Here is a 144179-nt window from a genome sequence, read left to right as displayed (position 1 = left end):
ACGATATCGCTAGCAATTGCTAGAAATATCGTAGTGTGTAAAGCCCGCTTAAGAGAGAGATGACAACGACAGGGGAACATAAAGACAAACAATGCCAGATTAAGGGAAGGCTTGGGGAGGGGGAGTGAATAGGAGAGCTTATGTACCTCGTACCATGCCATTTAAACCATTCCAAGGTGACCAATCTCTTTGTGATAGGTAAATCTAGATCCACCTCTGGAGATCAGGTGAATCTCGGAACATAATCCAGCTTTGCCTAACCAAATAATATCTATCCATGTATAATTGATTGTAGGAAGTGAGCCGTTCCATTCTACTCAGGGCGTCCATTTCTGTCACCCAATGCTTCAGAGTAGGGGCAACAGATGATCTCCATTTTCTGGGGATAATAGCGTGAGCTGCAGTGACACAATGTTTTTAAACAATCAAGAAATAACGTCTGGAACTCCATTCTGAGTCTGAACTGGGTGCAAAAACCTAAAAAATCTACACTATATGGAGAGAAGGTATGCACACCAGTGACTATGTAAGGGGAATATATAAAAAGCAGAAACTGCTGTGTGAATACTGACATGAAAAATCCAATAGCTATATGTAAGAATGAAAATATGAAAATGGAATCTGCATTACTGCCATGAACATATGAATAAAGAGAAATTTAGCTATTGAATTGATCAATGCAAGAGAGCCCCAACACCACGCCAAAGTATTTCTCTACGTTGGGGTCCCTAGCTAGTGTGTGTCCTCTCATGCAGTTAAAAAAAACACTTACCGTGTATGGGAAGCTGAGACCCAGACTATATATACGTATAATGTGGACTGGCAATAGGTATGGGTGGGGCCAGGTTCACAAACAAAAAACTACAAATCAATCAAGAAATAACGTCATGAACTCCATTCTGAGTCTGAACTGGGTGCAAAAACCTAAAAAATCTTCACTATATGGAGAGAAGGTATGCACACCTATATTCTACTGCTCTCACAAAAACCTATGACAGATACCCTTTAAGGGATTAAAAATTGATTATGCTGCATTAAATAGGCTAAAAGATAATCTTCCTGAAGTGCAGCTTTAAAGGGTCTTATGGATTCACATACATCAGTAAGTGAATGCTTGCATTTTTTGTTTCACCCGAGTTATATTTTTTTTAGATCAATTCAATAGCTAAATTTCTCTTTATTCATATGTTCATGGCACTAATGCAGATTCCATTTTTCATATTTTCATTCTTACATATAGCTATTGGATTTTTCATGTCAGTATTCACACAGCAGTTTCTGCTTTTCATATATTCACCTTACATAGTCACTGGTGTGCATACCTTCTCTCCATATAGTGTAGAGTTTTTAGGTTTTAGCTGCCTATTTGTACCCGGGTGGGAACCAAAAATATAGGGAAGCCCTTTTTTTTTAATTATTTCATGAATTTCATGAAATAATTAAAAAAAAAAAAATGACGTGGGCTTCACCCTATTTTTGAGTCCAGCCAGGTACAACTAGGCAGCTGAGGATTGGAATCGCAGTGCAGGGTGCCCAAGCTTTCTGGGCACCCCCGCTGCGCATTACAGTCCGCAGCCATCACAGAACATGGCGCTTTCATAGAAGCGCCATCTTCTGGCGCTGTATCCAACTCTTCCAGCTACCCTGATGCCGGGTGGCTCGCTGGGTAATAATGGGGTTAGGGATAGCTGTGTATTATCAGCTGGCCCTAAGCCCGAAATTCATGGTGTCACGCCAATATTAGACATGGCCACCATGAATTTCTAGTAAAGATAAAAAAAAAAAAAAACAACACACAGAATTTTTTTAGCCTTGTAGTTCGGCAGCTGCTGTCTGCTCTCCTGCATCCACTAGTGGATGGAGTATGCTGAGCCTTGTAGGTCTGCTCCCCATGACTCTCGATCCTGCATACAGTCCTGGATGGAGCATGCTGAGCCTTGTAGTTCTGCAGCTGCTGTCTGCTCTCCTGCATCCACTAGTGGATGGAGTATGCTGAGCCTTGTAGGTCTGCTCCCCCTGACTCTCCCTCCTGCATACAGTCCTGGATGGAGCATGCTGAGCCTTGTAGTTCTGCAGCTGTCTGCTCTCTTGCATACACTAGTGGAGAATGAAGAACATATTGAAGAAGGAAATGACATCAGACCTTTTTTTTTTTTTTTCAACAATCTTTAATGGCAATGTTCACTGATAAAAAACATAAAATCGCAGTGAGCAAAAGCGCAGCAAAACGCAGCCAGCCAAAAACGAACCAAAACACGGTAAAAATGCATGCATTTTTTGCCGCGGGTGCGTTTTTCTGCGTCAAAAAACGCACAAAAATACAGCGTCAAAAAAACGCAATGTGTGAACTTAGCCTTAGGCTGCTTTCACACATCAGTTTTTTGCAATCAGGCACAATACGGTTTGTGCCTGATGCAACGGATCCGTCTCCGATTGTGTAAAAACTGATGCGACGGATCCGTTAAAAAAACGGATCCGTTTTTTTTTGTTTTTTTTATGCTGAGAGAGAGAGAGAGAGACCCCCCATCATCACCGCACAAACTCCGGCACTATCGCCCCCATCATCTCCGCACATGCAGGCACTACCGCATGCATCATCTCCGCACACCCCTGCACTACCGCATGCATCATCTCCGCACACCCCTGCACTGCCGCACGCAACATCACCACAGACGCAGGCACTACCGCACGCATCATCACCGCACACGCATGCACTACCGCACGCATCATCTCCGCACACCCCTGCACTACCGCACGCAACATCACCGCACACGCAGGCACTACCGCATGCATCATCACCGCACACGCCCCGTATTACCTCAGTGACGTTCCCGCTGACAGCGCGATTCACTTCAGTTGCTGCGTGGAGCTCCCAGGAGCGGCGGTGTTCTACTGCCATGCCTATCAGCTTCATGTAGCAGAGCTCTAAGCGTCGTGGGACCTCTGTGGATTACGTCGGACCTGCAGGGGTATTTGGGGATTTTAATAAAATGGTGAAAGAGGGTGTTTTTTTGTCTTTTATTCCAAATAAAGGATTTTTTCGGGTGTATGTGTTTATTTACTTTCACTTACAGGTTAATCATTGTGGGTGTCTCAAAGACGCCTGCCATGATTAATCACTTATTACCCCGATTGCCACCGCACCAGGGCAATTCGGGATGAGCCGGGTAGAGTTCCGGGACTGTCGCATCTAATGGATGCGGCAAATCCGGGCGGCTGCTGGCTGATATTTTTTGTCTGGGGGGCTCCCCATAAAGTGGCGCTCCCCATCCTGACAATACCAGCCTTCAGCCGTGTGGCTTTATCTTATAAGGAGGGCTGCGCCCCCAACTTGCAATAAAGCAAGATAGCAGACAAAAAACACCAAAAAGCTGAGCTGTAACATATGTTCAATAAACATGCAACATTACAAGCATGTGACATTACAATCCGGTTTGTGCCTGATGCAACGGATCCGTCTCAGATTGTGTAAAAACTGATGCGACGGATCCGGTAAAAAATGGATCCTTTTTTTTTTTCTTTTTTTAATGCTGAGAGAGAGAGAGAGAGAGACCCCATCATCACCGCACACACCGGCATTACCGCCCCCATCATCCCCGCACACACCCCGGCACTACCGCACGCATCATCACCGCACACCCCGGCACTACCGCACACATCATCACCGCACACCCCGGCACTACCGCACGCATCATCACCGCACACCCCGGCACTACCGCACGCATCATCACCACACACTCCTGCACTACCGCACGCATCATCACCGCACACGCAGGCACTACCGCACGCATCATCACCGCACACACAGGCACTACCATACGCATCATCACTGCACACACCCCAGCACTACCGCACGCATCATCACCGCACACCCCTGCACTACCACACGCATCATCACCGCACACGCAGGCACTACCATACGCATCATCACTGCACACACCCCAGCACTACCGCACGCATCATCACCGCACACCCCTGCACTACCACACGCATCATCACCGCACACACAGGCACTACCATACGCATCATCACTGCACACACCCCAGCACTACCGCACGCATCATCACCGCACACCCCTGCACTACCACACGCATCATCACCGCACACGCAGGCACTACCGCACGCATCATCACCGCACACGCAGGCACTATCGCACGCATCATCACCGCACACCCCTGCACTACCGCACGCATCATCACCACACACGCAGGCACTACCACACGCATCATCACCGCACACGCAGGCACTACCGCACGCACCATCACCGCACACGCAGGCACTAAAGCACGCATCATCACCGCACATGCAGGCACTACTGCACCCATCATCATCGCACACGCAGGCACTACCGCATGCATCATCATCGCACACACCCCAGCACTATGTCAGTGACGTCACCGCTGACAGCGCGGCTCACTTCAGTTGCTGTGTGGAGCTGATAGAGAGCGGTGTTGTCCTACTGCCGCTCCTGTCAGCTTCATGTAGCAGAGCTGAAAGCGTCATGGGACCTCTGTGGATTACGTCGGACCTGGAGGGGTATTTGGGGATTTTAATAAAATGGTGAAAGAGGGTGTTTTTTTGTCTTTTATTCCAAATAAAGGATTTTTTTGGGTGTATGTGTTTATTTACTTTCACTTACAGGTTAATCATTGGGGGTGTCTCATAGACGCCTGCCATGATTAACCCTTTATTACCCCAATTGCCACCGCACCAGGGCAATTCGGGATGAGCCGGGTAAAGTCCCGGGACTGTCGCATCTAATGGATGCGACAATTCCGGGCGGCTGCTGGCTGATATTTTTAGGCTGGGGGACTCCCCATAACGTGGAGCTCCCCATCCTGAGAATACCAGCCTTCAGCCGTGTGGCTTTATCTTGGCTGGTATCAAAATTGCGGGGGACCGCACGCCTGGTTTTTTTTAATTATTTATTTTTTTTACTGCAAGATATAGACCCGCCCACCGGCGGCTGTGATTGGTTGCAGTGAGACAGCTGTCACTCAGCATGGGGGCGTGTGTGACTGCAACCAACCATAGGCGCCAGTGGGCGGGGAAAGTAGTGAATACGAGATTGAATAATGGGCGGCCGGCATTTTCAAATCAGGAGAAGCCGCCAGAGCTTTGTGACAGCCGTTCCTCGCCGCGCCAGTGATCGGTGAGTGGGTGAGAGTGAGTAAATGAGTCAGTGAGTCAGTGAGTGAGTGAGTCAGTGAGTGAGAGAGTTTGAGAGAGAGTGAGTGATTGATTGATTTTTCTGGCAAGCAATGAATTTAATTTATATCACTTCTGGGCATGCTCAGAAGTAAAGACCGGCCGTATCCGGCGCGCATAGACTTTCATTATGCACCATGCCGCACAGCGCCGCAGCTTGCAAAAAAACGTTTCTCTCTGCGTCCTGTGCGGCCGCCGGAGTGACTATTTTTGCCGCATCTGGCAAAAACCAGATCAAACGCAAGTATATGCAGCACAATCCGGCGCTAATAAAAGTCTATGAGGAAAAACCGCACCCGGCGGCAAAAAAAAAGGGATGCGTTTCTCCCGCAAAGCGCCGGATTGTGCCGCACAGCAAAAACCTGATGTGTGAACATACCCTTAGTGAGACGTGGCCTTAGGGGTGCTTCACACACAGCGAGATCGCTACTGAGATCGCTGCTGAGTCACAGTTTTTGTGACCTCATTAGCGATCTCGCTGCGTGTGACACTGAGCAGCGATCTGGCCCCTGCTGTGAGATCGCTGCTCATTACACACAGCCCTGGTTCGTTTTTTTATTGTTGCTCTCCCGCTGATAAGCACACATCGCTGTGTGTGACAGCGAGAGAGCAACAATCCTGAATGTGCAGGGAGCAGGAGCCGGCGTCTGACAGCCTGCGGTAAGCTGTAACTAAGGTAAACATCGGGTAACCAAGGTGGTTACCCGATATTTACCTTCGTTACCAGCCTCCGCAGCTCTCACGCTGCCGGTGCTGGCTCCTGCTCCCTGCACACACAGCTAAGCGGTGTGCGCTGGTAACTAAGGTAAACATCGGGTAACCATACCCGATGTTTACCTTAGTTACCAGTGTCTGCAGCTTCCAGACGCCGGCTCCGTGCAAGCGCAGCGTCGCTTGCACGTCGCTGCTGGCTGGGGGCTGGTCACTGGTCGCTGGTGAGATCTGCCTGTTTGACAGCTCACCAGCAACCATGTAGCGATGCAGCAGCGATCCTGACCAGGTCAGATCGCTGGTCGGATCGCTGCTGCATCGCTAAACTGTGAAGGCACCCTTAAGGTAGGGGCAGAGATCCTAATTCTAGGGATTTGTCACTTATTAGGCTGTGTTGCAGTTCCAATACAATCAGTGTTTTATCAGCAGGAGATTATAACTGCTGGATTACGAGTGACGTGTTGACCAGTCAGGCTAAAGGCCACGTCCCACTAAGCAACATCGCTAGCAACATCGCTGCTGAGGCACGACTTTTGTGACGTAACAGTGATGTTGCTAGCGATGTTGTTGTGTGTGACATCCAGCAACAACCTGGCCCCTGCTGTGAGGTCGCTGGTTGTTGCTGAATGTCCTGGACCATTTTTTAGTTGTTGCGCTCCCGCTGTGAAGCACACATCGCTGTGTGTGACAGCGAGAGAGCAACAACTGAATGTGCAGTGAGCAGGGAGCCGGCTTCTGCGGACGCTGGTAACCAATGTAAATATCGGGTAACCAAGAAGCCCTTTCCTTGGTTACCCGATATTTACCTTCGTTACCAGCGTCCGCCGCTCTCACGCGGCGAGTGCTGGCTCCCTGCTCACTGCACACATAGCCAGACTACACATCGGGTAATTAACCCGATGTGTACTCTGGCTAGGAGTGCAGGGAGCCAGCGCTAAGCGGTGTGCGCTGGTAACCAAGGTAAATATCGGGTGGGTTACCCGATATTTACCTTAGTTACCAAGCGCAGCATCGCTTTCACGCATCGCTGCTGGCTGGGGGCTGGTCACTGGTTGCTGGTGAGATCTGCCTGTGTGACAGCTCACCAGGAACCCGTGTAGCAAAGCTCCAGCGATCCCTGCCAGGTCACGTTGCTGGTGGGATCGCTGGAGTGTTGCTTTAGGCCCAGTCACACTAAACAACTTACCAGCGATCTCAACAACGATACAACCTGATAGGGATCGCTGGTAAGTTGCTAGGAGGTCGCTGGTGAGATGTCACACTAAGCGACGCTCCAGCGATCCCACCAGCAACCTGACCTGGCAGGGATCGCTGGAGCGTCGCTACACGTGGAAGCATGCTGCGCTTGGTAACTAAGGTAAATATCGGGTAACCAACCCGATATTTATCTTGGTTACCAGCGCACACCGCTTAGCGCTGGCTCCCTGCACACCTAGCCACAGTACACATCGGGTTAATTACCCGATGTGTACTCTGCTACGTGTGCAGGCAGCAGGGAGCCGGCTTCTGCGGACGCTGGTAACCACGGTAAACATCGGGTAACCAAGAAGCCCTTCCCTTGGTTACCCGATATTTATCTTCGTTACCAGCGTCCGCCGCTCTCACGCTGCCAGTAACGGCTCCCTGTTCCCTGCACTCCTAGCCACAGTACACATCAGGTTAATTACCCGATGTGTACTCCAGCTACATGTGCAGGGAGCAGGGAGCCGGCACTGACAGCTGAGAGCGGCGGACGCTGGTAACGAAGGTAAATATCGGGTAACCAAGGAAAGGGCTCCCTGCTCACTGCACATTTAGTTGTTACTCTGTCGCTGTCACACCACACAGCGATGTGTGCTTCACAGCGGGAGAGCAACAACTAAAAAATGGTCCAGGACATTCAGCAACAACCAGCGACCTCACAGCAGGGGCCAGGTTGTTGCTGGATGTCACACACAGCAACATCGCTAGCAAGTTGTGCCTCAGCAGCGATGTTGCTAGCGATGTTGCTTAGTGTGACGGTACCTTTAGTGTGATGGCACCTTTACCTGTGCAAGGTTGTTTTGCAGTGCTGACGTCCTGGGTTGAAATCTCACCAAGGACAAAGTCTGGATGGAATTTGTTTGTTACCTCTGTGTTTGCTTAGGTTTTCTCTCAGTGCTCTGGCTTCATGATAAGGGGATTTAGATTGTGAGCCCCGATAAGGACAGTGATGATGAGGGTGCTATATAAGCAAAGCATAAAAAATACACTTTATCTAAATTTTATATATCTTTCCAAAATTATCAAAACTGTAAAAACGAAAAATCTGGTTTTGTGCTGTAAAATTCTAATCCGGCTTTTTTCACGTTACATAACAATCCCTGTGGAATGCCTTGACCCTTCCCAGTGATTGGATCTTATGTGACATGCTGTACTTTACTGTATTAAAAAATATCACTCTTTATTTTGTATTATAAAAATCACAGAGACTAATAATAATGGAGACTAAAAAATGGGTCAAGGGTGAAGACATAAAAATCAAAGTGACACATGGGAACAAGAGAGCTTACAAGCCACAATGGACTGCCACGGACAGCACCTTGACTAATGTTAGTAAATGTACCAGCGCACAAGGGTAATTATTCACTGTCTAAAATTCATAATGCACTAGACTCTTCCATTCTGCAGATGAGTGGTATTATAAATAGCTCCTGCCCCATTCACGTGACTAATCTGAGAATTTCAACCTTTATCTACATGTAGATATAGTGATATACCTGGAGGAACCCTTTAGATCATATATCAACAATGATCTATATACGAGAACATGCAAGGAAGACACAACATGTTCTCCGTGCATGGCCTCTGGCCCTCTCTGTCACAAGAAATCCTCATAATGTCATCCAGACTGATTCCTATGGCATCTGCTGAAAAGCTGAAGCAATGCTTCTGCACATAAGAACACTGTGGCAGGGAACAGATTGTTCCCGTTCAGTGTTGTACTACACCCAGCTGATCCAGCAGAAGCTGGCAGGTTACGGCACATTTCACCAATTTGAGCAGGTTAACCTGGCCATATCATGAATAGTGGCTGAAGGAATAAAGCTGGATAAAACTTAGTTTCTATTTTTTAATTTCTTATCTTCATTACGAAGATATTCTCTTATAACGTTTAGATTATAATTAACGATAAGCCCAACAGGGCATTATCAGGGATTCTTCTCTGGGTTGACTACTATTTATGCTGCATGAGGTTGACCTATCATAAGCAGGAGGCGTCATGCAGGGAACCCCCCCCCCACCTCTCACCCAACTAGTGATGGGTAGTCCGACTCTTTTTGGTGATCCAGTTCCCATGGCTCCCCTCACCAAAAAGAGCCGCATCTTTCGGCTCGTTCATGGCTCCCTATCAAATATGTGTTCACCACAGGTGATTACATATTTAAGCTTGTGTAAATGCTGCCGAAACCCTGCCCACCCACAGCTAAACCCCACCCACCAACAATGGGCCAATTAATTTGCTGAGTGGGCATGATTTTGTTCAGGTGGGAGGGGTTTCGCCGTCCAAACACCCACATTTTACGCCCAGTGAAAGCCATTAAGAGAATTTAGTGGCTCTCACTGGGGATACGGCTTCTGTCAGTCACAGTAATGAGCCAAATCTTTGTGTTGAATCATTCGCGACCGACACATCACTACATCCAACTCACTTTTTGACCACCTAGAATCCAACCTCTGTGCTCACCAAGCTCTCACCAAAATTACTAATGACTTACTGCCAAAGCCAATGAACACTTCTCTACTCCTCCTTCTAGACCTGTCTTTAGCCTTTGACACTTTTGACCACTCCATATTACTACAGATCCTCTCTTCCTTCGATGTCAAAGACCTTGCTCTCTCCTGGATTTCCTCATATCTTTTCATCTGCACCTTTAGTATCTTCCACTCCCACACTACCACCTCATCCAGACCCACTCTCTGTCGGTGTCCCTCAAGGCTCTGTCCTGGGACCCTAAGGGGGTGTTACACACAGCGATATCGCTAGCGATATCGCTGGTGAAAGCACACGCCCCCGTCATTTGTGCGTCACGGGCAAACCGCTGCCCGTGGCGCACAATATCGTCTGGAGCCGTCACAAGGACTTACCTGCCTAGCGACGTCGCTGTTGCCGGCGAACCACCTCCTTTCTGAGGGGGCAGTTCGTGCGGCGTTACAGCGGCATCACTAAGCGGCCGCCCAATAGAAGCGGAGGGGCAGAGATGAGCGGGACGTAACATCCCGCCCACCTCCTTCATTCCGCATTACTGGCGGCCGCAGGTAAGCTGCAGTTCGTCGTTCCCGAGGTGTCACACGTAGCAATGTGTGCTGCCTCAGGAACAACGAACAACCTGCGTGCTCAACAAACAACGATTTTTTAAAAAGGAACGACGTGTCAACGATGGACGATTTGGTGAGTATTTTCCATCGTTAACGGTCGTTTGTGCGTGTCACCCGCAACGACGTTGCTAACGATTCCGGATGTGCGTGACGGAATCCATGACCCCGGCGATATATCGTTAGATACGTCGCTGCGTGTGACGGGGCCTTTACTCTTCTCTATCTATTCCTTTGGCCTGGGACAACTTATAAAGTACCATGGCATTCAGTACCATCTATATACTGATAACTCTCTATTTCTTTGGCCCAGATGTCACTTCTCTGCTCTCCAGAATCACGGAGTATCTATCAGCCATATTCTCCTTCTCTTCTCACTTCCTAATACTCAATGTGGGCATAACCAAACTAATCATCTTTCCCTATCTGACTTATCTCCCCTACATGATCTATCTACTACAATAAATAACACCACACTCTCTCCAGTACTCAAAGTTTGCTGAGTAACCCTCGACTTTGCCTTATCCTTCATACTGCACATCCAATCTCTCACCATCTCCTGCAATCTCCAACTCAAAAATATTTCCAGAATCCGTCCTTTCTTCAACTCCCAATCTACAAAAATGCTACTGCATGCCCTCATAATCTTTAACCTCAATTACTGCAACCAGGGCCGCCATCAGGGCATTACTACTGTGCCTGGTGTAGGGGGCCCGGTGAAGAGAGTGGGCCCGGCCAGGCCCGGGGTAAATACTTATCTTTAGCCTTAGGCAGGACGGGCCCCTTCTCTTCACCAGGCCCCAGTCACAGAAGCAGCAGCAGCAGCAAAGGGGCCCCGCAGTGTCACTTCACTACCAGATATGACTAATTTGCATACGAAGGGGCGGAGCAAGCAAATTAGCCATGTGCTGTAGTGGAGGCAGGGTCAGTGGAGCAGAGCAGGGCGCGTCATCGCTGGGCCGTGCAGCAGGAGGTGAGTTCATCACTCTGAGACCTCATTACACTCCTGCAACAACGGCTGAGGTGGCGAGAACGCAGCAGCCAGCGGGACAGGTAAGCACTGTGAGCCGAAGATTTGCTGATCTCTGCCCCGGGCCTGCGCTGATCTCTGCCGGGGGGAGGATGCTGATCTCTGCCAGTGGGAGGGGGGGTGTTGTGAATGTTAGTTATGTTTTGGCTGCTGGGAGGCTCCCTCTGGTGGCCAGGAATGGTTTGGACTTGGACCAGGTGTGTTGTGCAATGAGCGTTTCCTTTGCTAACTCTCTGCTTATTTAAATCCTGGTCTGATAGCAGGCTATGCCGGATGTCAGTTGTTCTTTGTATCACCAGCCTGCTTCATTCTGCTCCACACCACATCTACCCCAGATAAGTGCTTGCTTTTTATTTATTGTTTGGTTCTTTTGCTCTTATCTGGGTTTGTCATTTGCTGTGGCTGTTTTCAGTTTATTTGCATGCAGGGATTTTCCCCCTCAGTTGCTTGGCTGGGGAACTCCCTGCAGTTCTGTTTGGAGTATAGCTCCTTTGGGTCCATGTGTTTGTGGCTTGTTGAATTTGTTATGATTCTTGTTTTCTGTTCATTGGTATGACAAAAGCACCTGCTATAGGACGGAGTTCAGATCGTGCGATCTGAGGGCCTTTTTCTACTATCAGGAATTTGGAATTTTGCAGAGTTTTTCTCTGGCCACCATCAGTCCCTTTCCTGTCCTTTCCTATTTTAGTCAGTGGGGGCCTCACTTTTTGCTAATCCTGTCATCTGTGTATTGTGTTTTTCCTATATTACTGCAGTCTTTGAATGTGGGGGGCTTGCTATTCTTGTCTATTTTCTGAGGCAGAGAGTTATTCATCTTTCCTTCCTTTAGGATAGTTAGTTCTCCGGCTGGGTTCGCGGTGCACAGGATGTTAGTTCACCCCTCTGCTACTTCTAGTTGTGATGGTTAGTAAGGGGATGGCGGCCAGATTAGTTGCCAATGCTCTTGTCACCTTTTACCAATGATTTGTGGTGGTCTTCCATGGTTCCGGATCATAACAAGGGGGACGCTGATCTCTGCCCGGGGCCCGCGCTGATTTCTGCTGTAGGGGGGCGCTGATCTCTGCCCGTGGCCGCGTGCTGACCCCAGCCCGTCTTGCTTCAGCTAGATCAGGGGTGGGGAACCTCTGGCCTGTGGTCTCCTGGCCTCTCTGCTGTGAGCCTCCCGGCCTCTCTGCTGTGAGCCTCTCGGCCTCTCTGCTGTGAGCCTCCAGGCCTCTCTGCTGTGAGCCTCCCGGCCTCTCTACTGTGAGCGTCCTGGCCTCTCTGCTGTGGGCGTCCCGGCCTCTCTGCTGTGAGCGTCCCGGCCTCTCTGCTGTGAGCCTCCCGGCCTCTCTGCTGTGAGCCTCCCGGCCTCCCTACTGTGAGCCTCCCTCTGTTGTGAGCCTCCTGGCCTCTGCTGTGAGCCTCCTGGTCTCTCTGCTGTGAGCCTCCCGGCCTCTCTACTGTGAGCCTCCCTCTGTTGTGAGCCTCCTGGCCTCTGCTGTGAGCCTCCTGGTCTCTCTGCTGTGAGCCTCCTGGCCTCTCTGCTGTGAGCCTCCTGGCCTCTCTGCTGTGAGCCTCCTGGCCTCTCTGCTGTGAACCTCCTGGCCTCTCTGCTGTGAGCCTCCTGGCTTCTCTGCTGTGAGCCTCCTGGTCTCTCTGCTGTGATCCTCCTGGCCTCTCTGCTGTGAGCCTCCTGGCCTCTCTGCTGTGAGCCTCCTGGCCTCTCTGCTGTGAGCCTCCTGGCCTCTCTGCTGTGAGCCTCCTGCCTCCCGCTGCTGTGTACCACCCTCCCAGTGCTGTGTGCCACCCTCCCTCCAGTGCTGTCTGTTCTCCCTCAGTCCTGTTCATGTCTCCAGTCCTGCTTGTGCCCCTCTAGTGTTGTCCGTGCCACTGCCAGTACTGTCCGAGCCCCAGCCCCTCCTGTGATGTGTATATGCCCCAGTCCCTCCTGTGATGTATATACAGTGCCTTGAGAAAGTATTCGGCCCCCTTGAATTTTTCAACCTTTTTACACATTTCAGGCTTCAGACATAAAGATAAAAAAATTACATTTTATGGTGAAGAACCAACAACAAGTGGGACACAATTGTGAAGTTGAACAATATTTACTGCTTATTTTAATTTTTTCTAAAAAATAAATAACTGAAAATTGGGGCGTGCAATATTTATTCATCCCCTTTACTTTTAGTGCAGCTAATTCACTCCAGAAGTTCAGTGAGGATCTCTGATAATGTTGTCTTAAATGACTGATGATGATAAATATAAGCCACCTGTGTGTAATCAAGTCTCCGTATAAATGCACCTGCTCTGTGATAGTCTCAGTGTTCTGTATAAAGCGCAGAGAGCATCATGAAGACCAAGGAACATAACAGGCAGGTCCGTGATACTGTTGTGGAGAATTTTAAAGCCGAATTTGGTTACAAAAAGATTTATACAACTTTAATCATCCCAAGAAGCACTGTGCAAGCTATCATATTCAAATAGGAGTATCATACCACTGCAAATCTACCAAGACCCGGCCGTCCATCCAAAATTTCATCTCAAACAAGGAGAAGACTTATCAGAGATGCAGCCAAGAGGCCTATGATCACTCTGGATGAACTGCAGAGATCTACAGCTGAGGTGGGAGAGTCTGTCCATTGGACAATAATCAGTCGTAAACTGCATAAATCTGGCCTTTATGGAAGAGTGGCAAGAAGAAAGCCATTTCTCAAAGACATCCATAAAAAGTGTTGTTTACAGTTTGCCACAAGCCACCTGGGAGACACACCAAACATGGAAGAAGGTGCTCTAGTCAGATGAAGCCAAAATCAAACTATTTAGGCACAATATCAAACAATATGTTTGGTGTAAAAGCAACACAGCTCATCACCCTGAACACTCCATCCCCATTGTCAAACGTGGTGGCAGCATCATGGTTTGGGCCTGCTTTTCTTCAGCAGGGACAGGGAAGATGGTTAAAATTGATGGGAAGATGGATGGAGCCAAATACAGGACCTTTCTTGAAGAAAACCTGTTGGAGTCTGCAAAAGATCTGAGACTGGGACGGAGATTTGTCTTCCAACAAGACACTGATCCAAGACATAAAGCAAAATCTACAATGGAATGATTCACAAATAAACGTATCCAGGTGTTAGAATGGCCAAGTTACAGTCCAGACCTGAACCCAATCGAGAATCTGTGGAAAGAGCTGAAAACTGCTGTTCACAAACGCTCTCCATCCAACCTCACTCAGCTCCAGCTATTTGCAAAGGAAGAATGGGCGAGAATTTCAGTCTCTCCATGTGCAAAACTGATAGAGACATACTCCAAGCGACTTGCAGCTGTAATCGCAGCAAAAGGTGGCACTACAAAGTATTAACTTAAAGGGGATGAGTAATATTGCACGCCCCACTTTTCAGTTATTTATTTTTTATAAAAAGTTTAAAATAAACAATACATTTTGTTGAACTTCACAATTGTGTCCCACTTGTTGTTGATTCACCAGAACATTAACATTTTTATCTTTATGTTTGAAGCCTCAAATGTGGGAAAAGGTTGAAGAAAATCAAGTCGGCCGAATACTTTTGCAAGGCACTGTATATACCAGAATGTGCCCAGGATGGGGATGTATATAGCAGGAGGGGCCCAGGATGGGACATATATACCTAAACGGGGACATATCTACAAAGAAAGGGACATATATTTCAGGAGGGGGACATATATATATATATATATATATATATATATATATATATATATTACACATGTTTTTCCAAGAGGGGCAGTGAGACTGTAGGAGGTTTGAGGCGTGGAGGTGGACCTGGGGTGGAGCCTGGGCGGAGTCCCAAGGGGGACCGAAACTTTTGCCAGTATGGGGCCCTGAAATTCCTAGTGGCAGCCCTGACTGCAACATCCTCCTACGTAGCCTCCCTGCAAATTCTCTCACACCTCTCCAGTCCATCCTTCACTCTGATGCCTTACTAATCCACTTCTTTCCTCACTATGTCACCTCTTCTCCCCTATGCAAATTCCTTCATTGGATCCCAATTCCCCACCGTATTCAGTTCAAGCTAAGAATGACCTACAATGCTGTCCATAATCTGTCTCCGTATATCTCTGAACAAATCTCCCGATATACTCCAACACGTAATCTCTGCCGCTCCCAAGACCTCCTCTTATCTGCACTTATCCCTTCCTGATCCAACCCCTTCCAAGACTTCTCCCGAGTATCCCTTGTCCTCTGGAATTCTGTGCCTCAATACGACAGATTATCTGCTACACTTGCAAGCTTCAAACGCAACTTGAAAACCCATCTCTTCAAAAATGTCAACAGTCTGCAATGACACCGCCGCCTGCTCACCACCGTCAGAGCTTCTGCCTCACCACCACTGGAGCTGCCTCGACCACCACCACACCTACTGTCTCCTTCTCATTATCTTATAGACTGCAAGCCCACAAGGGCAGGGAACTCTCCACTCTGTACCAGTTTGTCTACTGTAAGTTATATCTCTATTTTTGTATGTAACCCCTTTTCATGTACAGCACAATGGAATCAATGGTGCTTTATAAATAAATATTAATAAAAAATATTGAGTAGAGTAGAACAGAGCTGATTGTTAATACAAATACCTACAGTTTTCAGCGCACAGCAACCAATGTAAGGGCAGGGGTGTATAGCAGATCTGAGTGTCATTACAAACACTTGCAGCTGTCATCTCACAGCAGTTAGTGTGTAGGGAGGGGATGTACTGCTAAGCTGACAGCACTGTGAGAGAAGAGCTGCAGTATCAATGTGACTGTAATGACACTCAGCACAGCTGTACTCACCTCCACCTAAAACTGACTACCCTGAGATGGAAGCTGGAGTTGTTTGTAATGACATTCAGCTCTGTTCCACTCTCCACAGCAGCTGTAGAGATCAGGGCTGTCTATCATTACATGTCTCACAGTAGAAAACATGTTCTTTTGACCTTCTGGGTGAATGTTCTTTTTTCCTTTGCATGATGCCTTTAGCTTGTGATTGGTCAACCTCATGCAGGGTAAGAGGTATACACCACCAGAGAAGAATCTTTGATAATGCCTATTGGGTTTATCATAAATTATAACATTGCAATCCAATATCTCAGCAATAGAGATGAGAAATTAAAAAATAAGAACTATGTTTTACTCATCTCTGCAGCCATTGCATGATGTGGCCAGTTTAGCATTCAAAAACTGGTGAAAGATCTTCCATAATTTGGTGGGATATAGCGGTAGGGGTTAATAAAGGGCATTTACAGCAATTTTAATATACTAGTAGCCACTATCAGGGTTGCCAACTTGATATTTTTTTTCTGAGCAACTTAACAAAAAATCATGGACAGCCAACATTTTTTTTTACACATTTGAAAATTATAACAAATCATTACGCTTTTAAGTGATAGATGTTTGCAGCCCATAATACTGACATGGAGTAATTACCTGTACTAACTGTGAACTAGCAAATGATCATACATGTACAAAATTCCCCAACTTTAAAAAAATCATCCCCAACATATCTATTTTTTTACATGGATAGGAGAAAAAAGTGCCAGGAAACTCTCAAAGGTTGGCAACCCTGGGCAGTATCCAGATTAATAAGGGAAAGCTGGTGTGTTAAAATGTAATGCACTATATCTGCTCTTCCCAGTTGTGCTGGCAGAATTCTCTTTACTGTGTCTGTATTCTGAGACAAGGCTAGTGTGAGCAGTAACTGGGAAATAGTAGTGAATCGCTTCAAATTCAAAACAGAACATAGTTTGTTTTCTTGAGCAAGTTCATTCTCATGCTGTAATCTAGCCACTACTGATGGGTGATGACGAACTGTAACGTTCGGGGCTTGTACCGAACACATGGTATTCGTGTACACGATCCCGAACACAAGCTTTCTGGAAAGCTTGTGTTACAGCTCGGGTCCAGGGGCTGTAGAAAAAAAAAAAAAAAAGCACATTATTAAAAAACGTTATGAATATACTTACAGGTCCCACGACGCGTCCTGCAGACTCTGTTTCCCGGCCGCTTCTGCTTCCGATCATTGCTGTGCCCCCCGGTAAGCACCACTGAGTAAAGGACTTCCATGACGTCATAGCCATGTGACCAGCCTCGTGTTCGGAGAGTGTCAGTCCGTGCGGGGTGATGCCAATTCGAGACTGCATAAATAAATCATTAAAAAAAATTACTTAGCGCTCCGTGGTATTTTTGATTCTGAGCGCAGATAAAGCGGATGGCTATGGGCTGCCACCCACATCTGCCTGGCTTTACCTTGGCTGGCCATCAAAATACAGGGAAGACCATTTTCTTTTAATTATTTAAAAAAATAAATAAAAAAAAAATGCGTGGGTCCCGCCGTATTTTGATCGCCAGTCAGGTAAAATCAGGCAGCTGGGGGCTGGGATTCTCGGCAGCCGCCCCTGGAAATGGCGCACTGTTTCTTAGCGCCAATTCCAAGCGCTTTACCCAGCTCGTCCAGCGGCCCTAATGGCGGTGGCACGCTGGGTAATAAAGGGGTTAATGCCAGCTTTGTATTCTCAGATGGCACTAAGCCCGAAATTCATGGTGTAACGCCAAATTACACATGGCCACCATGAATTTCTAATAACCAGTTAAAAATAAAACACAACACATAGAAATTTTTTTTTATTAGAAATAAAACAAAATAAAACATTTAGAGACTCCATCTTTATTATAAAAGAATCCTTAAGCCGACTTAGTCCATAGGTAGAGCATTGTTATCTCTGCTTCATCACTCTGTACAGACAAATGTCTCTACAGAGAGAGAAGCAGGGAGATCCAAGTGAGCTTTGCTTCATCGCTCTGTACAGAGCAAGAAGCAGGCTGACAGTGAGGGGATGATTCTACTTGCGTCTCGCATCAGTATTAGCCAGTACGGCCTGACACTCTCCGGACAGGAGCGCCTCAGCTGCATGGAAATACATGCAGCCGACTCGCTCCTGTCGGGGAGTGTGTGCCATGCCGGGTGATGTTACACGATGCGACGCAATGCGACACTCGCACAGTGACAGTCAAAGTTCAGTTAACAGGATCTTCAATGACGTCATAGCCATGTGACCAATCTGCAAGCCAATGTCTGTAAAACATTCACACCAGACTAGTCACATGGCTATGATGTCACGGAAGGTCCTGTAACCCAGGGGTCACAGCAATGATCGAGCTTGGAAGCAGAAGCGGCGAGGGCGAGGCTCCCGATCCCGAACATCGGGGGGGATCGCCCATCACTGCTAGCCAGAACTGCACAGCACTCCAATGATCCACACACTATATCATCAGATAAATGACTTCTCTCTGAATCAGTACGGATTATTACTGCATCTAAGCACCATAGTTAGTGACAACAATCTCAGTCCCCGCACTGGGCTTTCCATTGACTTGTATAAGGATATGGAGGTGATGTGACCCCCCAGCCCCCGCATTGGTCTTGACAATTGCCTTATATAAGGATATGAAGGTGATGTCCCCCTCTAGCCCACGCATTGGTCCTGGCCATTGCCTTGTATAGGGAGATTGAGGCAATGTGACCCCCCACAGACCCGCATTGCTCCTGGCCTCTCTGAATCAGTAGGGATTATTACTGCATCTAAACACCATAGATAGTGACAACCATCTCAGGCCTCTCACTAGTCCTGGCGATTGTCTTGTATAAGGATATGGAGGTGATGTGACCCCCCCAGCCCCCCATTGGTCCTGCCAATTGCCTTGTATAAAGATATTAAGGTGATGTAAACCCCCTAGCCCACGCATTGGTCCTCGCCATTGCCTTGTATAGGGATATGAAGGTGATGTGACCCCCCCCAGCCCTGCATTATCCTGGCCTTTGCCTTATATCGGGAGGTGGAAGTGAGGTGACTCCCCAGCCCCCACATTAGTTATGACCATTGCCTTGTATAAGAGCCTGGAGGTGATGTGACCTCCTCATATCCAACACTTTCCCCTCATCATTTCCCTGTATCCCTATACATATATAGGTGATGTGACCTCCCAGCCCCCACAATAATCTTGGCCATTGCCTTGTAGAGGGATATAGAGATGACATCACCCGCAGGCCCCCCGCACTAGTCTTGGTCATTGCTTTGTAATTAGATATGAAAGTGATGTGACCTCTCCAGCCCCCACACTAGTCCTGAGTATTTTTCTTTAAGGGGTGGAGGTCGAGACAGTCCCCAGCCTTCACACTAATCTTGGCCATAGTCTTGTACAGGAATCTGGGGTGGTGTCACCCACAGCCTCGACACTAATCCTGACCATTGCATTTTCTCTGGGTATGAAGGTGATATGACCATCAGCCCTTATACTAATCTTGGCCATTACCTTGTATAGGATTATGGAAGTGATGTGACCTTCCAGCTCCCCAAACCATTCGTGACCATTGCATTGTTTGGGTGATAAGAGCCCCAGCGCTTGCACTTTTCCTGGTCATTGCCTTGTATAGGGATGTGCAGGTGATGCGACCCACAAACCCCCACACTTGTTCCTACCATTAACTTCAACAGTCCTAGTGCGATGTCTGCCTTTTGAACTTTAATACTGCCAATTGAGGTGAGTTATCCTCATTTATGTAAGCCTGGAAGCAAGCTGCAGTACGTATAGTACTGAAAGGGTTTATAGGGCTGACAAGGGCCGGGTTTACAAGCAGTCAGAGAGATGGGTAGGACTGGCTGCTCACATATCCACACCCCGGGACGTGGTATGATGGACATAGAAAGTCCTGGTGGATTCATCAGTTTTCTGCCCATGGAGGTCACAAGTCCTCCTACTGTATGTGAAGTCTTCATGCTTGGACTTGTATGCTGGAATAACATTGCTAGGATGGTATATCCTCTTTCCTTGTATAAAGGTGTGCAGGTGATGCACACCCAGCCCCAATATTAATCCTGGCTATTGCCTTGCATGGGGATATGTATGTGATGAAACCCTCCCCAGCCCGCACACTAGTCCTGGCCATTGCCTTGTATAGGCGTGTGTAGGTGATGTGACCCCCCCCCCACCTCCAGACCCACCTAGTCCTTGCCTTGTATAGGGGTGTGCAGCTGATTTGACCCTTCATCCCACACACTAGTCCTGGCCATTGCCTTGCATGAGGATATGGAGGTAATATCACCCACCCAGCCCCTACACACCATATGCATAAGGATATTATTATTATTATTATTTATTATTATAGCGCCATTTATTCCATGGCGCTTTACAAGTGAAAGGGTATACGTACAACAATCATTAACAGTACATAACAGACTGGTACAGGAGGAGAGAGGACCCTGCCCGCGAGGGCTCACAGTCTACAGGGAATGGGTGATGGTACATGGAGGTGGTGTGACTCCCCAGCCCATACACTAGTACTGACCATTCCCATGTATATGTTTTGCACCCGGTAGACCTCTGATGTCATGGTAGTGGGTCCAAGTGGCAATGTGGCTGTACCGGGTGCGAGTGACAGGCTTTTGTAATGGAGGTTAAAAATATTTAAAAAGGGGAAGAAATAAAATAAAAATAAATAAAACAAATAAATAGTTCATGACGTTAGTTCGGATGTTCGGCTGTGGTATGGCCGGGCACTGCTAGTGGGCCCCAGAAGTTAGGTGGTGATGCACAGTGTCAGAGGTTTGTGCTCTTGCCCTCTCCATCTAGGGCTGGGTTCTAGGGGATGTGTTTTGGTAGGGGTGGTGCAGCAGGGAATAATTCAGCCAGAGACAGGACAGGGAGCTTTTACCTTTTACTAGAGCTCTGTAGAATGTTATCACAGCATCCAATAATGGGGGTACTTCCTGCCCTGATGAGAGTTGGTTCTTCTGCTGTATGATGATAGTGTACTCTTCCTCTGCTACAATTTCCCTAACTGGGAATAGGTATCTTGGTATCCTGGGTTATTCAAGACAAGAACAATCTGGATTTATTATCCCTTCTGGCGAGCTGGTAACTGGAATCCTGAAGGAAAACTCTCTATACCACCAACGTTTCGGCGTGTAGCCTTTATCAGGGTGATAGGGATCTAGCAAAGACAATAACGAAGAAGAGAAAAACACTGAAAAATAAGTTTCGTGGTGAATCAAAGAGAGGCTCTCCTTTGAGTTGGGGGGACTGTGTGAAAGGCCCTATCGATCCACCAGGATCACTATTCTTGTGAGATGCCAAATAAAAGGATATAATATCCCTGTATGCAGGAAAGTGAAAATGAATAAGGAAATGACCAATCCTTTTAGTATAAATTTTGTAGAGCACTAAAGGGTTTTGACATGTGTTGTGTCCCTTATTTGCAAGGTTGTACAGTGGTATGTCACTGTCCCTGTATGTCCAATAGTGGATTACATGCTTAATGGATATTATTAATCCAGGGAAAAGATGGTGGATCCTGTACTCTGGATCAAGGTGGAAAGAGCAAGAGGCCTTGGGCAATGTGATACAGCGCCTGTAGTGGTGGCTCACCCTCTCTTTGATTCACCACGAAACGTATTTTTCAGTGTTTTTCTCTTTTTCGTTATTATCTTTGCTAGATCCCTATCACCCTGATAAAGGCTACACGCCGAAACGTTGGTGGTATAAGGGACGTTTTTCTGTTACCCCTTTTTTTTCACAAAATAAAGACACATTAAATGTAAGCAAATTTTCTTCTATTCTTTCACGTGTGCCGAAGTTTCTCTATTCTATATTGGCTAATTTTTACTTCAGAGCACCGTCCCACACGGTTGAGCCGGGCTTACTCTATATTGGTCTCAGTATGACACTGACCTTGGAAGTCTGGGTGGCTTAGGGACTGATATCCTGCCAAGTGAAGCTGGCCCCTCCAGAGGTCTCAGCAGTTACCTCAGAACAGGACTGTCTCCATGTTGCACTCCTCACTTCACCTCACACCATTCACTCTGACTGGAATCTTACCTCAGAACAAAGCTCCTCCCCTATCTCCTTCTAGGGCTCAGTCTGAAGCATTGGTTTTACCTCAAAAGAATAGCTCTAGTAAATGTGTGTTTTGTGGTGAGCAGCAGAGAAAACCATATCTCATGAAAGCTAACAATACATGTTATACAGATGGCAATACACATGTTATTATTATCTGTGGCGACTAGGCACAGGGCGCCACATAGAGGTGTATGCAGGTGATATGACCCCCCAGCCACCACACTAGTCTTGGGCATTGCCTTGGAGAGGCGTGTGCAGGTGATATGACCCCCCCCCCCAACCTCCACAATGGTCCTGTCTATTGCCTTTTATAAGGGTATGGAAATGAATTTAATCCCCCAGGCCCCACACTAGCCTTGGCTATTGTCTTGTATAGGGATATGGAGGTGATGTGATCCCCCAAGCCCCACACTAGCCTTGGCCATTGCCTTGTATAGAGATCTGCAGGTGATGTGACCCCTCAGCCTCACACTAGCCCTGGACATTGGGATATGGAGGTGATGTGACCAGCCCCCAGCCACACACACACACACACACACACACACACACACACTAGTCCTTGCCGTTGTCTTGTATAGGCATATGGAGGTGATGTGATCCCCCAGGCCATACACAAGTTATGGCCATTGCTTTGTATAGGGATGTGGAGGTGATATTGTTAACGCCACTTTCCTCCCAGCTTATATACTATCCCTGGACATTGCCTTGTATAGCAATGTGATGTGACCCCCCCAGCCCGACACTAGCCCTAGCCATTGCCTTGTATAGAGGTCTGCAGGTGATGTGACCCCCCAGCCCCATACTAGTCCTGGACATTTCCTTGTATAGAGATATGGGGGTGATGTGACCCCCCACATTATGTCTAGCCTTTGCCTTGAATAGGGGTGTGTAGGTGATGTGACCCCACCAGGCCATACACTAGTTATGGCCATTGCTTTGTATAGGGATATGGAGGTGATGTGACCTCCTCTCCTCCACACATTAGTCCTGGTGATTGCATTGTATAGTGATATGGAGGTGAAGTTAACCCTTCCCCAGCCCATACACTAGTCATGGTTTTTGATTTGTATAGGGATGAGGAGGTGATGTGATCTCCCCCCTCTCCCACAGTCTATATATTAGCCCTGGACATTGCCTTGTATAGCAATATGGAGATGATGTGAACCTCCAGCCCTCACCCTAGTCCTGGCCATTGCCATTTATAGGGATGTGGAGGTGATGTGACCCCCTCACCCAGCCCCCGCAGTAGTCCTGGCCTTTGACCTTTATAGGGATATCAAGGGGATGTAACCCACTAGCCCCCACACTACCCCTATCCATTGTCTTGGTATATGGTGGTGATGTAACCACTGGCTACTATAGTAAAGAGCCCAGCAGTGGTCAGTGTCCTGATTTCCATTCAGTGCTTTCCATCTGGCCATGAGCAGAGCCCTCAGCAGCTGGCTCCTGGATTATGTTATATGCCAGGTTATTGTTAATCTATGCAGCAAAAAATCCCAGAGCAGGGGATTAAGTGTTTTCCTAGGATTTCATCTGTGAGGTGACGTCAGTGATGCTCAGCCCATGTGCCAGTTGTTCCCTGAGCCATGGTGTGTGGCGCAGCTCTTCCCATGGCAGGCTATATGTAGCTGCGCATGTCCTGGCAGCAGGTTCAGCACCACAGAGCGGACAGCTCCTCCATCCTCCCAGCCCACCCCCACCTCCTCCCTGCCTCCCCTCCCCCACTCTGTGCATTGGTTCCCAGCTTGTGCAGTCTCTCCTGGATGTGACTGCATCAAACCGCAGCAAAGGCATCGCGATCTGAGAGGCGAGGAGACGTCCGTCCTCCGGAGGAGAGTGCGGGCAGGAGGGAGCGCTGGAGTGAGATGGCGGCGCCCCTTGTGTGACTCCCCAGCCGTCCCTGGGCGCTGTCCCTGCTCCTCAGCATTCTCTGGGCGCTGTCCCTGCTCCTCAGCCGTCCCTTTGCCCTATCCCTGCTCCTCTCCCGTCCCTGGGCGCAGTCCCTGCTCCTCTCCTGTCCCTGGGCGCAGTCCCTGCTCCTCTCCTGTCCCTGGGCGCAGTCCCTGCTCCTCTCCAGTCCCTGGGCGCAGTCCCTGCTCCTCTCCCGTCCCTGGGCGCAGTCCCTGCTCCTCTCCCGTCCCTGGGCGCAGTCCCTGCTCCTCTCCCGTCCCTGGGCGCTGTCCCTGCTCCTCTCCCGTCCCTGGGCGCAGTCCCTGCTCCTCTCCAGTCCCTGGGCGCTGTCCCTGCTCCTCTCCCGTCCCTGGGCGCAGTCCCTGCTCCTCAGCCGCCCCTGCTCCTCAGGCCTCTGCTGTCCTCTGGTCCCCAGGGTGTGTCTGTGTATGAGCCGCTCAGTCCATCTCTCTGGCTGAAGATGGCGGATCGAGCTGAGATGTTTTCTCTCTCCACCTTCCACTCCCTCTCCCCCCCGGGCTGCAGGTGAGATCCAGCTTCTCTCATGGTGGTATGGGGGGCATTGCTGTGCCAGGCTGGTAGGGATCCATCATAGTACCCCATCTGCAGGGACTGGCCGTGGGTGAGCACATGTGGGGGGCACTGACAGTAATACACCCTGACAGCTCTGTCCTCCATGTTACCGATTGCACTAGGACTGGTGCCAGACATCTTAAGACACTGTCATCTAAACAACAACAATACAGGAGCAGAGGCACAGTGTAGAGGAGCCATGATCTCCACATGTGGCTCCATAACTGGACAAAGAATCTATACAATGGCCCACACATCATCTCACAACACCCACTACAATGTAACATATTCTTTTTAAAATATAATGTACATTTAAAGTAAAAAAAAACCCCTACATATATGATAACAAATAGAAAGAAAAACAAATTCCATAATATTGTGTCATTTTGTGCATCAGTATGATAAAACCCTACAAGAGCCGGCTGCTTAGTTTCTTCATATCTTCTGTATAATGCTGTGTATTTGTATTTAATATCAGTAATGTTTGCAGTAATGGCCAGTAAATAGGACGCGGCCGGCATCGCCGCAGTAATCTGCACAATGTGTGGCCGATATCTGCTTCACTGTGCCAACACTCACCACAATATACAAGACCGGGCCACACGGGCAAAGGCCACCAGAGACACATGAATGCCACCATTATTCACAGCTTTGCGCTGCAGGGCATTGTATCCCACAGGAAAGTTTCTCCAGAAATGTCATCCTTATGTCACAGTTGATATGTTGGATCTTCCGTTTTATTGTTGGGTTTCTTTAAAGTTAAGTCTTTAATTAATATGATAATGTTTTGTGCTATTATGGCTGTGATCTGCCTGAAGGTTGCACTTATGTCAGTATTGTAACATATAATAATAATAATAATAATAAAAAAAAATAACCACCTTCAATTAATGCAATTTTGTGTTGAAACACATAAGAGGGTTTTGGTAAAGAGTAATTGACATTTTAAAGGGAACCAATTACCAGGATTTTGTATAATGTAAAGCCAGGGCTATACTGGCTTCATCAGGCTAATTCTCTACATACCTGTAGTGAGCAGCTCGGCTGTTTAGGTTTTAAAATCCAAGAAAGTAAAGTTTATAAAATCAGCAGCTTCTTGAGTGACAGCAGCTGAGGATCTGGTAATAGCTGGGGGAGCGGTATTCATAGTTATCAACTCCCCCTGATAGAATTAGCATAAGTATTGTACAATCAATTTAATTTTTGACTTGCAGGACCTGTGCTGATGCCATAGCCATGTGACCAGAAGGGGTGGGGCCTCAGCCAACAGAGCTGATGCCAGGAAGCAACACTTTTCTGTTGACTGAGACCCCGCCCCTTCTGGTCACATGGTTATGAAATCACACTGGTCCTGCAAGTCAAAAATTGAATTGATTGTATAATACTTATGCTAATTCTATCAGGGGGAGGGGATAACTATGAATACCTCCCCAGCTATTATCTGATTCTCAGCTGCTGTCACTCAAGAAGCTGATGACTTTATAAACTTTACTTTCATGGATTTAAAAAGCTAAAACATCCGAGCTGCCCACTACAGGTATGTATAGAATCAGCCTGATAGTGCCAGTATAGCACTGGATTTAGCTTATATACGAAAATCTTGATGATTGGTTCCGTTTAAGTTTTATTTTCTTTCCGTAAATCAGTAGTACATGTGGAAATAAGAAACTTTGTAATATTTCTGTTTCTTCTTCTGCCTGCACTGATCTTTCATTCTCAAAATTCTCAGTGAATACAGATTGTCCCATTGCTGACATAGGAGATGACAGTTGGTGCTCTTAAAGTTCTATGGAGAAATGTAAATGTTCCAAAGGAATGTCTGTGTCTGCCACTAGCTTACCCCATAGAATGAAATGAGCACCAACCATCAGCTCCTATCTCAGTAATAGGAAAATTTGTCTTCACTAAATACAGATTTTACCAATTTTTCTCACAGATTGAGAGTGAAGGGTCAACCAGGAGGAGAAAGAAGCAGATTTCTCTGATAAGATATACAGTATTACACAATTTATTATTTGCATGTATACTATTGATTTGTGAAATCATTAAAACGATGGTTATACTTTAAGCTATCTTTATATTTAGTAAAATATGTAAAAATGATATTATATAACTTTTGCATTTATGAAACTATTTGCCTTTATTTTGATTGATTTAAATCAACCCTAGAATTGACTAATAGTTTTAGAGCTCACATCAGTTGTCAAATCATTAAAGGGTATACCCGGGACTTTTTCTTTTTTTTAAAGTGTGCCTAAGCACTAACAGGCAGGTAGTTGCCACCTACCTGCCTGTTGTGCTCACGCCGTTCTTCGCCAGGACAGGTCAGGAACAGATCGCTCCTGTCAGCGATTCTGCAGCTTCCGCTGACGTCACAACAACAAAACGGTGGCTTCTCATCCGCTCTGCTTTATAGATGGGGCTGGACTGCCGACCTCATGCTGATTGACTGCCAGCTCCCTCAGTTAGGAAGCAGAGAAGCAGCTGTTAATCAGCAGAACGTCGGCTGTCCCTCCCAATCAGCAGGGCAGAGCGGAAAAGAAGCCTCCGCTTTGCTGATGAAGCCACTAAATCGCCGTCAGGAGCCGTCTGTGACAGCGAAGAACGGTGGCAAGTACAACAGACAGGTAGGTAGTAACTACCTGCCTATTAGTGCTTAGGCACATTTTTTTTTTGTTAAACTCCTGGATATACCCTTTAATCCTTTTGATATGTGAATTCATTGTCATATAATACACCTGTATCTGGAAGGTGCAACTGCCTCTTGGTATTCACATCTGTGGTGTCCGTTTTTTCTTGGACAGCGCACAGATCCACAGTGTTTCATTTATCCATACCTCAGTTTTAAAAACGGGTTTGTGAGACTCAGAGCTGGTTCTATTCTCATCTGTTTTGTGGATCAGACTTGGCCATTGAAGTCTATGGGGATCCTTCTATAGCAGATGAAACATGGAATACTATGTACTTTAGTTTTCCATTGTCTGTTTTATCCATTCTTTCACTGATCCATCGATAAGAGTTAATAGATAAATTACAGTGCAGACGGTTTATCTGCATCAGTTTTTAAAATTGGATGAGAAAAAACTGATGCAACATAGAGGCATGAGAAAAAAGTTCTGTTTTTCAATGATGTAATAATAATAGTGGTGTTGACACAGCATTAAACCTCAGTATCATATAGATGCACGAATGCCAAATGTTTGCTTAGTACTCGTAACTAGTGATGAGCGAGCACTACCATGCTCAGGTACTCAGTACTCTTAACTAGTGATGAGCAAGCAATACCATGCTCGGGTACTCGTAACTAGTGATGAGCGAGCACTACCATGCTCGGGTACTCAGTACTCTTAACTAGTGATGAGCAAGCAATACCATGCTCGGGTACTCGTAACTAGTGATGAGCGAGCACTACCATGCTCAGGTACTCAGTACTCTTAACTAGTGATGAGCAAGCAATACCATGCTCGGGTACTCATAACTAGTGATGAGCGAGCACTACCATGCTCGGGTACTCGTAACTAGTGATGAGCGAGCACTACCATGCTCGGCACCCGAGCATGGTAGTGTCCGCTCATCACTAGTGATGATCCCTTTTTCCCACACAGAGTCCAAATAAAAGAAGGCAGCTTCAGCATCCAGTGATGACCAACTTGCATTATTGTGCCATCACAAGCTTGACTAAAGCCTGCTTTACACGTTACGATTAAGCATACGATATCGTATGCGATCATAACCGCCCCCATCGTATGTGCGGCACGTTCAATTTGTTGAACGTGTTGCACAAACGATTCTTTCCCGTCACACGTACTTACCCTTCCATACGACCTCGATATGGGCGGCGAACGTCCACTTCCTGGAGTGGGAGGGACGTTCGGCGTCATATCGACGTCACGCGGCAGCCGACCAATAGAAACGGAGGGGCGGAGATGAGCGGGACGTAAACATCCCGCCCACCTCCTTCCTTCCGCATTGCCGGAGGGAGCCGTGGGATGCAGGTAAGATCTGTTCATCGTTCCCGGGGTGTCACACACTGCGATGTGTGCTACCTCGGGAACATTGAACAATCTCACGTTCAATTTTTAGCAATTGAACGACGTGCATGCGATGAACGTTTTAACGTTCAATCGCAATCGCACGTAGCTGTCACACGCTACAATATAACTTACGATGCCGCATGTGCGTCACTTACGACGTGACCCCGCCGACACATCGTAAGATATATTGTAGCGTGTAAAGCCCGCTTTAGGCTACTTTCACACTTTCGTCTATTTTTATCGCAATTTGTTTTGTGACTGCTGAGACGGATCCAGCACAGATTGTGCCGAAACTGATGTGACGAAGAGTATAAAAAAATTGGAATCCGTCCTTTTTTTAACGAAATATTAGTTGCTAATGAAAAGCTATATCACTGGTCGGGGGAGGAGAGAGAGAGAGATCTGGGCATGCCCAGAGTAAAAGAACGCATCTGTCGCCTGATTCTGTCATCTCTCGAATGACAATGGATTCCTGCGCCTAGGCTTCCATTATACCTAAAGACGGACGCCAACGGATCTGTCGCTGTCCGTTTTTTCGACGCATACAAAAACGTTGTGCGTTGCTTCCGCCCGACGGTCAATCATTCCACGACTGATCCGTCGCGGGACAGATGCAACGCAAGCCCATCAGTCGCAATCCGTCGTTAATACAAGTCTATGGGAAAAAACAGAATCCTGAAAATCATTTTGCAGGATACCGTATTTCTCAAGGCGACGGATTGTAACTGATGGAAAAAGACGGAAATGTGAAAGCAGCCTAAGAACCTGACTTCTACTAAGGGTCAAAACGTTACTATTGTGCCTGTATTTGAGATGCCACCATAAAGCAAGATGGTCTTCACTGGATGCTGATGCCGCTTTCCTTTACCTTTTCCTTTCCTTTGTGTGAATGTCGCCTTAGCCTGTTTTATGGAACAAATAGCAAGATTTGCATGACTAGGCGATTGAAGGATACCAGTCAGAGATGGACACAAAACAGTTTAGTCAATCATCAAACAATAGGTTGGATAGGAAAGGCTTTTAAACCTTCCCTAAAGGCTACTTTACACACTGCGATATCGGTCCCGATATCGCTAGTGTGGGTACCCGCCCCCATCTGTTGCGCGACACGGGCAAATCGCTGCCCGTGCCGCACAACATCGCCCAGACCCGTCACACATACTTACCTGCCCGGTGATGTCGCTGTGATCGGCGAACCGCCTCCTTTCTAAGGGGGCGGTCCGTGCGGCGTCACAGCGACGTCACTGAGCGGCCGCCGAATAGCAGCGGAGGGGCAGAGATGAGCGGGACGTAACATCCCTCCCACCTCCTTCCTTCCTCATAGCGGCCGGGAGGCAGGTAAGGATAGCTTCCTCGTTCCTGCGGCGTCACACATAGCGATGTGTGCTGCCGCAGGAGCGACGAACTACATCGTTACTGCTGCAGTAACGATAATCGAGAATGGACCCCCATGTCACCGATGAGCGATTTTGCATGTTTTTGCAACGATGCAAAATCGCTCATCGGTGTCACACGCAGCAACATCGCTAATGCGGCCGGATGTGCGTCACAAATTCCGCGACCCCAACGACTACGCATTATCGATATCGCAGCGTGTAAAGCCCCCTTAAAAGACCCATGTACTCCGAAGAAATGACAAACCTCTGTGGGATGGAGGAGATTATACCTAAACAATATCACATAGCCACAGCTTTCTAAGTGGGGAGCTCTGATGTCACGTAAGAAAGACTTAAGGCCCTGTCACACACAGAGATAAATCTGTGGCAGATCTGTGGCAGATCTGTGGCAGATCTGTGGCAGATCTGTGGCAGATCTGTGGCAGATCTGTGGCAGATCTGTGGTAGATCTGTGGTTGCAGTGAAATTGTGGACAATCAGTGCCAGGTTTGTGGCTGTGTACAAATGGAACAATATGTCCATGATTTCACTGCAACCACAGATCTGCCAAAGATTTAGCTCAGTGTGTGACAGGGCCTTTAGTAGCTTCATGAGACTAAAGGCTACTTTACACACTGCGATATCGGTCCCGATATCGCTAGTGTGGGTATCCGCCCCCATCTGTTGCGCGACACGGGCAAATCGCTGCACGTGCCGCACAACATCGCCCAGACCCGTCACACATACTCACCTGTCCGGCGACGTCGCTGTGACCGGCGAACCGCCTCCTTTCTAAGGGGGCGGTCCGTGCGGCGTCACAGCGACGTCACTGAAACGTCACTGAACCGCCGCCCAATCGCAGCGGAGGGGCGGAGATGAGCGGGACGTAACATCCCGCCCACCTCCTTCCTTCCGCATAGCGGCCGGGAGGCAGGTAGGGAGAGCTTCCTCGCTCCTGCGGCGTCACACGCAGCGATGTGTGCTGCCGCAGGAACGACAAACAACCTCGTTACTGCTGAAGTAACGATAATTGAGAATGGACCCCCGTGTCGCCGATTAGCGATTTTGCACTGTTTTGCAACGATGCAAAATCGCTTATCGGTGTCACATGCAACGGCATCGCTAATGCGGCCGGATGTGCGTCACAAAATCCGTGACCCCAACGACTCCGCATTAGCGATGTCGCAGCGTGTAAAGCCCGCTTAAGGCTATGTGTCCACGGTAGAATGTACCTGCGGATTTTTCTGCCTCAAAATCCGCAGCTTTCCCCCAGAATCCGCACCTTAGCATAGATGCGGATTTGACGCGGATTTTGTTGCGGATTTTGTTCCGGATTTTGTCCAATGTGTTTCTGAATAAAGCTTTGACTGTTTTGAAGGCAAAAAAAAGTCTCTTTGTGTCATTTCCTGTCCCAACCCTCCTTTCTTCTCCATTATCCATTTTGTTAGCAGTCTCACAGTGTGCTTATACAGAAAAGCTGCGGCCAACACCACTGGGCTCTGCCAACACCACTGGGCTCTGCCAACACCACTGGGCTTTTACATTCTTTACAGGCTGTATATAATAACCCAGTGGTGGTGGCCGCAGCTTATAGCCAAAAAATGTGGTCCCATGTTCCCTTTCACTGTTATTTAAAAAAAAAATGTGCTCCGCTGTATTTTCACTGTCCAGCCCGATGCAAGCAAGCAACTGAGGGCTGTGCTTCTCAGCGGGATAAGGCTGAAGCATTCTCTGCCCCTCCCGCTGAGAAAAACAGTCCTCAGCTGCCCCTGAAAATGGCGGCTCCGTTGTGAAGCGCCATTCTCAGGTGCTGTACCGAGGCTCATCCAGCTGCCCTGATGCATTTGGCTGGCTGGGTAATATAACGGGGTTAATGCCAGTTTTCTGCAAACTGGCACTAAGCCCGAGGTTCATAATGTCATGCCTGTGTAGACACGGCCATTATGAACCTCCGTTTGGGAAAAAAGAAAACACAACACCTTTATTAAAAATTTTAATTGAAAGAAAAACACACACACACACATCCCTGATTGCCATCTTTATTACTCCCAAGCCTCAGAGGTTAATCCAGGACAATATCACAGGAAAACTCTCTGCCGGCTGCTGGGAGCGGCAGAACTCACTGGCCGGGTCAGCTCAGTTCATAGCTGAGCTCGGGTCAGCTGACTTCACAGCATCAGCTGACCCGTGCACAGAAGTCAGCCGGTCAGCTGACTTAATTCGCGAGCGCGGGCAGGTCAGCTGAGTGCACATCGACAGCTGAATAGTCGGCCGATGTGCACTCATCTGACCCGGGCACGGACGTCAGCCGGTCCCAGCAGACGGAAGAGAGCTTTGCAGCATCTCGTACACTGACGGCTGCTGGGACCGGCTGACGTCCGTGCCCGGGTCACATGACTGCACATCGTCAGCTGACTTAATTCGCGAGCGCAGGCGGGTCAGCTGACTGCACACCGACCAGCTGATGTGCCGGGCTCCGATGTGCACTCATCTGACCCGGGCACGGACGTCAGCCGGTCCCAGCAGACGGAAGAGAGCTTTGCAGCATCTCGTACACTGACGGCTGCTGTCACCGGCTGACGTCAGTGCCCGGGTCAGCCGGGTGCACATCGGAGCTGTCATGGATTATCGTCGGGGGATTCAGGGAGTAATAAAGATGGCAATCAGGGATGTGTGTGTGTTTTTCTTTCAAATAAAATTTTTAAAAAAGTGTTTTCTTTTCTTTATTACCAAACGGAGGTTCATAATGGCCGTGTCTACACAGGCATGACATTATGAACCTTGGGCTTAGTGCCAGTTTGCAGAAAACTGGCAGTAACCCCGTTATATTACCCAGCCAGCCAATGCATCAGGGCAGCATGATGAGCCTTGGTACAGCACCTGAGAATGGCGCTTCACAACGGAGCTGCCATTTTCAGGGGCAGCTGAGGACTGTTTTTCTCAGCGGGAGGGGCAGAGAATGCTTCAGCCTTATCCCGCTGAGAAGCACAGCCCTCAGTTGCTTGCTTGCATCGGGCTGGACAGTGAAAATACAGCGGAGCACATTTTTTTTTTTTTTTTTAAAAAGAATTGTGAAAAAAGAGCTGGGATCCTGTTTTGCCAGCTAAAAGCAAGCAGCCTGTAACTAGCTGCTTTTAGCTGGCAATCCAGAGTCCGGACACAACACGACTACACTGCCACTACTCTACACTACAAAATGGTGAAACTTCCTCTTCCTGAACTATCCTACATCACTTCCTGCGGATTTGTTTGCGAGATCCGCACCAAATCCGCAGGAAAAAGAGCCTGTGGGAACAGACCTGCGGATTTCTTGCGGATTTTACACCTTGCATTGACTTGCATGGGAAAAATCCGCAACAAAATCCGCAACAATAATTGACATGCTTCAGATTTTTCCGGATCAAAATCCGCCGCGGAAAAATCCGCAGCATGGGCACAGCATTTCCAAAATGCCATTGAAATGGCTTGGAAGTGCCGCTGCTGCAGATTTTCGGCAAATCCGCGGTAAATCCGCGGCAAATCCGCGGTAAATCCGCAGCGTGGGCACATAGCCTAAAAGTGAGCTTTGGACAGTACAATTGATATAATTGGTGTTATTCCAATACTACAAACCAAGAGGAACGCATTTCTAACCATAAGGCCTGTGCCACACATCCGTGCTGCCGGCACGTGTTTGTCATTTTTTACACGTACCGGCGGCATGGAGACACTTTAACCAATGCTACCCTATTGTAGCAGGCACACACACGTAAAACCACACGGAACGTGTGTCCGTGTGCGTTTGTACGTGTGTGCGATTTTCAAAGCGCTGACATGTCAGTGTTTTCTCCGGCAGCACGGGTGTCACACGGCCCGCACCCGCACCACACGGGTGTAGTGTGGATGCGGTCCCGTGTGACACGCGCCGGAGTAAACACACATGTCAGGGAAAAAAATAAAAAACATTAACTCACCTTCTCCAGCCCTCCTGTCTCTGCCGCTGCTGCCTCTTGCTGCCGACCGCCGCTCATTAATCTCATAGAATATTCACTTCACTGCCTGGCAGCAGCAGCAGCGGGGAGACGGGAGGGCTGGAGACCGAGGATCAGCACCACGGACAGCAGCGCGGACAGCAGGGAGGACCAGGTGAGTATAATAATTACTGATTCTACGTGTGCTATCGCGGATAGCACACGTAGAACACACGTGTCACGCACGTACCAGAGACACGTACTTACCTGCACGCAACACGCAGGGAAAATACGTGTCTCTCGGCACGTGCGTGAAATTCACGTGAGTGTGGCAGAGGCCTAAAACATAGTGACAGTATCATCAGTAGTATGCAGGAATTCCTCAGCAGATCACATAATGTTTGTAAAGATTGAGGGTAAAATGAATGCAGCAAAATGCAAGGAAACCCAGAGTAAAACATGCTGCAGTCTACAAGAGAACTGCACAATGGGAGAAGAACTAAATATTAAGAAGAAACAGCTACTGTAGGTTTCCCAGTCCAGTGTTAAGTCCTTTTGACATTTAGTATTTGGGCATGAAACATCCCCAGTATAGAGCTAGAACAGTCTTCTATAGGAAAAAGAGAATTGGAAAAACTGCAGGATCAGTGTTACTACTGCAATGGGCTTGGAGTGATTTCTTTTCACATTTCTGTTTGTTAGACTTGGATCGCTATAAAAGTGAGTAATGTGAATCAAATAACGTTTTAACTCCTTCCAGTAAATGGATATATAATTGATTTGCTTGCCTTCTCACTATAGGACATAATGTCCAGCGGCTGGCATAGGAGCTCAGCCTGTGCCACCAGTAGAGGATGCCAGCTGTAATGTACACTCAGCATCCGGCGCTATGGGTCGGGATTGATCCTGGCCGTTTAATCTGTTAGATCAGGGGTGGGCAATTAATTTTCCCATGGGGCCGCATGAGAAATTGGGATGGTTTTAGAGGGCCGGACTAATATAATAAACTCAGTTTTAACCAATACTGTATATAGTATATACACTAACCCTCCATAAACAAACAGTAAGTTAAACAATACAAACATTCAATGAAAATATGGAGGTCGGTGGGAGCATACATAATGGCTCTGGTAGCCAGTGGGGAGCATACATACTGGCCCTGGTGGCCAGTGGGGATCATACATACTGGCCCTGGTGGCCTGTGGGGCATACATACTGGCCCTAGGGGTGCTGAGGGCACAGGCTGGTATCACTGCAGCAGCAGAGCCTGAGGACTCCTCTGGCTGCCTTCTCTGAGTCCCCTATGTGTGTGCTTCTTCTATTGCAGGTACAGGGGGCCCTGAGAAGACACAAGTGCTGCTCCTCTGTTCCCCCCTCCTGCAGGCACTCTGCACTGTAATCCTGCACTCACACTGCTCCCCCCTCCTGCAGCCACTCTGCACTCTCCCTGATGCTACTGATTCACATTACCTCCGTTATTGAAGTGGCCGCTGTGGAGATGAGTCGGTCACATGTGAGGATCCTGGGTAGAAGGGGCAGGCAAAGGGGGCGTGACCAGCATCAACAGCAGCAGGAGGGGACAAGGAAGGCATCCGAGGAGTGTGTCCAGCATTCAGAGGGGGCGTGGACGACAGCAAAAGGGGCGTGGCTAGCAGCATAGATGCTATGGAAGGCATGTGACCAGCATCCAGAGGGGCATAACTGGCAGCAAGAGGGGGCGTGACTGGCAGAGTGGGGGCGTGGCAGCTGCTTATCACTGCACTGCGGGATACATAGCTCCCGGCAGTGAGAGCGGGGCTGAGGCATAACATCGTAGATCAGGCCACGCCTCCAACTCTGAGCTAAGACAGGCGGGCCAGTCACAGACAGTAGGCGGGCCGCATCTGGCCCGCGGGCCGCCCCTTGCCCAGGTCTGTGTTAGATGATGTGGCATGAGGCTCCATGTGTATGCCCATTGGCATGACATCATATGATGGATGTTGAGAGGTTTCTGTGGCCTGACAAAGACTCCTAGTGGATTTACCTATTATGTCATGCTTGAGGCATTGTCAAACAGTTTGTCTGTCAGTTGTGGGATATTATATATTAAAGGGAACCGGTTCACTGATTCTTGGTGACTAAACCAAAGGCAACATGAACACCTACACCAGCACTTGGATTCTAAACAATAGTTTGAGGCCTCATTCACACATCAGTATCTATGCCAAAATCAGGAGTGTTTCCAAAACACAGAGCAGATACCAATCTTTCGATTATACTTTTTCCCTGTAAGTTTCACTCCTTGCTTTGGCATCCAAACACTGATACAAAATTACTGACGTGTGAATGAGGCCTTATGCTGTGGTGTATCTGAGAAAAACGTAGTGTGGCTAGGGATAAGGAGACAAGCCCAGGAGGCAGGTCCACGCTAGCTTCTCTCTGCCCCTCTCCTCTCTAGCTTCTCTCTGCCCCTCTCCTCTGGACTGACAGGTCATTCTCTATACACAAGTAGATAGACCGGTCATTCTAGCTGAATGGCCTCTGAATACAGCCATGGACCTGGCTCTGGGACTAGTCATATCATCCTCAGACAAACTATCAACCTTGTTCTTCTCTGAAACCATCTTTTTAGAATGAAAAATGGATATTTAGAATGCAGGAGTCAGCCTCTGGTCCATTATGCCCGTGATTCAGGCAGCGTAAATCAGCAGACAGGTTCCCTTTAAATAAATAAGGAAATGATTGCAGCTTCTAGTACCATGGGCGGGATAAAAAAAAGGTACATTAGTAAAATGTAAGTCCAAAAAATGCTCCCCCTCCCCCCAAAAAAGGAAATATATGGTACCACTGCTATTGTAACTACCTATAGAAAAAAAATTGATTAAATTACAAACAGGACATTATTAACTTCCTGATTGGTGTAATCTCTGCAGATACAAAATAGTCACCGACTGCTCCTGCCGGTGATTCAGCTTCTCAGCATCAACAGAACAATTCTTCCTATTCTGGGCTGCCCTGTTGGCAAGAGGTGACTGCCAATGACACGTTCATTGATAGTCGGCTCCCCACAATTACCCAGCGGGGAGTCGGCTGTCAATTTGCATGACATGGGCAGTCACACCCCGCCAATAGAGCGGAAGAAAAGCAATGTCAGTGGAAGCTGCTGAATCGCAGGCAAGAAAGGTCTGTGACTTCTTTGCGGTGGCGGGGAATGGTCGGCGGTGCTTAGAAACTAGTTCTTAGTCACATAGTAAAAAAAAAGGTAGTCCCAATAACCCATTTACGGGTCTTGAAATGTGGCGACATAAAAATTGTTTTTTTCCACATGGTTTTATGTACCAAAAGTATTATAAGAAACTATAGCAATTTGGTTTTACATTAAAGTAACAAAATGGTATTGACACTGCACAGTCCACAGAGTAAAACAAAATATATAAAAACAATGAAAAAATAGCATTATTTTCTACTTGTTCCTCCAAAAAAAAATACTCAATAGGTTATCTGTGCACCTGGGCTTAATAAAAGAAAATTCTACAAAAAAATGCCTTTATACAGGTTTGACAACACAATAGGAACAATAAGGGCCAAAATAGGCCAAAAGGGGTTCAGCAGAGACAGACATTTTACCATATAAAATTAAAAGAATCCCTGTAATGTAAGACAAAGAGCTTGATTATGTATGATGGAGCCATCCATGAACGGGAGGGTCAGTTACTTTACATCACGATGACAGGATATTGATTTATCTGGTTTTTTTTTGCTTTGTATGGAATGATAGAATTTCATAAAAATCCTCATTAGCGTCTTATGTTTATTAGAATAGGAAATTCTTCAGAGCAGTTGGATCAAATTGTAATTCCTAAAGTAACGTGTGGGTGTTTTAACACTTTATTAGGTAGAAGTATACTTTAAAGGGAACCTGTCACCAGATTTGGTGACTCTAAGCTGCAGCCACCGCCAGTGAGCTCTTATATACAGCATTCCAGAATACTGTATATGAGTCCAGGCTGCTCTGTATAATATAGAAAACAGTTTATAATACTCACCTAGGGGGCGGTCTGGTCCAATGGGTGTCGCTGCTCTCCAGTCTGGCACCTCCTCTCTCCAGTCTGGCACCTCCTCTGTCCAGTCTGGCACCTCCTCTGTCCGGTCTGGCACCTCCTCTCTCCGGTCTGGCACCTCCTCTCTCTGGTCTGTCACCTCCTCTCTCCGGTCTGGCACCTCCTCTCTCCAGTCTGGCACCTCCTCTCTGCAGTCTTGCACCTCCGGTCTGTAGTCTGGCACCTACTCTCTCCAGTCTGGCACCTCCTCTCTGCAGTCTGGCACCTCCTGTCTGCAGTCTGGCACCTCCTCTCTTCAGTCTGTCACCTCCTCTCTGCAGTCTGGCACCTCCTGTCTGCAGTCTGGCACCTCCTCTCTCCAGTCTGGCACCTCCTCTCTCCAGTCTGGCACCTCCTCTCTGCAGTCTGGCACCTCCTCTCTCCAGTCTGGCACCTCTTGTCTGCAGTCTGGCACCTCCTGTCTGCAGTCTGGCACATCCTCTCTCTGGTCTGGCACATCCTCTCTCTGGTCTGGCACATCCTCTCTCCGGTCTGGCACCTCCTCTCTCCGGTCCAGTGCCTCTCCTCTACCGCAATCTCCATCCTCCTTCTACCCAGCCCAGTGTGGATGATGCATCTCTGTCATTCACACTGGCCAACAATGCGGTCCTGCGCAGGCGCACTTTGATCAGCCCGGCTGAGGGCAGATCAAAGTACTGTAATGTGCAGGCACGAGGAATGGTTGAAGACCGCCCACGCATGCGCCATACAATACTTTGATCTTCGCTGAGGAGGGCAGATCAAAGTGCGTCTGAGCAGAACCTCAATGCCAGCTACTGGGAATGACGTAGGACTTGTCATTCATATGGGCCTTAGAAGAAGTTGGACAGCGATCTCCGCAGAGAGGAAGTGCTGGACCGGAGAGCAGCGACACCCATCAGACCGCCCCGCCCCCTAGGTGAGTATTATAAAAGTATTTTTTACGTTCTACAGTACGGCCTGTGCTCTTATATACAGAATTGTGGAATGCTGTATATAAGGGCTCATTGGTGGCTGCAGCTTATAGTCGCCACATCTGGTGACAGGTTCCCATTTTATAGGGAATCTATCAGTGAGCTCAAACCCCCTAAGCCATAATTGGGCATGCACAATTATTCATAGAAAGATTAATAAAATGATACTTGATATATTGCTGGGTGACATTATCAGAATCTCTCATTTAAGTCAATGGGTCAGTGTGAAAAATAGAGAGCACATGGTTGCTGTCTGTCTTGCATCCTAGTACTGTAAATTTTTCACTTTCTGATAAGTACCAGAAGCTGGGAAACGTTTTATTTTTGCAAGTAAGAAAGGTAACTTATGGTAAAAGAAAGAAACAAATTAAACGGATGAAAATTAGAAAAAAATATCATATCTCCCATTTTTACTGCATAACCCCAGCCTAGCTGCATAATTGCAAACAAATGTAATATTTTGGGCTTTGCTGTGCCATTCCGAGTACAAGTTTCTGCTATTTAATGGTCTACATTTTACAAGACTGTTAAAAATAGTAAAATACCAAGACAAGTCCCATGATATTTATATGGAGTCAGGGCAGGTGTGTAGGCAGGGCAGTATTACTAATGGTGGTGTGTAAGCAGGGCACTGTTACTAATGGAGGTGTGTAGGCAGGGCAGTGTTACTAATGGTGGTGTGTAGGCAGGGCAGTATTACTAATGGTGTAGTGTAGGCAGGGCAGTGTTACTAATGGTGGTGTGTAAGCAGGGCAGTGTTACTAATGGTGGTGTGTAGGCAGGGCAGTGTTACTAATTGTGGTGTGTAGGCAGGGCAGTTTTACTAATGCTGGTGTGTAAGTAGGGCAGTGTTACTAATGGTGGTGTGTAAGCAGGGCAGTGTTACTAATGGAGGTGTGTAGGCAGGGCAGTGTTACTAATGGTGGTGTGTAGGCAGGGCAGTATTACTAATGGTGTAGTGTAGGCAGGGCAGTGTTACTAATGGTGGTGTGTAAGCAGGGCAGTGTTACTAATGGTGGTGTGTAGGCAGGGCAGTGTTACTAATTGTGGTGTGTAGGCAGGGCAGTATTACTAATGGTGTAGTGTAGGCAGGGCAGTGTTACTAATGGTGGTGTGTAAGCAGGGCAGTGTTACTAATGGTGGTGTGTAAGCAGGGCAGTGTTACTAATGGGGGTGTGCAGTCAGGGCAGTGTTACTAATGGTGGTGTGTTGGCAGGGCAGTGTTACTAATGGTGGTGTGTAGGCAGGGCAGTGTTACTAATGGTGGTGTGTAAGCAGGGCAGTTTTACTAATGGTGGTGTGTAGGCAGGGCAGTGTTACTAATTGTGGTGTGTAGGCAGGGCAGTGTTACTAATGGGGGTGTGTAGGCAGGGCAGTGTTACTAATGGGGGTGTGCAGTCAGGGCAGTGTTACTAATGGTGGTGTGTAGCCAGAGCAGTGTTACTAATGGTGTGTAGGCAGGGCAGTGTTACTAATGGGGGGGTGTAGCCAGGGCAGTGTTACTAATGGTGGTGTGTAGGCAGGGCAGTGTTACTAATGGTGGTGTGTAGGCAGGGCAGTGTTACTAATTGTAGTGTGTAGGCAGGGCAATATTACTAATGGTGGTGTGTAAGCAGGGCAGTGTTACTAATGGTGGTGTGTAAGCAGGGCAGTGTTACTAATGGTGGTGTGTAAGCAGGGCAGTGTTACTAATGGTGGTGTGTAGGCAGGGCAGTATTACTAATGGTGGTGTGTAGGCAGGGCAGTGTTAATAATGGTGGTGTGTAGGCAGGGCAGTGTTACTAATGGTGGTCTATAGGCAGGGCAGTGTTACTAATGGTAGTGTGTAGGCAGGGCAGTGTTACTAATGGTGGTGTGTAGGCAGGGCAGTGTTTCTAATTGTGGTGTGTAGGCAGGGCAGTGTTAATAATGGTGGTGTGTAGGCAGGGCAGTGTTACTAATGGTGGTGTGTAGGCAGGGCAGTATTACTAATGGTAGTGTATAGGCAGGGCAGTGTTACTAATGGTGGTGTGTAAGCAGGGCAGTGTTACTAATGGTGGTGTGTAGTCAGGGCAGTGTTACTAATTGTGGTGTGTAGGCAGGGCAGTATTACTAATGGTGTAGTGTAGGCAGGGCAGTGTTACTAATGGTGGTGTGTAAGCAGGGCAGTGTTACTAATGGTGGTGTGTAAGCAGGGCAGTGTTACTAATGGGGGTGTGCAGTGAGGGCAGTGTTACTAATGGTGGTGTGTTGGCAGGGCAGTGTTACTAATGGTGTTGTGTAGGCAGGGCAGTGTTACTAATGGTGGTGTGTAGCCAGAGCAGTGTTACTAATGGTGTGTAGGCAGGGCAGTGTTACTAATGGGGGTGTGTAGGCAGGGCAGTGTTACTAATGGTGGTGTGTAGTCAGGGCAGTGTTACTAATGGTGGTGTGTAGGCAGGGCAGTGTTACTAATTGTGGTGTGTAGGCAGGGCAATATTACTAATGGTGGTGTGTAAGCAGGGCGGTGTTACTAATGGTGGTGTGTAAGCAGGGCAGTGTTACTAATGGTGGTGTGTAAGCAGGGCAGTGTTACTAATGGTGGTGTATAGGCAGGGCAGTGTTACTAATGGTAGTGTGTAGGCAGGGCAGTGTTACTAATGGTGGTGTGTAGGCAGGGCAGTGTTACTAATTGTGGTGTGTAGGCAGGGCAGTGTTACTAATGGGGGTGTGTAGGCAGGGCAATGTTACTAATGGTGGTGTGTAGGCAGGGCAGTATTACTAATGGTGGTGTATAGGCAGGGCAGTGTTACTAATGGGGGTATGTAGGCAGGGCAGTGTTACTAATGGGGGAGTGTAGGCAGGGCAGTGTTACTAATGGTGGTGTGTAAGCAGGGCAGTGTTACTAATGGTGGTGTGTAAGCAGGGCAGTGTTACTAATGGTGGTGTGTTAGCAGGGCAGTGTTACTAATGGTGGTGTGTAGGCAGGGCAGTGTTACTAATGGTGGTGTGTAAGCAGGGCAGTGTTACTAATGGTGGTGTGTAGGCAGGGCAGTGTTACTAATTGTGGTGTGTAGGCAGGGCAGTGTTAATAATGGTGGTGTGTAGGCAGGGCAGTGTTACTAATGGTGGTGTGTAGGCAGGGCAGTGTTACTAATGGTGGTCTGTAGGTAGAGCAGTGTTACTAATGGGGTGACCAGCTATTATTATCTCTAGAAGTCATTCACTTTTATATACATTCATAAATATAGAACAGCATGGTATCTATTTTTCATAATTCCTCATTTTATTGTTATTCTCTAATAACTGAAGCCATTTACAGTGATTCTTTTGTATATTGTACCTGCATAAAAATAGCAATGACGGACAGCTCATAAGTGATCACATTTCTAATGGTGAGAGCACAGGCTGCTTTCACCGGAGTGATGATGTTACATCTGCGGCCAGTTTTGAATCACCGTTATGGATTGGATTAGAAACCATTTTCCAAAAAGTGCAGAGAGGGATAAAAGCATTCCCATACTGCGGCTGTTCAGGGCTATCCTTACAGATGGAGCCAGGACTACAAGTGCATCTACCCCACAGCATTGATAAATAATGGAAGGGCAGGTTTATTTTCATTTCACTGCCAGTGATTTTTTTTAATACGTGTATCATAAAATTGTTCTGCATTTAGCGCTGTGTGGGAGTCAGTTATTACAGAAAAGAACATCTTTTTTTTTCCTATTTCTATATTTTCTGCTGCTGCTGTTAGCAGTTCTTGGCCAAAGCAGCATGGAAGAAATAGTCTTATGTATCCTACTAAATTGGCCTGTGAGGAAATCACTTTTTGGTAAGTTAGTTACTTTGCCGTGAACCTATAATGAATTTTCAAGAAATTGCAGTTAATTAAAAGGAGTATTGAGGACTATTTTCTTAATTTTATATGGGCCTAAGAACTTACAGAAGGTTATTGCTAACTACCTGCCTGTTCTGCCCAGCATCGATCTCTGTCGGTCAGAGCAGTCACATACCGCTCCTGACTCCTGCCGCTGAATCTGCAGCTCCCACTGTCACATTAACAGGGCAACTGCTTCTCTTCCGCTCTGCTGATAGAGCGTTACTGCCGATGTCATGCTGGTTGACAGATGTCTCCCTGCTGCCTAATTGGGAGGCGCTCGCTGTCAATCAGTAGGATGTTAGTAGTACTGCTCGTCGATAAAGAGGAAGAGTGTCTCTGCTGACGAGAAGCCGCAGAATCACCGTCAAGAGAGGTCTAAAGAAGGATCGGCACTCACATGTATTTATTTGATGCTTCTTTTTTCCATAAAGCCAACATTTCCTTTACAAACTTTGAATAAATGACGCGTTTCGGCTGGATAGCTTTCCTCAGAACATTCAGAAATGAATACATGCGAGTGCTGACCCTTCTTTCGTCTTGTGAGTGGGGAAGCCATCCTATGATATGAGCACCACATAATAACGGAGAGTGCAGACCTGAATAATATCGTGAAACGGCAAGAGAAGTCTGTGATGGCTCTGAACCGACGCCGGGTAGAACAGCCAGGTCGTTAGCATCTACCTGCCTGTCAGTTCTTAGGCACATGAGAAAAAAAATAAAACAGACCTGGATAACCCTTTTAAGGAATACTTTAGTGATTGTGATTCTGCTTCTTCCCGCTTTCCTTAAGGTATAGGCCTTATCATTTATTTACGTCATTCTTTGTGCTCACTTATATAGTGCCATTCATTTCCACAGAGATTTTTAAGGGATATCTCACCATATAAAAGCATCATTCTAGTCCTCAATCCCATAGACTCACACATCAGACTCATAAATGTGGCTCTTAGTGTTCTCTCTCCGGAAATGACTCATAGCATGAAATCAATATCTACACATCGAAGCCTGATTTATGGCCCGCAATCACTGATAGTGACGAAAGGAAGAAAGTAAAGATGAAAAAAATGAGTAAAAACCAGGCTCTTTCAGATTCAGAGACCTTTGGGTGTAATTGTGATGCTTATTAGCAGCTTTTTTTGCATAAAACCATTTTCTATTTGCTTCTTTCTGGGTCTTTATGGACTGATCACTGCTTCAGCTTAGGAAAGACGGGATTATTATGTAACTATGGTCTAGGGATTTAGTGGATTTAAAGTCTATTACTATATTTTCTCTCATTGCTTAGTTCAGTGAATCCACAACCTTATTACCTCAGGGGAACCCATGAAAAATGTTTTCTTGCTTGGTTATCCCTAATCCATTTTTGCCTCAAAGATGCCTGATGTAGGGAGAGAAGGCATTTATTTCTTGTCTGGTGGATAATTCGGCTCAGAGACGTTACCTGCTTTGTAGAGAATCATTGAGCAGGATGAAATCAGTTTGTCTTTCCTTTTGTTAGTCTAGGTTCCTAAAGTGCTCTATACCGGGCACTACCACGGGGTTTCTTTCTGAAATCCCGTAAAGCTGTATTGTGACGGCATCCTACACTGAGACCTGACGGAGCCATTCTCTTGAATGGAGGTTAACCACGTTCTGCGCATGTTTGAAAAAGGCTGTGTCCACTGACATCATAAGGGCCATGTCAGAATTCCCGTTGGAATACAGTTTTTCATGGATTCCCACGGAAATCCTGATGTAGTGCTCGATGTGGAGTACTGTATATGTGTGAACATAGCCTGGGAGTGACAATGTTTGTTGGTTTATTCTAAGTAATCAAAGATCGAGGATCAAGGAAGTCCAGAGTTTTTGGAAACCTGGAATTGGCCTAGTTAGTTAACAAGACAAAAGCCATTGACTGATTTGATGAAACTCCATTACACACCAAAATGATTCTTCGGTATTGTTGATGAGTAACAATTAAGGAGGTTGTCCGCTACTTTAACATAGATGGCCTGTCCTTGACTCCCCAATTTGTGACGCAGTTTCTTCTGAGCGCGCTGATACCCCACATGTGGTAAAAAAACTCGGTTTGGGCAAACAGCCGGGCTCAGAAGGGAAGGCGCCCTATTTGAATTTTGGTACACAAATTTGGCTGAAATTGATTGTGGGTGCCATGTTGCAATTGCAGGGCTCTTAAAGAGCCTAACAGCAGAAACCCCCCCCCACCTGACCCTATTTTTTTACACTACTCCCCGCTATGATTTTATCAAGTGGATTGGTGAGCATTTTGAACCCACAGTTACTACACAAAATTTCAAATCATTAATTTTCATTTTTTTCAAAATGTTGTTTTAGCCCCAAATTGTTCACTTTTGAAGAGGTAACATGAAAAAGTAGACCCTAATGTTTGGTACACACTTTCGTCTGAGCACAGAGGTGCTCCACATGTAGGATAAACAGCATGGCTCATAATGTAAAGAGCATTATTTGACTTTAGGAACATAAATGTGGCCTAAATAGATTTGTTGCATTTGCAGAGCTCCTGAGATACCAAAACATCAAAAGCCCTATAAGGGACCACATTTTGAAACTAGACCAATCAAGCAATTCATCTAGGGTGACATTTTGAACCCGTAGGCTATGTTCAGACGTTGCTTTTTTGCTGGTTTTTTTTTTTTACAGTGTTTTTTTTTTTTTCATGAATTGTATGCAAAGTAAAAGCTGCTTTTTATACCACCTGCAAAAGCTACGAGATTTCAGAAATGACATGCGTGCACACAAACACACACACACACACACACATACACAAATACACACGCACACACAGTTACACATATCTACATACACACCCACTTAGACACGCACACACACATACATACACACACACACACTTACATACACATACACACATATATTACACACACATACTCACACTGAGGCTGGACTCACACGAGCGTATGGCATCGGATGCGATATGCTAATGTCCCCCGGCTCAGGCTCTGCTGCGAGCGTGAGCCGGGTGTCATGCGACTGTAACCCGATCTTGCGATCGGGTCACAGCTGTGAAGCTGAGTGCAGGCGCTGCGGAGGAGAGGGAGGGGTTAATCCTCCCATCTCCTTCACTGTCAGCCTGTGCATATATCGCACTGCACTGGGATAACATCCGAGTGCAGTCCGATGTATCTCTCGCATCCATTCACTTGAATGGGTGCGAGGGATACGGCTCTCGCAGACAATCGCAGCATGCTGCCGCTTTTCTCGCATCCAGAATCTGGATGCGAGAAAAGCTGACCAACAGCTCAACCTCATTGCCTAACATTGGTCAGAGTGCAATGCGAGAATTTCTCGCATTGCACTCGTCCGATTTTCACGCTCGTGTGAGCGTACCCTTACACAGACACACACATATACACACACACACACACATATACACACACTTACACATGCACACACACACACACAACACACACACACACGCTTTTGTTTTCCCTGAGACAAATCGGAAACTGTATGTGCAAAAATCCAACAGCTGCATTTTTGCTGCTTTTGTATTGACTGAAGCTAACTATATTTAAATATGTACTGTAGACGATAACACACCAAAAATGCAACAAAAAACGCAACAAAACCTGTTTTATGGAAGTAGCTTTTTTACTGCAAAGAGAGCAAGTTTTGGCTGCAGAAAAATTGCAGCGAAAAAACGCAACGTGTGAACATAGCCATAGGTGCATCACAGAACTTTCTTTGTCGCTCCATTGGGAGACCCAGGCAATTGGGTGTATAGCTTATGCCTCCGGAGGCCACACAAAGTATTACACTAAAAGTGTAAAGCCCCTCCCCTTCTGCCTATACACCCCCCGTGCATCACGGGCTCCTCAGTTTTTATGCTTTGTGCGAAGGAGGCTGAGTCAGCAGCAGCTGCTGACTAGGTCGGATGGAAGAAAAGAGGGCCATAACAGGGCCCCCAGCATGCTCCCTTCTCACCCCACTTTGTCGGCAGTGTTGTTAAGGTTGAGGTACCCATTGCGGGTACACAGGCAGGAGCCACATGCTGTTTTCCTTCCCCATCCCTTATGGGCTCTGGGTGAAGTGGGATCCGAATCGGTCTCCAGGCACGGGGACCGTGCTCCCTCCGCAGCCCCTGGGGAATCTGCTGGATAGGAGCCGGGTATCGTCAGGGACAAGGCCCTGCTACTGTGAGGTACTCTGTGTCCCCGTGGGGACCGCGCATGGAGCGCTTGTGCCATACTCATTCCAGCACTGCTGGGTGTGTTAGTGCGCCGGGGACTACCGCGCGGCCGCGCTTATTGCCGGCCGCGCTTATAACTTTAGTCCCCGGCTTCTGCGGCCTAGTATCGCATATTCCCGCCCACAGGCCTGCCAGTCAGGGGAAGGGCGGGACGCTGCACAGATCGTCAGCGCTGAGGGCTGGAGCATACATTAGTATCCTCCTCCCCCCTCACTCAGTACACTGGGGCACTAGATTCCCGCACTTTCTTGGGCACGCCCACGGTCCCCTCCTCCCCACAGAACGCCGGCAGCCATTCCTGTCAGCGATTCAGACGCTGGAGAGGAGAGACAACACAGGGAGACCCAGGCAGGGAATCTGGTGATCACACAACCGCTCTGAGCGGTCGGTAAGCAGCACCTGTGGTGCTGGCCCCACTGAGTGCCGAAGTGTATATATATATATAGGCTTATAGGCTATACATTTGCACTGTACGGTCGCTCTGTTGATTTTTGGCTATATACCCTCCTGGATTGTTCTCAGAGGAGACAACAGCATGTCGTCCGCAAAAAGCAAGGGTGCCAAAGCACAGGCGTACTTTGCAACCTGTACCTCATGTGCAGCTATACTACCGGCAGGCTCCACTGACCCTCATTGTGTGCAATGCTCGGCCCCTGTGGCACTTACTCAGCCGGAGCCTCTGCTACTGGTGGCCCAGGTGGAACCACCTGCTACCACTGTCCAGGTGACAGGGACGGAGTTTGCAGCTTTTGCTGACAAACTGTCTGAGAGTATGGATAAATGGTCTGCTAAAATACTAGAAGCCTTACAGTCCAGACCGGTGATTCAGGCCCCGGGCACTGTTCAATCTTTGACCCCAGGTCCCCCTCAATTGGAACAGCAAAGTGCCCCTGTGGTGACCCATAGGTCCCAGGGTGAGGTCTCTGACACGGACCGCAGTCCCAGGCCGCCTAAGCGGGCTCGCTGGGAAATTCCCTCCACCTCATCACACTGTTCAGGGTCTCAGCAGGAGGACTCTCTGGAGGATGAAGCGGAGGTAACAGATCAGGATTCTGATCCTGAAGCCGCTCTCAACCTAGATACACCAGAAGGTGACGCCGTAGTGAATGACCTTATAGCGACCATCAATCAGGTGTTGGATATTTCTCCCCCAGCTCCTACAATTGAGGAGTCAGCTTCTCAGGAGAAATTCCGTTTCAGGTTTCCCAAGTGTACATTGAGTACGTTCCTGGATCACTCTGACTTCAGAGAGGCAGTCCAGAAAAACCGAGATTGTCCAGACAAGCGTTTTTCCAAGCGCCTTAAGGATACACGTTATCCCTTCCCCCCTGATGTTGTCAAGGGCTGGACTCAGTGTCCTAAGGTGGATCCTCCAATCTCCAGACTGGCGGCTAGATCCATAGTTGCAGTGGAAGATGGGGCTTCGCTCAAAGATGCCACTGACAGACAGATGGAACTATGGTTGAAATCCATCTATGAAGCTATCGGCGCGTCTTTTGCTCCAGCATTCGCAGCCGTATGGGCACTCCAAGCTATCTCAGCTTGTCAGGCGCAGATTAATACGGTCACACGTACATCTGCCCCGCAAGTGGTGTCATTAACCTCTCAGGCGTCGGCGTTTGCGTCCTACGCCATTAATGCTATCCTGGACTCTGCGAGCCGTACTCTGCCATCCAACACAGCCTGAACATTGCTCTGGAGACTCTCCAGAGTTTCGGGTGGATCATCAATTTTCCAAAGTCAAATCTGACACCGGCCCAATCACTGACATATCTTGGCATGGAGTTTCATACTCTCTCAGCGATAGTGAAGCTTCCGCTGAACAAACAGCGTTCACTACAGACAGGGGTGCAATCTCTCCTTCAAGGCCAGTCACACTAGTGCCTACAAGTAGTATTCAGCCCCCTGCAGATTTAGCAGGTTTACACATTCGGAATTAACTTGGCATTGTGACATTTGGACTGTAGATCAGCCTGGAAGTGTGAAATGCACTGCAGCAAAAAAGAATGTTATTTCTTTTTTTTTTTTAAATTGTGAAAAGTTGATTCAGAGGGTCATTTATTATTCAACCCCTCAAACCACCAGAATTCTGTTTGGTTCCCCTAAAGTATTAAGAAGTATTTCAGGCACAAAGAACAATGAGCTTCACATGTTTGGATTAATTATCTCTTTTTCCAGCCTTTTCTGTCTAATTAAGACCCTCCCCAAACTTGTGAACAGCACTCATACTTGGTCAACATGGGAAAGACAAAGGAGCATTCCAAGGCCATCAGAGACAAGATCGTGGAGGGTCACAAGGCTGGCAAGGGGTACAAAACCCTTTCCAAGGAGTTGGGCCTACCTGTCTCCACTGTTGGGAGCATCATCCGTAAGTGGAAGGTTTATGGAACTACTGTTAGCCTTCCACGGCCTGGACAGCCTTTGAAAGTTTCCACCCGTGCTGAGGCCAGGCTTGTCCAAAGAGTCAAGGCTAACCCAAGGACAACAAGGAAGGAGCTCCGGGAAGAGCTCATGGCAGTGGGGACATTGGTTTCAGTCAATACCATAAGTAACGTACTCCACCGCAATGGTCTCCGTTCCAGACGAGCCCGTAAGGTACCTTTACTTTCAAAACGTCATGTCAAGGCTCGTCTACAGTCTGTCTCAGAGTCCTCCAAGTGATCATGAGCAGACTGGTTCAAGGTTCTCTGGTCTGATGAGACCAAGATCGAGATCTTTGGTGCCAACCACACACGTGACGTTTGGAGACTGGATGGCACTGCATACGACCCCAAGAATACCATCCCTACAGTCAAGCATGGTGGTGGCAGCATCATGCTGTGGGGCTGTTTCTCAGCCAAGGGGCCTGGCCATCTTGTCCGCATCCATGGGAAGATGGATAGCACGGCCTACCTGGAGATTTTGGCCAAGAACCTCCGCTCCTCCATCAAGGATCTTAAGATGGGTCGTCATTTCATCTTCCAACAAGACAACGACCCAAAGCACACAGCCAAGAAAACCAAGGCCTGGTTCAAGAGGGAAAAATCAAGGTGTTGCAGTGGCCTAGTCAGTCTCCTGACCTTAACCCAATTGAAAACTTGTGGAAGGAGCTCAAGATTAAAGTCCACATGAGACACCCAAAGAACCTAGATAACTTGGAGAAGATCTGCATGGAGGAGTGGGCCAAGATAACTCCAGAGACCTGTGCCGGCCTGATCAGGTCTTATAAAAGACGATTATTAGCTGTAATTGCAAACAAGGGTTATTCCACAAAATATTAAACCTAGGGGTTGAATAATAATTGACCCACACTTTTATGTTGAAAATGTATTAAAATTTAACTGAGCAACATAACTTGTTGGTTTGTAAGATTTATGCATCTGTTAATAAATCCTGCTCTTGTTTGAAGTTTGCAGGCTCTAACTTATTTGCATCTTATCAAACCTGCTAAATCTGCAGGGGGTTGAATACTACTTGTAGGTACTGTATATATATATATATATATATATATATTGGAACCTCGGTTTACGAGTAACTTGGTGCGCGAGTATTTCGCTATACGAGCAAAGCTTGCTGTAAATTTGTAACTTCGTTTACAAGCAAGCTTTGCCGTACGAGCAAATACTCACCGCACACGCTTCCGGTTCCGTACTTTCACCGCACTCTGACCTACAATTGCAGTCTGCACAAACACACACATATTATGCTCACCTTACTTTCCGTTCCATCGCCGGCCTCATTGTTCTTGTAGTCCGCTGGTACAGTATGCATATCCGGTAACCATTGCGACGATGTACGAACTTCCTCTGTCAGACACTTCTCAAAGGCAGCGGTCTGACCAATCAGAGGCAAGAGGCTCATGCTATTGACGTCAGCGCTCTGGCAGCGGAAGCTTCGGCATCAGTCGCGATGGTTCCCCGATACACATCCTGTACCGGCGGACTACAAGAACCAGGAGGCTGGCAAAGGAACGGATGGTGAGGTGAGCATAGTGTGTGTTTGTGCGTGTTTGTGCATGTGTGGAATGGCACAATAGGGCACCAGGATGGGACATTGAACAAGTTGTGGAATGAATTGTCTGAGCTTGCATTATTTCCTATGAGAAATTTTGCTTTGCTAGACGAGTAACTTGGTTTACAAGTACACTTCCAGAATGGATTGTTCTTGTAAACCAAGGGTTCCACTGTATGTGTATATGTATATATATATATATATGTATATTTATTTATGCTTTACAACTAAAAACTATATTTTTCAAAAATTAATTTGTTTTTGCATTGCCATATTCTGAGAGGTGTAGCGTTTTTATTTTTTACGTCAATTTAGCCATGATAGGGATTGTCTTTTACATTTTTACTCATTTTGTTTTACATATCACTTTTTGATTGCTTTTTATTTACTTTTTAAATCAGCCTAATGAAAAAGCAACATTTTTGGTGGTTTTTTTTTTTTTTATGTTTTTGTTTGATGTTTTCCATATGAAAATAAATAACATGACAGCTTTACAGTTCAGGTCGTTCCAGACAGGGCGATACCAATTATGTGTTTTTTCTTTATTTATTTTTGTTTCAACACAAACACTGCGTTTTTAGTGGCGAAATGGGTTTTCATGATTTTTTGCATTTTGTGTGTGTGTGTGTTTTTACTTATTTGCATATTTATTTATTTTTAAATTTTTTGCTTAGTCACACTGTGGCACATGAATATTTTTTCTTTGATCACTTGTGTCTTGCACTGCAATACTCCTGTACTGCAGTGCCTGAGACCTGTTGTTAATGACTCACCAACACAGCCTGTTAGACCATGTTTATAGATGGATCTAACAGGCCACTTGACCGTGGGATCATCAGATGACCTCGGGGTACTATGGCAACCATAGGTACCCGTGATTACGATCACGGGGGGCTGATGGTATCATTGGGAATCTTTTAACCCCTTTTAACCACTTAGATGTCGCTATCGCAATTGACAGCGATATTTAAGGGGTTAATCTGCCCCAATCGGTTCCAGATCCGGTTGGGTTCAGAAGCCTGCTGGTGTCAGTTGTCATACACAGCTGTCACCAGCCGGAATTTTGCCTGCGAGGGCGCTATTCACTTATTCCTCAGTGGCGTTAAAAAGTGAGACTGAAGGAAAGGACCTTTATCAGCTGCTGTTAAAAAGCTTATTGGCAGTCATTAAAGGGTTAATATTGCAAATCTATTACTTATTTCCAAAATAAGGACATTTCAGGAATTATACAAGAAAAATTGTGTCAAAACTACTGTACCCTCATAAGAAGGTAATTGGATGTCAAACCAGACCGGCTTGATGAGAGAACGTTAGAGTCAAATGCTTCTGATTCATGAACAGATGCACGCTTCTTCAAGAATTTGAAGTGTCTGATGAGTGGCGTACGCTTCTGTACACGACGCTAGAAATCTCACTCCAGTCAGTAACTGGAGTGAGATTTCTGACATATGAATGGCCACAGCTCTTTATGAATTAGATGAGCTGTGACATCCCATCACCGTCGTGCCCTGTCCCACCCCTGCCATCTCCTGCCCCTGCTGCACCTTGTACCGCCCCTACCGTGCACTGTCCCACCCCTGCCATGCCCTTCCCCTGCTGCACCTTGCCCTGCTCTTCCGTGCTTTATCCCACCCCTACTGCCACGTTGCCCCTGCCATCCCTTGTCCCGTATCCAGATCATTTTGTTGGAGCTGGAAGAACCTGGCGTGAAAACGCCAAAAGTCACAAAATGTATGCACAACTCTTAATTTACGCCTAAATCTTGAGACTTTTCAAAGCTTTTATGCCAGAGTTCTGGTGTGATATCTATGATGAATCCGGCCCTTTGTCTTCATTCATTTTACATACTACTGTAACCTACCGTGCATTAAATTTCCAAGACTCCTTGATCATTGGTCTACGTTAGCTAAATTACCGTTGAACACGTCTGTAATATTAGATGATACCCTTGCATTTTTTATACTTTCCAAAAGATTGTATTTAGGTTCTGGTTTTGTTGATTTCTGCTTCTCAATAACTGTGTGGAATTGAGTCTTAAAAGCTTAACTTGTGACCATATGCTTTGTAAACCAGTAATCTAAAAATGTAGAATTTAAGGAGTTCTTAACCTTATTTTTATGCTGTGCTTAAAGAAAAGAGTAGATGGATGCTTCTAAAATGTGTGATGTGTGTTATCTCTCCTAACAGTCTAAAGGCCCTGTCACACACACAGCTAAATCTTTGGCAGATCTGTGGTTGCAGTGAAATCATGGACATATTGTTCCATTTGTACACAGCCACAAACCTGGCACTGATTGTCCACAATTTCACTGCAACCACAGATCTACCACAGATCTACCACAGATCTACCACAGATCTACCACAGATCTACCACAGATCTACCACAGATCTACCACAGATCTACCACAGATCTACCACAGATCTACCACAGATTTATCTCTGTGTGTGACAGGGTCTTTAGCGCTCAGTGATTGACTGTAGCAACAATGACGTGATGCCATCACTACAGACTGCATCAATAAAGTCCAAAACAGCATGGAGATGCATTGCTGTGCCTGGGAGGGTGAATAACAGCTCAGTTTGTTGTTTTAGGCTATGTGCCCACGCTGCGGAAAATACGCAGATTTTGCCGTGGATTTCTCGTGGAAAAGCCGCGGATTTCCCGAAAATCTGTAGCACCGGTACTTCCCAGCCATTTATATGGCACTTTGGAAATGCTGTGCCCACGCTGCGGATTTTTCCGCAGCGGATTTCGTGCGGATTTTGGTCCGGAAAAATCTGCAACATGTCAATTATTGTTGCGGATTTTCATCCGGATTTTGGCTTTAAAATTGGGAAAAAAAAAAAATCCGCACCAAAATCCGCATCAAATCCACGGCAATTCCGCGGCAAATCCACACCTTTGAAAAGGTGCAGATTTTGCGGGAAAGCTGCGGATTTTGATGCAGAAAAATCTGCAGCTACATTCTCCCGTGAACACATAGCCTTATACATCTCCGAGCCCATGTGCTAATAATTGGTGAAAGGGCACAACCCTTTTAAGAGGAACCTGATAGCTGATACATTCTGCCCATGAATTGGGCAGCATTTATCAGGCATTGGCTGTATGAACTCATCCAGTTTTTTTACTTTGAAATGCTGGTGTTTCAGAGAAAAACATAAGCACCACTTTAGCATTTTTTCTTAATGTTACCACTGGAGTGATGCGTCTACTCTAAGATCCCTTCCCCAGGTCATATACTCACCCTCCGGCGTCTTCATCTTCAATCAGTGCCGCTCCCATTGATCTTCTGCAGTTTGTGACCTCCCGTCTGCTCCAGTGTTTCATGAACTGAGCGGGAGGTCACTCTTCAATGCAAGTCTATGAGAGCCTCGTTCTGACTCTCATACAGTTGCATTAAGAGCTCGTGATTTAACTTCTGACTTCCAGCCAGTCAAAATTTAAAGTCACAAGATGACGATGTAGGACCAGAGCAGTGTTGGTTAAAGGTGAAGACACTGGAGGGTGATTTTATTACTAGGGGAAGGGACCTTAGAATAAAATCACAACATCAGCATTGAAAAAATAAAAAGGCTGGAGTTGTGCTTAAATAGGCGGCTGAGGACTAGACTGGTGTGACAGGCAGGTCCCCAGCGGCTTTTCCCTAACTGCTGCCCTGGTTTGACAGGTCTCTGCCTATGGCGCATATAAGCGAAATACAGATCCGTGATCCAATAATATAAAAAAGCTGTTTTATTCATGTTTCCTCATTGCACTGACATTTTTATCAAGTGCTAAACCCAACTGTACCTTTTTACACTTGAGAAATACTCCAGTCCGGGTTGGAAACGCATTGTGGAATTAATAAAACACTTTTTTTTATATAATTGGATCAAGGAATTTGCATAGAACAGCCCAAAATTGTGAATTGTCTTTGCCTTAAAACAGTCTGGTAGAGTTCATCCCCCAGCCATCGCACAGCAGCAAAGGTTATTGTCCTTTCCCAAGAGTTGTGTCTATGCAACTCACTCAGGGGAGGATAGTACCCGAATCTATCATATGTTTTCATAAAGCTATCACCCTATGGCTTGGTGTACTGTTTCCCCATAGTGTTTATCTATGTGCTATAACCAGAGACCTGTCAATCTAGGACAGTGGGCGTAGAGATGCCGCAAGGGAGTTTCCCGTTTGACTAGTCCACAGGGTGGTCTCGGTCGTGGGCCAGCTATTAAAGTATGTTTTCTCTGAAACACCGCATCATTTCAGAGTCAAACTTACCTGGATGAGGTAATACAACCACACACTGTTACCTACGGCCCATGGATTGAGTAGCATGTATCAGTTGGCAATTTCCCTTTAAGAAAAATGTTGAGATCAGCTTTGAGAAAATATAGTAATATAATAATTCACAACATAAACAACAATACAATCATGCCTTAAATAGAATGAACTGTATAAACTCAATCCAGTTACTATTACTCAAGTTACTGAAGAACTGAAAATGAGTAATGAAGATACACATTAGAGACTATAGGAGCTTGCATCAGCTGATATGGATTTTTTAGTTTTCTATGTCTTTTAATCTAATCCATTATTCTCAATCTTTCCATCTGTTATGAATTACAATAGAGTATAAAGCAGCAATGCATAACATTTTTTGGTTCCAAGGCCACATCACCATGATGAATCCTAAGTGCTGCAAAAAAATAAAGGGGTACTTACATAAATACATCACCAGAACCAACATTAGTAGATTAATGCATGACAAGGAGCAAGTTTTGAATATTTGGAGAGTTTCTGCTACATAAAAATATCAGTGTTTACACACGCTAACTTCAGTTGAGTTTTCGGAGCAGAAACTCGCCAAATTCTCCTCATATTCTCTAAATTTTGAAGATTTTTAAGTTTTAACATAGCTATGAAGAATATTATGAATTGCTACATGTGTACAGGATCAGAACCAAGCGTCAGCACATTTATGTGGTGCTAGTACCACCATCAGTACATGAATTCAACCCCAGTATCTCCCATGCTGCACCTCATTGTGCTTCCTGCACAAAATATCCCCCCACGCTGCCCCTCTCAATAATGTCACACACACACTGCCCCTCACTGTAATATCCCCCACACAATGTTCCTCTTCATAATATCCCTGCACACTATCCCTCTCCATAATATCTCCCCCACACAACCCCTCTCCATAATATCCCTCCACACATTGTCCCCACAAGTCCATAATATCCCAAAAGGTCCATTATGTCCTTCACAGCTCCATAATATAGCCCACTGCTGCATAGTATCCCTTACTGGTCTATGTCACCCACTGCTCCATAATGTCCCCCACTGCTCCATAATATCCCCCACTGTTCCATAATGTCCCTCACAGCTCCATAATGTCTTCCACAGCTGCATACTATCCCCCACAGCTTGCTGACCTTATTACGCTGCTGCACGTTGGGCCAGGCTTACTGAAGCTTATTTGCTCTGCACTCCTCTGCCCCAATCCCGGCAACATAGTGCTCAAATGTATTTGCCTCTGAAAGACGAGAATACATTTGAATATATGAGGAAGGGAGTTGGGCACCGTGTCTCGCGGGCCGCATCAAACCCCTTGGGCTGTGTGTTGTGCAGGCCTGACGTTTAGAATCAGCAGATAACCATCTTGCATAAAGAGTTGGGTAAATGGGGGAATTTATTTATTAATTAAGTATATAATTTAGATAGTTGAAACCAGGTCAGGCAGGCAGAAGTTTCATCACATTATGCATAGAGGCCAACACTGAGATACGCTTAGTGCATTTTGCTAGATATTTAGGCCACTTTTCTCTTTCTTATGCAATATCTTAGTTGACATACTTTACACTAATATTTTAAAAAGTAGCAGATTCATTAATGGGAAATGCCAAAATTTGGCTTGTGCTATAAATAAATTACTAATTGTTCACTACTGTCTAAAAAACATATTAAGTTAAGTTCAAGGCATGTGTGGCATTTTCCGCTTATAGCTGTAGCCACTGTGACTGTGGATATATTGTTCTTTCCACTTACGCCTATGGGAGTTCCCAAAAACTTGTTTGTTTGTTTTTCACTCCATAAGATCTTCGTTCTGGAGATTGGTGTGGGTCCAATAATTGTAATGATACAGTACCTTATCAGGCGGAGTCTGATTTGTGATGTCCCATAATGGTTGTGACAAGAACCCACCTGTTAATGTCACAGCGGAAGGACAATAGTGACATTACATCTGCCTATAAGATAAAAAAAATTCCAGTAGCTTACCCAGTGCCAAACTGGTGGTATAGCTACTTCCATCAGCTAATTGGCTGGGAGTCAAACAGCCACGATTTTTATACTGATTGTCCACCCTAATGATAATCCATCAATATTGCTATCCCAATATCCCAGAGAACTCATTAAGTAAAAACCCTTATTGTTTATTCCTATAACAAATCATGGACAAAATTATTGGTAGCCTTATGCTAAATAGGAAATACCTACAATGGTCACTGAAATAACTCGAATCTTATAAAATTAATTTTCAGTTGAAATGCTCTTAAAATCAGCTAATGAAAATCAGACATTGCTTTTGAATTGTGGTTCAACTGAAGAAGTAAAAAAAAATAATAATGAAAATGGTCTGGGACAAAAATTGTTACCCTTAGAAAAAAATTAAAAATAGTTTGACCATAAGGACATGTTAAACTAAAGTGTATCCTGTAATTAGCATCACAGTTGTCTACATACTTGTAATCTGTCAATCTGCCTATTTAAAGGGTGAAAAGTAGTCACTGTGCTATTTGGTATCATGCTGTGGACCACACTGATCATGGACCAAAGAAATCTAAGTAGAAAATTGTCCTAGGAGACTAGAAATACAATTATAGACAAACATGTTAAAGATAAAGGTTATAGGACTTCAGTTGCCCATATTATTCAGACCTTTAAGGTGTATGGGACTGTAGGCAATCCCCATATATACAGCCACAAGAGGAAAACTGATGACAAATTGCACAGACAGATAATATGAATGGTGACCAAAGAGCCCAAACAACTTGAAAAGAGATTAGAGGTAAACTCAAAAGTTAAGGTACATTAGTGTAGGTAAAATATATCTTTGTACTGTGTTAGCCATTAGAGATATAAAATTGTTTAAAAGAAGTGAAGTCCTCAGTGGTTGATACCTTTTAATGGCTAACTGAAAAGATGGTAATAATACATTAGTGTTAAATTACTGTCTTGGCCAAAGTGGACTTCATGGAAGACAACTAAGGAGAAAACCACTGTTAAAAGCAAATCTTCAAAAAGCAAGACAAGAATTTGCCAAAATGCTTATTTACAAGGCACAAAGTTTCTTGGAGAATGTCCTAAGGACAAATGAGAAAAAACTGGAGCTTTTTGGCAAGTCACATCAGCTCTATGTTCACAGACGCAAAAGAAGAAAAGAACATTGCACCTACTGTGAAACATGAAGGAGGTTCAATCATATTTGGGGGCTGCTTTGCTACATCTGGCACAGGGTATCTTTAATGTGTACAAAGTACAATGAAATCTCTATCAAGGGATTCAGGAGCGAAATGTGCTGCCCAGTGTCAGAAAGCTTGGTTTGAAATGTAATCATGGGTCCTTTAACTAAATAATGACCCAAAAAGCATTGGACTGTTCTGAAATGGCCTTCTATGAGCCCTGATCTAAACCCTATTGAACAACTGTGGAAGGAGCAGAAACACACAGTATGGAGAAGGAACCATTTATACCTGAGATAGCTGGAGCAGTTTGCTCATGAGGACAAAATACCTGTGGACAGGTGCAGAAGTCTCATTGAGAGTTACAACATTTTTTTGTTTGTAGTTATTGCCTCAAATGGTTGTGCAAGAAAATATTAAAGAGATTGTCCATTCTAGAATGACAAGTCTGTACTTACTTTGTGTGACTGTAGACTTGTGAATCCTCCTGGACACGCACTGTGCGCTGTGAGGATTCGCTAGTCTCTAAGCTGGGGATGGCGTTCACGTGACTGCAATTATGCAAAAAAAAATACATATTCCCGGCCAGAACCCATCTAGTCGACGCAGCCACATAGGGGGTATTGCGCAAGCCTATGTCACTAGTCGGGTTCTGGCAGGGAATAGGCATTTTGCATAATTACGGTCACGTGAACACCATTCACGGCTCAGAAGCTGGCTAATCCTTGCATGCGCTGGGAGGATTCACAAGTCTACAGTCACATAGAGTGACCTTTAAGTTAAAGATAGCATCATTGTTGTCCAGGCCATTTTCCTTACTTTGTTTTTATGTTCTGTTGATCTACAATGCATCCTGGCATTTTAAAGCACATGTACATATTAAAGAGGTGGTTCACTACTCTGCAATAGTGATGACATCTCTGTAAAACATAGGGAAGGCTTTTTCTAAATGCCTTGTTCAGCCAATTTTGCCTATTGCGGTCCGCTCATCCCCATGCAGTGACCCCCCCCCCCGCGCTCCTTGACCTCTGAGATCCAATGATGTCATGACAACTTCCAATTGACCCATCCCCGAGGCCAGCCCCAGTCTTCCTGAGTGACTGGGCGGTGGGTGGTGTTTTGCCGCTCGTCACAGGCCAGCATCACTCCAGCTTGTGGCACTCTGCAGCGAAGGAGAGAGAGCGCGACATTATGGGCTGTGATGAGCGGTGAAACTTTGTCATTCCAGTTCTATTCCCTGCCCAGTGCTGCCTCCTCCTCCTGCCTTACTGTTGCCTCTATGCTGTGTGGCTTCAGATAAAGGAGTCATCAGTCAAGCAGGAGAAGGCAAAGCAGGTTAGGCAATAGAGCTGGAGTGACGGAAGCTACAGCCTCATTTACATATCAGTTTAAACCTTGATTTCTCAGTAACAGAGGAATGGACTAAAGCTATTGCTGGACTTGTCATTGAAAGCGTTACATATAAATAATTTGGGGGTGAAATACTTCTGACAGATTTTTTAAATTCTGGTTAAAGCAATAGATACACTATATAAGAACACTTTCCAGCATTCTTTATAGTTCAGCTCACTGGAGCCTTTCATAGTTGATGGTTTTTTTAATCAGGTCATAATGAATTAGGGCATGAACCATGGGCAGCATTAATGACAGGCTCTCTGGTAACAATGAACTACGTTTTAGTCTGAAATGTTGTGGTATTTGAGAGAAACAGATTAAAAAATAAGACAGGCATGAGGAAGCTCTGGAGTCTAGCTGATATTTCTTCCCATGCTCAGCTGAGCTTCATTGACAGTTCTCCCTCTAAACCATAATTCATTGTTATCAGTGAGCCTGTCACCATTAAAGGGTATTAAGCGAAGCTGCGCCCATTGGTCAGGTTCTGCCGAGAGTATGCATGTCTCATACATGACCGCCGTTCCCACACAGACACCGATGAATTCTCATAGTGCAGTGTGATTGCTGGGAGGATTCACAAGTCTGCAAGTCACATAGAGTGACTGCAGACTTTTCATTCTAGACCAGACAATCAATTTAAGAACATCATTCTCGGACTAGTCCTGTCTGCAAACTGAATGAAAAAAAACAAAGGTTCCAGCACTTCTAAAATACTTGAGACTTTATTTCAAAAATTAAAAAAAGGTACAAAAAATGAGACTTGCTGTTTACATGCAGGAGAGAATCTTAATCGTATCCACAAGACTCTTCTGCCTTGAAACGCATAAACCGCACGTCTTTCATTTTTTAGTACCGTTTTTTTAATTGTGGAATAACGTATCAAGTATTTCAGAAGTGCTTGACCCTTTGTTTTTTTCTTTGGATTTTTGGAGCTTCCTCCTTGCACTCGATGATCTGGTTATTTCCCCTTTTGTTCCCTGTCTGCACATCGTAGATGTGACTAAAGGGTACTTTACACGCTGCGATATCGGTAACGATATATCGTCGGGGTCACGTCGGTAGTGACGTACATCCAGCGCCGTTACCGACATCGCAGCGTGTAACACCAATGAACGACGATCAACAAGCACAAAAACGTGAAAAAATCATTGCTCATTGACACGTCGCTCATTTCCATAATGTTGTTGCTGCTGACGGTATGATGTTGTTCGTCGCTCCTGCGGCATCACACATCGCTATGTGCCTCCACCGGCAATACGGAAAGGAAGGAGGTGGGCGGGATGGTACGTCCCGCTCATCTCCGCCCCTCCGCTTCTATTGGACGGCTGCCGTGTAACGTCGCTGTGACGCCGCACAAACCGCCCCCCTTAGAAAGGAGGCGGTTCGGTGGCCAGAGCGACGTCGCAGGGAAGGTAAGTCCGTGTGCCGGGGACTAACAAGGTTGTGCACCATGGGCAGCGATTTGCCCGTGTCGCACAACCGACGGGGGCGGGTACGATCGCTTGCGATCTCGCTAGCAGGATCGCAGCGTGTAAAGTCCCCCTAAGTCCATGTCCAGCTCAATGTGGTTCTCATTGCAGACAAGTCCAGAACTGCTCGCCATGAAACAAGCCTCGGTTATTCTGCACAAAGGCAAAAATGGTGCATGCTGTGACTTTTTGTTCACGTTGACTGTAGATATGTGTAAAAAATGCTCATCTTCATTTGGTCAGTGCGATGTCTGTATGCGGTCATCCAAACCCGACCTTAAAGGGGTGTCATATACGAAGTGCACCATATGGAATTTAGGAAAGTGGAGTCAGATGCAAGGCACTGTAAGACTGATCTTTGGAGGGTAAGTATACAGCTGTGGATACATTACATTTCCCTCATGCAGTTGTTTTTGACTATTGCGCTCTAGTCACAACATTTTACAGACAAGGTTGCTAATAACTGTAATTAGTTCCTATGTTTGAAGAAACACAGATTTTGAGGAAAAACACTTAGGGGCCAATTCATCAAGCAGGTTTCACCAGATTTGTTATGTAATACTGCTTGAAATATCGCAAAATTTTGGCACAGCTTAAAGTTGCACAAAAATATTGCAGCTTTTGGCATTTTTACACTAATCATGGCGACCTCCAACAACTTTTTATAAAGCGTTTGGATCTCGGGTGGGAGCTGGCGCGGCCAAGTGCACCGACAAATTCATCATCATTTATGCCACAAAAATTAACAAAATTACGACAGAAATGTACTCCAAGCCCTGACTGATGTACATTTTGGTTGCTAGCACATCACAGTTGAAAGATGAGCAAAATTTATTAAAGTCTCTTAAGGAATTTCTATCATCTTACTCCAACACTGAAGTCTTAATGAATCGGGCCTTAATGTGTATGCCCGGCAGTACATGTGTGAAAAGCATTATGTAAAGCAAACCATGGATAATCAGCAAATGTATATTACCCGCTATAGGCAAGAAGGCTCAGGATCCCATGTATTTGTATTGACAAATTTCAGAGATTTCATCACCAAATATTGAATCATACCATTTTTTTCCATGTATTATATTATAACTGTTCCAATAGGAACAGTTATAATATAATACATATGCATTATAGTGTTTAGAAATTATATCCCAATAATGTATAAATCAGCATCTTGTCAGGCCTAAATTTGTGTCTTAAATTAGCTTAAAAATACAATTGGCCTCTTTAGAAAGGAAGAGGGCAGAAACTCTATTGAAAGTAGCAATCTTAAAAGTCAGTATCGACGTTTTAAAGGGTCTTGCCACATGACAGGAAGCCAAACCAGAAACCAGTTGAAGACTTATGTTTTCGAGGTATTTGCCCGTCAGCAGTGCAGAAGAGGCTGTTTGCATATTTTATTTCCCAGAGGAGCATTGTGTTACACAGGGGGATGATTGGAGCAAAACTAATAGCTCAATCGTCTCCCGAGGTCCTCAGGGCAGATGACAAACCCACAGAGACAGGCGGCCGGACGGCACCCTCTTCACAGAAACACAGGGACAGACAAACAAATAGAGTTGGTGGTGTTGACTGCACACCACTAGGTATATGACCTCACCTGTTAGCTGCACAGGGAGATCACAGAGGATCGGCTGCGTGAGTAGGGAGCACAGCTGGACCGAGGCTGCAGGCCAGTTACGTCACTGGACTGTCTGGGTAGGGATGGAACAGTAGGACAGGAGCCGGATCACTGGCCCTAACGTGCCGAGTCACGAGATCTTGGCGTGGGAGGCCCCGGACGCTTATCCCTGCCTACTGCTCCTAATGGCTCTAATAGCCCTACCACAAACACTGCAGGGTAAATGATGCTGTGACTGATGGACTACACTGCCCAGTCTGTCACCATTAGAAAATGACGCTCGCACCTCGATGGGCGTCGCTCAGGGTCCTTTATAGCCTAAGCCCCTCCCCAAGCCAGACGCCAGATGGAAACGGTGTTGGCTGCCGCCAATCAGCGGCTGCCATGTCACCGCTGACGTCATTGACGGCCAATCAGCAACCACCGCGTCATCGCTGATTTGAGCGACGGCCAATTAGGAGCCACTGCATCATTGGTGACGTCGCAGTAGCAGTAGCAGGAATCCCGCACTTAGAGCCTGTAGAGGCAGTGGGAACCCGCGCATGCGCGGAAGGGCGAAATGGGGACTTAGACTCAGGATAACTCAAGAACCTGGACACCTGACGCCTATCAGCCAGGCTCCTGGAGTGGCAGACAGGTGGCACTGAGGAGTCGGACGACCCCAATGCAGGGGATGAGGACGGAACAGAGGCGATTCGAGGTCGAGGGACCCCGAACCATAACACATCGCATGGCTGATAAGTCTCCCTATACCAACTCTCATTCCCCAGAAAGAGAAAGTTTACACCTTAGATCACTTGTCAGAGGCTTTTCATCTAATCAGTTCTTCTGCTTTGCACTGATGAGCAGCAAACACTGTGAAACACATGTTTGAAAATGGAGTTTCTGATTTGGCTTCTTATCCTAAGGGTAATAAGTATAGTTATATTACAGCTTTTCTAAGTGTATGGCTACTGTTATAAGCAGGCTTAAAAAGCACTGGGTTTTCATGCAAGAATAACAAACATGGAATATCTAAGGTGGAGAACAGAGCAGGGAAGAGTCTGCACTTTATGAATGGGCATCTATGAAATGATTCTACATAAAATGGCAAGGAATTTGTCTAGCACACCTCATTTGCTGCAGAGGTACTGGTTATATATGTAAAATGTATGCACAGCTTTACACACCATTTTACCGATAATAATGGCATCATTTACAAATGTGTTAAATAACATGGTAAATACATTAAATTGGTTTTATGCAGGAAGGGGGTAATGTTAGATTTTGACCTAAGACTGCAGAATATAAATGCAGTTTTGGGATATAAACAGACTGTAAAGATTAAAGGTGCTTTGATCTTTAAAACACGTAGAACATTTGCTTTATTAGTTTACTGTTTATGGAGATTGTCCCAAACAAAAAAAAAATAACATTTCTCTCTTTAATCATTCAAAACATAACTTCTTTGTTTGGAATCTCTTGCAGAAAGGTTTTCTTTAATCATGTTTTTATCTTCATGTTGTATAAGTGATATTGTGGTCCTGATGCTCTTTTGATTCTCCCAAAGAACATCCATCTAATGGAGGACCAGTGCCGGTGGTCACACATGATCAGCAGCCCAGACCTGGTTCTTCCTGTATACAGGCAGCAGAGTGATTCCTGATGTTGTGTAGACCAGTCAGTGACTATCAGTTCATTAGAAGTGATATTTTTCTTTAGTTAAAGGCGTTGTGCAGGCATTAATAGGAAGAAATGAGAGAATAATGCTTTTGTGTCTAGATCTTGCTATTAAATATTTGTTATAGTTCTGCTGTTCATTTGATTCTATCTAATGCACTTAATGACTTTGTCAGGGTATTTAATATTGAGGACTTGTCCTTAGGATGGGTCATTAATACTAGATAAGTATGACACTTGTTACTCTCACTGATCAGATGTAATTAGCTCCAGCTGTGGATGGATGTTAAAGAAAACCTGTACAACCCCAAGCACTGTTACCCTGCAGTTATGGGATTAATCCGCAGGTTAATATTGTTCCATAACGTCCCGGTCAGCACACTGAGAGCCTGACTACTGGGAGGAAATTAATTTTACTCCTCCAGGCAGCCTCCGGCTTTCAGTCATAGAGGCGTGGCTGGTGTGGTTTCAGTCAGACCTCATTAAATAGTGAGTGTTGGCTATAAACATGCCCGGCACTGACTGACGGTTCTGCAAGGATGCAATGTAGAGTTGAGTGCAAGTCAGTGCCGGGGTATCGTTACAGCTGCTACTCACTACATAATGAGCTATGACTGAAACTGGGACGTCTGAACCTTCATGACTGAAAGAAGGAGGCTGCCGTGAGCCCATCTTTCGTTGTCGTAGCCAGGCATCATTGGACTGCTATTTACCTGTAGATTAACCCGATATCTGGAGGTTAATAGCGTTTTGGGGTTCCCTTTAACATTTTTTTTAAAGGAGCTGATGTGCAGTTCTCAGCTGCACAGTAAAATGTGGTGTTCATCTTTATTCAGTGTTTACATCTGGAGTATATCTGCTGATCAATGGGGGTACTGGGTATTGGCCCCCCACCAATCTGATAGTCATGAGTCATGACCAATTCTAAGGATAGGTCATCAATATTAAATACCTGGACAAACCCTTTAAACCCATTGGGTGCGAACAAGTGAACCCCAGGATGTCTATAACATTTAATGACAAGATCATATCTCAGGAGCATTTTTTCTAAATTTTTCCAGTTGAACATTATGTTTTATACGATGTAATAGTGATACGAGCAATTTAACAGTCTTCATCATTCCTTGATTTCATAATTACCACATCGAGTACAATCTCTTTCAGCTACTAATGCCTATTAATTTCACCACATGGCGCACTGACTTTATCTCCGGGTTTCTATACATCAGTGGAGAGCCATCAGTGAGAGTCCTGAAGGCGAGCACAAGGTGCATCCATTAGAGACAGACAAGCCATTCACATCTGCATTAATAGGAAGGAATGCAGACGTAGCAGATCCGATGTAATGGATTCTATTTCTAATTGAAAAGGAAATTTAACTATACTGCGTCTATAAAGAGAGGCCCAGGAAATCCCTATAGATAAATGTGTAATGCACTTTATGTAGCACAGCTTTCCATAGAAGAAATGCTAGTTTTTTGTGTTGATGAAATGTATTTGTGCATTTGACCCATTTATCAGTTTTTTCCTGCTATGCATTGTCATTGTGCGCGATACTACTGACAAGTTGTCATCACTCTTCTTGTAACCAGGCCATCACAAGACATCAGTTTGGAGGAATTTGATGATGAAGATTTATCAGAAATTACAGATGACTGTGGAATTGGACTGAACTATGACTCAGACCACTGCGACAAGGTAATGCAACAGTATGGTAATAGGATAAAAAAATAAGTCAAACATCGTATGGCCAATAAGAGCATTTGATCAAGAGGGTAGCAAGAAGCAGCTCTCGCACTAGTTGACCTGGACCATTCACATTATCACTTCTGCCATCCCTGATTTCAATGCAGCAGTAAGTGTATTGAAAATATACTCTATAAAATATAACCTTTATTTTTTTCATTTTAAAACAATGTTATTAGCACTGATAGGCGTACTGTATATATAAAAAAGTGCAAATTAGGAAAAATGTCAAGGACTGTTCAAAAGCAAGGGCTATCATGAGAGATGTCGATATCCATGGTCAGAAGCAGCATATGGGTAACCCTAGTCTGAGCCTAGTCCAGCTCTGGTTATCTCTGCCTTGCCGTGGAGGTTGGCACCCTCTATTGCACAAGTTTACCTTCAGAAACTGGGCCATAGTGCCGTATTCCAACATAACGACCCCAAAACACTCATCGAAGGCGACCTCTGCCTTGCTAAAGAAACGGAGGGTAAAGGTGCTGAACTGACCAAGCATGTCTCCAGACCTAAACTCTATTGCACATCAGTTGTCCATCCTCAAATGGAGGGTGGAGGAGCACAAGGTCTCTAACATCCACTAGCTCCGTGATATAGAAGAGGATATCAGTGGCTCCTGTTAAGCTCTAGTGAACTGCATGCCCAAGAGAGTTAAGGCAATGTTTGAACATAATGGTGGCCACACAAAATATTGATATTTTGGGCACAATTTAGCCCTTTTTACTTAGGGTGGTACTCACTTTTGTTGCCAGTAGTTAAGACTAATTTAATGGTTGTAGGGCGGTACTCACTTGTGTTGCCAGTAGTTAAGACTAATTTAATGGTTGTGTGTTAAGTTATTTAGAGGGCACATCAAATTTACACTGTTATACAAGCTGTACACTGACTGCTTTAGGCCTCTTTCACACATCAGTGAAAAACACACACGTTTTTCATTGACGTGATAAAGGTGCGTATGTCCCTCCGTGTGCCGTGATTTCGGCACATGTGTGTTCTGCGTGTGCTATCCATGATAATACACAGAGATCAGTCACTTATACTCACCTGTCCACGCCGCTGCTGTCAGTGGTGCTGATGTCTCCCACGATGCTGTGTTCGGCTGCCGCTGTCTCATATCTGCAGCTACTTCCTGGTCGGCTGTGAAGTGCATATGTATGAGTATAATTACCCCGCCTGGAAGCAGGAGACAGCAGTGGCTGAAGACAGCATCACTGGAGACTGGTGAGTTTAAAAAGCTTTTTATTTTAAATGTACGTGTTTTTATGGTATGTCTTTCATGGATCACACCATAGTATGGTCCGTGGGACATCAGTGATGCCAGGAAAAAACGGACTTGTCTCCATTCGGAACACACAGACACGCGTGTGCGACTTACGGAGACACAGTCCGTGAGAAATCATTGATGTCTGCGCAGACCCATTGATTTTAATGTGTCTGCGTATGTCCGAGATTCTGGCACGTATAAAAACTGCAACATATGTACCAGAATCACTGACATGTGAAGGGGACCATTGTTATATTGTATCAAAGTGTTATATCTTCAGTATCGTCTCATGAAAAGATAGAATAAAAAATGTCCAAAAATGTGAGGGGTGTACTCACTTTTGTGACACACTGTAGAAAATTAGATGCAATATCACCTCTGTTCTAGTCTGTGTCTAATAAAGCAAAAAACAATAGAGATGAATAAATACTTAAGCACATAAATGAGCGTATAAGGTTGTACCCTGTAAACACAATGCTGATTGAAATTGATTAGTGTATATTATTGTTTAGTATAATAAACCATTTTGTGTAATTGTCAGCGCAATCAGTGCCGGACATCACAGGCAGCATCTGTAAAGGGGCTCAGCTTCTCAAACACCATATTCAGCAGTGTGTAATAAATCTCATTTGGGCACCACCAGTGAAGAGACACATCTGTGTATAGGTGTGGAATACATATAATGCACTTTTTATGGAAGGAGCAAGAAGGGTCCAGCGATACTTGCTGCCTCCATAGGGGAATAGGCTGAACACCTCTTGCATATTCCCATAATCTCATTAGTGTGCAGCTAAATATAGTTTGCAATGTGCATTTACAACCCTTTTCAGCACACTGTTGAATACGGTGTTTGAGAAGATGAGCACCTGTACAGATTCTGCCTGTGATGTCCAGCACTGATTGAGCTGGCAATTAACCAAACCTCAGGTGCCAACCTCAATGTAAAACCAGGACTGGACTAGCCTCAAACTAGGGTTACCCATATAGACTGGAGAGTAAAATTAGAGAACAACACACAATTTCCTAAATGTTAAAATCATTGTGTAGTCCTACGTGAATATATACTTGTAACAGTGTGTCCCCCTAGCCTGCACCATAATGTAATCAGGCCTCCAGCAGTATTGTAACAGCATGTCCCTCCCTGGCCTATGTGTTTGGAATTTAATGTAACCAGGCCTAGGTCAACATCTAGTGGGAGACTGTGTCTTTGTTTTTCTATGCATGGGACTCATCCAATACAAGCCTGTAGTTTCTGGAAACTTCTCCATATAAAGTCACATACTCAAAAAGTGCATGTGAACCCTTTCCCATCCAGGGGAGGGTTTCTAAGGAGAGGTGGAAGATTCAGCCACATGTTTTTGCGTTAGTTGATGCTGTGTCTGGTGAAGGGCTGGGATGTGTTGCTGAGGCCAGGTCCTGGTGCCCGTGTATGGATTATTGAACAGTGAAGATCGGCTGGCACGTGGGATTGTGTGGTCTCAGCCACGATGCTGGATTTAAGGAACTCATCTAAGGACTGTTGTTGCATTTTCCTTGGCATCGAATTGCTGGGTGGCGCCCCCGGATCTGTTTCCTTTGTGTAGACTCATTGTGGACTCTAAAGAACCATTTTGATATTGGATGTTCTATGTTCCCTTACTGTCACGAGTATGGACCGCTACCCAGGGACAGGGGCTTCTCAAACCACGGGTACACTTGATCGTAGCGAGGCGTGACCCTCCGACCTGTCCTTGTCTCCTACACGGACCCTGGTCTAGAGACCCCATACCCTACCGGGACAACTCCAGGGAACAGCACAAAAAAAATAAAATAAAGACAAACAACAAAATAACGTCGCTTCTGCAAACTTCTCCTTGTTTGCAGAAGGCTACAGGAACTAGGATATCACACAACCAAACACACAGGCTGTCTCTATCAACTGTGGAGAGAAAATAACCATCACTGTGTGAAGGATTCTGGGACCTTTTAAAGGTCCTGCCTAATAAATAACTTGGAGCACCTGAGGGAATGCCTCTCAGCAGACTTACAAAAGAAGCATTAACTCCTCAGGTGCTAAAAGGAAAAAACGATCAATTAAATGAGGATGAGTCGCGCTGGAAAGAAACCAGCATGACACTGACTCAATAAATCTCATTGGATTGTTCCTCGACCTGGTGTCCCTGCCTGCTCTGTTGCATACCCCGTCTCAAACTGGTTGGCAGCGGAGGGATCAGAGCAGAAGGAATGGAGGACAATGGCCCATCAACATTTGGAACCAGAACCTTAGGGTACAAGAACTAGACTGTGTTGAGCCTACAAACAAAGGCCCGTGAATTAGGAGTCTGCTACAAAGGACTCTCCAAGGAGCAACTAATTGAGGCTTTGGAAGACGGTTGCCTGCAAGATGCCACTGAGGAAGTATTTCCACAGCAAGGGGAGGAAAGACGGGAGCTGGAGGTAAATATCCAAAAAAAAAGTCAGTAAACCTAGTCAGTTTCATGGATCACACCATAGTGTGGTCCGTGGGACATCAGTGATGCCAGAAAAAAACGGACTTGTCTCCATCCGGAACACACAGACATGCGTGTGCGCCTTACGGAGACACAGTCCATGAGAAATCATTGATGTGTGCGCAGACCCATTGATTTTAATGTGTCTGCGTATGTCCGAGATTCTGGCACGTATAAAAACTGCAACATATGTACCAGAATCACTGACATGTGAAGGGGACCATTGTTATATTGTATCAAAGTGTTATATCTTCAGTATCGTCTCATGAAAAGATAGAATAAAAAATGTCCAAAAATGTGAGGGGTGTACTCACTTTTGTGACACACTGTAGAAAATTAGATGCAATATCACCTCTGTTCTAGTCTGTGTCTAATAAAGCAAAAAACAATAGAGATGAATAAATACTTAAGCACATAAATGAGCGTATAAGGTCGTACCCTGTAAACACAATGCTGATTGAAATTGATTAGTGTATATTATTGTTTAGTATAATAAACCATTTTGTGTAATTGTCAGCGCAATCAGTGCCGGACATCACAGGCAGCATCTGTAAAGGGTGCTGGGTGTGGTATGAGGAGGAGATGGCACTGCTTGGAGATGAGGTCACCATTGAATATAAGATAGATGCCATTCGCAGAGTTCAAGAGAGGGCATTGCTGGAGAGGAGGCTTGCTGTGGAAGCAGCTAGAACCTCCAGACAGACTGTACCCACAGCACCCACCATGAGGGAATTCCCTAGTGTGTCACGTAAGGACGTTTAATGAGGCTGTAGGCGACATTGAGGGCTTCTTCCAGGACTTCGAGCATCAATGCCGATTATTGGAAGTCCCGGAAAGGGAGCGAGTCATACACCTGGGCTCGTAGAGGGTGGAGCTGCTGAAGCTTATAGAGCTATTGACCCTCAGTGGAACTGCGATTATGGAACCAATAAAGAAACCATTCTAGAACATTATGCTGTGACCCCAGATATACATACCAGGCTCAGTTCCGTACTTTAGCCTGTGATGGGAAAGTGTGTTTCAAGATGTATGCCCACAGACTCAAACAACTATGCCATCGCTGGCTTGAGAGAGAGGGGGCCTGAACTTGGGAGACCTTCTTCCAGGTCATCCAAAAAGAAGGGTTCTACGCCAAGTGCCCTACTGAGATCCGGAAATGGGGTGCGTGAGAGGAAACCAGAGACAGTGGAACAAGCTGCAGCTCTAGCTGATGAGGTGCTCACTATCAAGCCTCAGTGTAAAAAGCTCCTAGCAGATGGAGAAAAAAATGACCAGCACCCCAACACCAGAGGTCCCTTGTCCTTCAGAAACCAATGTTCCTTGACCTCCTAGTTCACCACCTCATGTGGATACCCGTGTGAATGTGCATCTATTTGCTCCTACCACATTTTCTGGAATGCGACGAGGAAAGAAAGTAGAAGAGCGAAGATGTTATAGTTGTGGGCATCCCGGGCATCTGCAGGCCACATGCCCATCTATCCAGTAAAGTCATCTTCCAAATTGAGAACCACCTCCAGCACCTGCACATCCATATCAGTCACCAAGTTCTCTTACCTACTTCTCGAGAATGCAAACTGTAAGGAGTGAGACGCAGCGCAAATGTTATCGATGTGGGCAGCCTGGCCATCTACAAGACACTTGCCTGGCTGGTTAACTGAGGAATGACCCTGTACCAAATCAACCTGTTAACTATCTACAGCCAAGTACAATGAGGGAAGAAAAAACGAAAAATAAAAAAAATTACCTCGTCCTTAACAGGTTAAACAGAATGCGAGGTGTTACCCCTTCAAGTTGACTTGCCTAATAACTCGGACACTCATGTTCGACCACTAGGTGTTTATGAGGTGCGGACCACAGCCCCGATTTCTTCTTATCACACAAGAAAACACTTACAGGAGGTTGTACTGGATGGACACAGAGATCTTGGTTTTTGTAACTCTGGGGCGTTTCTCACAATAGCTGATCCCCGAGTGTTTCGGCCAGAGAGAACCTGTCACCGGATGTTCTTAATACTTACTTAATCGTCGGTGCGGAGCAGACTGGTCGGATGGGCGTCTCCGTTCTCCGGGCCCTGCGCCTCCTCTTTCGGCTATCTTTGTCTTCCTTCTGAAGTTAGTGTGGATGACGCATTCTACATCAGCTACACTAGCCGACAGTGAGGTCCTGCACAGGCGAACTTTGATCTGCCCTGCTCTGAGATCAAAGTATTGTAGTGTAGTACGCCTCCGCAGGACCTCACTCAGCTAGTGTAGATGATGTAGAACGCGTCATCCACACTAGCTTCAGAAGGAGGATAAAGATGGCCGAAAGACGAGGCGCGGGACCCGGAGAACGGAGACTCCCATCCGACCAGTGTGCTCCGCACCGACCGTTATGTAAGTATTATAAACATCCAGTGACAGGTTCCCTTTAAAGAGAATGGTTCAAAATGATAGATGTTTAAAATTGCAAAGTGTTTGTAAAGAAAACATTTTTATAAATTTAACTTTTATTAACATTATCAATAACACAAGAAAACTGTATTGTACAGAATAAAGCACAATGTCAGAACACAAGCATTGTATCAAGGAATTGTTAGCAGATCAAATCCTAAAATATGGGGAGATACAAAACTCAAGACTGTATAAACAACGATGAGAACTGTAACCGACTACTGTCGGAGGATCAACATAATACCTTTTTATACTATATAACGAGGCCACCTTAGCGGAGTGAACAAAACCGGGGCCGTAACTCAAGTTTGAGTTGGCAGAATAGAAGATACTGAGTAAAACATGAACAAGAAAGAAAAAGAGAGAAAAGAAAGTCAGAGAAGAAAAAGGTGGGAGGGTTGGGGTCAAAAAGGGTAGGTGGTAAATAAAACATTTTTAATCTCCTTAAAGGAGTTGTCCACTACTTAAAACATCCCCTTCTTTTACCCCATGTTTGCGCCCGTTAAAATAAAAGAGCTTATATTCGCCTCTCGTGTCGGCACTCCCTCTCCCGGGGCTCACGTGAAATTGTGGCGTTATGCGATCCCTGCACCCAATCAGCACCAGCTTTACTCTCCTTGCCTTCAGATGAATAAGACTAAAGGCCCCGTCACACGCAGCAATATTGCTAGCGATATCGCTGGCGAGCGTACCCGCTCCCGTCGTTTGTGCGTCACGGGCAAATCGATGCCCATGGCGCACAATATCGTTTGGAGCCGTCACACGGACTTACCTGCCTAGCGACGTCGCTGTTGCCAGCGAACCGCCTCCTTTCTAAGGGGGTGGTTCATGCGGCGTCACAGCGACGTCACTAAGCGGCCGCCCAATAGAAGCGGAGGGGCGGAGATGAGCGGCTGTAACACCCCGCCCACCTCCTTCCTTCCTCATTGCGGGCGGCCGCAGGTAAGCTGTAGTTCGTTGTTCCCGAGGTGTCACACCTAGCGATGTGTGCTGCATCGGGAACGATGAACAACCTGCAACCTCAACAATCAACGATTTTTTTTAAAACGAAGGACGTGTCAACGATGGACGATTTGGTGAGTATTTTCCATCGTTAACGGTGGCTCGTTGGTGTCACACGCAAGGATGTCGCTAACGATGCCGAGTGTACGTCACGGAATCCGTGACCCTGGCGATATATCGTTAGATACATCGTTGTGTTTGATGGTGCCTTAAGTCAGAGCTGCAGCTGGTCGCTCACTCTTCTTGATTACCTTCATCAAAAAAAGAAGAGAAAAGGTGGCACTCACCAAATGGTAATCTTCATTTATTTAGAAAAAGGGGACATCAAAAAGCGGGGAGGGATGCTGGGAGCGTCAGAGACGACGGTGGCCGTTTTGTGCTCACGGGCGGTTCGTTGGGTCCAGACGAGTGAAGCAATGTAAGCAGTGATCTAAAGCGGACTGTATCCCTGGAAGGTATGATATGGCCAGCTTAAGTGTCCCTGTAGCATCACAGATTATGTAGTTTGTACAAGTAGCGTAACTATGTTGCTAGTCCAAATTGTCAGTCTTCAGGAACGTACTGCTCTACAAACAGGAAGCCTGGGGGTTGAGAAGCGATATACTCCTGGCAATGACAATTTGGATTAAGCTCTTAAATCTATTTTTCTTATTTTGGGTGACAACAATAACTATTGTAACTTTAGAGACCATTTAGAATAGATCTTCTCGTGACATCACATCTTGCCTTGACATCAAGTATACGCGATTTAAATTTTGTAACAAATCGGTTTATGGCCAAATTTTCCCATTCTTGGTATCATTTGCTTCAAGTCTGCTTAGGTGCGGAGATCGTTGTATAAGTTGATAAACATAGTATAAGTAGACTGACACCCGTGTTCAGGTACCACTGATTTAGTAGGTCCCAGAGGACTTATACTGATGTTTTTGTCCATAAAACACATGAAAACAAGCGGCAAAGGAAACTCTTTTGACTGGTTTGGCAAACTCTCTTTGTACGTGGCACAACATTTTTTTGCCAGCATGTTCACTGAGTGTAGAGTGTGACTGTATCAAATTCTACTTCACCTAAGAATTCATCCTCTGTACTACAACCCCTGACAAAAATTGTGGACTCACCTGGCTCTGAGGATGTTCATTCAGTTGTTTACTTTTGTTTAAAAAAAGCAGATCACAGACATGGCACAAAACTAAAGTCATTTCAAATGGCAACTTTCTGGCTTTAAGAAACACTAAAAAAATCATGAAAACATAATATGCTAGCCAGTAACGGTTACTTTTCAAGTCCAAATGGGGAACAATTATGGAATCACTCAATTATGAGGAAAAAATTATGGAATCATGAAAAATAAACAAACGAACACTCCAATCATCACTAGTATTTTGTTGCACCACCTCTGGCTTTTATAACAGCTTGCAGTCTCTGAGACACGGACTTAATAAGTGACAAACCGTACTCTTCATCAATCTGACTCCAACTTTCTCTGTTTGCTGTTGCCAGATCAGCTTTGCAGGCTGGAGCCTTGTCATGGACCATTTTCTTCAACTTCCACCAAAGATTTTCAATTGGATTGAGATCCGGACTATTTGCAGGCCATGTCATTGACCTTATGTGTCTTCTTTCAAAGAATGTTTTCACAGTTTTTGCTCTGTGGCAGGATGCATTATCATCTTGATAAATGATTTCATCATCCCCAAACATCCTTTAAATTGATGGGATAAGAAGTGTCAAATTTCAATGTAAACTTGGGCATTTATTGAAGATGTAATGATAGCCATCTCCCCTGTGCCTTTACCTGACATGCAGCCCCATATCATCAATGACTGTGGAAATTTGCATGTTCTCTTCAGGCAGTCATCTATTTATTGTTTAGCTTTTGTGTATGTAAATTCCATTTCCTTTAGGCGGTTTATTACAGTTCTGTCACAGATATTGACTTCAGTTTCCTCTCATTTGTTCCTCATTTGTTTTGTTGTGCATTTCCTGTTTTGGAGACATATTGCTTTAAGTTTCCTGTCTTGATGTTTTGATGTCTTCCTTGGTCTACCAGTATGTTTGCCTTTAACAACCTTCCCATGTTGTTTGTATTTGGTCCAGGTGTTTTAGACACAGCTGACTGTGAGCAACCAACATCTTTTGCAACATTACTTGATGATTTACCCTCTTTTAAGAGTTTGATAATCCTCTCCTTTGTTTCAATTGACATCTCTCGTATTGGAGCCATGATTCATGTCAGTCCACTTGGTGCAACACCTCTCCAATGTGTGATCACTCCTTTTTAGATGCAGACTAAGGAGCAGATCTTATTTGATGCAGGTGTTAGTTTTGGGAATGAAAATTTACAGGGTGATTCCATAATTTTTTCCTCATAATCGAGTGATTCCATAATTTTTTTCTTGTTTGGTCTTGAAAAGTAACTGTTACTGGCTAGCACATTGTTTTCATGATTTTTTTTAGTGTTTCTTAAAGCCAGAAAGTTGCTATTTGAAATGACTGTAGTTTTGTGCCATGTCTGTGATCTGCTTTTTTTTAAGCAAAAGTAAACAACTGAATGAACATCCTCAGAGCCAGGTGAGTCCATAATTTTTGCCAGGGGTTGTATAAATGTTCTGTGCCTTTTGTATGCAGTGTCTGTATGGCAGCCTGCATTGACTGACATTTTTTTAATTCTTAAAGGGAATCTGTCAGCATGCTGTAAGGGTTAAGACATAAAGTTCAGGCATGTCTGTGTTGATACACTCCAATGTTTTATTTGCTGTTTGTTTTAGCAGCTGGACCGTTATCATTGCTGTGTCTATATCCCTCCTGCCATGTTTTCCGGCACGCCTCCTCCTCTGATGGACACATAACAGTCAATGTATACTCTATAGAGAGTCTGGTGTGGACGGAGACAGCTCTGCTATATGACTAAAGCTAAAAATACATATTGTATCAAAACAGCTGCAGCCAGTAATCTAAGTGATAAATTGTTATCTTTTTGCCTACATTATGCTGCTCTCAGATGAGGTAGCAAAAACCTGCTGACAGATTTTCTTTAAGGCGACATTCATTCATTCGTGTCTCTCTGTCTCAATACAAACCGTGATACGAAGACCGGCCAAGGATTTCCTGAAAACTGCCTCATAGGAAAATCAAGTTTGGTGAGGGAATCTGCAGCCAATCAATGCATCACAGTCCATAGTCAGATGGCGACCCACAGATTTGTGACTAGCGTATGATTATGCTCACACTGCGCTTTGTTGGCAGGAAAAACGCTGTGTAAATTACGCGTGTTTTGATGCATTCTTTTAATACATTCAGTTGAATAGGTAAAGAATGCAGCAAAAAAACTGAATTTAAAAAAACGCACCACTGCTCAAAAAAACACACTGTGTGAATGAGATTTTAGAAATCTTATTTATTTTACTGCTAATGTTAAATAGTGGGGTTTTGTTCCACACTAAAAAAACGCACAAAAAAATTGTACCTGTGAACAAGCCCCAAGACGACGTGCAATTAGCATTTGTCAAGGTCACCTACCTCTAAGATGACTGAAGCTGCTAAGTGCTTGGCTCTTGCTCAGGCCAGATAGCTTTTTTTTTTTAATTAATTACGTAGCATCAGACTTTTCTTTAAGAAACTTGAATACATTTTGTGTGAGTAGATTATTATAATCAGCTTATTACAAGAAGTGATTAAAGGACTTGAGAGTATTATCACCCAAAATTCCCAGGCATAATTTTAATCTGATTTCTTCAATTTAGTAGTACTTACTTGAATATATTACATTGTCATCTACCAAAGTGTATCGGTCACCAAAATGCTCATTTTCCATGTTTTCTTCATCTTATGATATCATAAATATATTTTGCCCTATGTGGGATTCATTTTCTTCACATGACGCACACATGAATCTTTCTGAATTATCTTTATACTCTCTAATTAGACTGATTACTCATGAATATTTATTCGATGATCATAGGGCTCTTAGACTACATAATTAGCAGGTGCCTCTATATTCTGACATTCACAAAAAAATAGGTGACTTCTCGCTCCATGAGTACAGTCAGTTTTTACACCAAAACACTACATATACGTCCCAGTCCCTATACCGTGCCTCCTCTACTACACTTCCCTCTCGGCATACTGTACCCTCGCAGTGTGCCCTCTCACTCTTTTCTCACCCCATATTGCCCCCCTTATAAAACTGGCAGCAGAACACTCCTGTATTCGCCATGAGAGAGCTGCTGCCAGACATCTCTACTAGCGGCTTATCTTCGGCATTGATTGGCAGTCCGAAATTAGACATGCCAGATCCTTAATTTCTCCAACAATCAATTCTGTCACAGAGTCTCTGCTACTGATTGGAGCCTATAATAACCAATGATCTTTCTCGACAAAATAATCAGTATAGGTCATAAATGTATAATCATGGTGGTTCCAACTGTCAGGACCCCCCACTCTCTAGAAATGGAGGTTCCATAGCCCCTGTGAATGATACGGTAATGTGCACGATCAACCACTTTTCCATTTGCATGGGACTTTGGGACTCCTATTCTCTGAATCAGTGAGGTCCTAATTAAGGATGATCGAATACCGCAAATATTCGGCAACGCCAATATTCGCCGAATAGGTCACCGCTATTCGACTATTTGCGAATATTCGATGCGCAATGTAACTCTATGGGAAACCCAAATAGTTGCCGAATAGCAACTTTTCGGGCTTCCCATAGACTTACATTGCGCATCGAATATTCGCATAGCGGCGACATATTCGTCAGATATTCGCGAAGCCGAATATTGCCGAATATTTGTGATATTTGAGCATCTCTAGTCCTAGTGTTCCGACCTACAGCAATCATGCATTTATCACCTATCTTGTAGATTGACATTGAATGTATTTATAGACAAAGCCCTTTAGGTCTAATATTAGCTATAATTAAAAATAAGTGTGCTTCTGTGTCATTACACAACTTAAACATATTATATGGTTTGTTTATAAATAACATGTTCCGAAGAAACAAAGATATCCGTAATTTAAAAAGCAAGTGTCGTTACCTGTGGGGCTGCCGTTAGGCATTAACTGCTTTTGCCTGCAACTATTGTCAACATTCTGATTATTTATTTTTCAGGAGGGTCTTGGCTTTGGAAGATGTGATCCTTCACGTGCCATCTGCACTTTCCAGGAAGATTTCCAGGAATTTGAAATGATTGATGAGGAAGAAGATGAGGACGAGGAAGAGGAGGAAGATGAACTTCCACCTCAAGAAAACAGGAAACAAGTGGAAGTGCCTCCATCGCCAAGTCCTTCTCCCCTGCCACCTGAAGATACCCTTAAAAACCGGCCATGCACATTGAGACTCAGTGCCCCTCGAACGCAGGTAAGACGTTGAAAGAATGTATAAGATCTTAGGAAGAGAAGATAGATTATGTGAATGCTAATATATTACACATTGTCTTAGTTATAAAGTACCGTATATTGAAACATAATTAATTTCTTAATTATTGTAATCTTAGCACTACATTTTTTGCTCGCTCTGCATTTAGACAACAATCCAAACAGGGCTCACTGGAATCACCAACAATCCACAGAAGAACATGCAAAAGTCGGTCTGCGCTACCAAAAATACCCAGTGGAATTATTCAGCATTCTACCGATACCAAGTCTATTTAGATATTTTACTCACTTATAGCGCCATTAATTAGCACAGCACTTTACAGCCATCATCACTGTCCACATTGGGGCTCACAATCTAAATTGCCTATCAGTGTGTCTTTAGAATGGGGAAGAAAACCCACACAATCATGTAGAGAAAATACAACTTCCTTGCAGAGCGTGTCCTTGGTGGGATTTGAACCCAATGCTGCAAGACTACAATGCTAACCACTGAGCGCCCGTCCTGTCCTAAAGGTCCAAAAAGTTTGATTAAGCTTTTATAATGTAGAACTGTCTCATGCACTGTATTCGGAAAGATGTTTTTAGGGTCAAACTAACATATAGTATCTGGTAATTTTTTTGATGCGAGAGAATCAGATGCTATATACAAATAGCACTCAGCTCAAATTCTGACCCAAGTATCCTTTAAGCCTAAGCCACACGGCGAGAAAATCGGTGCGAGTGGAGTGCGATAAAACATCGCATTCCCCTCGGACCAATTCTAGCCTGTGTGTCAGCACACATGAGCGATTATTTTCTCAGCCCTAATCGGACCGAGAAAACAATCGCAGCATGCTGCCATTGTAAGCTGAGACTCTTTCTCTCGTACCCATTCAAGTGAATGGGGCGAGAGAAAAATCGCACTGCACTCGCGGTACACCGGTGTACTGCCAGTGCAGTGCGAGAATGGCAATAGCTGACTACGGAGGAGAGAGGGAGAGAAATCCCTCCCGCCCCTCCTCCGTGCAATCCCGCCCCCTGCAGCTGAGGTCTGCTCACATGATCGGACCGCAGATGCAGGCACACTCGTATGACACTCGGCTTCTGCTGTGCTGCCAGCGCGAGCCGAGTCTCATGCGAGCATTGTAGTAGTGCCCCGTGTGGCCCCAGCCTTACTGTGATTGTCTCGTATGTAAGAATTGGAGCACAGGTGCGGAGAAGATGGAGAGATTAATTTTTCCATCTTCTCCATTGCATGTCTTGACTTATCTTGGACTGCACTTAGATGACATCCTAGTGCAGTCTGCAGTCTGATGTTTTGCACGCACCCATAGACTTGAATGGGTAAGCGCCATAAGAGACATGAGGCAATTGCAGAACGCAGCGATAGCTTTTTCATGAGAACAAAATTGCAGATCTGCACGGCCCCATAGTATAACAGCAATCTGATAACACTGCCCTTATTATTACTGTCCTGTGTCTGCAAATCTAAATTTAAATAGTAGAATGGTGTTTAGGTTGAAGCTTTTCAAAAGCAATCTACCCCTTTGCAGATAACTTATTGTCCAAATGCAAAGATAAGCAACTTTCTAAATAGTCTCCACTAAAAATTCACTACCATTTTATGCTGCAGATGTTTGTAAGTCTATTTTTGCGGCTGAGTACTAGTGTGGAAAGGGAAGAAAGCTTGTGTAATCTCAGTGAGGGCAGAGAAAATAGATGTTATAAAAGGAAAGCAGACAAAAAGGGAATAAGTGCTATATTGTATAGAAGCTATTACTAGAAAAGACACTCCCAAAAGAAAAAAAAAAGAAACTTGAAGCAGTCTGTAAACTGCTTTTTCAATGCCAATAGTGCCCATACCTTTTAAAGTAGTGGTTGTCTCTTCTTTAAAGGGCTATTCCAAAATTGTAAGTTTTAAAGATAGGGGATAAGTTACTGATCGTTGGGCCTCCCATCAGTTGGACCTCTCCTGTGATCCTGAGAATGGGCTCTGATTCCTGAGAACCTGGGTCTTAAGAACACTGTCTTGAATAGGCGAAGGTATACTTTCTCAACCTTCAGTCTAATTATTGTCTATGGAAGTGCTAGAGAAAGCTGAGTACAGTGCTTGACTTTTTCCAGCAGTCCCACAGACAATGAATGAAGCTGAGGTTGGGCATGTTTACCTCTGATTCATTGAAGAAAGGACTCTGCAGTGCTAGAATCCGGGATCTAGAGCCTCATTCTCTGGATCATGCGAAGTCGCAGCAGTCGGACCCCAGCAATCAGTAAGTTATCCCATGGATAGAAGATAATATCTAGGAGGGAGGAGGAGCGCACCAGACATATAATATAATTAGAAACAGAGGGGTGCTACAGGGCAATCATGAAACATGGAAAAAGGGAGAAAAAGATGTTGCACATGACACAAGCACAGCCCAGTATAATGTAAAAAATACAAAACCTTTATTGAACAGCAATAAAAACAATTAGAGTACAACAAACTGCATACCCTGTACCTACTTGTCTCAAATAATCACCTATAGTGATGTCCTCACAATGCAGAAACAATCAATTTATAGTACACAGGAGTAAAGAGCCCCCAAATAAACAGTTCAAAAACAGGCAGTAATGTAGTGCAACCCTGTGGTCAAGAATCAGAATAATTGCAGGACAAAGGACTGCGCAAAATTCAACTACCTATATAACTGGAAATGCAGTCAAAAGATAAGATCAAATAGCAATAAAGTGATTCAAAAGAAGACCAACAAACCTGGAAAGGAAAATAGCCAACCAGGAACCCTGCAAAAAGAAAATAAAGTGGCAGGGACGCCTGTAACAATGCAGGCAAGGAGACAGTACCCTGGTAAAGCACCAGTGAATGGAATAGTGCGACCGGGGGGGGGGGGGGGGAGGGAGGGTGAACTCCTGTGGCTGGATGAGTGGGGTACAGCTGCATACCCACTCATCCACGCTGATCTCCGGCCACAGGAGTTCACAGTTCACCCTCCCTCCGCCCCGGTCGCACTATTCCATTCACTGGTGCTTTACCAGGGTACTGTCTCCTTGCCTGCATTGTTACAGGCGTCCCTGCCACTTTATTTTCTTTTTGCAGGGTTCCTGGTTGGCTATTTTCCTTTCCAGGTTTGTTGGTCTTCTTTGGAATCAGTTTATTGCTATTTGATCTTATCTTTTGACTGCATTTCCAGTTATATAGGTAGTTGAATTTAGCGCAGTCCTTTTTGTATTTTTTACATTATACTGGACTGTGCTTGTGTCATGTGCAACATCTTTTTTTCCCTTTTTCCATGGATAGAAGATAACACATACCATTTATGTAAAGTAACAAATCATGAAAGAAACTTATAAACCATGAAAGGGTGGACCTATAATTTCTATTAACACATGTCATATTCAGAGTGTCTCATCCCAAAAATGAAGCTATGCCTATACACAGAGGCTGTGCACGCTGGCACCAGTGATAAATAACGAAGTGTTCGAGCATTATACCACAGTGAATAATAAAATTGTTAGAGGCTTATTATGTGCTGATAACACTGCAAAGTCTGGGTCACCTATTTTCAATTGCTGACTTTTGATTATTTTTCTGCATTTTTCTGCATCCAGTTGGATTCCACTTTGTTTAATTTTTTATCCTTAGAATTTGTATAAGAAATATTTAGTGGAGATACGCCACTAAGGGTGTGATTAGTTCCTTCATTTTCCTCTCATAACAATTAGGTTTTATTACATTGTCTTGTGCTTTATTATATATTTTTTAATAATTTAAGGACACCTGACTACCAGGCTGCCGCCAGGTGTAAGGGGACTCCTGGCGAGCAGAGCAACACACGGGGTACACCGGAAACACGATACAATGGTGGGCTCTGGCGCAAGTAAGAGGGGAGCCAGGTCACCTTCTAGCACTCACCTGAGGCTGATCCCTCCACTCCCTAACTTACCTAGACGGGTCCTTCCCTCCCCCCACTGTATGGCGATCACATGCCTAAGCCCTCACTGGCCCTAAACTTCACCCTTACGCGTGCAGGCCAACGAAACGCTAGTTCTGCTACTTACATAAGACAACACAAGGTTGGAAAGACTAAGAGGGGGGAAAGACACATCAAATAAACAAAGGAACCTCTCTGCTGCAACTGAAATGACCCCTCAGCTTCCTCAAGAAACTGGTTCCTTCCAAATGGACAAGTATCAGCTATAGCCAACATATGGGGGAGAGAGGAGCAGTTATTTATAACAGAAGGGAGTGGCTGCAAATGAGGTTACAACTACCAGTTAAATCACTGCAGGATAGAAATGAACCTTAACCCCTCCAGTACTGGATGGAAATAAATATGCTCCAAGTCAAGGTAAATGATGAGCAGGCAATAAGGTGCAACTACAATCCACAGATCCGTCTGAGATCAAATCAGGCCATGCCACATTTGTGACACCTGGGGGGAGTCTTTTTAAAATTCATGAATTATTTTTTTTTGTATATCCAAGCAACACAAAAATGAAACATTTTAGATATGGAGTTCAATTAAAACTCTGTTGAACGTTTTGGCTTGTACAGCCTCTATGTATCACTGTTTTTATCTGGCTGCACAATAAGTTAACAGTATATCTGTCAGTGAGCTGGTTCTAACCATTGGGTTTGTAACACCATCCCGTGAACTTTGTCCTAAACCGGTTTACTGTCATATCAAATGTGAACTTTAAACTTTGCATTGGGCTACCCTTATTCTATTCCTTCTACAAATGTACAGTACAGACCAACAGTTTGGACACAACTTCTCATTCAAAGAGTTTTCTTTATTTTCATGACTCTGAAAATCGTAGATTCACATTGAAGGCGTCAAAACTATGAATTAATACATGTGGAATGAAATAGTTAACAAAAAAGTGTGAAACAACTGAAAATATGTCTTATATTCTAGGTTCTTCAAAGTAGCCAGCTTTTGCTTTGATTATGTTACGTCACCGCCAGAGTCTGCTCCAGCGACTTCTGCTCCGATCGCCAGGCGACGCCGTGTTCCTGCCGTGGATGGTGCTGGTGATGGGAGAGAAGTCGATGCCAGCGGCACCAGTGGGCGCAGGCTCCGATCATCCACTGGGCTGGGTTAGCTTGGGATCTGCAGTACCACTGACTGACTGTGGGTGGCATGTGTCTTCCAGCTGAAGTTGTCAGCGTTCAGCTACAGCCAATGGGAAGACACCACACCCTTCTTATTTCCCCTCCTGTCACATGATTACTGCCAGATATAGTTCTGATTTTCCTGGCTCCTGTTACGTCCTATTCTGTTGGTGATTCCTGTGTTGACTTCTGCGTGTTTTGACTACCCTTCTGCCTACTGTTTTTGTACCTTGCTGCCCGACCTGCATCTGACCTTTGCTACGTTTGCTGACTACGTCACTGCCTGCCGATTCTGTCCCTGTTCCGCAATTCCTGGTTTGACCCTGCCTGACTACTACTCTCATCGGACTGCAGCCTTCCACAGGTAGTGATCTCCAGTTCCCTGTGTAATTCCAAATCCCTGTATAGGGGTTAAAGGGTTTCAGGGTTCTGGGGGTCCTACTTGGTGAGTGGCTACCCTCTAGCCTCCCCTTTATAGCCCATCTGAGTCTGTGGATCCAGGCAGGCGTTACAGATTACTGCTTTGCACAGTCTTGGCATTCTCTTGATGAGCTTCAAGAGGTAGTCACTGGAAATGGATTTCACTTCACAGGTGTGCTCTGTCAGGTTTAATAAGTGGGATTTCTTGCCTTATAAATGGGGTTGGGACCATCAGTTGTGTTGTGCAGAAGTCTGGTGGATACACAGCTGATAGTCCTACTGAATAGACTGTTAGCTGCTTTTTTCTTGCCATAATACAAATTCTAAGTAAAGAAAAACGAGTGGCCATCATTACTTTAACAAATGAAGGTCAGTCAGTCTGAAAAATTCGGAAAACTTTGAAAGTGTCCCCAACTGCAGTGGCAAAAACCATCAAACGCTACAAAGAAGGGGGCGTGGCTTGAGCTTGATGGCAGGCAGAGGTGTTCTGTAGGAGCTCTTGCAGGCTGAGGTGGCAAATAACATAGCAAAACCCACCTGGCACTCTCTAACATGACGGGGAAGAGAGGCACAGCACCACAGACCGGACCACCGGCCCTGAGAAGCAGCAGCACAGCAGTGGATCGTCTGTTCAAAGGGGGAAGCTCTCTCCGGTCTCCAGGCCGGCTCCAGTAATGGCACCTGCATCCATGAGGCAGGTGCCTGCAGCAACAGCAGCCGTCAGCGGTGGCAGCGGGACAGAAGTGGCGGTGGCGATGCATAGCGTGCAGGTACAGGGCGGTGCCGTCAGAGATCGCCTGGGACCGAGATCTCCGCTTTCGTCACAGAGACCAGTGGTGCAGGGGTATACAGGGTGTGAGGCTGCTGCACAGAATACTCAGAAGGAGGGGGGCGGTGGAGTTCAGGCCCCACAGCAGAGCTTGATGAGCCAGGCTGGTGAAGAGAGCAGGAGTCTGGGCACTGATGGAGATATTCATGGGGGTAATGAAAACAGGGCCTCCCAGGCATGTTAGGAGTTGTCAGGCTCCCAAAGCAGTCAATCCCCACACAGTCAGGGGAACCAAAATGGAGGTCAGATCACACAAGGAGTTAACCCAGGTAGCTCCACTGTGGATACAGAGCGCATCCTGCAGCTGCTGGCTGCTCTCCCCACCAAACATGACCTGGACAATCTAGTTACTAAAATGGAGGCGGCACATGAGAGGGCTCTGTCCATTGTGAAAGGGGACATTGATGCTCTGGATACACGCACCACTGCAGTGGAGAATGATGTGGTTACACTATTTGAAAGAGTTAACACACTGGAGCAAACTCTATCCAAAGCTAGTACACACCTGAAAAATGTCGCCATCTTGTTAGATGATCAAGAAAACAGGGGGAGGCGAAATAATATTCGTTTGAAAGGCACCCCAGAAGAGATAGCAGCAGCTGCCCTCCCTAAGTCTGTAACTTTAATTTTCAACAAAGTGATGGGAGCTGCAGAGGACTCCACTTATGTGATCGACAGAGTCCACAGAGTGTTCCGCCAGGGGCCGGGTGACACAGCACAGCCGAGAGATGTTCTGTGCAGACTGCATTACTACACGGATAAAGAAGCCATACTGAGGAAGGCATGGGTCCATGGAACCGTCTCTTACGAAGGGTCTGAAATCAAGCTTTTTCCTGACATATCAGCCAGAACCCTGTATATGAAGCGTCAGCTCCTCCCTATTCTACAAAAAATTAAAGAGAAAGGAGCATCTTACAGATGGGGACATCCATTTCACCTAATAGTACGCCACAATGGAGACCAATATCTGCTGAAGCGGCCGGAGGAGGTGGAGGGTCTCTTCCAATTTCTTGATACACCGGCAGTAGAGATCCCTAACTGGCTACATATGGACAGACCCGCCGGGTTACCCCAAAGAAGAAGAGAAGGTGGACGCCGCCGTGCAAGACCTCAGAAGAGTTCCAGGGATCCCAAGCCGGCCAGAGAATCTTCCCAGGAGGAGCCAGATTGAAGACTTGGGTCTGATTGCGGTTTTCTATCTTGTGGTGGGGGGAGCGGGAGACGTGGGAGGATGGCCCCTTATAGGCCGGACGCGATCATAAATATTGGGTTAATTGCTACTTGAAATGTATTTGTCTCTCTTTTCTTGGGTGGGAGGGAGTGAGGTGGAGAGATTATTATTCCCCCTCTATGCTCTCTTTTATCCGTTTGTGTTCCTCCCTTTTCTCTCTTTTTCTCTCTCTCTTCTCTCTCTTCCCTTTCTTTCTCCTCTCTCTTCTTGCTCCTCCTTTTCTCTCATCCCTTTCTCTCTTTCTTCTCTCTCTCTGTGCTCCGTCGTTTCTCTTTCGCCCCTTTTTCTCTCTTCCTCCACTCTCTCTCTTCTTTATCTTTTTCTCCCCTTTCTTCCCCTTTTCTATCTCTTTCGCTCTCCCTTTCACACCCCCTCTCTTTGTCTCTCTCTCTCCCCCTCTCTCTCTCCCCCTGACGGGGTCTCACATGGAACCTTCAATTGATAATGTTGATGGATAGTCTGATAAACGTGTTGTTCTTCTAAGAAATGTGCCTCTCACTGCCCTGTCGTGTAACGGGGAGGTGAGACGTGGGTTTTCAGTTCACTATAATATTGTCATTTCTGCCTCGAGCTTGTTTAGCTTTTGCCCTTGGTCTTCCACGCACCCCAAGGGTGGTTCTCCCATCTGGAGAGCACCAGGTCTCTAAGTTCTTCAGAGACTGCATAGTTTTATTGTGTGAAACCTACTGGCCATTCCTTTAGGCCAGCTGTTACTGTTCATATTTTTTGTCTGCTAATACTTATCGCTTTTTTTTTTTTCTCTCTGCTCTTTCTTGTCTGCTGCTAGTTCTTTTTTCTACCTGATTCTTGATCCCCCCCTCCCACCCGATCCTTACCCCACTTTCCCGTATCCGGTCAGTGTTTTGTAGGGGGTTCAACACTGTTTCTGACCCAACATGCATAAACCAGGGAACTCGGAGGTGAAATGTGGGACATTGAATGTGAAAGGTTTACATAGCCCGGGTAAGAGGTCTATCCTGGCAAATACGTTAAAAAAAATGGGGGTCCAAATTGCTTTCCTGCAAGAAACGCATCTGTGCAAATATAAACCGTTTAAATTGACATCACGCTGGTTCCCTGAGGCGTATCATAGCTTCTCGCCGGACCCGAAGTCCCGAGGTACTAGTATTCTTGTCTCGCGCTCCATCCCTTGGGAATTCATGGACTCTCGCAGTGATGACAGGGGACGGCTATTGTTGGTGAAGGGCAGGATCGCTACGCATATTTACACATTAGCTTCTATATACCTCCCCAATGTGGGGCAAATTGATACCCTGGCTGGATTTGTTGAAACTATGGAGGATTTCGTGGAGGGGACACTCATTATGGGGGGGGATTTCAATATCGCTCTAAACCCAGCTCAGGACACCTCCTCGGGGGCCTCTGCACATCCTACATCAGCCCTCCGCAGGCTGCGGTGCTTATTACATGAGCAGCAGCTCGTGGACACATGGAGATTGTTGCACCCGACTGACAGGGACTACTCTTTCTATTCAAAAGCACATGGTGTTTACTCCAGATTGGATTACTTTTTTGTAAAAGATAAAGACCTCGAAAGGATCTCCAAAGCCCAGATAGATAGCATAACATTCTCTGACCATGCACTTTGCACTGTGTCTATGGTGCTACAGTCTCCGTTTCCACAGCAGTGGCAATGGAGACTGAACACTTCCCTACTGGAGGACCCTGAAAGCCTTCAGTCAGTACAGAACTCCCTGACTGAATACTTTACGTTGAACGTGGGTGGGAATACATCACCAACGACGGTCTGGGAGGCCCACAAATGTGTTATTCGAGGGGTTCTCATACAGCAAGGGGCAAGAAGAAAGAGGGAAAGGGAACTAGAGGTCAACAGACTGCTAACACAGCTGAGAGATCTGGAGACACAACATAAGCAGATGCCCTCGGCGGAGGTGGGAGGAGCCTTATTCAAAGTCCGAGACGAGCTACGGAAATTACTTAACAGCAAGGCAAAAGGGGTCCTTAATAGATGCCGTAGACATTTTTATGAATACGGGAACAAGTGTAGCAAGACATTAACGAGAGCACTCAGACAACCACAGGCGACAACCTTTATATCAAAAATTTCCCCTACACACCCTCAGGGCTCAATATTACATTCTTCGGCAGAAATTGCGGAGACGTTCCAAAAATTCTATGCATCCTTATATAATTTAGAGACACATGACCCCACTTTGTCAAAATCATCTATTAAAAGTAAAATTTCAGAGTACATCAGAGAAGCAAAAATGCCGCGGTTGACAGACTCCGAGACAGCCACATTGGAAACTCCAATTTCAAATCAAGAGCTGGTGGACGCAATAGAGTCATCCAAATCGGGAAAGGCACCTGGGCCTGATGGACTCCCCCTCGTATACTACAAAAAACTTAAGGAGATTATATCCCCACACCTCCTGTCAGCCTTTAATTCTAGGGCTTCAGAGGGCTCAACTCCCAATGCAGATTCATTGAGAGCACACATCACGGTAATACCTAAGATGGGGAAAGACCCAACACAATGTGCTAACTATCGCCCGATATCCCTGTTGAATGTGGATACAAAATTATTTGCTAAAATCCTTGCAAGCAGGCTGGCACCTCTGATCTCTCAAATAATCCACCCAGATCAGGCGGGGTTTATGGCGGGTCGTGAGGCACGTGATAACACAGTTAAGGCCATTAATTTGATACATAAAGCTAAAATTGGGGGTCTACCCTCTATCCTGCTGTCAACTGATGCCAAAAAGGCTTTTGATAAAGTGGATTGGAACTTTATGGAAGCCACGCTCGGGTGTCTGGGGTTGGGAAGTGGAATGATGGGTTGGATCATGTCTTTATACTCGGTACCCTCGGCGAGAGTCCGAGTGAATGGGATTCTGTCAGACCCATTTAAAATATCTAATGGCACCCGTCAGGGATGTCCGCTGTCTCCCTTAATCTTCATCTGGACGCTAGAACCCTTCCTCAGACACGTACGAGCCAACTCAAATATTGCGGGTATTGGGGTGGGCCATGTTACACACAAAGTAGCTGCATATGCGGACGATCTCCTGTTCTTCGTGTCAGCCCCCAGGATCTCCCTGCCCAACTTAATGAGGGAATTCCGGAGATACTCCAGTTTATCAAATTTCAAGATAAATTTCATGAAATCTGAGGCCCTTAACATAAATCTCTCATCCAAAGAGGTGGAAGAGTTGAAGGGATCGTTTAATTTCCGATGGGCATCCCAATCTCTAAATTACCTGGGGATACGGCTGACTGGGGATCTCGGTCTGCTCTATTCTCAGAATTTCCCGTCTCTGCTGTCTTCCATTAGGCTGGACTGTGACAGATGGGGGAAATCATTATTCTCTTGGTTTGGCAGAATCCAGATTTACAAAATGAATATCTTACCTAGAATTCTATATCTACTGTAGGCGCTCCCAATCAAAATACCCTCAGGATTTTTCAAATCTCTGGAGTCCATTCAGTCCTCCTTCATTTGGGCAGGTAAATCGGTACGAATAAAAAGAGCTATTTTGCACAGGACCAAGTGTAGTGGGGGGATTGGGCTGCCAGACATGAGAAGGTATCATTTAGCAGGTCATCTAACTAGAATGATTGATTGGTGCAGGAACGGGTCTCAAAAGGCTTGGATACAAATTGAGCAGTCCTTTTCCCCAATTCCCCTCAACAAATTGCCATGGGTGCTCTCGGAGGTCCTTGCAAGCTTGAAAACACATCCAACTATCGGGTCAACTGTGACATACTGTAATACGGGGAAGGTGCAATCAGAAATGTTACCCAGGCAATCGAGCTTGACGCCAATCCTGAGCCATCCTGCCTTTGAGCCAGGCAGAGCGGATCCAGTTTTTCAGTCTTGGGTTCGGGGCGGGGTGTATCGGGTAGAGGACTTTGGAAACCGGGACACCTGGCCGTCGGTAGAGGGATTGGCAGCTAAACAGGATCCCAGCTCACTTGGTCATTGGAGATGCTTGCAACTGGCACACTTTTTCAGTAGCCTTCCAGCCAGATCCCTCTTTCAGCGACCCAAGACACAGTTTGAACAAATATGTATGGGACCAGGCACGATACGGCATTCTCTTTCAGCAGTATATTCGCTCCTATCTTCGCCCCCGGACCAACAAATCCCCCCTTTTGCTTCACAGTGGGAACGGGATCTGGGAATCCAGCTGACACCAACACAGGGGGAAAGGGTCTTCAGATTGGCGCACACATCCTCCATCAGCTCCAGGTTTCAAGAGGCTAGCTACAAGCTGCTAACCAGATGGTACAGAGTACCTTCAAGGGTACATGCGATGTTCCCAATGGTTGATCCCATGTGCTGGCGGTGTGGCACAGCAGAGGGCAACATTCTACACGTGTTCTGGGAATGTGAGGCGATCCGGCCCTTCTGGAGGGGAGTGTCTGATATAATTTCACGGTTGACGGGTGGAGAGGAGGAATTGGGACCTGCTGCCGCCCTGTTACATCACTGCAGGACTTCTGAAAAAATATACAAAAAATCTTTGAGGAAATTCCTCATCATGGCGGCGAGAATGTGCATCCCAGAGAGATGGAGGAGCACGGCACCCCCCTCGCTGGTTCAATGGATCAATAAGGTCAATGACCTCATGTATATGGAGGATCTAACCTCATCATTACACAACTCATATGAGAAATTTTGGGCCACGTGGAGGGAGTGGATGGACTTCCAGCACTCGGAGGACTATGGTGCTCTGGTGGGCAGTGTTGAGGCGGCTGAGGGAACCACAGAAGGTAATACATAAGCGGATCCCCAGACCCCCCCCACCCCTTGTTACCCTCACCTGGACCCTCCACCTCCCAGCCCCCCCCCGCCCTCCTCCTTTTCCCCAGTTTCTCACTCTTTTTTCTATTCTTTGTTTTATTTCTCTTGCTTTCTTTCTGGTCTTTTACTCTTTCGCTTCTTACTATTCTTGGTGAGTTACGTATGTTACCTGTTAAATGTGAATTTATTCTTTGAAAAAGCTAGATGGAACCTTGAATGTCTATACACCTGAAAGGGGGCATTTGCGGGAACATTTTCTGTCACGATGTAAAAATGTAAAGTGTGCCTTATGTCCTATTTTTTGGTGTGTTGAATGTATCTTACAAAGGTCCATTTGATCTTAAGAACTGTTACGTGTTTTGTTAAAGGATTACATTTATAAATAAAAGAATTTAAAAAAAAAAAACGCTACTAAGAAACTGGCTCACATGAGGACCGCCCCAGGTCAGGAAGACCAAGAGTCACCTCTGCTGTGGAGGATAAGTTTATCCGAGTCACCAGCCTCAGAAATCGCAGGTTAACAGCAGCTCAGATTAGCGACCAGGTCAATGCCAAACAGAGTTCTAGCAGCAGACACATCTCTAGAACAACTGTTAAGAGGAGACTTTGTGCAGCAGGCCTTCATGGTAAAATAGCTGCTAGGAAACCACTGCTAAGGACAGGCAACAAGCAGAAGAGACTTGTTTGGGCTAAAGAACTTAAGGAATTGACATTAGACCAGTGGAAATCTGTGCTTAGGTCTGATGAGTCCAAATTTGAGATCTTTGGATCCAACCACCGTGTCTTTGTGCGATGCAGAAAAGGTGAACGGATGGACTCTACATGCCTGGTTCCCACCGTGAAGCATGGAGGAGGAGGTGTGATGGTGTGGGGGTGCTTTGCTGGTGACACTGTTGGGGATTTATTAAAAATTAAAGGCATACAGAACCAGCATGCCTACTACAGCATCTTGCAGTGGCATGCTATTTCATCCGGTTTGCGTTTAGTTGGAACAAAATTTATTTTTCAACAGGACAATGACCCCAAACACACCTCCAGGCTGTGTAAGGGCTATTTGACTAAGGAGGAGAGTGATGGGATGCTACGTCAGATGACCTGGCCTCCACAGTCACCAGACTTGAACCCAATCGAGATGGTTTGGGGTGAGCTGGACCGCAGAGTGAAAGCAAAAGGGCCAACAAGTGCTAAGCATCTCTGGGAACTCCTTCAAGACTGTTGGAAAACCATTTCCGGTGACTACCTCTTGAAGCTCATCAAGAGAATGCCAAGAGTGTGCAAAGCAGTAATCAAAGCAAAAGGTGGCTACTTTGAAGAACCTAAAATATAAGACATATTTTCAGTTGTTTCACACTTTTTTTGTTAAGTATTTCATTCCACATGTGTTAATTCATAGTTTTGATGCCTTCAATGAAAATCTACAATTTTCAGAGTCATGAAAATAAAATAAACTCTTTGAATGAGAAGGTCCAAAACTTTTGGTTTGTACTGTATATACAAATTGAAAACTTGGTGCTACCAATTGGGGTGTGTCTCTACACATCGACACTGTTCTGTCAGTGCTGACTGTACACCTGGGCACTCAGGGCATAACCACACCCCTTTGGCAAGGAAAATGGTAAGGAAAATTGACATCCACTTGTGAATTTATTTATAAAGTTCCAGCAAAATAATAAATGAAAGATAACAACTCAATTCCTCAAGGACGTTTATGAAAATGTAATGTTTCTGGTTAGTTTGCCATATGTTGGGTGCCAGCAATTACATTGGATTATTTTGAGATATTCTATTCTCTGAATCTCAGGACACACTTAACAACAACGGTGGATTCATTTCTCAGAGTGACAGCTGGGCAGATCCTGAGAGGAATGAGACTGGTGAGAGCGTTAGACTCATTCTTTGCATGGCTGTCTATAAATACTTTCCTGGATTTCATCATTTGTGTTAGTTTTATATCGTCATCATGGGTGAGAATGTTTCTTTTTTGCATGTTAAAATAATTTGTTTTAGAATGGAATTCATTTCTTTTGCCCCTTCACCTGTTTTGATATCAGCTTTTTCTCAAGGTGCAATTTTCTTTTCTCATGCTTTTTTCGTGTTTAAATTGTATTTATCGATTTTCAATATATAATAAACTAATAAGACACATTTTCAATCTACAGAACTGGTATCCCATACACTGGTTACCCATGCAGACCAGTTGGCTCAAAAAGAAGATGACAGTGAAAATGCTGAGACAGAATTGGACAGTGAAGAAGTCACTGAGGTTTCAAGGATTGTGCCAGACAGACATCATGCATCCAGCCAAGGAGCGAACTGGGCATCACATTTAGAGTTGAGGGTATCTGCACCACCGCAAGAAGATCTAGAGGACCTGAGCCCTGAGCAGAGAGGAAACACAAGAGGGCATCCATCAAATTCTTCTAATGAAACAACATCTCCATCTTCAGATCCTGGTATTGAGGCTGATTTGACTAGTCGAGGTCGATTCCTGCTAACGGGACATTGTAGTCAGGATCTGAGCTCTCCAGGCTCTGATTCAGACATAGAAGGTGAAATAGAAGCAGCATTTGCTTGTGAGGGAGGTAGACTTGTTGGTAATATGATTTCCTCAATCTCAGAAACAGAACTTGACTTAACCAGTGAGTCAAGCAGTGGAAGGTCTTCTCACCTTACCAACTCCATTGAAGAGGCAAGCTCCCCAACCTCTGATCCAGAACCAGACCATGTGGTGGGTGACGGAGGCCGTCAAGGAATCAAAGACTCTATCTTACTTGACAAGGAAGAAGAGAGTAGGCCATTAATGATGGAACCAGAAAAGAAATATAGTACCTGGAATGAAGAAGAAGGACTCTGTCAGGAGAAAGCAGATCAGAATAAACGCAGTCTGGAAAGTATACGGCGCTCATTTTACTTACCTGTTGGACCCAAGCTTATGCCAGAAACAGATGCTAATAGTGAATATGACTCAGACTCCGAATCAGAAGCTGACCTAAGTGAAGATTCAGACTCCCCTTGGCTGCTCAGCAACCTGGTAAATAAGATGATTTCTGAAGGATCGTATCCCATTTCATGTCCAGATGAGTGTTTTCAAAGGCAGACAAGTCCATCGTGTGATACTCTTTCTCCTGCCTCTGAGTTGGATCCTGAGACAGTGGATGCAGACATTGAGGCTGAACTTGCAAGCCCCAAGGATCCTTCAGAAGAGCTAGAAACAGAAGAACAGAGCATAGAGCTGGTAGATATGGAGACACTACAACATTCTCTTAGTCGTCTTGATAGAGAGGAAAATGGTCCCGGTTTGTATGTTTTGCATGACTCATGTGACACTGTAATTCCAATTTTTGAAGGACTTCCTCTACAACTGGAGGGATTATCTCATACAACAAAGTGTCGTCCACAGTCTCCAGGGTATATTACTGAACAGAAACCTTGGCCTGGCACAGAACAAATTCTTCAGGAACGAAGAGATGGTTGGGATATTGATCGTGACTTAGATTCTGGCATTCTAGAGGATAATGATCTTTGTGATGATCTTTGTCAAGAGCTTGACCAAAATCAACCCACAATGGACATTTCAACAGCAAAAACTAATCATGGCTTTAACCTAGATTTTACGGGTGAGGAAGATGAAGATATTCCATATTACAGAAGTCTAAAAAGTTCTCCTTACCATAATTGTGTTGGAGAAGAAACGTTTATGGAGCGACCTACAGCTGAATCAAGAATCCTAGATGACTCTTTGGCCTATGATTCAATGAAATACACTTTGGTAGTGGATGAGCACACTCAACTTGAGTTGGTTAGCCTCCAGAGATGTACATCTATACTGAGTGATGGCAGTGATCTTCTTAGAGCCTGTGATGCATGTGACTTGGAGGAAGATGAATTTGGAGATGATGTGGAAGTCCATGAAAATGAATCTTCATCTGAAGACTCCTCACCAGAACCCAACATGCCTTTCTCCAAGAAGTTTCTCAATGTTTTTGTCAACAGCACATCACGATCATCAAGTAAGTTAATGGTTTATGATAAATATATGTGCGATGAACTACACAGCTATGTCAACTGCATTGTTCCTGTGCCTGGGTACAGCACATCCACCCTCTATTAATTTGAATAGGGGGCGGATATACAGTAACCGGCCATCGCCATTATACAACTGAGCACATCTTGCTGGACCTGGCAACAGCTGATTGATGGGTATGCCAGGTATTCAACCGATCAGATTCATGAACTCAAAGGATGGGCCAACAGTATGAAAGTCCTGGACAACCTATTTAACCCCTTCATGACCTTGGACGTACCTGTACATCCAAGGCCATGTCTGTTGCTTTTATGCGGGCTTGTGTGGCCAGCTCACATTTTTCCAATCACATGTTGGCTAATCTGATCAGCCGACAGGTGCAGTTAACAGGCCTGGATGGATCAAAGATCCACCTGCGCCTGTTACCTTGTTAAATCCCACTGTCAATCTCTGACAACGGGATTTAACTTGCTCCGGCTGTGAACGTGCCATTACCCACTCCCATCAGGGCCTCGTCATTACGCCGATTGGTTGTCATGAAATCCGGAGATCAGCTGATGACCCCTGTTGCTGTATTGACGAAATTCCTGTGAATGCTGGCTTAGCCCCGGCATTCATAGGAGATCAGTATTTCTGCTGTTCAGAGGGATACTAAAGCATCTCTCTGAGCAGCAGAAGTAATTGGACACTGTAGGCTTCAAGTCCGCTAGAAAAATTAATAACAAGTAAAAAGAAAAAAAAGTTGTAAAAAATAAATAAAAAAACACAAAAGGTCAAATCACCCCCCTTTTGCCCCATTGAGAATAAAACAGAAAAAAAAAAATCACATATGTGGTATCCCCGCATTCAGAAATGCCTGATCTATCAAAATATAAAATAAATACATCTGATCAGTAAAAGGCGTAGCGCTAAAAAATCAAAACTCCAGAATTATGGTTTTTTTAGTTGTCACAACATTGCAATAAAAGGCAATCAAAATGTCGCCTATACCCAAAAATGGTATGGTTAAAAACATCAGCTCAAGATGCAAAAAATAAGCTGACAGTGAACCCGAAATCCCAAAAAATGAGAATGCTACAGGTATCGGAAAATGGCAACAAAAGTTCAATTGTTTTTTTGACAAATTTCAGAATTTTTTTTCACCACTTACATAAAAGTAAAACTATACATGTTTGGTATCTACAAATTCATACCTGGAGAATCATAATGCCAATTCAGTTTTACCATGTAGTGAACATGGCTATTAAAAACCCCCAAAACAATCATGGATTTGCACTTTTTTTGCAATTTCACTGCACTTAGGAACTTTTTTCCTGTTTTCCAGTACAACATGTGGCTGAATGAATGTCCCGCAGAAAACAAGCCTTCATATGCCTATATTGATGGAAAATAAAAAAAATTATGGCTCTTGGAAATGGAGAAAAAAACAAAAGAAATGGAAAATCGCCGGGGGATTACAGGGTTAATTAAATTCCTTATGAAAAGACAATTTTGGTATACCTTTTTATTATTCCTCCTGAAAATATATGAATTGAAAACTGGGTGATGCCATTTCCCTAGTCAAAAGGGGATGTGTCCCCACACATTCTGACACTTGTCAGCACAGATTTGATAGTGTCAGATTGTGTTGGGACATGGCCTGAACTGGTAACCCCCAGTTGTCAATTTATTCACAGATTTTAAAGAGGAATTGCAGAGGAATCGTACCATACAGACATGGTTTGGTGGGTCCAACCGACTTTAAAGAAAACCACAATTCTAGCCCAGAATTGATCCGGATATCTGCCTTGACGCCCGTCCCCATATGAGGCTATGGGGACCAAAGTCCGGGGCTTTAAAATGGTGGTAGAAGGGATAGCGGATTAGAGCAAGAGCGTTATACTTACCAGTGTCCCACGCGGCTGTAACGCTACTTCTGGAGCTGCTCATTATCCATCATACATATGCACTGCTTCCCCCTCCCACTGGCGGTCCCGGCGTCTCTGATTGTAGCCCCCACTCTGTGTGACAGCATGCCTGACTGCTTTCAATTACAGTCAATTACAGACACTGTGTGCATACCTTTGGTGTAAAAATAAATTAATAAAATTGGCGTAGTGTGCCCCCATTTCATGATACCCAGCACATATAAAGCATACGGCTATGGGCTTCAGCCCCCAGCCGTGTGCTTATCTTGGCTGTGTATCAAAATAGGAGGAACCACATGTATTTTTTTTTGTTTTAAATTATATAAATAAATAATTTAAAAAATCGGCATGCTGTCCCCCCCAATTTTGATACCCAGCCATGATAAAGCTGGGGGGTTCATATTCTCAGGCTGGGTTGCCCCTTGGTTATTTGGTTCCCCCAGCCTAAAAATAGCAGCCTGCAGCCACCCAGGTTTGTCGCATCCATTAGATGTGTGAATCCCAGAACTTTACCTCATCCCAGTTGCCCTGGTCCAGTGGCAATCGGAGTAATAACGGGTTAATGACAGCTCACAGCTGCCATTAAGCCCTAGATTAGTACTGTTAGGCATCTATGAGACACCCCCAAATACTAATCTTTAAGTGAAAAGAAAGAAAACACAGAAAACATACTTTATTTGAAAAATAATACAAAAACACCACCCTTTTTCTCCCCTTTTTTAACTCCAAAACACCCAATTCCAACGTAATCCACACAAGATCTGACGACAATTCCAGACCTGCTACATTACTGAAGGCACAGTGTGCAGGCACAGAACATGACTGGATGCTGTGGGCTTCAGACACAGACTGAGCTGTTGCAATGAGCAGTGACATCACTCAGTTTATCTGCGGTCATAGCTGTGACCGCAAATAAACTGAGTGATGTCACTGCTCATCGCTGTGGCTCAGTCTCTGCCTGAAGCCCACAGCGTGTGGTCATTTTCTGTGCCCGTGCGCTGTACCTTCAGTAATGTAGCAGAGCTGGAATCATTGTGGGACCTCATATGGATTACATTGGAACTGGGTGTTTTGGGGGTCAATAAAGGGAAAAAAGAGGTTTTTTCTGCATTTTATTTCAAATAACGGATTTTTTCTGTGTTTTATTTTTTTTTTACTTACAGATTAGTAATGAGGGGTCTCATAGTCACATCTCATTACTAATCTAGGGCTTAGTCGCAGCTGTGAGCTGTAATTAACCCCTTATTACCCCATTTACAAGGGCAATTAGGATGAGTCAGGTAAAGTTACAAGATTGTCGCATCTAATGGATGCGACATTCCTGGGCAGCTGCCGGCTGCTATTTGTAGGCTGTGGGAGGCCCAATAACCATGGGTCTCCCCAGCCTGAGACTACCAGCCCCTAGCTGTAAGCTTTATCAAGCCTGGGTATCAAAATTGGGGGGTGACTGCAAGCTCTTTTTCTAAATTATTTATTTAAATAATAAAAAAAAAGCCGCATGCAGTCCTTCTTATTTTGATACACAGCCATATAAGCGCATGGCTAGGGGCTGCAGGCTGTAGCTATATACTTTATCTGTGCTGAGTATCATAATATGGGGGGACCCTACGCCAATTGTTTTATTTATTTTTACACTATAGTCATTTACACAGCGTCTGTGATTGAAAACAGTCAGACACGCTGTTGTCATACAGAGTAGGGGTGCGTCTGATTGCAACCAGTTAGATGCCATGACTGCTGGTGGGTGAGGGAAGTGGTGCATATGCATGAGGGATAATGAGTGGCCCCGAAAGTAGTATGAGTGCCCCGGAAGAAGCTTTTACAGCCGCGCGGAACACTGGTAAATATATTGTGCCTGCTTTTCCCTTTTTTTTTTCCTAGATTTTTCCTTCATCTTTTCTTTAATTACCCGGGTGGGTGGATCCGGATGGGTACCCAGAGTTCCCTGAGAATTTTGGGTTCGGGGGTTGGTGCATAGGTAGTTTTGAACCCACGTGGATCTGTACTTTTACAGTCCGAGTTCGCCCATCACTACTCCAGAATTGTAATTTCATGAGTAATACTAATCCTTACTAAAATAGACATGTGAAAATGGTGTCATGTCTTTTTTATTTTTATCTGTAAATATACTGACACTTGATGTAATCCTTAATTTTATGATGACTCCCTCATTTTAACAATGTATGTACAATTATTTTATTGTGTCTTGTGAGGTTTGTAGAATAATATGTTATGTGATATTCTTCCAGGCACTGAGTCATTTGGGTTATTTTCTTGTGTACTCAATGGAGAAGAGCGAGAACAAACACATAGAGCTGTTTTCAGGTATGAGAATTTTATCCCATACTACTTCATTATTAAGTATGTATATGATAAACTCTGCTTTGCACAAAACACAAGTAAGAAACCACCGAACCGAAGCATCGTTTTTCCCTATAATTTGTCCTGTAAATATTCACAATTTATTCTTAGAAATTCAGAATGCAATTTTAATAATTATTAGTGGTGAAAATACTTTGAATATAACTATTAAAAACACAATGTAAATTTACCTGGAATAGACAGCAAACATTAATACTGCATACAATGGTTAGTAGATACCACAAATGGTTCAGGGAAGGTCAATAAGTGAACCAGATAACATAGAGAGGTAGAAACGGGTTTTCAAGCGCCGCGCCAATGATCATCAATCAAGGGATCAGATTCATGTATCTTTATTATTGCACAGGTCTACGCGTTTCAGGAGCTCAGCTCCCTTCCTCAGGACCGTCAGAAGTAAGACAACATCAAATCCCAACATCAAGAGATTTGATGTTGTCTTACTTCTGACGGTGCAGAGTTGCCTCAGACTAGTCAGAGTACCCATGATAACCCATGTTGACTTCTGCCACTGTTGAACCTACAACGTGCACTTCCACATCCAAACTAAACCGTCAAAGAGTGAAAACACTTGGTCAGGTCTGAAGAATCACATTTTTTCCACATTTACTTTGTGGACATCTGTGTGCATTTCTGTTGCTTAACTGAGGACTATATGGCAGTAAGTAGGCAAGCCGGAGGAGGCAGTGAGATACTAAGGGCAATGTTCTGCTTGGATTCTGGCATTCATGTAGACTGAGTACAACCTATAATGACAGTAGTATAGCCTAATGTCAGTGGCCTTTAGCGGGATAATGCTTCTTGTCATACTGCAACAATTGTTCAGGAATGGTTTGAGGAATATGACAAAGTGTTCTTGGTATTGACTTGGCTTCCAAATTCCTCAGATCTTGGTCCAGTCGTGTGCTAAAGCAAGTTGAGTCCATGGAGGGCTTGACCCCATAACTAGAAGATTGCTGCTAATCTCTTGGTGGCTGATAGCACAGGACGTGTTCAGTAGATTTGTGGAGTCCCTGACTTGACGATTCAAAGCTGTTTTGGCAGGAAGAGAGGAGACCTACACAATATTAGGCAGCAGGTGTAAAGCACCACTTCAACACTTTTTTATATTGCTCCACTGGAGTGGTACATTAAATGTAAGTACCCTGACCCCTGTATGGTACTCACCTTCTAGTGGCTTCATCTTCTATCGCTACCACGCTAGTCGGTCTCGGCGATTTGTGACCTGCCACTGCTCGAGTGTTTCATGGAGCACTCTGGAGATCCCAAATTAATGCAACTCTATGAGAGCCTCGTTCTGACTTCGTTCTGACTCTCTCATAGAGATTCATTGGGAGCTTGTGACATAACTTCTGACTTCCTGCCAGTCAGAAGTTACTCTAAAAGATTGCACCGCAGGAACGGAGCAACGTTGATAAAACATGAAGATGCTGGAAGGGGCAGGGGGCTTACATTTAAAGCGCCTCTTCAGCGCTGAAAAAAAACTGTCTGGGCTGGTGCTTTAAATGTTGTGGCTGATTGAAAGTATCACATTATTCTGAGCCCTCTAACCCTCACTATTAGCTGGTACTTTTCGTTTAACAAATGTTAGTGTTACAAGTTATGTTATTACATTGACAAGAGAATAAACCAAATATGTTCTTTATTGAAAGACTTTATATAAAGTCAACCATTGTCCTTCTACAAAAACTTGCATACATGTCATCACTTCCAACATAAATGCTAATTTTAATCGATTTATTCTTCATTCGAGCACTCCGCATTTATAGAAATATAATTGGATAATAGAGCTTCTTCAGAATAGCCGAATGGCATCGTACAGTAATGTAAAAATAATCACAAATTACTGGCCACAATACCAAGAAAGCACAGAAGCTTTATCATAGAGATCCCATCCATTCATCATTGAGCTCCTTCTTGTAAGCGAATTGTCAGCATTCTGTTTTGCTTTGTCACTCGAAAAAAATCAGCTTTCATTGAACTTTTTATTTTCTCAGCAAAAAAAATCATTATTGGGTACCACGGCCAGAGAAATCCCTGATGACCTACGTCTTGACTTAGAAAACAAATGGACCAAACTGATTATTTAGATACAAAAACTGTAATTTACATTACTTAGAGACACCAAGGCTAAACATTTGTATGTATAGAAAAGTGAGTCACTAAAGTGGGCTTTAAAGGCAACAACATCGCTAACAAGATGTCGTTGGGGTCACGGAATTCGTGACGCACATCCGGCCTCGTTAGCGACGTCGTTGTGTGTGAAATGCAGGAACGACTGTTCACGATCCAAATTACTCACCATATCGTTGATCGTTGACACGTCGTTCTAATTCCAATTATCAATGCTGTTGCAGGACGCAGGTTGTTCGTCGTTCCTGCAGCAGCGCACATCGCTATGTGTGACACCGCAGGAACGAGGAACATCACCATACCTGCGGCCGTCCGCAATGAGGTAGGAAGGAGGTGGGCGGGATTTTCCGCCCGCTCATCTCCGCCCCTCCGCTTCTATTGGGCGGCCGCTTAGTGACGCCGCTGTGATGCCGAACGAACCTCCCCCTTAAAGGAGAGATTGTTCGGCTGCCACAGCGACGTCGGTGAAGAGGTAATTGCGTGTGACGCTGCTGTAGCGATGTTGTTCACTACGGCAGCGATCACCGCGTGACGCGCCACCGACGTGGGCGGGTGCTATCGCTCGCGACATTGCTAGCGATGTTACAGCGTGTAAAGCCCGCTTTAGACTTAAGGGTACTTTACACGCTGCGATTTCGGTACCGATGTCGCAAGCAGGCCCGTGGTGCACAACATAACTAACTCCCATCACACGGACTTACTTTCCCTGCGACGTCGCTCTGACCGGCGATCCGCCTCCTTTCTAAGGGGGCGTTTCGTGCGGCGTCACAGCGACGTCACACGGTAGCCGTCCAATAGCAGAGGAGGGGCGGAGATGAGCGGCCTGAACATGCCGTCCACCTTCTTCATTCCTCAATGCCGGTGGACGCAGGAGATGTTCGTCGTTCCTACGGTATCACACATAGTGATGTGTGCTGCCGCAGGAACAACGAACAACATCGTACCTGCAGCAGCAACGATGTTAAGGAAATGAACGATGTGTCAACGAGCAACGATTTTTCACGTTTTTGCGCTCGTTGATCGTCGCTCGTTGGTGTCACATGCTGCAATGTCGCTAACGGCGCCGGATGTGCATCACTAACAACGTGACCCCAATGATATATCGTTAGCAATGTCGCAGCATGTAAAGCACCCTTTACACTAGATGTTCTGCAGAGTGCTAATATGTTCTCTTATTATGGGCGAGCAGTACAATTCTCGGTGCTCGAAATGATGAGTGAACACTACGATGCTCGGGTGATCTTTTACTAGAATTGAGCAGGTCAGACACTCGAACGGGCTCGACACGAGTAATGAGTATAATGGAAGTCAATTATTGGGCAGCTCGGTGGTTCTACACCCACATACAGCCAGCAATATACAGAGCATGTTTGGGGGACAGAGGGCAGGGTTTGGGTGTTTTTTTGCACACAATACTTCTGAAAACTGCTTTTTCCCTCAGTGAGAGCCCATCAGAGACTTCGAATGGTTGTCACTGGGGTGCCAGCTCCCATCATTATGTGAAGTAAGCCTGTGCTTTGTGTTTGATGTTTCATGGACAACACATCCAAGCACCTGCGATACTCAGCTAATTAATTGTATAATTGTTGATAAAAAAATGAGCAGGTTCCCTGTAAATAGTATATTCAGTTATGCTGGGAAGATAGTAATTATTTCTACTGTAATACTGTCTGCGACTCTGATTTTCAGGTTTATCCCTCGTCATGAAGATGAGCTTGAGTTAGATGTTGATGACCCATTGCTGGTGGAGTGCGAGGACGGTTCATGGTGTCGTGGTTATAACATGAGGACGGGAGAGAGAGGGATCTTCCCCTCTTTTTATGCCCATGAAGTTATATGTCCAGTGAAGGAGAATGTAGGTAAGGATCTACAGAGGTAACATATCTTTGTAATACTATCATGGGTTTTTTCAGTCATTATTCCACCAATTTTCAATAGATAAATACCGTATTTTTCGGACTATAAGATACACTTTTTTCCCCCCAAATGTTGGGGGAAAGTGGGGGGGTGCATCTTATAGTCTGAATGTAGGGCTGAGGGGAATGAGGGTGCTGCGGTGGAGTGGGTCATCGGGGGCACGAGCAGACTGCAGTAGCGCCTGCCGTGACCACGTGGGCCCGCTCATTACATATGCACGCCAATCCCTCAGCGCTGAAGCCGGTGCTGACAGGTGGGTGGGATGATGGGCGGGGGATGCGCGCATACTAAACAGCCTGCCTGCATGATCACCCCTGGCAACTACAGCCTGGAGTGATCATGTGCGGCTATATTCACTGCTCTCCGCGCATCATCATCAGCGCGGGGTGCAGTGAATCAGTACACTCACCGTTCCCCTACAGCACCGCGATCTCCTCCTGTCCGCCGGCCACGCTGTGTGGAGACTAGCTGTTCTCCGATACACAGCCCGTACCGGAGAACAGCAAGTCCCAGGAGACCGGAGATGGAACGGAAGGTAAGGTGAGCATAATATGTGCGTGCGTCTGCGTGCTTGTGTGTTTGTGTGTGTATGTGTGAGTTTGTGCGTGTTTGTACGTGTTTGTGCATGTGTGGAATGACACAATAGGGGACCCGAATTGGACATTTAACAAGTTGTGGAACGAATTGTCTGTATTGCAATGATTTCCTATGGCAAATCTTGCTTTGCTGAACGAGTAACTTGGTTAACAAGCACACTCCCAAAACGGATTGTTCTCATTAACCAAGGTTCCACTGTATAGCGCCATTAATTTCACAGCGCTTTACAGACATCATCAATGGCGCACTATGTATGAGAAATCAGACACTGTTTCCATCGCTCCAGACTTTACTCCAGACCTTCAACAAAGATGACTGTGTGCTGAGATGTTTTACCTTTACCTGCTGCCCTTTGTCTATGTTTCTACTATATTCATATACATTTCTTGATTTCTGTACAGTGATTAAAGGCAATTCGCCTTGGGTCCAGATGTTTGATGTACAGTTTCTTGGTTCTGTTGAAGTTCCACATCACCAGGGCAATGGTATCCTGTGTGCAGCCATGCAGAAGGTAAGGGAATAAGATTATAGGAGATGGGGGTACATGGAATCCTGGAACTACAGTCTGATAATATTTACCATGTAAAACATAGTACCCAAAGCCATATGGTTATTTGGAAGAAACTGTAATGCAAAAAACAGGTAATGCTAGTGCAAGGAGATTGTGTACATAACATTAAACAATGGATTTTTAGCATTTGTATTAGGAAGATTTATAATTTCACACAGCCTTGCTCTACTTCACTTTTCGCATGTAACCACAGTAGATGCAAGCAATAAGATCAGTGAGAAGAGCAGGACTGTATGACTTTACTTGTCTCACTCAGAGACACTTTTTACCATCTCAGGGGGGTGACTTCATTTTTTACCCTGCCTGATTCCTCCAGCTTATGATTGGTCAACATAAAGTGAAAAACGTAACAGCCCCCAGAAACAAATCTTGAATTGATATTTGCAAGTAAAAAAATTTGGTTTAAAAGAACAGAGGGTCCTCAGTGGTTGATACCTTTTAATGGCTAACTGAAAAGATGGTAATAATTGCAAGCTTTCGAGACTACTCAGGTCTCTTCATCAGGCATGGTATAACACAAAATCTGAAGAGTCACATATTTATACACAACAGGACATAGAATGGGGCAGTAAAAAAAAACAACCAAGTTATATAAAACAGAACTATCACTATGGCAGGTGGACAAACTGTTGTAGCCATAAATTTTGCTGCAGTTCAGTGTGAAAGTTTTATTGTCCTCTGATCAGGGTCTGGTCCAGGCTGTGACACGCTCGGATGGTCAGAGGAGCACATCTTTTAACTGGTGTAAAAAGACATGAATCCATGAGACACATTCATTCCTACTCTGAATGTGTCAAAGGTCATCATAAGTTTGTACTCCCAAAGTCTCCTATCTCTCTGGGACTTGAAATTTCCTTTCAATACCAGCAATTTCATGTCCATGATGCTGTGGTTTGGGTTACAAAAATGTTTGGCCACAGGTAGATCCATCCTTTTCTCTCTAATTGTGTGGCGGTGAGAATTCATCCTTGTCCTGAGCTGTTGTCCGGTCTCCCCTACATACAGATCCCCAGTTGGACATTTGGTACATATAATTAAGTACACCACATTGGTTGTGGTGCAGCTGAAGGTACCTGGGATGTGGTAGTCCTGATGTGATCTGGGAATCTTTATCTTGTCTGTTGTCAATATTAATGGACAGGTCTTGCATTTTTTCTGGTTGCAGGGAAATGTTCCTGTTGGTGTTGGAGAGGACAGGGAGCTTCTGACAATGATGCTTCTTAGATTCGGGGGCTGTTTAAAACACAGAAGTGGGGGGTCTGGAAAAATAGATTTTAACCGGGCATCTTTTTGCAGTAATGGTTGTAGTTTCCGTGCAGCTCCTCTAAACACCTCCAGATGTGGATTGTAGGTGACTACAAGAGGGACCCGGTTGTTTTCTTCTTTAGTTTTATAATGTAGGAGATGGTTTCTTGATATTCTGGTGGCTCTTGTAATCTGGTTTTCAATTGTTCTTGGGTGGTAGCCTTGATTCAGAAAGGTCTTTCTGAGGCCCTCAAGGTGATTGTCTCTATCTGTACTGTTGGAACATATCCGATTGTACCTGATAGCCTGGCTGTATACAATAGAGTTTTTTATGTGTTTTGGATGAAAACTGTCCCATTTCAGGTATGTTGGACGGTCAATTGGCTTCTTGTACAGGGATGTCTCTATTTCATTGTTCCGTAGTTTAATGATGGTGTCCAAGAAGTTGATTTCAGTGCAGGAGTAGTTGAGTGTTAGGTTGATGGTGGGATGAAACTGATTAAATTGTTCATGGAAGGTCTTCAGCTGCTGCTCCGACTCTGTCCAGATGATTAAAATATCGTCAATGTAACGGTAGTAGGCTAGAGGCCTGATAGGACAAGAGGATAAAAAGTCACTCTCAAGCTTGGCCATGAAAAGATTTGCATATTGTGGTGCCATTTTGCTTCCCATTGCAGTCCCAGTCTCCTGTAGATATATGTCATTGTCAAATGCAAAGTAATTATGGGTGAGGATGAATTTTGTAAGCTTCACCACAGAATTGGCATCAGTTCCTGTATTTTCCAGGAAAAGTTTGTAAGCATTTAATCCATCCTGGTGTGGAATATTCGAGTACAAGGATTCCACATCCATGGTAGCAAGGATGGTTCCCTCTGGAAGAGGACCTATTGCTGATAGTTTTTTCAACAGGTCAGTAGTGTCCTGGATGTAGCTGGTTGTATCCCTTACCAAAGGTTTAAGGATACCCTCTACCCATCCAGAGACTTGTTCAGTGAGGGTGCCCACACATGAAATTATGGGTCTTCCTGGGTTTCCAGATTTGTGAATTTTGGGAAGTATGTAGAATGTGCCTATTCTTGGACTCACCGGTATCAGTTCATCAGTTCTTATGGATATGTCAGGCAGACCAGAGGCCAACTTGTTAAGTTCCTTGTAATAGTCCTGTGTAGGGTCAGACTCCAATTTCTTATAGTAGCGTGTGTCCATCAGTTGTCTGTGTGCTTCCTTCATGTAGTCTGATTTGTTCATCATGACTATTGCACCCCCCTTGTCTGCAGGTTTAATGAGGATTTCTTTGTTGGTTTTCAAAGATTTTATGGCCCTTCTCTCCTGGGCACTGATGTTGGATGGTTGCCTCCTGTGTGTGTCTAGGAAAGTGGATTTTACCAAATGTATGAAAGTGTCTATATAGTTATCCAGATGAGGGTTGCGTCCTGGTGGAGGTGTCCAATCTGATCTTTTCCTGGTTGTCAAGATCCGTCTTCCTTCAGTCTGGGTGGATTCTGAAACATCTGCATCGCTAAAATATTCCCTCAGACGTAGTCTCCTGAAGTAATCTTCCATGTCGCTGCAGAGTTCAATTTTGTCTAGAGCTTTAGTAGGACAAAATGAGAGTCCTCTAGAAAGCACATTAAGTTCCACTTTGTTTGGTTTGTAATCCGAGAGATTGATAACACAGTTAGATGCTTCTGTGCCTTGAATGGAGTGGTTGTCCAAGTTGTCAGGTTTTGGCTTTGTTCTCCACCTGTTTGTATTAAGTCCTGAATTGAGGCGCAGTCTATGTAGCTTCTTTTCCTTGTTGTGGATCAGAAGGGTTCGTAGTCTGTAATAGTATTGTTGTACTTTTTGTTCTGTGCTTTCTGGTAGTGTCTTCCTTTGTGTTTCAAATTCCCTCTGGATTTTACTCTTGATGCTGTAGAAGACATGCAAAAGGTGGTTCCTTAGACTCTCAGAAGTCCTGTGACAAAGGTTTTGTGCATAATGGGTATTGTAGGTATATAGAATTGGGTTTGTAATCCAGAGTCTTTTGGGGATCAGATTCTCCTTTTTGCATTTGGATAAGAAAAATATGTCGCTGTCCAGTTGTGCGCGTTTCTTCAGAAGTGTCTTTAGTTCCATAAAGATGCGGTACATTCTGGAGACCGGACAACAGCTCAGGACAAGGATGAATTCTCACCGCCACACAATTAGAGAAAAAAGGATGGATCTACCTGTGGCCAAACATTTTTGTAACCCAAACCACAGCATCATGGACATGAAATTGATGGTATTGAAAGGAAATTTCAAGTCCCAGAGAGATAGGAGACTTTGGGAGTACAAACTTATGATGACCTTTGACACATTCAGAGTAGGAATGAATGTGTCTCATGGATTCATGTCTTTTTACATCAGTTAAAAGATGTGCTCCTCTGACCATCCGAGCGTGTCACAGCCTGGACCAGACCCTGATCAGAGGACAATAAAACTTTCACACTGAACTGCAGCAAAATTTATGGCTACAACAGTTTGTCCCCATGCCATAGTGATAGTTCTGTTTTATATAACTTGGTTGTTTGTTTTTTTTTTTGTTTTTTTTTACTACCCCATTCTATGTCCTGTTGTGTATAAATATGTGACTCTTCAGATTTTGTGTTATACCATGCCTGATGAAGAGACCTGAGTAGTCTGGAAAGTTTGCAATTATTACCATCTTTTCAGTTAGCCATTAAAAGGTATCAACCACTGAGGACTCTCTGTTCTTTTAAACAACATTTTTTTATCTCTACTGGCTAACACGGCACAAAGATATATTTTACTTGTATTTGCAAGTAAGCGTTTCTGGATGCAACAGGTTCCCGCTAAGAGGGTATATAATGAGAAAGTTACACAGCCTCAATATAATTTATTACAGTGTAAAAGACTACCTATAGCATCCAGTGGTATCTGGTTTACTTCTGATGACATGGTCAGCAAAATAAGACAATTCTTACATGATACATTATCATACAGTTCCAAATCATGTTATCAATCACTGCAGGTTATCTATTGAATTACAGTTCTGTACAGTTATTGGATTTTATATCACCATCAGATCGCAACTGCGAGGAAGCTGACGGTGCACCTGCGGCCGCCTGCGAGCTGTGAACTGGAGATTTCCTTGCGTGGTGTCAAACTCATTCTAAGAGGAAACGACAGACCTGAGGTAAGACAGACGAAAGAGACTGCAAATGTTATTGTGTAAAGATGAGATAGAGAATATATACGTCATCAACTTGCATTTACTGTGCGTGTATTGACATAGATTGGCACATGGCCCATGGAAGATACATCAAATCTATTAAAAAGCATGTGCGAAGGCAGAATTCCACCATGCCTATTAGCCGTATCCACTTATTCTCCGTCTGCTTTCTTAAACTGAGTATGGAGAAAATTGAATTCATTATCTTTCCACCACTACTCTGAAATATCTCACTAGACTTCACAATTACTATTAATGGCTTCAGATTTTTCCATTCTCCCAAGTCTGACGCCTTGGGGTAATGTCTGACTATACTCTGTCCTTCAGATCACATATTCAAGCCCTTCCTGCCGCTATTAGCTAAAAACAGGGAGCTTTTATTTGTTAATGTTTTCATGTTCTTATAATATATATATATACTGTATATGTATATACCAAGGAAGATTTTGTTTCAATAAATCTGTGCATATGGTTATGTAATGTAGTGTGAGATTGTTAACATATTCACCTACTGTCGTCTTCTCCGGTATCCAGTGCTGTTCTGCTCCTCTTCTCAGTGATGTCACTGCTCTTTATACTCTTCAGGTCATACTGCACTCTCCTTGACCCTGAAGTGGATTTTACATTTTAAGTCTATAGAACTTTAGAACCAGGCTCCATAGACTTACATTGTAAGAGAGACTTCTGGCTCACGCATAGGTTGATCTGGATAGTCTAAAGAGCGGTGACATCACTGAGAAAAGGAGTAGAACAATGCTGGATACCAGAGAAGACGGCAGTAGGTGAGTATCTTAATTAATACACACTACATTGCATACACATATACACAGATTTATTAAAAATAAATCTTCATGGGAGGGCTTCTTTACTATCAGGAAAAATCTTCTTCTGCTCCAGATTCCCATTTTCACAATCCAGACAGTACCTGCAACATGTTGTATTCACTCCTATTTACTGCTGTTATTTATTATCTGTCCAGGTTGTAAATTTGCAGTGTCCTTTGAGCACTGTGTCATCATTAGTCATTCTAAGTATTATAATTAGACAAATTACAAGGTTTAAAAGTTTAAAACTTGCAGTGTTGATACATAGCAGGTTACAGTAATACCATTGCTATTTCGCACCATCTTTCAGTCCCCAGTGATGTACTTTCATATAATGACATGACGTGGCTCCTGTAAAATTACCATGGCTGCTTTTTAACAATCTGGTTATATAGCAAGGGCTCATCCATCATGTGTGACACCAAGAAAGAGAAAAAAAAACAAAACATTTTACTGACTGAAATAAAACTTGTCAAGGTCATTTGAAAAGGTTGACAATGAAAACGCTGAAACTTGAGCTGCTGCTTAAGGCCCCCTTTACATATCACGTCCGTTTAAAAAAAAAAAAAAAAAAGCATATTTTGCACTTTCTGTTTTAGCCATCCGTTTGCGTATGTGGCATCCGTGTGCCGTCTGTGGATATGTGTCTCTGGTACTTGTGACACGTATTGGGGAAAAACACATTGCTCTAAAATGTTTTTTAATGTGTTAAAGATGTTCAAAGAAAGACAGATTTTACAGCTATTAACCAAATAAATAAATAATTGAAAAAAACGACGTAAGCCCCCCTCATTATTGGTAACCAGCAAAGGTAAAACAGGGAGATTGGCTGACATTATCAGGTTGGGAAGGTCCATGGTTATTGGGCTCTTCCCATCCTAAAAATACCAGCCCGCAACCGCTCCAGAAGAGGAGCATCACTTTATATGCGCCAATTCTAGCACTTTGCCTTGGTTCTTCCTCATTGCTCTGGTGCATTGGCAATCGGGTGATGTTTTATGGAGTTGATGTCAGCTGTGTAGTGCAAGCTGGCATCAAGCCCAGGTGTTAGTAATGGAGAGATGTCTATCAGTCAGCCCCATTACTAATTCAGTAATCCAAAAAAAGAAGCACCCTGTGTAGTGTCAGCTGGCATCAAGCCCTGGTGTTAGTAATGGAGAGGTATCTATCAGACATCCCCATTACTAACCTAGTAATCCCTCCCCCAAAAACACACAAAAAATGATTTCAATAAATATTGGCCTAAACTTTCCCTTGTTTACCATTTTATTTAAAAAAAAAAACAAAAAAACATGCAGCACCACATTAGTCCAGGGACTCCGCCGTAGTCCTCCAAATCCATCGTAGTTCTAAAACGATATGTGAGAAAAATAAAGACGCTTAACCTCGTTCACCACTTTATTCAAAAGAGAAAAAAAATCCCCAGCTGCTCCTATTTAGTCCAGCGAGGATTTTGACAAAGTCTATGAAGCTTAGTTCTTAAGGTCCCGTTACACGCTACGATATATCGGGCGATATGTCGTCGGGTTCACGGATTCCGTGACGTACATCCGGCATCATTTGATATATCGTAGCGTGTGACAGCTATGAGCAACTGTTAACGAGCAAAAATACTCACCTTATCGTTGCTCGTTGACACGTCGTTCATTTTCAAAATATCGGTCACATTCCTGGATGCAGGTGGTTCGTCGTTCCTGAGGCAGCACACATCGCTCTGTGTGACACCTCGGGAATGACTAACATAGCTTACCTGCGTCCCGCCGGCAATGAGGAAGGAAGGAGATGGGCGGGATGTTACGTCCTGCTCATCTCCGCCCCTCCGCTTCTATTAGGCGGCCGCTGTGTGACGTCGCTGTGACACCGAACGTCCCTCCCCCTTCAGGAAGAGGATGTTCGCCGCCCACAGCGAGGTCATTCGAGAGGTAAGTCCGTGTGACAGGAGTGACTGACTTTGTGCGACACGGGCAACAAATTGCCCGTGACGCACAAACGATGGGGGCGGGTGCGATCGCTTGATAAATCGACGCGTGTAACGGTGCCTTTACAATCCATAGACTTTGCTTACAGGCAACTTTGAGTCACAGCGCCTCTGAAGAGGCGTTACCGTTGTGCAGGGTCACCAGGTCACGCTACTCTGTGTGAGACTCAGCGCCTTGGATGAGCTGTGACATCAGTATGTTACCGCTCATCAGCAGCGCAGTGTGACCTACTGTGACTCGGCGACCCTGAATAGCAGGAACGTTACTTACGACACCGCTATTTAGAGGCACTGGGTCTCATATAGCACAGTGTGGCCCTTGTCGTCCATGCTGATGCTAAAAAACAGACATGTCTCTGTATGAATGACATGGACACACATGTGGTTCACAGGGACTGTATGAAAACATGGAGGTGTGAAAATAAACACCTATTTCTCTGATGCCTCATTGGGGGACACAGGACCATGGGTTTTATGCTGCCTATCCATAGGAGGACACTAAGTAGATGCAAAAGCATAGCTCCTCCTCTGCAGTATACACCCCCTGGCCGGGCCAGGCAACCTCAGTTTTAGCTTAGTGTCTGTAGGAGGCACTTCCTTTCAAGGTTTGTTATTTTTTGAGGGCGACGGTTTCCTTTTGGGACCGATCTCCCACTACCATCAACGGGCGGGAACGTGGAGTGTCGCCTCCACGTACCCCCTCTTGCGACGCTGGATCCTGGGCTGGACGACGGGTTCCACAGACACCGATTTTCCAAAGCCCAGGGTAGAGGCCTGTGCCCCTATAGCCCAATTCCTCAGCCCCTCTTTGCAGGCTCTGAGTTGAATATGGCACCGATTCCTCAGCCCCTCTTTGCAGGCTCTGAGTTGAATATGGCACCGGTGTGACCGGACACAGCAAGCTGACTCTGCTATTTTCACTGCCTGGACGGAAGCAGTGTTTAAGGTGAGATCCCCCCTGACTGGTTTCCCAGACAAAGGGAGAAAAGACGCTGCAGGGAAGGCTCCCAGGACATTTACAGTATTTATTATCAGAAAGTCCCTTGCTGAGTGCAAGGAAGAAAACCCCAAGGATCCTGCACACACAGTGTTAACTTTTCTCTAGCTTGCTGGCTGGAGGAGGGGGGAAGTCACTCCTGTTTGCAGAAAGTCCTGCAAATAATTTCCTGGTGGCAGGAGGTTCCAGGGCTCAGGGACTCACGCTGTTTATTTGCTCTGTTTATTTGCTCTAGCAGAAAAGCCGGCTGATAACCACCAGTAACAAGCTGTGTGCTGACTGGAGGGAGAGGTAGGAAAACTATCAGAAGCTCCCCTCCCGCCGTTTTTTACTACCAACAGCAGGGGGGGGCACACTGACTTCATCTTCGCGCTCTTTTAGTGCTAAGCCATGATAAGCCCCCCCCCCCCAGGAAAGCGTGCGAAGATCTCCATAGAGCTTAATCCTTCCTGAGGACATCGGCTGATTCTGGTGAGGTGCTTGCTTCACTTGTAGCTCTGCTGAACATTGCTCCCCCTCCTGGCATACTCCTATTAGGAACATGCAGAATTCTAAGGGCACTAAGAGTGTTAAGGCCCACATAGTCTATTATTCAGCCTGCACTGCCTGCCACGCTGACCTACCACGTAAACACACCTTCTCTCTGTTACTCCTGTGTCTCTATAGCCCCCCGAGACCCCCCTGCCACCACCGCCGCCACCGTCAGCCCAGAGCCTAGGGATCCCAGCCCACCGGAATGGGCACAGTTTCTGTCCCAATCCATGGAAAAACTGTCACAGAACCTGGTGCTAGCTATGCAATGTCGTCCTCCACACCCTTCTGGGTCCCTGGACGGAACGCAGGCTGAGGATACCCCTATGGAGGATCCTTCTGAGGTAATCCGGGCACATGCTTCACCGGTTGCAGGGATCAGGAAAAGAGCACACGGCCGGGCGTCTCCAGCGGGCTCTCCCTCGGGAGCACACAGGGCAGGCTCTCCTACACGCGCCACGGCTTCTGAAGAGCTGGAGGAGGGAGAAAGCTGTTTATACCAAGAGGATTCCTTGGTTTCAGCCTCCCCAGATGATCAAACTGCAATAGACTCCCTTAAAGCAGCAATCAACCAAACTCTGCATGTGGAGGATCCCCCATTCACTACCACTGACCATGCGGTCTACTTTAAGAGGGCAAGGAAACCCCAAAAGGTTTTCGCTGATCACCCAGAGTTTCAGGATATCCTCACAAAGCAAAGGGAGAAGCCTGACAGGTGCTTCGGTAACCGAAAACTCATGGAGTCCCGGTACCCTTTTGCCTCACCTGCCCCTAAGGGCTGGGCCAATTCGCCCTCGGTCGACCCCCCCGGTCTCCCGCCTTACCACAAAGACGCTCCTGTCTTTACCCGATGGTTCCTCCATCAAGGACCCGACAGACAGACAGGTGGAGCACCTTGCCCGCTCTGCCTTTGAGGCTGCGGGTTCCTCCCTCTCGCCCTCCTTTGCCTCTGTGTGGTTCGCAAAGGCGATCTCGGTCTGGGCAGAATCCCTTAACACTTCGCTTGAGGAATCCCAGTTCACTCATACCTTCACAGAGGTAACAGCTCAAATTGCCGCTGCGGCGGAGTACCTCATGCAGGCCTCCATGGACGCTGCTACCTGCGCAGCGTTTGCCGCCTCAAATACCATAGCCATCCGTAGAGCTTGCTGTCTCTGACAATGGCGAGTGGACTCTGCCTCCAAGAAGTCTCTCACGGGCCTTCCCTTTTTTCCAGACCGATTGTTTGGCGAACGTCTGGACAAGCTCATTTCTGACGCCACGGGAGGAAAGAGTACCTCCTTCCCCCAGGTGAAGTCAAGGACGACCTTCACCAGACGTCCACAGTCCTCGTTCCGCTCCTTCTGAACTCATTGGTTGGTCGACATCCCGTGCTGTCCCCACCGCCAGCCGCGGACTACGCAGGGACCGACCTTCTCAGCTCTCCCCGAAACCCACTTCGTCATGGCAGCCTAGATCGAAACAGTCCAGGACTAGGGAGACTCGGCCACGACGTTTTCCCCCCTCATGACTCCTTTGGCGCCCCGGAAGACACACTCATTGTAGGAGGTCGACTGCGGCTCTTCTAACACATCTGGGCTGCCGCCTCAGACGACAAATGGGTGTGAGGCCTTGTGTCTTCCGGTTACCACATAGAATTTCGGACCCGACCCCCAAGTCGGTTCTAACAGCAGGAGTGATAATACCTGTCCCAGACGATGAGAAGTTCGGGGGTTTTTATTCCAACCTCTTTGTGGTCCACAAAAAGGATGGGTCAGTTCGACCCATCCTGGACCTCAAACACCTAAACAAACATGTGCACGTACGGAGATTCAGAATGGAGTCCCTAAGGTCCATTATTGCATCCATGGTCGAAGGGGAATTCCTCGCCTCCATAGACATCAAGGACGCGTACCTGCACATACCCATCGCCCCAGATCACCAAGAGTTTCTCCGCTTCGCAATTCAGGACTTCCACTTTCAATTCGTAGCTCTACCCTTCGGCCTTGCCACCGCACCAAGGGTCTTCACCAAAGTCATGGCGGCCGCCATGAGCGTCCTTCACGCCAGGGGAGTAGTCGTTCTCCCTTACTTGGACGACCTCCTCATCAAGGCCCCCTCCTTCCGCGACTGCTCAACCAGCGTACAGATCACTGTGGACACCCTATCCCGCTTAGGGTGGCTAGTGAATCTGGACAAATCATCCCCGATCCCATCACAATCCATCACCTTCCTGGGCATGTCCCTGGACACCCGTCGGGGCTTGATCCTTCTCCCTCAGAACAAGGCAATCGCTCTTCAACGAGCGGTACGCTGTCTTCTACGTCCTCCGTCTCGCTCCATTCGATTCAGCATGAAAGTGCTCGGCAGGATGGTGGCAGCTATGGAAGCAGTACCCTTTGCTCAACTGCACCTCCGCCCACTGCAGCTAGCCCTTCTAGCGGCCTGGGACAAGAGTCCCTTCTCCCTGGACAGACATCTTCACCTGACGCCTTCAGTCAGGTATGCACTCCGCTGGTGGCTTCGGTCATCATCCCTATCGAAGGGGAGATCTTTTCTCCCAGTGAAGTGGCTGGTCCTGACCATGGACGCCAGCCTCCTAGGCTGGGGAGCAGTGTACCGGCACCACACTGCTCAAGGACGTTGGATGCCCCAGGAGTCTTTCCTACCCATAAACATCCTGGAACTCCGCGCGATCTTCCTCGCGCTCAGAGCGTTCTGCCCTCTGCTAGCGGGTCGTCAGATTCGAGTCCAATCGGACAATGCAACAGCTGTAGCCTATATCAATCGGCAGGGGGGCACCCGCAGCAAAGCGCCTTATCTCGAGGCCCACAAGATAGTCAGCTGGGCCGAATCGTCGGGATCAGTGATATCAGCGGTACACATACCGGGGGTAGAGAACTGGGCAGCAGACTTTCTAAGTCGCCAAGGCCTGGCCGCCGGAGAATGGTCTCTCCACCCAGATGTGTTTCTACACATCTGTACTCGCTGGGGCACACCAGACGTGGACCTAATGGCCTCAAGGTTGAATGCAAAGGTACCCGCGTTCATAGCCAGGTCACGCGACCCGCAGTCCATCGGCGCGGATGCTCTAGTCTGCTCCTGGCACCACTTCCGCCTGCCTTACATATTTCCACCTCAACCCCTGCTGCCGCGGGTAATCAGGAAGATCAAGGCAGAGGGAGTCCCGGTGATACTGATAGCACCGGACTGGCCCAGGCGCGCCTGGTACGCCGAATTAGTACAAATGCTCACAGACTCACCGTGGCACCTTCCAGAGATCCCAGACTTGCTGACCCAAGGGCCCATTTCCCATCAGAACTCCAGAGCCCTGAAGCTGATGGCATGGCCATTGAGACCTGGGTATTGACAAGAGAGGGATTCTCCCCCGCGGTTATTTCCACCATGATCAGCGCCCGAAAGCCTGCTTCATCCCGCATTTACCACCATACGTGGAAAATCTTCCTTTCATGGTGCAGGGAAACTAACGTCCAGCCTATGCCTCTGGCCATCCCCAGAATTCTAGACTTTCTACAGTCTGGCTTGCAAGCGGGGTTGGCTCTCAGTTCCCTTAAAGGGCAGGTCTCAGCGCTCTCAATCTTCTACCAATGCCGCCTGGCTCAAAAAACACAAGTCAAGACCTTCCTCCAGGGCGTTTCCCATCTAGTTCCCCCGTACAAACGGCCGCTGAAACCATGGGACCTCAAGCTCATTCTGGACGGTCTCCAGAGGTCTCCCTTTGAACCCCTCAAGGAACCCTCCCTTGCTCTTCTGTCCTAGAAGGTAACATTCCTGGTGGCAATTATGTCCATCAGACAGGTTTCGGAGCTAGCAGCACTCTCTTGCCGCGAGCCTTTTCTGATCTTTCACCAGGACAAGGTGGTTCTGCGCCCCCTTCCGGATTTCCTTCCAAAGGTTCTTACCCCGTTTCATTTGAACGAGGACATTGTTCTGCCTTCCTTTTGTCCACACCCGGTTCATAGGGTGGAAAGGTCTCTGCATTCGTTAGACCTCGTTAGAGCTCTCAGATATTACATATCCAGGACAGCCCCCTTTAGGAAAACGGACTCTTTGTTCGTCATTCCTGAGGGGCCTAAGAAGGGACAGGCAGCTTCAAAGGCGACTCTGGCTCGCTGGATTCGCTCTGCGATCCAGGAAGTCTACCGCTTGCAACTCAAGCCCATTCCTAGTGGGCTGCGGGCTCATTCCACGCGAGCAGTTGGCGCTTCGTGGGCCATTCGGCATCAGGCTTCAGTGGAACAGGTGTGTAAGGCTGCGACCTGGTCTACCCTACATACGTTTTCAAAGCATTACAGAGTCCATACCCAGGTTTCAACTGAGGCAAATCTGGGTAGGAAAATTCTGCAAACGGCAGTAGAGCACCTCTCACAGTAGGCGCTCCAGGCTGTCTGGGACTGGTTCCTAGTCCTTGGGTCCTAGTCCTTGGGTCCTTTTGTTTTTCCCACCCATGGACTGCTTTAGGACGTCCCATGGTCCTGTGTCCCCCAATGAGGCGTCAGAGAAAAATGGATTTTTGTATACTCACCGTAAAATCGTTTTCTCTTAGCCATCATTGGGGGACACAGCACCCACCCTGTTGCCCTGTTGGGCCTTGGTTCTCTCAGTACCATATTTGGTTATGACTCTTCTTTTCTCATGTTCCTCTGTTGAGAAGTTTTTACTGTTTTTTTTCTCCTACTGCTTGTGTACTAACACTGAGGTTGCCTGACCCGGCAGGGGGTGTATACTGCAGGGGAGGAGCTTTGCTTTTGCATCTACTTAGTGTCCTCCTATGGATAGGCAGCATAACACTCATGGCCCTGTGTCCCCCAATGATGGCTAAGAGAAAACGATTTTACGGTGAGTACACAAAAATCCGTTTTTTAATGAGTATGCATGTGAATGAGTTTACAGTACGTGTGAAAACGGACAGCACACGTACTGGAAACACGGATGTGTGAAAGGGGCCTAAGGAATAGCAGTATATGCATTGGTAGCTTTTTTCCTGTGAACACCTTCTACCTCTCCCCATACATTGTAATTCATTAGCAGACACAGACAGAAGAGGCTTCCTGTGCAAGAACGAGATATGGGCCCTTTGCTCTCCAATAGCTCATCGTAATGCACAATTCTACATGCTTTGGAGGTGGTTGTGGGCCCCCTAACCTCTTGGGCCCCGGTACATCTGCACAGGTTGCACCAATGATATGTTCCCCCCGATGTAATTTCCTGCTCAGTACTGCACACTAAGGGTACCTTCACACTTTAGCGATGCAGCAGCGATCCGACCAGCGATCTGACCTGGTCAGGATCGCTGCTGCATCGCTACATGGTCGCTGGTGAGCTGTCAAACAGGCAGATCTCACCAGCGACCAGTGACCAGCCCCCAGCCAGCAGCGACGTGCAAGCGATGCTGCGCTTGCACGGAGCCGACATCTGGAAGCTGCGGACACTGGTAACTAAGGTAAACATCGGGTATGGTTACCCGATGTTTACCTTAGTTACCAGCTCACACCGCGTGTGCAGGGAGCAGGAGCCGGCACTGGCAGCGTGAGAGCTGCGGAGGCTGGTAACGAAGGTAAATATCGGGTAACCACCTTGGTTACCCGATGTTTACCTTGGTTACAGCTTACCGCAGGCTGTCAGACGTCGGCTCATGCTCCCTTCACATTCAGGATTGTTGCTCTCTCGCTGTCACACACAGCGATGTGTGCTTATCAGCGGGAGAGCAACAATAAAAAAACGAACCAGGGCTGTGTGTAACGAGCAGCGATCTCACAGCAGGGGCCAGATCGCTGCTCAGTGTCACACACAGCGAGATCGCTAATGAGGTCACAAAAAACGTGACTCAGCAGCGATCTCAGTAGCGATCTCGCTGTGTTTGAAGTACCCCTTAGAGGCTGAGATCTAACTTTATTATCACAAGTTCAGTTTCTTCTTTCAATTTACAATGAAAACTTTCTCTGGCAGTGGCATATGCAGAGCATGGGGGTGGGGCTCATCAGCATTTCCAATGGATTGCCCAGACAGCCATGGGTCTACTAAAGCAAGCATTGTTGACCTTAGGGAGATCAACATATCCACTGCGGAGACACCATCACGTGTTTCTCAACGCAGTGATTCTAGAGCAAAGCCCCCTGGGAAGTATGCAAATGAGAAAGCCGCGGAGACACCATCACATGTTTCTCAACGCTGGCAGGAAACTAGCCAGGTCTTTCACCGGGAAGGAACAACCACGGGAAGGGCAGTCTCCAGTCAAGGAGACCACCTATACCAAACATGGTATCCATCCACAGACAGCCGTTTCGGGGTATTTGCCCCTCATCAGTGTGGAGTAGGAATCTGGCTAGTGGGGGCAATGCCTAGTACTTTTACTAGGTATAGGTGGTCTCCTTGACTGGAGACTGCCCTTCCCGTGGTTGTTCCTTCCCGGTGAAAGACCTGGCTAGTTTCCTGCCAGCGTTGAGAAACATGTGATGGTGTCTCCGCGGCTTTCTCATTTGCATACTTCCCAGGGGGCTTTGCTCTAGAATCACTGCGTTGAGAAACACGTGATGGTGTCTCCGCAGTGGATATGTTGATCTCCCTAAGGTCAACAATGCTTGCTTAAGTAGTCTTTTACTAGGCATTGCCCCCACTAGCCAGATTCCTACTCCACACTGATGAGGGGCAAATACCCCGAAACGGCTGTCTGTGGATGGATACCATGTTTGGTATAGGTGGTCTCCTTGACTGGAGACTGCCCTTCCCGTGGTTGTTCCTTCCCGGTGAAAGACCTGGCTAGTTTCCTGCCAGTGTTGAGAAACATGTGATGGTGTCTCCTCGGCTTTCTCATTTGCATACTTCCCAGGGGGCTTTGCTCTAGAATCACTGCGTTGAGAAACACGTGATGGTGTCTCCGCAATGGATATGTTGATCTCCCTAAGGTCAACAATGCTTTCTTAAGTAGTCTTTTACTAGGCATTGCCCCCACTAGCCAGATTCCTACTCCACACTGATGAGGGGCAAATACCCCGAAACGGCTGTCTGTGGATGGATACCATGTTTGGTATAGGTGGTCTCCTTGACTGGAGACTGCCCTTCCCGTGGTTGTTCCTTCCCGGTGAAAGACCTGGCTAGTTTCCTGCCAGCGTTGAGAAACATGTGATGGTGTCTCTGCGGCTTTCTCATTTTCATGGGTCTACTAAAGACCCCTGTGGCTGTAATGACAGCCCTCCTGTGAACACTAATTTCTGGCTGGCGTTTATAGGATACTGTGATTTGTGCTCTATACAGCAATACATCGGTAAAGAGAAAAAAAATTAAATGCCAGAATTGCAGGATATTTTTGTTGCCACAATTCCTAAAAAAAATGCACTAAGAGGTTATCTAAATCTAGCATCAGTAAAAACATCATGTCGCCTTAAAAAAAACAAGCCCTCCCACAGGTCCACAAGACCGGAGAATGAACTATACGGGTCTTGGAAAAGAACGACACAAGGAAACTTTTTTATTTTTTTTACGAATTTCAGATTTTTTTTCAACATTTAAATAAAAAAATACTATGCAAGTTTGGTACGGTATCTACATAATCGTACTGATCTGGAAAATCATATTTCCAGACCATTTTTACTGGACAATTTACTCTAGAAAAATGAAACCCCAAAAAAACAAATATGGAATTGCTATTTTTATTTTGCCTTTTTTTCACACTTGAATTTTTTTGCCCATTTTCCAGTACAGTATATTGTAATATGAATAGTGTGCTTCAATAGTTAAACTTGTTCTGCAAAAAACAAGCCCTCATATGGCTATATGGGTGGAAATATAAAAAAGTTATAGCTCTTGGAAGAAGGAGAGGAAATAACGGATGCTCACAAACGAAAAATTGCCTGGTCCTTAAGAGGTTAAATGATATGAACACTTTTGTGGGGATTTTTTTTTTACTTTAATGCTTATATGGTATTTTGGGCTTCTATTATCTGTATGGCTCTGTCTATTGAGCTATCAGAAAACCCATCAGTCCACTTGGTCTTTCGGGGAGATTGTAACTCTTATCTATCTTTTTCTTTTTCATGTGGTCATGTCTTTTTTCAAGTTTCTGTATATTTGTGCACATTGTCAGAGACAAACGTTCAGGAGGTATGCGTCTGACAGGGTGCACAATCTGGACAGATGTCTAAGCATCCATCTACCATAGGAACCCATTGTAAAGATACATATACCGCATGTTATTCTTTTCTTTGCAGTGGCCCTTTGTATACGAAAGCACAGTCTTCTGCACTGACCAACACAGTAACCAAAGTAATTGTTGTACATGCGTATAGATAAGATCCTATTCACACCGTAGTTTTCATTGCCTTTTTCTTAACTGTTTTGCAGGATGAACGTTGCAGTCACTTTTTCCAAATGAAAAATATTTCCTTCTGTGGTTGTCATCCACGCAACAGCTGGTAAGAATTAGCCTATTCCTGACCTGTGTAAAAAATTTCTAAATGGACATCAGAGCTTACAGTCTCCTCGACGTAAGTTCTTATGCTGCATTAAAGACATTTATACACAATTTATTATCATGGCCATTATATAAACATTTGCCTTTTACATTGTCACGCTCTGCTTGTGGGGGGTACAGAGGCAAGTTGTAGATGCAGCTCCAAAATGCAGTTAGCAAAAACCCACAAGAGGTCGATAGTGCACACGAAAGAATAGCCAGCAAACCAAAGTTTAATACCAAGATGTCTCGTCAGTACCGAGGAGAAAGCAGGCTGTTACAGTACCGAGGAGAAAGCAGGCTGTTAACAGTTGGAAGCAAGGAGTCGAAAGCCAGGAAGTAACGTAGGAGGGCAAAACAAAAACGATGTTGGGGATCAAAGTACGTACAGAAGTGGTGGAGATGGAGACACAGGACAGGACCGGGGGTCAGACAGACAGGATTCAGGAGACAAAGGACGGAACCGGGGCGGGGTCAGAAGGATGGGAATGACAAGCGGTACAGGGAGGACACAGGTCAGGAAGAGGTATCTGGGAGACCGTGGATCAGAGTCAGACTCACAGGAACCAGTAGCACGCTGCAGGGCAGTAACTATTACTGGCAGCGTCCTGGAGATAGCACCAAGATATTATGGCCCGATCACTGGAACGAGGCACAATGGAAAAGCCCCTCCCATGATACCGAAAACCCCCGGGGAAAGAATGCATGCATCGGCTCAGCAGTGGCAGAACTTGAAACATGACATACATGCTATTTAAAAAAATTCAGTGAATATTTACTTACGTAGTACAGCACTTCAAATTCAATATGTATTGCAATGTATTGTTTTAACTAATGAGCTGAGTGCTAAGGAAGTGCATGGTCAATCACATCTTGCACTGCCAGTGCTGAGCTATCAAAAGAAACAACTTTCTGTCCTTCCTGAAAGTGCAAGAGACTGAACCTCTGTAGTAGTATGGCGGTACAGCTGAGAAAACTCCATCTTTAGGAGAATATGAAGCTATATTATCAGTTGCTAGAGGGGGAAAGAATCTGATTCTATTAAAAGTCCAAACTTAGCCGCACAGATTAGCAGCGGCATCAAGGTAGACAGGATCTATCAACTCAAATACGCATCCATAAACAAAATTGAAGTTGTCCACTCAGCTTAGAAGGTCCCAAGCATTTGCTATTTATCCCTGTACAGGGATGTAGCTTTTTCTGTATAGGCTCTTAGGTTGCATCCGCAGATTCTAAACCCTAAACTATAAAGTGTAACACAAAATACCAATGAACATAAAAGAAGTGCACACAGGCAGAGGATGTAATAGAGTGCTAAAGACATGTTCACACAGACATACAGGGAATAAGTGGATCCCCTCCAAATCCCAAATGAAATAGCATGGGAGAATGCTATGAAGGGAAACACAGGAACAAACCACAGGAAAAAACAAAAGTACCGTATTTTTCGGACTATAAGACGCACCGGACTATAAGACGCACCCTGGTTTTAGAGGAGGAAAATGGGAAAATAAAACTTTAAGCAAAAAATGTGGTCATGACACACTGTTATAGGGCGAGGATCTGCTGCTGACACTGTTATGGGGGTAATGTCCCCAAATTCTCTACTAAGGTACCCCATCCTGGTAATGATCCTCCTGCCTTGTATATGATCCTGCTGTAAACCCCCATCCATCCTGTTCACATACCCCCCCCCCCCCATCCAGCCTGTTCACATGCCCCCCCCATCCAGCCTGTTCACATGCCCCCCCCCATCCAGCCTGTTCACATGCCCCCCCCCATCCAGCCTGTTCACATGCCCCCCCCCATCCAGCCTGTTCACATGCCCCCCCCCATCCAGCCTGTTCACATGCCCCCCCCATCCAGCCTGTTCACATGCCCCCCCCCATCCAGCTTGTTCACATGCCCCCCCCCATCCAGCCTGTTCACATGCCCCCCCCCATCCAGCCTGTTCACATGCCCCCCCCCCATCCAGCCTGTTCACATGCCCCCCCCCATCCAGCCTGTTCACATGCCCCCCCCATCCAGCCTGTTCACATGCCCCCCCCCCATCCAGCCTGTTCACATGCCCCCCCCATCCAGCCTGTTCACATGCCCCCCCCCATCCAGCCTGTTCACATGCCCCCCCCCATCCAGCCTGTTCACATGCCCCCCCCATCCAGCCTGTTCACATGCCCCCCCCCCCATCCAGCCTGTTCACATGCCCCCCCCCCCATCCAGCCTGTTCACATGCCCCCCCCCATCCAGCCTGTTCACATGCCCCCCCCCATCCAGCCTGTTCACATGCCCCCCCCCATCCAGCCTGTTCACATGCCCCCCCCATCCAGCCTGTTCACATGCCCCCCCCCATCCAGCCTGTTCACATGCCCCCCCCCATCCAGCCTGTTCACATGCCCCCCCCCATCCAGCCTGTTCACATGCCCCCCCCCATCCAGCCTGTTCACATGCCCCCCCCCCATCCAGCCTGTTCACATACCCCCCCCCATCCAGCCTGTTCACATGCCCCCCCCATCCAGCCTGTTCACATGCCCCCCCCCCCATCCAGCCTGTTCACATGCCCCCCCCCCCATCCAGCCTGTTCACATGCCCCCCCCCCCATCCAGCCTGTTCACATGCCCCCCCCCCATCCAGCCTGTTCACATGCCCCCCCCCCCATCCAGCCTGTTCACATGCCCCCCCATCCAGCCTGTTCACATGCCCCCCCATCCAGCCTGTTCACATGCCCCCCCATCCAGCCTGTTCACATGCCCCCCCATCCAGCCTGTTCACATGCCCCCCCATCCAGCCTGTTCACATGCCCCCCCATCCAGCCTGTTCACATGCCCCCCCATCCAGCCTGTTCACATGCCCCCCCATCCAGCCTGTTCACATGCCCCCCCATCCAGCCTGTTCACATGCCCCCCTGTTACGAGGGGGACCCGGGGAAGCGTGCCAAGATGGGGAATGGACAGCTTCCGCCGGTCAAGGTCCACTGTGCGGTGTAAGGGACCGCTGTTATGGTGGGTGAAGAGTGAGCGGGTTGCTGCTAGCGATCGTCTGGAATGTCACAGACGATCTATGTACACCGGTCTGCCCTAACCCGTGTGGGTTGTATGGCAGGGATCACACGGCTCGGTGTACCTGTTGCACGGGGAAGCACAGAGGTGCCCACGCACGTGTGCCAGTGGAAGTCACGAGAATATGGCACGAGGGTAGCACAGAGGTGCCCACGCACGTGTGCTTTCAATAACCAGGTGAGTCCAGTGGAGACTCGAGGAGCTCACCTGGGACAGGAACACGGCCTGTAGTAGGAGCTACTGCCGGAGCAGCAAGGCAGTGACACGGCCTGCAAACCAGGTGCTGCCTAAGCAGCAAGGGCCAAGCCCACAGAGGAAGATAATGCCTGAGCAGTGGCGTGGCAGCACGCTGCCAGACATCCAAACATAGAAGGACGGTCACGCGCCGCCATGATGGCAGGAGGAGCTTTTAAGGAGGTGTAGCTCCAGCCAAGGGCGGGCGCGAGGCGGAGATGACGGACTTGACCCAATCAGGATCCACGACATCCCAGCCTGGCCAGTCAGGATTCACCACGTCACCAGCCTTGTCATCAAGCCGTGTGACGTCAGTGGGCGAATCAGGATCCACCAAGCATAGCACATGCTCACCCTCCTGCCTCTGGGAAATAGAGGCGGGATCCTCGGTCTCACAATGTGTAGAGATAACGGGAGTCTCACTGCTTCCCTGAGCAGCAAACCTCTGCACATTGCGCAACCTCACAGACCTTCGAGGCTGCTGAGCAGGAGGAGCTGCGGCAGGCAAGGAATGGGAGACCGCCTCATTTCTTACAACAGGAGTACCACTAGGTGTCACCCTTGTGCTGCCTCTCTGAGGAGGATTCTCCTGCACTCTGCGCAGTCTGGCAGACCTTCGGCGTTGCTGAGCAGGAGCACTCGTGGCAGGCAAGGAGACTGTCTCATTCCTTGCCACAGGAGAGCCACGAGGTGTAACACCCCCCCATCTAGCCTGTTCACATGCCCCCCCATCCAGCCTGTTCACATGCCCCCCCATCCAGCCTGTTCACATGCCCCCCCATCCAGCCTGTTCACATGCCCCCCCATCCTGCCTGCTCATATACCATCCTGGTATATGGCCTGTATCCTATAGCACAGAGAAAAAAATAAACGTTTATACTCACCTTTTCCTCACTCCCTGCAGCACCGATCATATCTTCCTCTCTGGCACGCTGATCTGTGTGTGTGGAGCCGTTCCCCTGCAGCACGCGATGTCTTCCTGTCTGTGCCGATCAGCTGACCAGCTCAGCACAGATCAGCTGACCGGCACAGATCAGCTGACCGGCACAGATCAGCTGACCGGCACAGACAGGAAGTCATCGCGTGCAGCAGGGGGGCGGCTCCACACACGGGGACGGGTGAGTGTACTGATTCACTGCACCCCGCGCTGATGATGACGCGCGGGGGGCAGTGAATACAGCCGCACATGATCACTCCAGGCTGTAATTGCCAGGGGTGATCATGCCGGCTCTTTACTATGCGCGCGTCCCCGCTCGTCCTCCAGCCCACCTGTCAGTGCCGGCTTCAGCGCTGAGAGATGGGCGGGAGGATGGGCGTGCATATGTAATGAGCGGGCCCACGTGGTCACGAGCAGGCGCTGCTGCTGCCTGCTCGTGCCCCCGATGACCCACAGCACCCTCATTCCCAGCCGCAGCCCTATAGTCAGACCATAAGACGCACCCCCAACTTTCCCCCAACATTTGGGGGAAAAAAAGTGCGTCTTATGGTCCGAAAAATACGGTAATAACTCAGCAAGATTATCCTGAACTGAGGATCTGAGACTCCACACATCCATCAACCTAGGAATATGGATGAGGATGAGCACTAAGGCATGTGCATGCCGAGTATAAATAGCCCTTCCCAAGATGTCTTAGGGCAAGCAAAACAAGGAACTGAACACACCTGTGTGGAAATAAAACAGAAAAGTAAGGCAAAGGAAAGACAAGAGATATAACAGCAGTTGGACTGTTAGAAAACATGGTGTTGTCCAATGGAGAGGGAACCGACCACACAAACAGAGATCACCGGACCAAGCCCCATAGTCGAGCCATGACAGTCCCCCCAATCCTCTTCTACAAGGGGCTACTGGTCCTTTAGATACCCCCATCCTCTGATGAAACTATTTTGTCAAGTGATCTCCATGAAAATCCTCTGCAATGACCCAGCAAGGGTTATCCTCAGGACCGTAACCCTTTCACTTGACCAGATACTGTAGACGATGCCTGACTCGCTTGACTCCTAGAATTTGTTCCACTTCATACTCTCGATCTTCCTCCAGGTCCACTTCAATAGTGTCTTGAGAACCAGGCTCCCTTCATAGCTCTTTAAAAGGGAAGAATGGAATGAGTTATTGATTTTCCAAGCTACAGTGAACTTAACCGTTACTGGACTCAAAATTTTAGTAATCCTGAATGGACCTACAAATTTGGTAGCAAGTTTCCTAGAAACCACTCTAAGCCATACATTTTTCGAGGACACCCACACAAACTCCTCCACTCTAAAGACAAAAGATTATCCTAAACTGAGTAGCTGGGACTCCATACATCCATCAACCTAGAAACATAGCCAGCACTGAGGCATGTGCATGGCGAATATAAACAGCCCGTCCCAAGATGTGATAGGGCAAACAAAACAAGGAAGTGAATATACCTGAGTGGTAATAAAAGGTAAGGCAAACATAAAACATGCTGTGGTCCAACAGAGAAGGAAACCGACTGCACAACTACAGGTCACCGGATTGAGCCCCGAAGTGATGCCATGACACTGATGCTGTGGCTGTCAGGATGTGCTGAACACTGTATACTTTCATCCACCTTCCATGTCTATCTTGGTATTGGATAGCATACAACCATTTATGCTTCCTTCACACAAGTTTTTCAGTACTTCTCTTTTTGAGAAGTAATTGTTTTACTTTATGCAAGTGAGTCCTTTTAACTTTATGTTTTTCTAACTTTGTATTTATCACTTGTTTCTATAGTTATTTTGGCTTCATTACGAAACACCCCGTTTTGAATCGATTTGCTTGCCATGTCTTCGTTTCCCAAGACTCAATGCGACGTGTGGCTGAGTGTGTGGGGTGAGTCTGATTTTATACAAGACGTGCTTTGGAGTTGGAAAATCAAATTTCCTAGTCAGTCTCCTCTGTTTCTTGAGACTTCTACGTCTTCATAAATAGCCAAATTAGCTATAGCAAATGTTATTCACAGATATTTTTAGATAAAGTATTAATACTAATGGTTAGTTAATTCTCAGTACTGAAATTATAATGACCTAGTAAACAAAATCCAATCTCTCAATCCCCTTTACAATTGAATCCAGCTTGTATATACGGTAGATGTTTAGGGCTTGTTGAACTTGATTCGTGCAATGTATGTAAACATGGCTGTATACAAGTGAGCGTGGGGAGGTCTAATCCTTATTATGCGGTATCTGTGCTATGCACTAATGGATACACATTCAGTTTTGGGTGCATATATGGCCACTATGCGCAGAAAGGATGGATGGTGTCTCTGACTCCTTCCAAGAATAAAGATTAATTTCATTGTACTGTGAACGTGTGATGGAAAGAAGGTCTGCTGTTTTTCAAAATCACCACACAGAACCCTTGAAGGGAATATCTTTCACAGTGGGACCACACACCACAATTATGACATTTTAAGTCCCATTCATCTTGGGATTTATGCCAGCATTTGGGATACATTCTTTCAACACTTTCAAGTGCCACAGAAGTTGGTAAAAAATGTGAAACTTTTAATGTTTTCACATCGGTTTCAGGTAGCTCTGTCAAAATGGATGGAGCTGGTGGGGCAGCAATGACGAGGCATGACAACACCTGCCCATCCAAAGATTTAAGGTGCTAGAAATGTTAATCCACCATTGATTAGAGTACCATTTCTGGCAATGAGCACAGAGATGCATTCCACTGATAAGATGTGCTTAATTCATTAAATTGCATGCACTCCTTAATGAATTAGGCAAGCCTTATGCTTGAACATCTATGATTAAGAATGGCATATGAAAAACCTGTCTTAATGAACCAGGTCCTTAATGTTCTTATAGCCGTAGTAGTGATGGGCAAGTGTGCTCGCCACTGCTCGTTACTCGATTCAGCATCTGAGTTTGAAAATGCTCAAGTTTCCCATTGACTTCCATTATACTCGATGCTTGATTGAGTAACGAGCAGTATTAACACACTCACCCATCACTAAGGCCTCTTTCACACGTCAGTGAAAAACACAGACGTTTTTCACTGACGTGTTAAAAACGCATATGTCCGTCCATGTGGCATGATTTCACGGCACACGTGTGTTATCCATGTGCTATCCGTGATCAGTGATAGCACATGGAGATCAGGTCCTCCAAACTCACTTGTCCTTGGTGCTGAATCTCCAGCTCTGCTGTGTCCAGCCGCATCGTCTCCCCGCTGCTGTTACTTCCGGGTCGCAAGTGTAGTGAATATTCATGAGCATAATTTGCTGGTTTGAAAGCAGCAGCCAGCAGCGGCCGGAGACAGCATTGCTGGAGAACATGAGAATAAAAATCAATTTATGTCAAAGATACATTTTTTTCTGGTACGTGTTACACGGATCACACCATAGTGTGGTCTGTGTGACATCAGTGATGCCAGAAAAAACAGACATGTCTCCGTGCAGAAACACAGACACTTGTGTACGCCGCACGGAAACAGTCAGTGAAAAATTACTGATGTGTGCACAGACCCATTGATTTTAATAGGTCTGTGTATGTCTGTTATTCTGATATGTATAAAAACTGCAGCGTACGTACCAGAATCACTGACATTTGACGGGGACCTAACTTAGGTGTGGGGTGTAAGACAGCTGGACTTAAGAGCCTTTATGTATAGTATAACATTGGTTAACCAGTGCAAAATCTGATGAGCTCATCTTGCTTTCTTCTTTTTTTTTTCTCTAGACGGGCTTTCCAGGAATTCTATCAGGAACACGTGGAATTCAGTTGTCCCACAGAAGACATTTACTTGGAGTAAATTGGGGGTTGTAGATATTAAAATGGGAAATAGTGGGGGGGGGGCCTTTGGGAATATAAATATATATACAAATTTATTGTCACCATCATTCAGCCAGGACACAAGAATCAGTGCGCCTGCATGAACCCTGCCATCCCCCACCACAAATCTTTAGTACGAGTAATATAATTTCTATTAAACGGATTATACATTAATCCTTTCCTACAAGCAGACAGCAGTTACCCTCCTTTATGGCCTTCTCTCTATCTCCTGAATTTAACCCCTTCCCTTCATCTGTCTTTAGCGCTCCTGTTTGTAGAGCATTTTGGAGTAACCCCCTTCCTTGCTTCTGACTGCAGAGCATGTTGGGTTAACGGTTATGCTGCAGAATATTTCACTTTATCACCTCATATGGTAGACTGCAGTGCACAACACATGCCAGTGATGCCAGTTAACCATGTTTCCTGCTGCACATTTTATCTTAAGGATCAGCTGATTTTCTGATCTTAGTATCTGCCTAGCACGTCCCTGTAGATGATCTCTCCTTTACCAGTGGCCCTCTCCGACTCTGGATATGAGCAGGCCTGTCCCTTTTATTCATATATGATCTGACAAGCCTGCAGTTCCAGTGTCAAATCCTCGTTCTGCATTTCAGTGATGTACAGTTTTTGCTACGGTTTGTCTACGACTGTAGTAGTCCTTTTGCTTCCAGTGAGCTGTAGTACTTCGTTCACTTATATTTTCTCATAGCAGTGACCTTGATACCACCATTGTCCATCTTACTTAGTACCAATTGGTAACTTTTTAATCTGGCAGGTTAAGACTGCTTACTCCAGCAACGCAAAATGGGAGGCAGTACATTGTAAGGCCTTCAATAAATTTATTGCTGAGACTTGTCTAAATCTGTACTTTCTATGTTGCTGGTAGGTATAATAAAGGTTATCCACTGAGATAATACAGTTGTGTATGATATTTTGTGTAAATGATGGTAGGGGTGAGGTTCTAGTTGACACATCCGCAATCATTATGAAGAACCATATATGATCTGCCCTTCATTTCACCATCACCCCTAGTGTCAGATGAGCAGCTCATTACTCCTTTACCTGTCCTAGTGTCTGCACATCATTCCTCCTCCTCCTAATATTCTGCTTTTCATGTTCATGCCAGACCTGCAGTAAAAGGAATCGATGGCATGAAGATACAAGTATAGCATGAAGTCTATGTAGACATTAGGTAGAGACTAAACCAACACTTTACATCATGAAGTCTCATTGGAGGATGAAAACAGCATAGTCAAGTCATATAAACATTGTCCATGAGGATAGGGTATTGTTATGGAAGTGCTTTTATGTGAAGCATTCATATGCATCTTGTGTGTTATAGAAGGAATTTTATTAGAAAAACATAGGAATGAACTAAGATGATCTGAAAGTCCACATGCAGTGCAGGTTTGTCAGATCCCTTTAAGAGAAGTTAGCAAATAGTGACCACCAGTGGTTGTGTCATGTTAAGAAATCACACTTGTGCTATTATTAGTCCGCTGGTCGTTGGGTATAAATCTTGAAAACCTGCTCTGTTCTATGATTAAAGAACTTCGGACTACAAAAAGGACACTTAAAGGGATAACAGCATTTATCTTTTTCATGTCAAAGCTCATATTTTTTCCTTTCAGCATTAAATAAAAAACGGAGTTGCGTCAATGCTGTTTCATTTGTGATCCTTACATAATAAAGTGTTTGGTGGCACAGAACTGTTACTTTTATAGAAGTGTGTGCTGGTGCAGTGAAACTGTAAACAGTCACATTCAGACACATGAACATATCACTCTGATGTTTAATCAAATAGCACTTGGTCCAATGTCACTCTATGGGACAGTGCCGATCAGCGATTTTTTTTCTCATACTTATTCAAGTCTATGGGGGTGTGTAAAATATCGGACTCTACTCAGATGACTTCCGTGAACTTACAAAATGGAGAAATTTTGTTCTGCATTTTCCTCCTGACAGTGTGCTATTATTCTTTCATTAACATAATCAATCTTTCTTTCTCTCTCTCTCTCTAAAGCCTCCGACACACATCCATGCCGCCGGTACGTGTTTGCCATTTTTTGCACGTACCGGCGGCATGGAGACACGTTCAGCAATGCTACCCTATTGTAGCAGGCACACACACATAAAACCATACGGAACGTGTGTCCGTGTGCGTTTGTACGTGTGTGCGTTTTTCTACACGCTGACATGTCCACGTTTTCTCTGGCAGCACGGGTGTCACACGGCCCGCACCCGTACTACACGGATGTAGTGTGGATGCAGTCCCGTGTGACACGCGCCGGAGAAAACACACATGTCAGTGAAAAAAAACCCCAAAACATTTACTCACCTTCTCCAGCCCTCCTGACTCTGCCGCTGCTGCCACTTGCTGCCGACCACCGCTCATTCTGCTCATTTAATATTGACTTCACTGCCGCCGGCAGCAGCAGCAGCGGGGAGACGGCAGGGCTGGAGACCGAAGATCAGCACCACGGACAGCAGCGCGGACCACGTGAGTATGCAAATTACCGGTTCTACGTGTGCTATCGCGAATAGCAGAACGTAGAACACACGTGGACCGCACGTACCCGAGACACGTACTTACCACACGCAACACGCAGGGTAAATACGTGTCTCGCGGCACGTGCGTGTTTTTAATGGAAGTGTGTTTCATGCCTAATACATGATTGCGTGACCTCAGTCTTATATAGTGAAGTGTGTGGTGGCGCAGTAAAATCATTACTCAAATACTGAATTGTTTGGAATTGTTAACATACTTGAAGTTTATAGTGACATATATGTATACAAAGAAAAATAAAGTCATTCATTTTTGCCAAAATTGCTCCATACCTCATAGCCAACAAGCTTTAAGAAATAGTCATACGCACAAGTGTGCAAATAAGAAAATTCTTTAATGAACAGGCAAATATAAAATACAGGGTATGGGTATATAAATAGTATACAAAAGGTTACGGAGACATAGAGGGTGATTGATTCCCCAAATGTGACTGCATACACAATCGCACCCGATTAATCATATATAGCTCACTGGCATGGTTAGTGCTAGAAAGGAGTTATTACATACATTAGTGTAACCAGAAGGATCAAACAGCTGAAAAATTCAATGTATCGGCTACACTTAGAAAAAACCCTATTGCACAAAACCAGAGACCAGTCCAGAGCTTACCACGGTAGCAGGGGGAGCAGGCACACAAGGGGACAGTCCCAACACGTGTTTCGTGTGGCGACTTCTTCAGGGGACCGTGGATAACATAAGGGAAGGAAGAGTCTGATATACCTGCCGTACTTCTGTGGGATTGGCAACAGGTGTCGCAGTTCCATGGGGCACGGAGGCGCGGCGTCAGCGTGGGCGGCTGCTCCAGCGTCATCCGGGTAGGGAAAATTCCCTTGTTGACGTCAGTAAGCCCGGAGGACGCTGGGAGGAGAGCCGTCCCTACTGCGCATGCGCGATCCCGCAACCAGGAAGTGCGATCGCAAATCCCATATTAAGTACTGGCAACAGTGAGGGCAAGTAAAGATACATAAATATCCAGCAAATCACATCAGATATCCTGCATAAGGAGGATAACATGGATATAACAAGTGAACCTGCAGTATAGTGCATATTAATTCTGATAGAGAACAACCCAGAAATATTTATATCGAAAAATATCAGTGGTCTGCTATATTTTACAGCACAATAATACACAGGAATACATACATTGGGTCAAATCTGTCACATCAGAATAAAAAATAATAAACACATCGGCGTTAGCCATATTATAATATGCAGGATTCACTATATTGTTTATCCACAGTAGTTTTTATAATGAAATCCATTTTCCTTATTCGTATCTGTGTCTTCAGTGTTGTAAATACTGAGATAATGGCTTCAAAAAATGGACAATATGTAAAAATCCGGCAGGGATATTAGACCCGAACAAGTAGACTAAGAAAAAGGGGAAAAGGACATAAAAGTGAAGTTAAAAATCAGGCATAAAAAATATTAATCGATCTGATGCACCTTGGATTGAGAGGTGGGGATATACACAAGATGTTAGCAAGGGCAGAGTGCCGATGGATTTTCCTCCTTGAGACTGTGATACCCAACGGATTGAACGAAAGACAAACCTTTGCGTCTTTCCTATAAACCAACAGGTCTCCTCCTTGTCCCCCGGTGGGGGGTTTTTGAGAGTATTTAGTGTCTGACTGGTTGCAGGTTCCATGTGCTGTTCATATATATTTTTTCTGAGTCTTTTTAATATTTTTTATGCCTGATTTTTAACTTCACTTTTATGTCCTTTTCCCCTTTTTCTTAGTCTACTTGTTCGGGTCTAATATCCCTGCCGGATTTTTACATATTGTCCATTTTTTGAAGCCATTATCTCAGTATTTACAACACTGAAGACACAGATACGAATAAGGAAAATGGATTTCATTATAAAAACTACTGTGGATAAACAATATAGTGAATCCTGCATATTATAATATGGCTAACGCCGATGTGTTTATTATTTTTTATTCTGATGTGACAGATTTGACCCAATGTATGTATTCCTGTGTATTATTGTGCTGTAAAATATAGCAGACCACTGATATTTTTCGATATAAATATTTCTGGGTTGTTCTCTATCAGAATTAATATGCACTATACTGCAGGTTCACTTGTTATATCCATGTTATCCTCCTTATGCAGGATATCTGATGTGATTTGCTGGATATTTATGTATCTTTACTTGCCCTCACTGTTGCCAGTACTTAATATGGGATTTGCGATCGCACTTCCTGGTTGCGGGATCGCGCATGCGCAGTAGGGACGGCTCTCCTCCCAGCGTCCTCCGGGCTTACTGACGTCAACAAGGGAATTTTCCCTACCCGGATGACGCTGGAGCAGCCGCCCACGCTGACGCCGCGCCTCCGTGCCCCATGGAACTGCGACACCTGTTGCCAATCCCACAGAAGTACGGCAGGTATATCAGACTCTTCCTTCCCTTATGTTATCCACGGTCCCCTGAAGAAGTCGCCACACGAAACACGTGTTGGGACTGTCCCCTTGTGTGCCTGCTCCCCCTGCTACCGTGGTAAGCTCTGGACTGGTCTCTGGTTTTGTGCAATAGGGTTTTTTCTAAGTGTAGCCGATACATTGAATTTTTCAGCTGTTTGATCCTTCTGGTTACACTAATGTATGTAATAACTCCTTTCTAGCACTAACCATGCCAGTGAGCTATATATGATTAATCGGGTGCGATTGTGTATGCAGTCACATTTGGGGAATCAATCACCCTCTATGTCTCCGTAACCTTTTGTATACTATTTATATACCCATACCCTGTATTTTATATTTGCCTGTTCATTAAAGAATTTTCTTATTTGCACACTTGTGCGTATGACTATTTCTTAAAGCTTGTTGGCTATGAGGTATGGAGCAATTTTGGCAAAAATGAATGACTTTATTTTTCTTTGTATACATATATGTCCCCAGAAGTCTTTGCCTCTCACTAATGTAAAAATCCAATTTTACTGTTCTACGTTTTTCAAGTTTATAGTGACGCAGTATAACTGATATATAGTTAAGTGTGTGATTCTGCAGAACTGCTACTTATATAGTGAAATGTGTGATGGTGAATTAGAACTGTTACACTGACTTGCAAAAGAGTAACACTGTTTTGAACTTTTGACTGTGAGGCTCCATAGACAATCATCTTGGCTATCTCATACATAAATTTGACTCACAAGTATTTAACATATGATTAGTTATGCAGATTCTTGTCATGTCACTGCATTGTTACCGTTTCACTCCTAAAATCTAAATTTAAATGTTTATTATTAGTATTTTGCAAATCAACCTTTGGGGCTTTCAGCACTGCCTGAATCCTTCTGGGCATGCTCTCTATCAGATTCAATCATGTCTCGACCAATATCTGATCCCAGGTCTCTTCTACACGTTCCCAATGTTGGTGAATACTGTTCGATTCACTTGGGTATGTATACAGATTTTTCTTCAACTCTATCCACAAGTGTTCGATTAGGTTGAGGTCTGGGGACTATGGTGGCCAATCCAACACCTCTACTTCATTGTCATTGAACTATTTCTTCACCAATATCAATGTATACAGTACTTCATGTCGCTGTCCTGAGGGAACACTATGTTGTTTTCATATCCATAGTACTGGAATGTATGAAGTAACTCATCTTGTAGGATACTCACATATAGCTCAGTATTGAGAACACAATCGATCCTGGTCAAGTATCCAACGCCTTTGGCTATGAAAGAACACCATATCATCAGGCTTCCTCCACCAAACTTGACAGTTCCTAAAATTCTCAATCTTTTCGCCCCTTTTTGCTTTGTTTTTTTTCCAGACCCTTTTGCACCCATCAGAGCCTAATCTACAGACTTTCATCTCAGCGCCCCAAATCACCCATTTGTAATTTTCTACTGTCCACTTTTTGTGCTTCCTTTCAAGCTCAAACCTACTCTTCTTATAATGATATTGAAGTTGAGGCTTCTTCAGCTTTTTGGAGCCACCATTCCAAACTTGTGTAATGGAGTCGTACAGTGCTTTTATAGACGTCTGTGATCTCGAAGCAGATGAGCCACCTCCACTGCCATGTTTATTGCTCCAGAACTGGAAGCTCTTGTTATGAGCTGCCTATGTTGGCTTTGATATTTTGCCTGGATGTCCATCTCTTGGCTATTAAATGGATGAACAGACTTCATTTTGTATTCTTCCAACTGTCATGGCACTCACATAGTGCAGTTTGGCAATTTTCTTGGCCGAGAGACCACTATCAATGAGCTGAATGATGCTATTTCTCTTTTGCTTGGGAAATCTTCTTCATGGTTGCACCTTGATTCGAACCAGTGACCTTTCACTTAGAATCAACCTAATTACACACTGAGCTATTAGTTACTGTGAGAACAAGTTGTAATTTGTAGTATACAGGAAGTAATAGATTTTTCAAACATCAGGAGCAGAACAGTAACAGTACAGTAACATGACAAGAATCTGCATAACTAATCATATGCTAAATAGTTTCAAGTCAAATTTATGTATGAGATAGCCAAGATAATTGCCTGAAGATCGTCTTAATTCTCAAAACTGTAGTGGATGGTGAGATATGGAGCCTGAAAGTCATATGTTCAAAACACTGTTACCCTTTAGCTCATCATTGCATTAACATAGTGAAGTGTGTGGTGTGGTGTGGTGTAACATTTACACTGTGAAGTATGCTGGGGTGTAGTAGAACTGTTACTTACATACTAAGGCCTCATTCATGTCCTTGTTCTATGCATATTTTTCACAGATAGCACTTGTACCTATGATGGTCTATTGGACTGTTCTGTTCACAAGTCTGTTTTTTTTTCTTTGGACAAGGTTATCCATGCAAAAATGAGAAGATATGTAAAATATTGTCCTAGTGTTGGATCCAAATCAGCAATGCAAATCTATGAGTCAGTGAAAAAAAAATCTGACAGCATTCGGATGCCATCTGTGTTCTGTATGTTAGGACAAAGTGGAGAAACTTTTTTTTTATCAGTTCAAAAAACAGTTTTCTTATGTCAAAAAAATTATGTGTGTATGAGGCCTTAAGTGTGTGGTGGCGCAGTAGATCTGTTACTTAGTGAACGCTTTTGTGGCGTAGTACAAGTTAGGCTCAGTTAATATGTTCAGTAATCATCAGTTAGAACACATCCATTGGTAAAAAAAAACTTTTTTCATTTTGAAAATATAGATTTTTGCAAGACCCAGTTTTTTCAACATGGAAGTCTATGGAAAACAAATCTGTAAACAGATTCTATTTATTTTCCATTTGAAACTGATCCAGTAAGCAAAAAAGGGATCCTTTACAAATGAAAGAAAAACGAATGGCTAAATAGCAATGAGTTCATGGATCAGTTTTCCGTAAACTCTGTTAAAAAAATGGATCCTGCAAAAATCAATATTTTCAAAATGGGCAAAAAAGTTGAATTTGAAGAACTTTTTTGCCAACGGATCCATGTTAACGGATGACTACTGGACATTTGAACTCAGCCTAAGTTACATAATGTAGTTTGTGGTATCATAGTGTTTTCCCGAAAATAAGACACTGTCTCATTTTTGTTGCCCCGAAAAATGCACTATGGCTTATTTTTGGGGTAGGGGTTATTCTCGGTGGAAACATGGTTGGAGGAAAGTTTACTCCAAAGAAATGCAGACCCCCCGTTCCCAGGAGAGTCATACTTATCAGACTCCGGGCATCTACGTTGCTCCCAGGTCCTCTTGCAATATTCGGTGGGCGCTCCCAGCAGGTATGCTCCACGCGGTCCTCCCCTGCTTCTGATCGACATACATACATCAGATCGCGCACCCACACACACTCATGCACACGCACACACATCAGATCACGCACACAATTGCACACTCACCACAACCGGCAATACCAATTGCTTCCGATCAGCAGGGGATCCTGGGACGCAGTGCAGTAGAGCAAGTGGACCTGCAACTATTGGGCAAACTCAACTTCTGCTAAACCTCTTCACCAATCAAACAATAACCTCTTATAAGACTTCTGTTTGTGATGTCACACATTTAATCAGGAATAGCATTAGGCGGGCTTTGCACGCTGCGACATCGGTAACAATGTGTTACCGATGCTGCAGCGATAGTCCCGCCCCCGTCGCACGTGCAATATCTAGTGAAAGCTGCCGTAGCGATTATTATCACTTCGGCAGTTTCACACGCACATACCTGCCGTGCGACGTCCTTGTGGCCGGCGACCCGCCTCCTTCCTAAGGGGGCGGGTCGTGCGGCGTCACAGCGACGTCACACGGCAGGCGGCCAATTGAAGTGGAGGGGCGGAGATGAGCAGGATGTAAACATCCCGCCCACCTCCGTCCTTCTCATTGCAGCCGGCGGCAGGTAAGGTGAAGTTCCTCGCTCCTGCGTCTTCACACACAGCGATGTGTGCTGCCGCAGGAGCGAGGAACCACATCGCACCTGTCGCTGCACCGGCATTATGGAAATGTCGGAGGCTGCAGCGATGATACGATAACGACGCTTTTGCGCTTGTTCATCGTATCATCTAGGATTTACACACTACGACATCGCAAGTGACGCCGGATGTGCGTCACTTTCGATTTGACCCCACCGACATCGCACCTGCGATGTCGTAGTGTGCAAAGCCCGCCTTAGCTACATATTGTGCCAATCGGAATCTCAGAGACAAAAGTCAAAGCAGCCAATGTTATCCATATTGGAGTGTTCAGACAGCCTCTCAGTCGATGCTTGTATTCCTGCACAAAGTGTTTTTAAATGTGTATACAGTGCATATTATTTAATCATTTCACAATTGAATGAATAAAAGTTACGTTTTATTTATAGGTCTTTAGTTGCCTTTGGCAAACACTAACCAAGCTGGCCACGCCGACTAACCTGGACGGAGCCCGTACATTCTAGGCTCAACCCTATAGCCTCTGTTCTAATTCAGTAAGTCCCCTCTCCTGCTTCGCGCAGATCACATTGAGGAGAGAGGGCAGGTCTCTATAAGCGGCTGGGCCCCACTCTCTGCTTCTGCTCACTGGGCCCCATGCACCAGTAAGGGCAGTAATGCCCTGATGGCGGCCCTGTTCAGCAATATCATAGTGACTTGACCACATGGATGATAATAGACTCTGCGGCCTCATAGCCATGCAGCTATTTCAGATATAACTCCTTTGCCAGCTCAGTGGGCTAATACAGTATCTTTAGACTGAAAGACATCAATCACTATGTCCTAATACCAATTCCTCAGCCCACAGTATTTCACATTTAATTTAATTGACATATCCCTATTTATTTATTTTCTAATTAATACATTCTTTATCACATTTGTTATAAATATACAACCATAAAATACAATCATTCCATTAGCTGTGTGGTTTAAGGGGAATTTGTCACCAAGTTTTTGTCACCTAATCTGAGGGCAGTATAATGTAGGGGCAGAGACTCTGATTCCAACGATGTGTCACTGGGCTGCTTAGTGTAGTTTTGATAAAATCACTGTTTAATCAGCAGTAGATTATCATTAGAGGACTATTTCGTGTGCTGCCAGGTAGTCCAGCATATTCATGAGCTCTATATAAGGCTGGAAACACACTTATGCGTGTAAAATCGGTCCGACTTGCCTGAAAAATACTCGGCCGATTTTAGTTCTTGTTAGGTCAGTGTGCGATGCATTTTTTTAATTATTTAATGACTAGCAGAGCATGTGTAATGCGTGTTTGATGCGTTTCGGATCCCTTTTTTCTATGTCATCTGCCATTCAGCAGAGCTGAATAGTCGCTGACAGCAGACACAGAGCCGCACGATCAGAATGAAGTCGGATGTACTTCACCCAACTTCATTGTCATCCTGCGGCTCTGTCTGTGTCGTGTACTGATTAGCGGTCACCCGTGAAGGACTCACCGGTGACCGCTAATCCCCTGAGTGACTGAAGTGAGCAGCGCGATTAGCGCTGCCGTCACTCAGGCTACCCGCGGCTAGCTGGATCCTCCACCCGAGACCGCAACTCACCTGTGACTTCATCGCTGTCACTCGGGCGACTCGCTGTCACAGTAGGAGGATCCAGCGGTGGCCTCGAGTAACCTCAGTGACAGCACAGCTGATCGCGCTACTCACCTCAGTTGCTGCGTGGAGCTGACAGGAGCAGCAGTGTTCTTCTGCAGCTCCTGTCACCTTCATGTAGCAGAGCTGGAAGCGACGCGGGACCTCCGTGGATTACGCCGGAGCTGGAGGGGTTTTTGGGGCTTAATAAAGTGGTGAACGAGGGTATTTGTTCGTGTTTATTATTGCAAATAAAGGATTTTTTCACTGTGTGTGTTTATTAACTTTAAATTACAGGTTAATCATTGGGGGTGTCTCATAGACGCCTGCAATGATTAATCTAGGACTTAGTGGCAGCTATGGGCTGCTGCCATTAACTCCTTATTACCCCGTTTGCCAACGCACCAGGGCCAAACGGGAAGAGTCGGGTACAATCCCAGAACTGTCGCATCTAATGGATGCGGCAATTCTGGACGGCTGCTGGCTGTTATTGTTAGGCTGGGCTCCCCATCCTGACAATACCAGCCTTCAGCCGTGTGGCTTTACCCTGGCTGGTATTAAAATTGGAGGGGACCGCACGCCGTTTTTTTATAAATTATTTTACTGCATGATAGAGACCCGCCCACCGGCAGCTGTGACTGGTTGCAGTGATACAGCTGTCACTCATCTTGGGGGCGTGTCTGACTGCAACCAATCATAGGCGCCGGTGGGCGGGTAAAGCATCCAAGATTGAATAATGAACGGCCGGGTTTTTAAAAAGAGAAGCCGCCGGAGCAGTGTGAACACCGTGCAGCGCCGTGCTGATGATCGGGGATCGGTGAGTATGAGAGAGGGGGGGAAGGAATAGACCGACATGGACAGAGAGAGAGACCGACAGAGAGAGAGACCGACCGACAGACAGAGAGAATAGAGACCGAGAGGGAGAGACCGACTGACAGAGATAGAGATTGACCGACATTATGAGACCTCACTCATTTCCAGTGCTTTGTGACACATGCGATAAATGTATTTAGAAAAACGGATGTCACTAGGATGGTGTGAGTGCCGGTCCGTGTGACATCCTTTTTTTTCACACTCCCATAGAGTTGCATTGGAGAGACTCGTACGAGAAACTCTTCAAATAGCAGCTTGCTGCGATTTTTTTCTCAGTCCGATTTGGAGTGAGAAAAAAAATCGCAGATGAGAGCTAATTCATTGAATAACGTGTCCGAGTGCAATGTGAGATTTTCTCACATTGCACTACTGCGAGAAACTCGCAAGTGAGAAGCCGGCCTAACTGCTAGATCTGCAGCAGAGAAAACAGTGATTTTATCAAAATGACAGCAAACAGCTCAGTAAGTGACACATCGCTGGAATCACGGTCTCTGTCTCTATATTATGCTGCTCTCAGATAGGGCAGCAAAAACCTGATGACAGATTCCCTTTAATGCAGACTTTAGATTTTACATTGCCAACCACAGAACGTCTTCATTTTCTACCTGACAGCTTTTTGTAATTTGGCATTTATGTTTTATCTGGTTTTAGTTCATTTAAAAGATATTCCGTTTTCTATGATGTCAAGTCTATTCTGTTATTTCATATTATAAACAGCTTGTTTTTTTTTTTACAAATCACACCTCATTTATGCCCAGGTGGGCGTTTCTTTGAATATTGATGCCCTTTTTGTGTATTTAAACCCCCTTTTGTTGTATTGATCTTCATATGGAGTTCAGTTTTGAGAAAGGGTTCGGTACAAACCTGAAACGTGTAAAGAAAAGCAACTTGAAGCATTACCACACGTGTAACTACTCCTCTTTCACAGCAGTGCGTTGTACCAAAACGTCGATCTCCCCATTCTCAATAGTAGAACTAGTATAACTCGGACAAGTGCAATCTGATAAAAAAAGAGATTCCACTTGGACAACTAATATGCAATAAGGCAATGTGGATCAATGAGTCAGGGCAGATCAATGAGGCAGGGCAGATCAATGAGTAAGGGCAGATCAATGAGTCAGGGCAGATCAATGAGGCAGGGCAGATCAATGAGGCAGGGCAGATCAATGAGGCAGGGCAGATCAATGAGGCAGTGCGGATCAATGAGGCAGGGCAGATCAATGAGGCAGGGCAGATCAATGAGGCAGGGCGGATCAATGAGGCAGGGCGGATCAATGAGGCAGTGCGGATCAATGAGGCAGTGCAGATCAATGAGGCAGTGCAAATCAATGAGGCAGTGCAAATCAATGAGGCAGTGCAGATCAATGAGGCAGGGCAGATCAATGAGGCAGGGCAGATCAATGTGGCAGGGCAGATCAATGAGGCAGGGCAGATCAATGAGGCAGTGCGGATCAATGAGGCAGTGCGGATCAATGAGGCAGTGCTGATCAATGAGGCAGTGCAGATCAATGAGGCAGTGCAGATCAATGAGGCAGTGCAGATCAATGAGGCAGTGCATATCTGCATTATTTTATCAGCTGTATTTGGCATGCTGCAATTTGACTCTGAAATCGCTACAGTGCGAGAATTAAATCGAATGCCAAATGGACCGTCATTCTGTAAGATGTAGATCTGCTCTGACTCATTGAATAACATTGGCCCGAGTGCAATCCCTTTTTTATCAGATTGCACTCGTCCAATTTATTCACTCATGTGAGCCCTTACTTGTATAGTGACGTTCGTTGTGGCACAGTACAATGGCTCCTTAGATAGTGAAGTGTATAGTGGTGCAGTCGAACTTATTTAAACGGAAGTGTGTGGAGATGCAATAGAACTGTACATAATGAAGTGTGTGATGGCGCTGATGAACTGTCACCTATGAGAAAACAGCTCAATATTCTGGAAGAATGACCTTCGAACACTTTGCTTTTTATAAACCCATTTCCTAGCAAATGTTCATTGGGTGCATGAGTTCTGTTTCTATCAGAGGACAACAAAGCATGTGTTCACACTGTAATGATAGTTTTCTTCTATGTACCTGCAGGCAGGGCCGCTATCAGGGTATTACTACTGTGACTGGTGTACCGGGCCCGGTGAAGAGAAGGGGCCCGGCCAGGCCCGGGTAGTTACTTAGCTTTATTAAGCCCCAGGCAGGATGGGTCCCTTCTCTTCATCAGGCCCCAGTGACAGCAGCAGCAGAGGGGCCCTGCAATGTAGCTTCCTTCACTACCAGACATTACTAATTTGCATGTGAAGGGGCGGAGCATGCAAATAAGCCATGTGCTGGAGTGGAGGCAGGGTCATTGGAGCAGGGTAGAGCGTCGGTGCGTCATCGCTGGGTCGTGCAGCAGGATGGTGAGGTCATCACTCTGCGACCTCATTACACTCCTGCAAGTAGCAGCGGTGAGGTGGCGAGGACATGGCAGCAAGCGGGAGCAGGTAAACCCTGTGAGCTGAAGACGATCGCAGGGGTGTGTGGTGGTGGTCGGCCCGTCCGCTGATCCCAGCCC

The 144179-nt window shown here is 45.6% G+C and overlaps 1 protein-coding gene across 2 annotated transcripts; it reads left to right on the top strand.

Moving 5' to 3' along the window:
* The first annotated feature begins 23895 nt into the window (after positions 1–23895).
* On the top strand, positions 23896–131863 carry MAPK8IP2 (mitogen-activated protein kinase 8 interacting protein 2). 2 transcript variants are annotated; one of them, XM_075345441.1, is made up of 12 exons: positions 23896–24610; positions 66283–66388; positions 78731–78979; positions 93162–93234; positions 93520–95370; positions 99541–99616; positions 103493–103662; positions 104719–104828; positions 109204–109314; positions 122021–122091; positions 128157–128255; positions 130112–131863. In XM_075345441.1, exons 1-12 carry the CDS (start codon positions 24546–24548, stop codon positions 130182–130184), a joined length of 3054 nt encoding a protein of 1017 aa, XP_075201556.1. In that variant the 5' UTR covers positions 23896–24545; the 3' UTR covers positions 130185–131863. The 2 variants fall into 2 exon arrangements, with proteins under 2 accessions (XP_075201556.1, XP_075201557.1); XM_075345442.1 differs by lacking the exon at positions 23896–24610 and adding an exon at positions 27206–27285.
* Positions 131864–144179: the final 12316 nt, after the last annotated feature.

Source organism: Anomaloglossus baeobatrachus, chromosome 4 (assembly GCF_048569485.1).
Source record: "Anomaloglossus baeobatrachus isolate aAnoBae1 chromosome 4, aAnoBae1.hap1, whole genome shotgun sequence".
Classification (NCBI taxonomy): Eukaryota; Metazoa; Chordata; class Amphibia; order Anura; family Aromobatidae; genus Anomaloglossus; species Anomaloglossus baeobatrachus.
The sequence above is the reverse complement of the archived record's forward strand: the minus strand, read 5'-3'. Positions and strand labels throughout refer to the sequence as shown.

What these genes read in the sequence shown, in the direction of transcription:
- MAPK8IP2 (XM_075345441.1), top strand. Translation starts at nt 24,546, where the DNA reads ATGGCGGATCGAGCTGAGATGTTTTCTCTCTCCACCTTCCACTCCCTC. An exon ending in CTCTCCCCCCCGGGCTGCAG is followed by an intron (nt 24,611 to 66,282) that starts GTGAGATCCAGC and finishes TCTTGTAACCAG; the next exon opens with GCCATCACAAGACATCAGTT. An exon ending in CAGCACATCACGATCATCAA is followed by an intron (nt 95,371 to 99,540) that starts GTAAGTTAATGG and finishes ATATTCTTCCAG; the next exon opens with GCACTGAGTCATTTGGGTTA.